Source organism: Dendrobates tinctorius, unplaced genomic scaffold (assembly GCF_039654945.1).
Source record: "Dendrobates tinctorius isolate UK_male_01 unplaced genomic scaffold, ASM3965494v1 ptg000209l, whole genome shotgun sequence".
NCBI lineage: Eukaryota > Metazoa > Chordata > Amphibia > Anura > Dendrobatidae > Dendrobates > Dendrobates tinctorius.
Genome location: NW_027361876.1, coordinates 10,986,320 through 11,130,498, shown reverse-complemented (window position 1 = coordinate 11,130,498; position 144,179 = coordinate 10,986,320).

Sequence of the window (144,179 nt, the reverse complement as noted above, 5' to 3'; positions counted from 1 at the left end):
GAAGTTTATAACTCCCGGGTGTGAAAATAAAAAAAATCATATTTTTTCCACAAACATGATCCTTTAGTCCCCAATTTTTTTATTTTCCCAAGGGTAACAGGAGAAATTGGACCCCAAAAGTTGTTGTCCAATTTGTCCTGAGTACGCTGATAACTCATATGTGGGAGAAAACTACTGTATGGGCACACGTCGAGGCTCGGGAGGGAAGTAGTAACATTTTGGAATGCAGACTTTGATGGAATGGTCTGCGGGTGTCATGTTGCCTTTGGAGAGCCCCTGATGTGCCTAAACTGTGGAAACCCCCCACAAGTGACCCCATTTTGGAAACTAGACCCCCCCAAGGAACTTATCTAGATGTGTGGTGAGCACTTTGAACCTCCAAGTGCTTCACAGAAGTTTATAACGTAGCGCCATAAAAATAAAAAAATCATATTTTTTTTCCACAAAAATTATATTTTTGCCCCTAATTTTTTATTTTCCCAAGGGTAACAGGAGAAATTGGACCTCAAAAGTTATTGTGCAATTTGTCCTGAGAAGGCTGATACCCTATATGTGGGGGTAAACCACTGTTTGTGTGCATGGCAGAGCTTGGAAGGGAAGGAGCAGAGTTTGACTTTTTCAACGCAGAATTGGTTGAATTTAAGATCAGACGCCATTTTGCGTTTGGAGAGCCCCTGATGTGCCTAAACTGTGGAAACCGCCCAACTCCAACCCTAACCCCAACACACCCCTAACCCTAATATCAGGGAAAATGGAAATAAATACATTTTTTTAACTTTATTTTTTTTCCCTAACTTAGGGTGTGATAAAGGGGGGTTTGATTTACTTTTTATGGCGGGTTTTTATGTTTGGCAGCTGTCACATGCTAAAATATGCTTTTTATTGTAAAAATAGTTTTTGCATCACCACATTTTGAGAGCTATAATTTTTCCATATTTTAACCCACAAAGTCATGTGAAGTCTTATTTTTTTCTCGACGAGTTGACGTTTTTATTGGTACCATTTTCGGGCAAAAGACATTTGATCGCTTATTATTCCGATTTTTGGGATGCAGAATGAACAAAAACCAGCATTTCATGAATTTCTTTTGGGGGGTTCTTCCACCATTCTGCATGTGGTAAAATTGATAAAGCGGTTTGATTCTTTGGGTCAGTACGATTACAGCGATACCTCATTTATATAATTTTTTTATGTTTCGGCGTTTTTATATAATAAACAATTTTATATAAAAAATAATTATTTTTGCATCGCTTTATTCTGCAAGCTATAACTTTAATTTTTTCGCTGACGATGCTGTATGGCAGCTCACTTTTTGCAGCACAAGATGACGTTTTCAGCTATACCATGGTTATTTATATCCGTCTTTTTGATTGCGCGTTCTTGCACTTTTTGTTCGGCGGTATGATGACAAAGCATTGTGTTTTGGTTTGTTTTTTATTTTTTTTTTAAGGGGTTCACTAAGGGATTAACTAGTGGGACAATTTTATAGGGTGGGTCATTACGGACGCGGCGATACTAAATGTGTACTTTTACTGTTTGTTTTTTATTTACAAGAAAAGAATGTATTAGGGAATTTTTTTAAATTTATTTAGGGATTTTTTATAAATTATTTTTACACGTGTTTTTTTTTTACTTTATTTTATTGTCTCAGGGGGGACATCACTGTCTAGTGTCAGATCGCTGATCTGACACTGCACAGCACTGTGTCAGATCAGCGCTCTGACAGGTGCTGCAGAGGCTTTCTCAGTGCCTGCTCTCAGCAGGCACTGAGGAAGCCGCCTTCCTGCAGGACCCCGAAGGCCCCCGCGGCCATCTTGGATCTGGGGGCCTGCAGGGAGGAGACCCTTGGAGCAGTGCCAACACATCGAGCTGCTCTGAGGGTCTCAGGGAAGCACGCAGGGAGCCCCCTCCCTGCATGATTCTTTCCTGTGCCCCTGGTACACTGCAATCATGTGTGATCGCAGTGTTCCGGGGGTTAATGTGCCGGGTGTCAGCTGTGGTAATCAGCTGACACCCGGCCGCGATCAGCGCCACCCTCCCGCGAGCACTGCTGATGGCGGTGATGTACTATCCCATCCCCGGTCATACCGGCCCGGGTACCATGGACGAGATAGTAAATTGGATGTCAGAAAAGGGTTAAAAGGACCCCGGGGGGGATCACGGTAGTGCTCAAGGCCCTAATATTTGTCAGGAAGGAGCAGGCCCCAGTACTTCTGGAACTGAAGGTGCCCATATCAAAGAAATATATCCCATGTGGGATCCCTTACATTTCAAAAAAAGGAAGGTAGCAGAAAAAAATGCAGTGTGTTACAGAAGGGACATAAGAAAGGACATCACTTATCAATGCAACACCTGCCCCGACAAACCTGGTCTGTGTACAGAAGAATGTTTAAAGCTGTTCCACTCATCCCTGGATTAGTACATTTATTTCTGACTTACACAACTCACATATGTCAACTTAATGTACTCTACACCAGGGTTCCCCAACTCCAGTCCTCAAGGCCCACCAACAGATCATGTTTTCAGGATTTCCTTTGTATTGCACAGTTGAAGCAAAGAGCAATACTAAGGAAATCCTGAAAACATGATCTGTTGGTGGGCCTTGAGAACTGGAGTTGGGGAACCCTGTTCTACACAACTCATGTATGCCAACCTGATCCAATCTGCACAACTCACATATGTCAGCTTGATGCACTCTCTACAACTTATGTATGTCATTACATTATAGAATTCACATACCAGGAAAACACTAGATCAATTCAAATATAGGGTCACTTATGGGTGGTTTCCACTGTTTAAACACATCAGGGGTTCCCAAATGGGACATGACATTAACAGACTAATCCATCAAAGTCTGTGTTCCAAAACATCACTCCTTCCTTTCCAAGCCCTGCATTATGCCCAAACAATAGTTTTTCCCCACATATGGAGTATCAGCATAATCAGGAGAAACTGCACAACAAATTTTTGAGTCCATTTGCTCCTGTTACCCTAGTGAAAATAAACACTGTTTAGGTACATCTTGGGCTTTCCAAACGCGGCATGCTCTCGATTGCATCCAAATTGTGTTCAAAAAGTCAAACAGTGCTCCTTCCCTTCACAGCCCTGCATACACCCAAACAATAGTTATCGGGGTATCGGCATGCTCAGGAAAAAATCACACAACAAATTTTGGGGGGCTATTTTCTTCCATTACCCTTGTGAAAATAAAAAAATTGTGAGTAAAGTAATATTTTTTTGAAAAAAAAGTAAAATGTTCATTTTTCCTTCCACATTGCTTTAATTCTTGTGAAGCACCAGAAGGGTTAATAAAATTCTTCAAAGTGCTGAAAACCACTTTCAGGGGTGCAGTAATCATAATGGTGTCATTTTGGGGAATTTTGTCACATAAGCCTCTTAAAGTCACTTCTAATACGATGTGTTCCTTTAAATAAATGATTTTGTAAATTTTGTTATAAAAATCAGAAATTGCTGATCAAGTTTTAACCCTTCTAACTTCCTAGCAAAAAAAAAATGCTTAAAAAATTATGCAGATGTAAAATAGACATTTGAGAAGTGTTATTTATTAACTATATTGTGTCACATAACTCTGGTTTAAGGGCATAAAAATTAAAAGTTGAAAAATGTGCAATTTTCAATATTTTCTTTAAATTTCTGATATTTTTACAAAAAAAAATGCAAGTCATATAGAACACATTTTACCATTAACATGAAGTACAATATGTCATGAAAAAACAAAATTCATGAAATCTCAGAATCATTCGGATCTATTTAAGCATTTCAGAGTTATTACCATATAAAGTGACACTGGTCAGAATTATAAAATTTGTCCTGGTCAGGAGGGTGAAAACAGGCTGGGGGTGATATGGTTAAGGCACTGTCTTTGGGACACTTGTGATTATGGTGCTAATGGAATTAACGTTTCTTTTTCTTGACCTTGAAGATACTAAGAATATACATAGAGTACATTTAAACAGCTTTCCAGATCACCTATCTAGTGCTTTGAACTTTTACTTAACCCTTAACGACCAGAGGTATTTTTGGTTTTGCATTTTCAATTTTTGCTCGCCTTCTTCCCAGAGCCATAACTTTTTTATTTTTTGGTCAAAATGGCCATGTGAGGGCTTGTTTTTTTGCGGGATGAGTTGTACTTTTGAACAGCAATATTGGATTTACCATGTCATGTACTTGAAAACAGGAACAAAATAACAATTGTGGTGTAATTGCAAAAAAAAGGGCAATCCTACACTTTTTTTTTTCACGATGTTCACTAAATACTAAAACTGACCTCCCATTATGATTCTCCAGGTCATTATGAGTTCATAGACACTAAACAAGTCTAGGCATTTTTTTTAAGTTGTAAAAAAAAAATTCCAAAGTTTGGTAATAAAAAAAAAAGAAATTGCGCCATTTTCAGATACCCGTAGCGTTTCCATTTTTCATGATCTTGGGTTGGGTGAGAGCTTATTTTTTGCATGTCAAGCTGACATTTTTAATTATACCAATTTGGTGCAGATATGATCTTTTGATCGCCCACTATTACATTGCAATCCAATGTTGCGGCAACCAAAACAAGCAATTCTGGCGTTTTGATTTTTTTCTCCTTATGCCGTTTAGCGATTGGGTAAATTCTTTTTTTATATTGATAGATTGGGTGATTCTGAATGTGGCGATACCATGTATGCATGATTTTTTTTGTTGTTTTATTTTGAATGGGGCGAAAGGGAGATGATTTGAACTTTTTATGTTTTTTAAATATTTTTTAAAACATATTCCTTTTACTTTTTTTGCATGCTTCAATTGTCTCCAAGGGAGACTAGAAACTGCACTTGTCCGATCGGCTCTGCTGCATACAGGCGATGATCAGATCGCCTTTATGTAGCCAAACTGCTGACTTGCTAAGAGCATAAAAGCACCGACCACTGAGCGGAGATCATAGCAATCCAGCAGTGACAACCATAGAGGACTACAGGAGAACTCTGGTTGTCATGCCAACCCATCAGTGACCTGCGATCACATGATGGGGTCATCGATGGGCGGATTTCCGGCGCAATTGCTAGAAGTGCATGTTAAATGCTGCTGTCAGAGTTTGACGGCAGCATTTAATGGGTTAATAGCCGCGGATGATTGGAGATTTCACCTGTGGCTGTTCCAGGCACATGTCAGCTGTTCAAAACAGCTGACATGTGCTGGGAAACATGTGGACTCACTGCCAGAGCCCACATGAAAGGGAGAGAGTTCAACATCAGAGTACATTTACTCCCGATGCCGGAAAGGGGTTAATAAGTAATGACCATTTTAATTTAAATTTCAGAAAGCAATAGTGGGTCACCCTCCCAGGGCTGTGGGGTACTCGGTACCGGGCCCGATGAGCTTCATTGAGAGATGTCATGGCAGCTAGGACCCGGCCCGTGGCCCTGGGCGCCCATTGTAAAAAGGGGAATGTTTATAAGTGATTCGTGACACCACCTGTGGTGTTCGGCAATGTAGATGTAAGCCGACGCTGCAGACAGATCCTCTGGGACAGATGGTGTGGTGCAGCAGTGATGTTATAGCCCTCCACAGGCAGGGCTGTAGTCCCAGGGCAAAGTAGGTGAAGTGACACTTAGATGGTGTAGTGTCGGGCGCAAGGGATGTAGCAGTGCTAAGTGGATTGGCGCAGGAATAAGTGGAGGACACCAGGGCATGTAATTCCAAAGCTTTACTCACAGTCTGCTGTGCACACAGGTGCCCGCCTCGGTGCTGTGTCCTCCAGGTCAGGAGCTCAGCCAACTTCCAGGCAAGATGAAGTACTCCCTTCCAACATTCCGCCAACATATGTGCCTTTTCTGAACGTCTCCTCTTATAGCGCCTTTGAGTGAAGTACTCACAGTACTGAGTTACACTAGAGTTCCTCCTGTTAGATGTTCCTATGAACTCTACTTGTACGGCAGACAGCTGTAGCCTGCTTCGGGGACTCCTTGCTACCTAGTCCCAGCTCACTATCATTGCTGTTGTGCCTCCAAGTCTTGTGTGGGAATAAAGTGGTCACTACTTCTATTCCTCCGGTCTCTGCTGCAGGACCATTAGTATCCATACAACCTCGGGGACCGGACCCCGGCCTTGCGCTTAGAACTTGGGAAGGGTTCTCTCTTCCAACCCTGATCCTTAGTCCTCCTATTCTCCTTACGTTCTGTACTAATCCTTCTTTCCAATGGAGAATCAAGCTTCCTTTCTCTGTCTCTTTCCTGTGCCAGCAGACCCAGATCACTGTGGCCTGCTGCAGCACTTCCTTCTTCCATCCCTCTCCCGGGGATCTTCTCTTTCTCACTCTCTGTCCTTCTACATCCTCACTCACTGACTGAATGAAAGACTGACTGACTGACTCAACTCTTCCCGCTCTTTTATGTGAACTAAACTCCACCCACTTCCCAGCAAGTTTCATGTTCCAAGCAGTGAGCCACCAAGGGGTGCTATGCTACACTTCAAGCAGGGAGCCGCCAAAGGTGCTTTGCTACACTACTTTGTAGTGTGGGGTGCAGGTGTTGGAGTGTGGTCAGGTGTCTCCACCTTACCTGGATAGTGGGGTGCCACACCTCAGGAGGAAGTGCAGTACCTCTGTGGCGACTGAACCCTCAGGGGCACCACAATAGTACATATGAGAATAAGAAACTTTGTAATGTATCTTATGAGAGAAGTCTGCTATTTTCTCCTCTTGGACTGATCAGAATTCTCAATAGCAGCCAAAATCTGTATTCAGTGAAGACAAATTCTCCCATTACTGAGATAGGAAGAGGCAGCTGTTACTGATAAGATTCTATGTAGCTGGGAGAAGGGAGACTATGAGGGAGGAACCCTGTCTCAAGTTCCTTCCTCCTCCCTTCTACATAGAATCTTATCAGTAGGAACTGCCATCTCCTATCTCAGTAATGTAATAATCTGTCTCACTGAATACAGATTTTTCTTCGTAATTGAGAAGTTTTACAATGATCAGTTGAGAAAGAGAAAGAAACAGATTTCTCTGGTACGATATATTGCAAAGTTGATTATTTTTTTATACTATTGATGTATGAAATAGAAATTAAAATGATGGTTACACTTTAATGGAAGTGTGACAACCCTGAGGGTTCAGTCACCACAGAGGTACTGCACCTCACCAAGAGATGTGGTATCCCACTTCCCAGGTAAGGTGGAGACACCCAACCATACTCAGAACACCTGACAGGTACTCTGACACTCACCTCACACCTACACTATAGATAGCAGGGATTGACTCACCCTGTTTGGATAAGAATGGTTGCTGGGAGGTGGGCGGGGCTTGTAGGGAGTATGAGAGCAGAAGAGGAAGTGAATGGACATGTTGTCCAGCAGCTCCTAGGCTGGAGGAGCTGCTGGGGGAGGACGAGGATGGAAGGAAGGTTCCCTGGAAGAGGGAAGGGATCCTAGAGGCACGGGATAGGCAGAGGCCACTCGTGGGGCTTGTTTCTCACTGATAGCCATCAGATGGAGGGATCAGGTTGCAGAAGGGACTCGGCTCTTTAACCTAGAGGAGTAAACTAAGGACTTAACTAGCAAAACCGATAGCTGTGGCAACTTTAGGGGCTACAGCCACTATCTACCATTATCTTCGCTGGAAAGGCAGCAAGGAGTAGGATCAAGGAAGCGAACTGCGCATCTTATCTGACAGGATCCATAGCTGCTGGCCTGGGACACTGACTGAGGTGTTGCACGGGAGAAGGCGGGAAAAGCAACACAGGGAGACGGCCAGGGAAGGTACATATTAAAGGGAGTGCTTGAAAGGTGTACTCTATCTGTCTGGGAAGTTGGCTGGATCCCTGGCCTGAAGGACGCAGCACCAAGTGGGAATCTGCATGCAACGGAACTGTGAGTAAAGCTTTTGGAACATGCAATTGTGTCTTCTGCCTCCTTCGTGTGTCAACATACTCAGCACAGCTACATCCTTTACCTCATACTATATCATCCACTCCTTTAACATGTACTACTACTGCCCTGGGACAACAGCTCTGCCTGTGGAGAGCTATTTCACCACTGCTGCATCATACCATCAGTCCCAGAGGATCTGCACTGCAGCACTGGTCACTATCTGATCAGAAACCACAGGTGGCGTCACAAATTACCTACATATAAACTTTATTCAAGTCCACCTATTTTACATGGACACCCAGGGCCACGGACCGGATCACCGCCACCACGACCTATCCCTTTAAGACACTGGCCCGGTACCGAGTAATCCCACAGCCCTGGGGGTAATCCTGAAGCATCAGAGTGAAAGACACAGGTTGAAACAGAAAATAATTGAAGAGTGGATTATAGGAAAGAATCAAGAATTTTTAGTCACAACAGAATTTTGGCATGTGCATGCAGCATCTACATTGTGTTCATCATGTGAGAATGTGCCTGACTGACGAAAGAAGAAGCACTGTTTTTATGACCCCATGGAAAAAACATATGTCAACACTAAGAAGTCAGGCTCCCCAGGAAGATCACAGAGTTCACATGAGGTTGAGCATATATGAACCTGTGACTGAGCAGCAAGATAATTGCTTGAGCACAGCTACCAGGCGTAGAAATGAAAAATACTAAATTGTGCATAAATAACATGTATCACAGTGAGGAAGGTTGCTGAGGTATGTTACAATATGTTCATGAGCGGTACCATTTTGGGCAATTAAAAGAATACTTATATAAGTAGTCTACCACTTTGAGTATTGTCAGCATGTGAATACCAGTGAAAATGAAAAAAATGTCAATCATATTTGATATTACATTTGTTAATAGAAATTTGAACCTCTATTACAGGTACTTTGATCTAATGTGATCGGTGGTATAAATGTAGGATTAGTACTTGTAAATACAATATTATAATTACATTATAATAATAAAAATATTTAAATGGTTACTTTAAAATATATCTAAACATATTACTTTAAGGACTCCATATAGATTAGACGACACTTGTCCGAATTGACCCGGTTTGGTGGGACCATTTGATATGTATGGGGGAGCCGTCTGACTCCTGACAAAGTTGGAATTTCTACATTGATCCTTTAGTTTAAAGTCAAAATAAGCTGCTTCTCCTCTCCTATTAAAAACACATAGGCCTTGATTTATTTTATAACTGGCATTTTGTACAACTGTCTTGAACAATGCGCTGGTACACCAAACTCATTAGGAAGCATGAGCCTCTTAATGAATTTGACTCATCTTTCAGCTGCAGTGTGTCCATGTGTTGTGGATATTTCTGTCCAAATTTACTGTACTTTTATGTACAGTATCTTATGTATGTGTTTTGTGCATGTTTTATATATGTGTGTGCTTTATATATGAGCACTTTTCATGACATGCTAATCAACTCTGCCTCCTCATGAAGCTTTGCCTGTTTTTAAAAACTGTGGCAAAGCTCACCGTGACTGGAGTAAAACTGGCAAAAGTTGCATACCTACAAGTTGTGCAAAATGTTGCAGCATTTCAAACTGTTTTACACCAGGATTCTGGCAGAAACTGCTTGATGGATTAGGCTCACAAACTTTTGGCCGAGTTAAGCACCAATGCGTATGGGGGGGTGGGATAGATAACTGAACATTGAATGTTGGTCAGAAAGCTATCTCATATGTATGGGCAGCTTTAGTCCAATTGTTAAATAAATAATTAAACAAATATAGTGTTTGATACAAGAGATAACAATACGCAGGAACAGGGACGTACATCCTAGTAGAAGTTCTAATTGCCCCCTAAATTAATATTCATAAAAGATAATAATCAACAACCTGAGGCGCTACGTGGAGGATATTTAAGCAGCAAATATGCGGACAATACCACCCTATTTGTCCAAACAGTAATAAGACTAATAAATATAGATATATATATTTGCGCTAGAAATGATATCCTATGACCCGATGAGTAAAAGAGTGCAGGGGGGAAGATATATGAATATAAAAAAATAAAATTAAAAATGAAGATAAAAAACTGCTGACACATACACAGGGGAGTCTATTGAAGCACACCGTGGCATAAACAGGTGTTTATCTTAATAGGCAAAATCTGAGATTTCTATATGCAGTCAAATCCTTAGTGCATGGGTAGCAATATTATTCCTCCCAAAATACCTTTATGCAGCTGAGTCCTGGTTCAAGCGGTATTGCTGTTCCCGGTCCAAAGTAAGGTAGCGATTTCAAATAGTTGCCAGAGAGAGGAGCGGTTCTCAGTGATTCTCCTACGGTGTGATCACAGGTACCAGACATTGACCTGGCTGGTGACAATAGTCCTGCTAGCCGACGCGCTCACCTCCGATATAGAGCGGCAGAGGCGCCATCTGCTAGCTTAAGCCGGCAAGGTACAGGATCTTGAGTGACGTCACAGTCACGTGGTAAGTCACGTGATCAGCTAAGAAGCGCTTAGAGGACCAAACTTCTTTCCTATGCGCTTCGGAAGGCAACTCAGAGCAAATTACATTATTAGAAATAAACACTCTATAATTAATACAATTAATTCTGCTATAGACACAAATGGTTTAATTTCCCATATATACAGGTGCTTCTCACAAAATTAGAATATCATCAAAAAGTTAATTTCAGTTCTTCAATACAAAAAGTGAAATTCATATATTATATAGAGTCATTACAAAAAGAGTGATTGTCACAATCCAGGTTGGATCTGACAGATTAAATGCACAAAGTAACCTTTTTTTTCCTTTGTGTGCCAAAGGTGGTTTTGCCCCCGGTGGCCATTAGGATCATTGCACTGTGGTGATTTCAGTTGTAGTTTTCCCCTCGGTGGCCATTAGGGTCATTGCACTCTGGTTACCTTAGCTTGTGCATGTAATTGTGTAACAGGTGTGATTTCTCTATAAGAGAGTATCAGGTGTGTTAATCACTGTTGGTGATAGTTCCTCATTTGCAAGCAAGCCTGGGTGAAGAATGGAGCTGAAGGAGAGTCACAGGCGGCTCAGTGAGAGTCCTGGAGTGTCAGCTATGGTGTCTGCAAGGAGGGCTGGCATGGCTTGGTGGAGTCGCAGCTATGGTGTCGGCAAGGAGTTCTTGCATGGCTTGGTGGAGTGGCAGCTATGGTGTAGAGCTGCGCTCAGGATGCTGGATTCGGTTGCTGGAAAGCTGGACTCAAAATGTTGGACTCTTTGGCAGAAAAGCTGGGCTCATTTGCTGGACTCTGTTTCTGGACAGCTGCACACAGGTGGTGGACTCTGTTTGTTCCAAGGCTGCACTATGGTGTTGGATCCGGTCAAAGGAAAAGATGCACGCAGGTGGTGGGCTCTGTTGCTGGGAGCATAAGCAACAGAGCAAAGCTAAGTGGTGTTCCCCTGTTTTGTCATTTTTCCTTATGTGTGTTTAGTGCAGTGGTGGGATTAGTTTCTGCACCGACCATTTCCCTAGCGAGGGTTTAGGTGCAGGGCGAGCTAGGGATATTAGGTATCCTGATTGGCGCCCGGTGTGGAACCGGCCTAGGGAATGTTAGGAGTGTAGAGACACTGACTCAGGGGAGTGCAGAAGGTCTCCACTTCCTCGTTCCCTATCGCAGGGCCACCATTGATATTGTTACCCAGGTTTTCCCTAATCCCTTGTCTTATTGTATTAGTTACCGGCCTGCGGGCCGCGTCACATAGGGCAATTACACGTGCCACGTCATGTTGTATCAGTTGCCGGCCTGCTGGCCGTGTCACTCAGGACGGGGCACGTGACAGTGATCTATTTCAAGTGTTTATTTCTGTTAATGTTGATGATTATAGCTTACAGCCAATGAAATCTCCTTGGTAGCACAGAAAAACAAGTCCTCTCCCTCCTCATCTGTCTCATCACCCAATGTTGCCTCAGAATATTGGCAGGACTGGGTAGTATCACTCATTGTGAAATCTAGCTCCATACCAACATGCTGGGCACTCAAAGCTTCCTCTTTCAGATCATGCAGCGATTGTTTCAAGAGACACAGCAGCGGGATGGTTACGCTGATAATAGCCTTATCACCACTAACCAGGTTGGTAAGGTACTCAAAATTCTCAAGAACCTCACAAAGGTCAGCGATCCACAACCACTCGACAGTTGTTATGTGTGGTGGCTGAGTCTGAGTCTGACGGGTATGTTGAAGCTGGTTTTCAGCTACTGCCCTCTGCTGTTCACTAATCCTCGCCAACATATGATAGGTTGAGTTCCACCTCTAGGCACTGACGCTGTGCTCGCAGCAGCTCATTCACCAGTGGTTCTCAGCCTGGACGGTCACATTTTGTCCAGGTTAAAACTATTAATCCCCCAGACATGGCTTATGATGTGGGACAGAACGACAGAGAGGTGAGGGATATTGTTTTTTATTTAAATTTTATTACAGGAAATCGAGGGCTTCAGTGGAATAGGCATTAGGTAAGTATAACTGTGTTTATGATTTTTAAATAAAATGGAAAACTGAGTTTAGTCTTAAAGCTGATAAGAAAAGAAATACACCGCGCTATACTGGGAACTGAAAAAAATAATATAACTGAGTACTTTTAAACAGGCACCAGCACAGAGCCTGTTATTCACCAGCTGCATCTGGGAATAGTGGACCTTCCTTCTCTGTCCAAGTGGACTGGCGCCAGTGTGTTAATCTTAAACTAATCTATGAGTTTAGTCTTATTTCTAATAAAGGACTTTATTCCGGCTTTGTCTTTATTTACCATGTAACTATAGGATTAGTAATGGATAGGTGTCTTACAGATGCTTCTCCATTAATAACCCATGGGCTTGATATCACCTGAAAAAACAAAGGTGACGTCAACCCCACAAATATGAACCCAACTTGCCACCGCTACAAGGCAAGTGGGAAGAGCTGGGCAAAATGCCAGAATTGGCGCATCTAATAGATGTGACTTTTCTGGGCAGCTGCGGGCTGCTATTTTTAGGCTGGGGCGCCTATATCCATGGCCCCTTACCAGCCTGAGCATACTAGACCCCAGCTGTGAGCTTTAGCAAGGCTGGTTGTCACAAATGGGGGAACCTCATGCCGTTTTTTTTATTTGTTTAAATAATTTAAAAAAACAGCGTGGTGACACCTCTATTATTAATAAACAGCCTTGCTGAAGCTGACAGTTGAGGGTTGCAGCCCCCAGCTGTGAGTTTTGCCTGACTGGTTATCAAAAATATTGGGTAAACCACGCGGTTTTTTAAAATTATTTATTTGCAGCGCAAAAACGGCTGATGAATACCCCCATCCATCGATCCTGTTCTCACTGTTATTAGGGAAAGCATGTGTCAACTGATGGGAGCTGTAGATCCATCAAATGATACCAGTGACTGGAAGTAAACTTTATACCTCTGATCACAGCTGAGCGCTCATGCTGTCTTTTGATAGAGTGGGAACCGCAGCTCTCTGACCAGTGGGGATGATTTCACCGCCAATCAGAAGCGCTGTGCTGGTGTTTCCCATGCTGTTACACAGCATGGGAAACACCAGCTTTTGCGCTGTGTATGTTTGGCGATTAAATCGTCAAATATTGCAAATTCAGCGATCGTGAGTGGAACCGAATATTGAAATTTTCGCTCATTCCCAAGGTGATCTCCAAGGAAGAGAGGAGAATGTTGAGTCTGGGAAACATTGAGGAGTCAAAGAGCGGTTGGTCCAGACCTATTGTCCTTGTGCCGAAGCCAGATGGAGTGGCACTTCCGTAACGACTAAGTAAAGCTAAATGAGGTGTCCAAATTTGATGCGTATTCAATGCCCAGGGTCGAGGAGCTCATTGAGAGACTAGGATCAACCAGATAAATTACCACCCTGGACCTAACGAAAGGGTACTGGCAAAATCTCCCATCACCAAGTGACAAAGATAAGATGGCCTTCTCCACACCTGATGGGTGCTTTCAGTATACCAGAATTTGGACTACAAGGAGCCCCAGCTACCTTCCAGAGGGCCATGGGTCAGATCCTAGCCTCTCACAAAAAGTATGCCGCTTTTTATTTGGACGACATTGTTATCTTCAGTCAGGATTGGGAAAGTTACCTGCAGAAGGTTCAGGTGGTACTGTGGAAGGCAGGGTTTACCATAAACCCAAAGAAGTGTGCTCTTGGCAAAGAAGAGGCAAAACACTTGGGCTAAATAGTCAGAAGAGGCAAAATAAAGCCAGAAATAGAAGAAGCAATCCAAAAGTGGCCACAGCTGGTCCCTAAAAAGTAGGCTGTGAATTGTGGGATACTATTAGCGATATATATCCCAAATGTCGCCATGATAGCCCCCCTGACTGATCTTCTCAAGGGCACAAAGATGTCAATCTTCAAATGGCCCTCAGAAGCTGAGATAGCATTCCAGGAGTTGAAGCTCGCTCTTAGTAAATAGCCGGTCTGGGTTGCACCTGACTTCACCAAGGAGTTCAAGCTCCAGATGGACGCCTCTGAGGTCAATTTGTGAGCTGTGTTCTCCCAGGAAATAGGGATGAACATTCAGTCAGACACCTGACTAGGAAACTCTTCTCCTGAGAAAAGAACTATGCCATTGTAGAGAAAGTGTTAGGCCATCACGTGGGCTATCATCACCCTGGGATACTACCTTTTAGGCAGGAAGTTAAGGCTAGTGTCATATCATACGCCCCCGAGATGGATGAGGGAAAAGAAGGGGAAGAATGCCTGGGTGACTAAGTTGTTTCCAGCACTCCAGGACTTTAGTTTTCATGTGGAGCACAGGCCAGGGAACTTAAATTGTAAAGCAGATGCCCTGTCCAGACTCCCCTGTTTAGCAAATTAAGTTTCCAAAACCACCAGCTTTGGGAAGAGAGGGGAATATATGACAAAGTCACTGGGAAAGTGCTGGAGGAGAGATGTTTCATTGTGTTTCATGGCTTCAGTGATCTAAAAACCCTGTAGTTTTTCCTTTAGCACACTAAGTGTTGCAAGGAGATAACAGTCAATTTAAATAAAGGGCTGTTGTTTTGTTGACGACTTTAGAGTGGGTGGGAGGTTGTCCACCTTATCTACACTCCAGGGTATGGTCTGTGACTTAAATAGCTGTCCTCCAGAGGCCGTAGTTGTTCAGTGTCTGGAGAGGAACACTCCAGAGAAGTGTTTTATGCTAAAACCTGAACCATGGAACTTGCTATCTCAGAGCGGGCTGATCCCTGCAAGCAGAACCACTGTGCTTTGATGTATTTTCTTTTGCTGTTTTTGGCTGTGTTTACTTTTTTAAGATGGGTTTATTGTAAAATCCCTTCTGACATCACTGCATTGCTTCCCATCCCCATTACTCATCAAGCAAGTATACCAACTTACTCACCACTCTGGACCATGCAGTGAGTTCTGTCATCTGCTTGCTGCATGCTGTAAACCACATACTCTCTTCTTGCTATGTGCATACTTCCTGGCTGTATGCTTAGGGTGGTGTCACCTGCTCTTCCTGATTCCTAAAGTGACAGTGTGCGCATTCCTAATGTGTTCCTGGCCTATTGCCGAGAGGCACCTGGTACTTAAGTCACTTCCACAAATGGGAAGATGTCTGAGCAACATTCTCTTTCAGTCTGTGTTCAACTTCTGAGTTGGCAGGTCGTGTTCTTTTATTGCTTTTGTTTCTGTAACCCTAGGGGCTGTACACCCAGGACTGAAACCTGTATCCTGAACTAGTACCTGTGTCTGAACTAAACCCTAGTCCTGATCCAGTTTGTATCTAAAGTCCCCATTATACATAACGATGTCCCAGCGATCCCACCAATGATCCGACATGGATGGGATCGCTGGGACATCGTTAGGCTGATCGCTGGTGAGCTGTCTCATAGACAGCCCCTCCAGCGATCAGGACCAGCGAGCAAGCTGGTTTCCAAGGTAAACATCGGGTATCTAAGAGCCGCACGGCTCCTGGATACCCGATGTTTACATTAGAAACCAGCGTTGCTGATCGCTGGTCTCTCGCTGCCACCCGCAGCGATGCGTGCTGGCCAGCGGGAGACCAGTGATCAAAAAATGGCCCAGGATGATTAAGCACGATCAGCGATACCCGGCAGGGGGACCGGTTGCTGATCCCCGTCACACACAGCGATCTCACTGGTGAGATTGCTGTGGCGTCACAAAATATAAGGGTGTGGCCTCCCTCTTTCTGAGCTGGGAAATCCATCCTGCGGGCCTAAGCTTTACTAGTGGTTCAGCCGCTCGATCCTTGTTCACATTCACGTCACTTGGCAAGTGAAAAGGTTTTAAATACTAGAGTAGGACTGTCCCACAAGGGTTGCCGTGACGTGGCGGGATGGCTTGTACATTATTTTGATCAAAATTATGTTTACTAAATACCCTTATTGTTATTATTTTTATGCATTATTTGCAGTTTATTTATTTATTTTTTACTTTTTATTTCAGGATATTTGTGCTTTGTTTTCTCTGGTTAATGGTCATGTGTTAATATGCACTTACATTGTGCATACACATTAATTTACTTTCTCAGTTCAGACTCCAGTTTTTTATTCATTTCATTGTGCATTCAGTGCATATATGGGTGTGACCGCCCTCTTTCTGAGCTGGGAAATCCATCCTGTCTGGCCTAAGCTTTTACTAGTGGTTCAGTCGCTCGATCCTTGTTCCCATTCACGTCACTTGGCAAGTGAAAAGGTTTTAAATTCTAGAGTAGGACTGTCCCACAAGGGTTGCCGTGACGTGGCGGGATGGCTTGTACATTATTTTGATCAAAATTATGTTTACTAAATACCCTTACTATTATTATTTTTATGCATTATTTGCAGTTTATTTTTTACTTTTTATTTCAGGATATTTGTGCTTTTTGCTTTTTGTTTTCCAATGTCAGAAAGTGTAGCAATAAATTTGAGCAGACATCTGAATGGCGCATGCGCAGAAGCCAAAATTTTGGCACTTATGCAGATGTCTAAACGCTGCCATGCAGCAGTAAACAATAAGCAAATGACACATGCGTCAGATCCAGTATTTTGCCGCCTGCGCAAAGGTGGTACTTGCGGCACTTAAGCAAAAATCAACTGGGTGCAGCATAAAAAATAGTCAATCAACGCAACACATGCGTCGAAATAAGCACTGAATGCTGCACAAGGATAGCATTTCAGCTAAATCACAGAAAACCCAAGCCTGAGCCAAATACATATTAGACCAAGCTGCAGATATATAAAAAAAAAGAGCGTTAAGATAGAATCTAAATGCATAAATCTGAATAAAGCTAAATGTTTAATGCTAGTCTTTACTTTTATTGACAAAATATTTTTTTTTAGCTTTGAGCTAAAATTAGTAGCCTGGGAAGCTCTCTGTGTATTACCCTCTTCCCAGACTATAACCATCAGCCCCCAGCTGTCGGCTTTCCCTCAGCTGGTTAAGAAAACTAAGGGGAACCCCATGACACTTTTTTCTGTAATTTATTGAATTATTAGCCAAATACATGTACAGTAACCTACACACACACTGCACTAATTATGTATCTCACTAATATATCATTCACTGTCTATTTATATCTGTTCATAAGATTGTTTTATTAGCTCAAAAACTAGCTTGAAATGACAGAGAGTATGTAAAATCTGATGATAAAAGCATATTGCATAAGCATTTCATACAGATGCTAGGTGAGAGAAAAAATGCCCTCTCGAATAGCACTTGCATGGCATATGGATACTAGGTGAGAAAAAACGCATGACACTCACCTGACACTCTCCAACTTTTCTGGCTGAGAATCTCAGCTACTTTTTATATGCAGATGTGAGCGTAGCCTTATGCTAGACATAGCAGAGCTGAAGCCCTGGTTTGTATAGCGCAAGCGATTGGAAGATTGCAGCTTCAAGTCTTGTAAGGGAACTATTGAAGCAAGTAAATGGTAGAAAAAAAGTTTAAAAAAATATAAAAGTTTAAATCAGATCTGTATTGTCCCATTCAAAATGAATCAATAAAAAAAAAAAAAAAATACACAGATTAGGTGTCGCTGAGATCAGAAATGTCCGATATATCAACATATAAAAAAAAATACGGTAATCTGATCGGCAACTGCGTAACAAGAAAAAAGTCAAAACATCACAACTACTGTTTTTTGGTGCGGAAATATTGCAATAAAATGTAATAACAGGCGATCTAAAAATGGTATCAATAAAAACGTCAGCTTGGTGCTCAAATAAGCCTTCACCCAGCCTCAGATCCCGAAAAATGGAGACGCTACAGGTCTCGGAAAATGGCAATATTTTCTTTTCTTTCGAACTTTGGATTTTCTTTTTTCACCACTTAAATAAAAAAGAACCTAGACATTTTTGGTATTTGCAAACTCATAATGACCTGGAGAATCATAATCGCAAGTCAGTTTTAGCATTTAGTGAACATGGTAAATAAAAAAAATGCCAAAAATTGTGGAATTGCACTTTTTACGCAATTTCACCATATTTGAAATTGTTTTCTTTTTTCCCAGTAGACTGTATTGTAAAATCAATGGTGTCATGAACAACTTGCCCTGCAAAAAAAAAAAAGACCTCACATGGTCATATTGACGGAAAAATGAAAAAGTTATGGCTCTGTGAAAAAGGGGAGCAAAAAAAACTGAAAATCGCAAGTTTGTGAAGCGGTTAATAAATACTACTATAATATTTCTGGAAAAATTATTACATTAAATAACCAGATTTGATTAGAACTTTTAGATAATAATTAACACAGTATAAATTATCAGATGCAAGCCTGACACTAAATTTAACCTAATATCAGAAAATTGTAAATGTTAAACAAAACTTCATATTTTTAGTGACAACATAAACAAAAATCAAGAAAAGGTGAACTTTTTTCCTTTTTTTTTGCTTACACATTACTAAAAAAAAAATAGAAACAAAAACATTCATTAGGTCATTTTGTGTTCCTAATGGTGGTATATTTTTAAAGTTGGACAAATGTTTGATAACTTTGAATCTATTTGAGAACAGCATAATAGAAACATTTGTTGTTGTTGATGGGCTTCTGACATCAAATTCATGAGAATATTGATCAATATTCCCTCTTCTCCATCATCAGGACTGGCTAAGATGCATGGAAAGTGTGTATGTACATGGCTCGCTCTGTGAACGTATAAGGTACATGGCATGTAGATTACAATGTAGTTGTGGTCGACACTTTTTTCATCTGTTCTTGATCTCGTATCTTAATAGGAGGAGTCCCAGAGCTCACTATATATTACTTATGCGTAGATGGTAATCTAAATCCTCTCACTTTGCAATTTTTGTGCTGGACTTCAGCATTTAAACACCTTTTAAGACCCTGCCTTCATTTGTATATTCCCACAAACACATAACAAAAGCAATCTAGGTTTCCTGTTCTATTATCTTAGTTGCTAAGGTACTGTCAGGTGCATCGACTAAAGTAGTGGAAATTTCTGTTCAACTCATAAAAAATTGAAGAGCTGGACTTGGTGAAATGTAAAACGAGTAAATATTCCATCTTATCCTGGAGGGCAGATCGAGATTCAGTCTATAATGTTGTCATGTCAACAGTGGCACTTCTGCTCTTCATGATGCCATGCTATAAGTTATTCATGTGAACACAGCAAACAAAAGGTCTAGCTTAACCAAATGCTGCATATTTCTCTGAGTGAAGTGTTCAACCTACTTTAAAGAGGAGGACTTAGAGGTCATACTATCCGATTAATATACAGGGCAGCCTCAAGGGTCACTAGTGCTTTTGAAACCAAGTAAATGACTGGGCAAGAAGGTGTAGTGTGGTGCTAGAGAGCCTGAACTGGAAACAGTTTGAAATAGTTTAGTCTGAAATAACTTCAATTTTTCATACTCTGAGACCATGGAAAACATGATCGGGACCGGACTTTCCGATTTCCAATCACATGAACGTCGTTATTCAGTGAATAACGGCGATCACAAAAAAAGTGTGCCTGCTGTTGCAATAATTTCTCTCTCTTCTGAAATGATATACATTTCAGAGGAGAAAGAAATGATAAAAATAATAATAATAATCTTTATTTTTTATATAGCGCTAACATATTCCGCAGCGCTTTACAGTTTGCACACATTATCATCACTGTCCCCGATGGGGCTCACAATCTAAATTCCCTATCAGTATGTCTTTGGAATGTGGGAGGAAACCCACGCAAACACGGGGAGAACATACAAACTCCTTGCAGATGTTGTCCTTGGTGAGATTTGAACCCAGGACTCCAGCGCTGCAATGCTATCCACTGAGCCACCGTGCTGCCCATGAGACCCCCCGGTACCTCCCCCATCCTCGGGCCCTCCTGATCTGTCCCCTGGCTCGGATGAGTCTTCCTGGAAAAAAAAAAGGCTGTGCATGCTCAGTATGCCCGTTGAGATCTGCCAGCCGGTACCTGGCAACAATAGGCAATTTTTCCCATTGGTTACTTTTAATCACTATGGTAAACCCCATAACAGTCATCAATATATAAAAAATAGAAAATCAAATCCCCTTTGTCACGCCCTTAGTTAGACAAAAATTATAATATTTTTTTTTTTCAATTTTTTGCAGTTTGGGTTAGAGCTGTGGTTAGGGATGTGTTAGGGTTAGGGTTGAGGTTAGAGTTAGAAATGGGTTTGCTTTCAAAGGTAAAAAAAAATGATATGACGGCTGAATGCAAGGACTTTCTACTCAAGTTTGCATCGGGTGCTCGGGTATGCACAGAGTATCACGGAGCCTGCATGTTTTTTGGATGCTGCAAAACATGTGGGGTAGGGATTCTAGCATGTCACTCGAGCATCCACGCTATTTTATGCATACCTAAACACCTGATGCAAACTGGAGCAGTGAGCTCTTGCGCTCAACAGTAATGACGACATATTCAAAATGACGACATATTCAATAAGATAACATATTCAATATGACAACCTAATATTATGAAATTCTGTGTCATACCTGTAGGTTCAAAATGTACACTATACCCCTGGATAAAGTCAATGAGGAGTCTGGCTTTCAAAATGGGAAAACAGGTCCCGAACAGAGAACTCACTGCAAAGAGTATTGGTAGTGGGCATAGTGGCTAAACAACATTAAGGCTTCGATAGACATAGTACATGGCAAAAGTAATTGTGAACACATATACACAGATATATTAGGACATAATATTAATAAATGTGGGTCAAGTACTAAGGTAGGCACTAAACATCATAAAATGGGGGGAGTAAAGGAAGTTCCATTACCAGCTTTAAGTACCCAGTGGCTCTAGTGACTCCAATGTATGTTTCACCTGGTGACTTTCTCAAAGAGAAAATCATTAAGGGGTTAAAATCCCAACAGTAGTTCAAATTGTGATGCAGATTTGGTGAAATCTCATTCATGTTAACGCTACTAGAAAATCTGTGAACATAGCATAGTAGATGAAAATGTGGAAATAGACGCAAACCAAAAAAGTACCCTATTAAAAATAATTATTCAAATTAATCCTTTCAACCCCTTAACAACCACTGATGCGTCTTTTAATGGCGGCACATAAGGGTACTTTTACCTCTGCGCCAGGGGTAGCTGAGACCCCAGAGAACATGATTCTGGTCAGTTTTTACCGACTCCAATGTTCTGCTCACGGAATAACGGCAACCGCAAAAAAAGTCCAATTTCCCATTTATTTTCTCTCTCTTCTGATGTGATCGCACATCAGAGGAGAGAGCAATAGGGTCCACTGATTCCCCCGGTACCTTCCGGTATCACTGGAACCTCCTGCATTCTCCCAGCAGCCAACGTCTTCTTCCAGGCAGAAAATGGCGAGTTGCACCCGTCAAGATCTGCCGGCCGCTACCCGGCGAAAATAGGAAATTTTTCCTATTGGTTCATTTTGATCACTGTGATAGACCCTATCACAGTGTTCAAAATAAAAAAATAGTAAATCAAACCCCTCTTTATCACCCCCTTAGATAGGCAAAAATAATAAAATAAAATAAAATAACTTATTTCCATTTTTCCATTAGGGTTAGGGTTATGGATGGGTTTATAGTTGGAGTTAGGCTATAGTTAGGTTTGGGCTAAAGCTAGGGTTAGGGTTGGGCCAGGGTTAGGGTTGTGCTAAAGTTAGGTTTAGGTTAAAGTTAGGTTTCGGCTAAAGTTAGGTTTCGGCTAAAGTTAGGTTTCAGCTAAAGTTATAGTTGGGCTAGGGTCAGGGTTGTGGTTTTGGCTTGGATTACGGTTAGGGTTAGGATTAGGGGTGTGTTAGAGTTAGGCCTCTTTCACACATCAGGTTTTCTGCTTCAGGCGCGATCCGGCGCTTTTGACTAAAACCGGATCCGTCGAAATGCAATGCCGGATCCGGTTTCCCCCCATTGACTTGCATTAGAGCCTGATCGAGCCGGATGGCCATGCGTTTCATCCGATTTTCGCTGGATCCGGCAATGTGACGCGATCCGGCGTCTGGAAAAAACGGTGACTGTAACGTTTTTTGTATCCGTCGAAAAAGGCGGACATGTCGGATCCGGCGTGTCCGGCTTTTTCATACAATGAAAGCCTATGAGCGCCGCAATGCGCCGGATCCGGTTTCTTTGGTCTGAGCATTGTCAGTAGCTCTGCCCACAGGACATATATAAAAGCAAGACAATGGGACCCTCAGCCACACCCAACATGCCACCCAAGCCAAGAACCAGGAGCAGGAGAAGGCAGCAGACATCTGCAGCAGCAGCACCATCAGCACCACCCCAAATGGAGCAGCATGCTGAACAATGGGAGGGGAGTCCAGCAGCAGATGAGAGACGGTAATTATCAAATCCCCCATTCCTCCAAACTAGGGCTATGGAATATCAAGATATTCATTGGCCCTTTGTTTCTCTTTATTCAACAGCCACCCAATAGATGCAGCAGCAGCAGCAGCAGCAGCAATGGCAGCAGCAGAAACACCACCCACAGCCATGGAGTCTGGCCATGAGGAAGACAGCACATCTTCAGGGAGCCCTCCCTCGCATCGTCAGCGTTTGACGGTAAGTTTTTATTTCCAAAATCCATCATCTCTGTAATATATGTGTATTCATTGCCTTTTATTTCAAAACAGGAATCACAAGATGAAGAGGAGCTCCCAGAAGAAGAAGGAAGGGGTGGACAGACACTTGGAGTGGGCTCACAATTGGTAAGTTTTTTGCATCAAACGCAGAAACACAACATCACACTACACACAACACATAGAAAACAATATTCTGCAGACCACACACAGCAAACAAATGCCTACATCCAAAGACATAACATTTTTTGTTTTCTTCTCTAGTCTTCCCAATCTGGTGCTCGGCCAAGAGGTCCTCGCAGTGCCTCCCAGGGTCGTCGGCGACAGCAACGCGGCGGTCACCAGCGTGTAAGTATAAATATTTTTGCTTTGTTTTTTTTGCACTTTTTATTTCATTTCTTTTGTGGAGGCTAATTATGTTATTTTTGTCTTTTTCTTTAACAGCCTTCACAGCGTGCTCCTGACTCTGACGGTGAGGATGGAGGGATTGATGTGGACTGCCTCATCGATCTCGTCAGAGAAAGGGAGCCGCTCTGGAATATGGCTGACCGACGCCACGCTGACCTGATCGTTACCCGACGACTCTGGGAGGAAATCTGTTCGCTCCTTGTGGACCGCTGGGAGGACCTCGAAGCTCGGGCCCAGATTAAAGAGCGTAAGTATATACAGTACCGGTTGCTTGATTTAAACCAGTGTTTCCCGAACTCCAGTCCTCGTGGTCCCCACGGATCATGTGTTCAGGATTTCTATTTACTTTGGAAATCCTGAAAACATGACCCCTGGGGACCATGAGGACTGGAGTTTGGGAAACACTGATGTTGTATACTAACCACTTTGTCCTTTCTCGTTTCAGGGGAGAGAATTGTGAAGCGGTGGCGGTCTGTGAGGGATCGTTTCAAGAAGGAGTTCAATAAAGAGATGCGGGCCCCGAGTGGATCTGGAGGACGCAGGAGCAAGTACAAGTACGCACGAGCCCTGTCGTTCCTCCGGGAGACAATGCTCACCAGAAGGTAAATATTACACACCACATGTGACAAAAAAATGTTTAGATGTAACTTTCTTTTTTTCAGCCAGGGCCATACCATGTCACTATTTTAATTGTTTTTTTTTCTCTTTATTCCACAGCACGGTGAGCAGCACTCGGGAGCCTGCACGATTGGACCCTTCTGAGGCGATCCCTGAGGAGACCGGCACCGAGGGACACTTCGACCACCCCGGTACATCTGCACCTTCCCAGCCTTCCCACACATTCGACCCATCTGTCCCATCCACCAGCACAGGAGCATCGTGGCCGCCTACATTACATGAAGCTGCTGGTGAGGAGATTGCTTTCCCTTTACCCCACCCTTCTGCCCCTGCCACCTCTAGTACACCTGCGGGTACTGGGCGGCAGCGGCAGAGGGGTCAGGAAAAGACTTATGCGCCAGAGTTCTTGCATCTGAATGCATCTTTCCAGAACTGTCTAAAAGTCTTGTCAGAGCAAATCTCCGCAGACTATCAGCAGATCAACTCCAGCATTCTGGAGGTGAAGACACTTCTGCAAACCATGCATTCAGAAGCAAGATCTTCGCCAAACCACACCTTTTTCAGGTCTGTTGTGGAGCGCATGGAAACGCTCTCTCCTGCCCAGCAGATGCATGTAATGCATTCATGCCACGCTGCTCTCCAGCAAGTTACCTCCCAACCTCCTCCTCCCATCACAGTAGTTCCTCCACCTGCACCCCCTCCAGCCACTTTCCATCCTCCCCCTCCTATTACATCTACACCCCCTCCAGCCACTTTCCATCCTCCCCCTCCTATTACATCTACACCCCCTCCAGCCACTTTCCATCCTCCCCCTCCTATTACATACCATCCACCTCCCCAGCACCATCCACCTCCCCAGCACCATCCACCTCCCCAGCACCAGCAACCTCCCCAGCACCAGCAACCTCCCCAGTACCAGCAACCTCCCCAGTACCAGCAACCTCCCCAGTACCAGCAACCTCCCCAGTACCTGCAAACTCCCCAGTACCAGCAACCTCCCCAGTACCAGACATCTCCCCACTTCCAGCAACCTGCCCCGTACCAGACATCTCCCCACTTCCAGCAACCTGCCCCGTACCAGACATCTCCCCACTTCCAGCAACCTGCCCCGTACCAGACATCTCCCCACTTCCAGCAACCTGCCCCGTACCAAACTCCTTCCCCATACAACTTGCCATCAACATCATCTGCTCCTACAGTCCCTGCCCAACCCTCCACTCCACCACCCACCACCTCTTCTGCTTCCCACATGTCCACCCATTCTGTAGTTTTTTCCACACCTTCACCTCTAACTGTTCCTTCCCCACCACGATCCCAGTCCTCTCTCCACACTCCCAGTGTCGAAGTGTCCCGCAGCCCCTACAGCAGTATTTCCACCACACACTACACAGATTTATAATGTGTGTATTTAAATAAAAATGACCAGTTTTATGGTTTCAAAGCTTTATTAAACAAGTTTATTAAAATTTTAAAAAAGTTTACTAAAAAAAACATTTTTCAATAAAAGTTAAATTATTTTACACTGGTTGTCTGTCATTTCTTTCTGCGGTGAAAAAGGTTAAATACAGGGTATTTAAAAGGTGAAATGGTATTCAAAACTAGGTATATAACTGTGGGTAAATTTTAGCTTTTTGCCACAGTTGTGTTCCTGGTTGTGTTTGAAGCAAAGTATTTCACCTAAAAAGTTGTGTTTATTGTTGGTGATTTCATAACAATGTACACAACTTTTGTTAAAAGGTGAAATACTTTGCATAAAACACAACCAGGTACACACCTGTGGCCTAAAGCTAAAAATAGAGACCATGACAAGATAGCCAACTTTGGTTGGCAAAGGTATATACTGTTGGTACAGAAGGTACACAAGTTTGGTTGGGCACAAATCTTTCACACTCTGTCATCCTGCCAGTGTACTCTGCCTTGAGGTGACATAAAGTATAGTGCAAAATTGTCCCTCATTACTGAAACCGTCACAGAACTTCTAGTGGTAATGTCATGGTAATCTTGCAAGGTGGTTTCTTCAGAGGTGTCCTCAATGGAAATGGGTTCCTTGCAGATAACAAAATTGTGGAGTACCACGCACGCTTTGATCACCTCGTCCACAGTTTCTGTCTTGAGGTTGATCGCAGTCAATAGGACCCGCCATTTGGCTGTCAGAATACCAAAGGTACATTCAACCATTCTTCTTGCTCTTGTGAGGCGGTAATTAAAAATGCGTTTTGGTCTTGTCAATCCTCTGCTAGAGTACGGTTTCAAAAGGTGTTCTGACAGCTGGAAGGCTTCATCCCCTACACAGACAAATGGCATAGGTGGACCAGATGTTTGCGGCAGCGGTCTAGGTGGTGGGAACTGGAAGGTGTTTCCATACAGTTTACGCCCCATGGCAGACAGTTTGAAAACTTGAGAGTCATTGGAGCGGCCATAGGCCCCAATATCAACCGCAATAAATTTGTATTCCGCGTCAGCGATGGCCATGAGGACAATTGAAAAATATTTCTTGTAATTGAAATATTCCGATCCCGATCCAGCTGGCTTTACAATGCGGATATGTTTCCCGTCCACAGCGCCCAAGCAGTTGGGAAACTGACATATCTGTTGAAACTTGTCAGCAATTTCAATCCACCTCTCTGTTGTGGGCTCTGGTAAAAACTCTTCAGCTAAGGAGTCCCACAGTCCACGGCATGTGTACTTCACTATTCCAGATATGGTGGAAATCCCGAGTCTGTACTGGAAATGCAGTGACGAAAGGGATTCTCCAGTTGCAAGAAATCTGTGGGGAATTAAAAAACAATAAATTAGTTTTAAATCACAGCATTACATACCAAAACTGAGCTATAACACTTGGAGATACAAACTACCACCAACAAGATTGCAGTGAAAGTGTGCTCTGATGCGATCACATCCAATAAATGTGGCTTACCTTAAAGTCACCATCAGACGCTCTGTGGGTGAAACAGAGAAGCGGCAATAGGTGTCCGCTTTTCTTATGAGGTGTGCAATGCGCTCCACCAAGTAATCAAAATTCTCCATTTTCATCCTAACATATCCAAAAAATGTATCCGGGTTTCGTCGAAGGTCCATGCAGAGTGTAGAATAGACCCCACGCGTCATTCTCTTGGCTGTGATGGGGTGGATCCACAAATGTCGTCTACGATGCCTGATGCGCTGCTGTCTCGCTCTCTCCTTCTCCAGAACAATCACCCTCAAACGATTCGCCTCCGCTATAAAATCCGCCAAATTCTTCAAAATATTTCCAATCACAACATCCATCTTCGCCAGTAACTTGCTCTTCTCTCCAACCTGCACTTTCTCCTCTATAACCTGTCAAAGAAGGGCTGTAGGAACATGCTATATATAGTTTTCCAGTAGCCAATCCCGTTCGGAAGGCCACAAGGGTCAATTTTAAAAACCGGATCCGGCGTAATCCGTCGAAAAACGGATAGAAAAACGGATGAACCGGATGAGACGGATCCGGTTTTGTCTGTCAAGAAAAAGACGGATCCGGCAGAAAACCGGATCCATCACATCCGGTTTTACTAAACATTTGCCGGATCCGGCGTTCCGGCACGACGCCGGATCGCGCCTGACGCCGAAAACCTGAAGTGTGAAAGTAGCCTTAGGTTTGTGGTTAGAGTTATGTTAGGGTTGGGATTAGGGTTAGGGGGGTGTTGGGGTTAGAGCTGTGGTTAGGGTTATGGTTAGGGTTGGGATTAGGGTTAGGGGTGTGTTGGGGTTAAGGTTGGAGTTAGAATTGGGGGTTTCCACTGTTTAGGTACATCAGGGGGTTTCCAAACGCGACATGGCGCCTCCATTGATTCCAGCCAACTTTGTGTTCAAAAAGTCAAACAATGCTCCCTCCCTTCTGAGCCCTGCCATGCGCCCAAACAGTGTCTTTCCCCCACATACAAGGCATTGGCGTACTCAGAAGAAATTGCACAAAAAAGTTTATGGTCCATTTTCTTATGATACCCTTGTGAAAATAAAAAAAGGGTTCAAAGGTAAATTTTTTCTGAAAAAAGTAAAATATTAATTTTTTTCCTTCCACATTGCTTTAGAATCACATTTAGAATCATATTTAGAATCGTAGAGCTGGAAGGGACCTCCTGGGCCATCTGGTCCAACCCCCTGCTCAAAGCAGGATTTGCTAAATCATCCCAGTCAGATGTCTGTCCAGCCTCTGTTTGAAGACTTCTATTGAAGGAGAACTCACCACCTTTCATGGCATCTTGTTCCACTCATTGATTACTCTGTCAAAAAGTTTTTTCTAAGATCTAATCTGTGTCTCCTTTAGTTCTTTTGAAGCACCTGAAGGGTTAATAAACTTCTTGAATGTGGTTTTGTACACCTTGAGGGGTGCAGTTTTTAGAATGGTGTCACTTTTGGATATTTTCTGTTATATTAACCCCCCAAACTCACTCCAAATGTAAGATGGTCCCTAAAAAATGGTTTTGTAAATTTTGTTGGAAAAATGAGGAATCGTTGGTCAACTTTTAACCCTTATAACATCTTAACAAAAAAAAATATGTTTCCAAACTTTCATTACATCCACTCCCTACATCCTCCATGTTATGTTTTCTTTTCAACACTTTATATTTTTCATATGTATGGACCAATTCTGACGGTATGATAATTTAATTACTATTTTTCACACTTTTAAACACTGTAGAATGGGAAAAATGGTTGAATGCCATATTTCAGAATATGTTCTTCAATGCACATTAACATGTTATGCTTTGATCCTTACTAAGCTTAAGTTCAACTGTTTGCCAGGTAATATTCCAAAACTCCTGCAAGCATTAGCTTTACCCAAAACACTCTACCAACATTAAAGAGCCACCTTACCTGTTTCCACAACATCAACTTCATACAACTCCAATTGGGTTGACCATAAGTATCCAATAGGCTTTTCTAATCTTTAGGTTCTACTTTGCATTTAAATCTGTTGACCAGTTTATCTACATAATTATATTATATAATGATATACCTAATTACTCCATAGTTTGCACAAATTTCTATACCATTATCTATATATCATTAAAAAGAAAAATATATCAAATATTGGCATGGCTGTGATTGGCTGGCGCACACTGTGTAAGAAAAAAAAAAGACGTGGGGTCTTGTCTATAATTGATAACCAAATCAGGCAAAAGCGACAGCTGCAGGCCTGAGCTTTATCTTGGCTGGTTATCAAAAATGGAGGGGTCCCTACAACTTTTTTTTAACTATTTAAATAAATAATTGAAAAAAACGCGTGGGGTCACCCTCATTTTTGATAACCAGCCAAGCTACAGCAGACAGATGGGGGCTGGTATTCTTAGACTGGGAAGGGGCCATGGATATTTGCCCTCCCCAGCCTAAAAATAGCAGCCCGCAGTGGCAACAGGGATAATAGTATTAGGGTTGATGTTGGCTTTGTAATATCAGCTGGCATCAAGACCTTTGGTTAGTAATGGAGAAGCGCCTATCAGATGCCCCTATTACTAACCCCGTAGTCATATGTAATAGAGACAGAGACAGAGTAAACTTTAATTGAAGTAAACACACTGACTACTTTATTTAAAAAAAAACCTCCCAAACCCTCTTTAACCTATTTATTCAACGAAGAGGAAAATAAAAAGCAAAGTCACACTCACCTTTCCACTGATAATCCAATATTGGCCATTTCCAATGGCAATCTGGATGGTTTGGAGAGTGGTCATATCAGTGATGCGACCTCTCTCTACACCAGGCAGATCACACTTTGCAGAGTGTGAGAATGCGGCTGCATGCGACAGGTGGTTACATCATTAAGGTTACTGCCGGCCACAGGCAGAGCTTCTCAAGCTCTGCTCAGTGTGTTCTGGCTGGCGTGGAGAGTGATGGTACCACTTTTCACCAGCGATCCATGAACCTGCTGCATACATAATAGGACTTTCCAGTTGTAATTTGACCACCCTGCATAATCAGATGACACTTAATTACAGGTGATTTTATTTCAGATTATTTGTATTACTACATTCAACATTCTTATTTCCATTTTATAGTGAAATATTCACTTTATTAGCAAGCACAGTGGTAAATAAATCAATACATAAATTAGGTTTATAGAAAGTTGGCACTAGTATGTATGTCAGGGTCCTGTCAGCGCCGGGGAACTGCCACTGCTGAACAGGGTGACTCACCCACACTGCGGGAGGGCCTGAGGTCAGATACTGCAGGGAACGCTCAGGCAGACAGGACCTGGGACGCTGAAGGTAGCACGCAGTGAAGGACCTACGATCATGTGACTGTAGGGGGCGGGGCTTAGAGATGAATGCAGGATTCTACTACAGGGATCCTCAGGTCAGACAAACGGGGGTCATACACAGAGAGGGCGGCACAGTACCAGAGGGACAAGCAGAGAGTAGTTAGAACGTAAGCAATAAGTCATACACATAGATAGCAGCACAGTACAAGAGGGGCAATCAGAGAATAGTCAGGACATAGGCAATGAGTAAGAAACCAGAAAAACAGATACATATTACAGAATCAAGAGACAAACTCACAACAGGGGACAGAACCGGGTCAGAACCATATAAGCAAGCTAGAAGACAATCAGAAGGCACAGGCACACAGGGGTCACCACACTCGGCCAAAGGCAAAAGTATAACTGACGGGGATAGGAGTTTCCCAAGGCTATAAGAAGCTCTCCTTGAACCAAAGAGAGGCCACAATAATTAACCCCAGGCATGTAGGCCAAAGCCTGCACTGGGCTCAAGACATTAACCCCTGACGTGCAGGTAAAAACCTGCACTGAGATCATGACAATGTACATATGTGTATGAAGGCACAATCAAATAACAGGATGCATAAATGGATTGGATAAAACAAATGGTTTATGTGTGCCATTCGTTTCTAAAACAAGCAGCACATGGGCGAAAAATAATAATGAGTATTACATAAAGAATATGGAAACATAACATAGCAACATAGAACATACTTCCCCCATCCCCTTTATTAATTTTGCTGCCCTCCTTTGTACTCACTTTAGTTCCATTATATCCTTCCTGAGCACCGGTTCCCAAAACTGTACACAGTACAGCATGTGCAGTCTAACCAGGGATTTGTACAGAGGCAGTATAATACTCTCATCATGTATATCCAGACCTCTTTTAATGCATCCCATGATCCTGTTTGCCTTGGCAGCTGCTGCCTCGCACTGGCTGCTCCAGGTAAGTTTATCATTAACTAGCATCCCCAAGTCCTTCTCCATGTCAGATTTACGCAGTGATTTCCCTTTCAGTGTGTAATGGTGATATTGATAGTCACGAATATAGTCCTAGTAATCTCTACAGTTAATGTTACTTGTGCTTAAACATTTATACAACAGAAATAGATATAATAAATCATTGGAGAAAGACATTTTAATGATTTGCTCATATCTGTCTCGTTTCTGTTACGACATGGGCTTCTTGATGCTTTAAATGCCATTTTCTAACAATATGATTCTCTATTTCTCATTTCAGTTTATTTAAGCAATGGAAAATGTAGTCAGTTGAACCTTCTAACATTAATCTTGTGGCGAGATTGTGACATTTTCCATTTGAATTTTGCTAACTCATGGAAAAAAAAACTTTGACACAGTCACCCTATTGTTGATGGACACAAATAACTTACTGACTATGTAAGAAACCTGCAGGTACTGAGGATGTCGCCCGGATCAGAGACAGACCAAAAGTTAAAGTTTTTATTTACAGGGGATAGACTCTCCACGCAGGGAGAAGCAGTGCGGTTAATAGCAACAGAGTAAATGATAATACGGTAATTAGGATAGAGAAAACAATTAAACTGTAAAGCAGGACTGCAAGGGTTAAACAGGGGATTCTGGTAAATATTAGTCTGGGGAAAATCTTGATTGAAGGATCTCACTATCCCACTTTGGCACGTCAACAGTGGCACTTGCAGCCTCTGTAGTCTGTCTCTCTCTCTCTCTTGGAAGGAAATCAGGACCTCCAGGGTTAAATCTCTGCAGTCTCTCTTCTCAGGGCAAAGCTATAAGCAAGAAGCAGGGAGACAATGCTGCATTGAGTCTCTCCTGCTCTAAGTCTCTGTATCTTAAGCTGACAGTCTCTCTGCAGTAATAATGCTGCGCACGCTAGGCAGTCTACTTGCCACACTCAGGGGTCTCAGCTTGCCACTGCGGTCACCGGGGCTGCGCGCTCGAGTCACTCTCTCTGCACTGTCAGAGGGGAAGTCTCCTCTGGTCATGGAGGCTCCCGAATCCACATACTCTACTACAGCTCTCACTATGGCCTGTATCTCAGTCTCAGTGCTGTCATGGGGAGTCCTCTCTCTGGGAGCGCTGTGCTGCAGCCTGCTTTCTCTCTGTCGTGCTCTTCCCTGTCTCTGGGGCGCTTTGCTTTCATGCCCTCAGCCTGCACACCTCCTGGTCCACCGCCCCTTCCTCTTCGCCTCTTACAGTCAAAGGTCCAGTCTGTTCAGGGCAGAAAGTCTTCCCCTCGGCAACCCTGCTGTCTGGCTAAGTGGTACCGGATCAGGAGCAGGGAAGGTAACATCCTTTGGGCTCTTCTTTCTCTTCACCCCCTTACAACTACTTTCACTTTGCTGTAGTTATTTTGGCTAGGAGTTCCATAGCACAGCATGTTCTATATAGTTGTGTTCAATGCAGAAGTAACTGGTAACAACTAGTGATGGGCGAGCACTAAAATGCTCGGGTGCTCGTTCTTCGGGTCGAGCCAGTTGGAATACTCGGACACTCGGACAGAACAATGAGCCCAATATAAGTCTATGGGAGATTCAAGCATTTTTACCACGATCCTTTTAAGGTCTAAAACGTCTGAAAATGGTGGAAACACTGCTCAAATGACACGGGGACATCCTGGGGATCAACCCTTGAAGCATTCCTGACTCCTAGTTCACAGCTTTAACAAATGTTGTCAGAGTTTCATACTATTTTTACCGGTGCACCAAAAAACATTTCAAAACGGAACCAAAATGGATTTTGCTGGGAAATAAGTTAAGGTACATCCTTTCCAGGTTAATGATTTGTATATAAGGCAAAATAAATAACCCCAGACCAAAATGTTCCTCCACCACTTGGGCTATGTTCAGACGCAGTGTTTTTGAAGCGTTTTTCAACTTTAACATTGCTTTCAACCAAAACAAATGCATTCACTGTGAAATGTCATTGTAACGTTTACCAACACTAGCTGGCCATGTGGTGTGCGACAGATAAGCAGACACATATTGTTTCATTTATGAAGGAAGGACTCTTAAAGTCACAGAGCCTATTTTTACAGGCGCATCAGGCAGCATTAATTTGTTTAAAGGGCCATTATTAAACAGTGGGTCTCCTAAACTGTTATAGCTTATGCAGTCAGTGGATGGGCTGCCAAGAATTATGACACACCCCAAAACCCCTTTCACGAGATGTCCAGGAGGGCTTCCCTAAAAAATGTTGCATTGACTGCAAGGCCTGCCGTGCTACCAAGTCATATGCACCCAATAAGCCTTTGAACCCACATACTGAATGGGCGCAGGAAAATCCACTTCACATTATTCATTTTGTGCTCCCATTCTGTTTTCTTATGGATTGACTGCAAGGCCTGCCCTGCTACCAAGTCATATGCACCCTAATAACCCCAATCCCCCCTTGGAAGAAATTTGTAGGAGGGCCTCTTAACAAAAAATGTCCCATTAAAAAGGAGCGGGTCGCCTAGACTTGTAATGCCAATACACTAAGTGCATGAGCTGACATATATTTCCCCCTGGGGGAGTAAAATTGTTGAAAATATTTTATGGGCATCATAGACACTCTTGCCAAAAATTGGACTGGCTGTAGCAGCACAGAACCCGTTAACCCTGGTGATCTAGTGGAGAAGAATGAGGAGACATAATGATAAATCATACTGAAATCAAACAACTAAATAAAAAATGTGAATCCACCTATGAAAGCAAATTACAAAAGAAAGGGGCGAACACAGGTTCATAGATATGAAGCCAGAATCTGTTCATAAAGATATGTTGTCCCTAGCAACAGCTCAGAGACAGCGATATAAATAAAAATATAATATATTAGTATTTCTCTACTTTTATAGTGGAGAGGTATACACTAGATCATAAGAGGATGTTCCACAGATAGGAAAAATGGAAAATATAAGAATAAATGGGAAGAATATATGTACATCTCATTTTTATGGGCTTTCCCCCTGGGGGAGTAGCATTTGTTTTGGTCTCAAATTAGTAATGGGCATCATAAAAACACCCTTGCCAGTAACTGGACTGGCTGTAGCAGCATAGAACACATTAACCCTGGTGATCTTGTGGCGGAAAATAAGTAGACATTGATGAAGGCCTCATTAAAAACTAGGCCCAATGTTAAGGAGCGGGTCTCCTAGACTTGTAATACCCATAAACGCAGTGCATGGGCTTACAAACATTTCCCCATGCGGGGTAAATTTTGACAAAATATACTATGGGCATCATAGACACCCTTGCCAAAAATTGGACTGCCTGTAGCATCACCAAACACGTTAACCCTGGTCATCTGGTGGTGGCGAATGAGGAGACATAATGATAAATCATACTGAAATCAAACTAAATAAAAAATGTGAATCCACCTATGAAAGAAAATAACAAAAGGGAGGGGCGAACACAGGTTCATAGATATGAAGCCAGATTGTGTTCAGCGAGATATGTTTGTCCCTAGAAACAGCTCAAAGACATGAATATAAATAAAAATATAATATAACAGGATTTCACTATTTTTATAGTGGAGAGGTATACACTAGGTCATAAGAGGATGTTCCACAGATAGGAAAAATGGAAAATATAAGAATAAATGGGAAGAATATACTTACATCTCATTTTTATTAGATTTCCCTCTGGGGAAGTAAAAATTTGTTTTGGTTTCAAGTTAGCAATGGACATCATGAAAACAGCTTTGCAAAAAATTGACCGACTTTTGCAACACGGAATACGTTCACCCTGGTGTTCTACTCGTTATGGATGATGATTATGAGAGTAAGGAGTAGGATAACACCAGACCAAATCAGCAAGCGGATACCAATGTGTGATTGTGAAGAGGTGCATGAGAATATACCTCCCCACACACACAAAAAAAAAAATATTTGAGGTTATGTTTCGATGTTCTCATTCAGTGGTGTACATAGTCAGCCTGTCAGCATTGTCAGTTGACAGGCAGAAGCGCTTATCTGTTGTAATTCTACCAGCGGCACTAAAAACCCGTTCTGATAGAACTCTACCAGTAGGGCAGGCATGGACCTCCAAGGCATAGAGAGCCAGTTCATGCCACATGTCCACTTGGATACCCAATAATTAAAGGCCCAGAGTAATCCCAGATGAAGCTGGTACGATCTGCAAGGTACTCCCTCACTATCTTCCCAAACATTGCACTTCTTGTGACACCACCCTTTGACTCTGTGGCGGCACAATGGGAGGGTGTCATGATCCAGGTCGGATCTGACAGATTAAATGCACAAAGTAACATTTTTTTTCCCTTGGCTGTGTGCCAAAGGTGATTTTGCCCACGGTGGCCATTGGGGTCATTGCACTGTGGTGATTTCAGTTGTAGCTTTCCCCCCGGTGGCCATTAGAGTCACTGCAATTTGGATACCATAGTTTGTGCACATGATTATGTAACAGGTGTGATTGCTCTATAAGAGAGTATCAGGTGTTAATCACTGTTAGTGATAGTTCCTCATTTGCAAGCAAGCCTGGGTAAAGAATGGATCTGAAGGAGAGTCAAGGGCAGCCCAGTCAGAGTGCTGGAGTAGCAGCTATGGTGTCTGCAAGGAGGGCTGGCATGGATTGGTAGAGTGTCAGCAATGGTGTCCGCAACGAGGGCTGGCATTGCTTGGTGGAGTGGCAGCTATGGTGTGGAGCTGCACTCAGGATGCTGGACTCGGTTGTGGAAAGCTGGACTCAAAATGTTGGACTCTTTGGCAGAAAAGCTGGACTCATTTGCTGGACTCTGTTTCTGGACAGCTGCACGCAGGTGTGGACTCTGTTTGCTCCAAGGCTGCACTATTGTGCTGAGAAGAGTCCAGGACAACTCAGTCAGAGTCCTGTAGTGGCAGCTATGGTGTCAGCGAGGAGTTCGTGGAAAGCATGGTGGAGCGGCAGCTATGGTGTCAGTGAAGAATTCTTGCAAAGCTTGGTGGAGTGGCAGCTATGGTGTAGAGCTGAACTCAGTTGCTGGACTCTTTTGCTGAAGCTGCACAAAAAAGTTTGTGGTCGATTTTCTCATGATACCCCCCGTGAAAATAAAAAAAATTGGTTCCAAAGTAAATTTTTTGTGAAAAAAAGTAAAATATTAATTTATATTTTCTGTTATATTAACCCCCCAAACTCACTCCAAATGTGAGATGGTCACTAAAAAATGGTTTTGTAAATTTTGTTTATTGGAAAAATGAGGAATCGTTGGTCAACTTTTAACCCTTATAACGTCTTAACAAAAAAAAGTCTTAACAAAAAAAATGCTTCCAAACTTTCATTACATCCACTCCCTACATCCTCCATTTTATGTTTTCTTTTCAACACTTTATATTTTTCATATGTATGGACCAATTGTGACGGTATGATTATTTAATTACTATTTTTCACACTTTTATATACTGTAGAATGGGAAAAATGGTTGAATGCCACATTTCAGAATATGTCTTCAATGCACATTAACATGTTATGCTTTGATCCTTACTAAGCTTAAGTTCAACTGTTTGCCAGGTAATATTCCAAAACTCCTGCAAGCATTAGCTTTACCCAAAACACTCTACCAACATTAAAGAGCCACCTTACCTGTTTCCACAACATCAACTTCATACAACTCCAATTGGGTTGACCATAAGTATCCAATAGGCTTTTCTAATCTTTAGGTTCTACTTTGCATTTAAATCTGTTGACCAGTTTATCTACATAATTATATTATATAATGATATACCTAATTACTCCATAGTTTACACAAATTTCTATACCATTATCTATAGATCATTAAAAAGAAAAATATATCAAATATTGGCTGGCGCACACTGTGTAAGAAAAAAAAAGACGTGGGGCTTGTCTATTATTGATAACCAAAACAGGCAAAACCGACAGCTGTAGACCTGAGCTATGAACTTTATCTTGGCTGGTTATCAAAAATGGAGGGGTCCCTACAACTTTTTTTTAACTATTTAAATAAATAATTGAAAAAACCGCATGGGGTCACCCTCATTTTTGATAACCAGCCAAGCTAAAGCAGATAGATGGGGGCTGGTATTCTCAGACTGGGAAGGGGCCATGGATATTGGCCCTCCCCCGCCTAAAAACAGCAGCCCGGAGTGACAACAGGGATAATAGTATTAGGCTAGATGTTGGCTTTGTAATATCAGCTGGCATCAAGACCTTTGGTTAGTAATGGAGAATCAGATGCCCCTATTACTAACCCTGTAGTCATATGTAATAGAGACAGAGTAAACTTTAATTGAAGTAAACACAGACTACTTTATTTAAAAAACCTCCCAAACCCTCTTTAACCCATTTATTCACCAATGAGGAAAATAAAAAGCAAAGTCACACTCACCTTTCCACTGATAATCCAATAATGGCCATTTCCAATGGCAATCCGGATGGTTTGGAGAGTGGTCATATCAGTGATGTGACCTCTCTCTACACCAGGCAGCTCACACTTTGCAGAGTGTGAGAATGCGGCTGCATGTGACAGGTGGTTACATCATTAAGGTTACTGCCGGCCACAGGCAGAGCTTCTCAAGCTCTGCTCAGTGTGTTCTTTCTGGCGTGGAGAGTGATGGTACCACTTTTCACCAGCGATCCATGAACCTGCTGCATATATAATAGGACTTTCCAGTTGTAATTTGACCGCCCTGCATAATCAGAGGATACTTAATTACAGGTGAATTTATTTCAGATTCTTTGTATTACTACATTCAACATTCTTATTTCCATTTTATAGTGAAATAGTCACTTTATTAGCAAGCACAGTGGTAAATAAATCAATACATAAATTAGGTTTATAGAAAGTTGGCACTAGTATGTATGTCAGGGTCCTGTCAGCGCCGGGGAACTGCCACTGCTGAACAGGGTGACTCACCCACACTGCGGGAGGGCCTGAGGTCAGATACTGCAGGGAACGCTCAGGCAGACAGGACCTGGGACGCTGAAGGTAGCACGCAGTGAAGGACCTACGATCATGTGATCGTAGGGGGCGGGGCTTAGAGATGAATGCAGGATTCTACTAAAGGGATCCTCAGGTCAGACAAACGGGGTGTCATACACAGAGAGGGCGGCACAGTACCAGAGCGACAAGCAGAGAGTAGTCAGAAACGTAAGCAATAAGTCATACACATAGATAGCAGCACAGTACAAGAGGGGCAATCAGAGAATAGTCAGGACATAGGCAATGAGTCAAAAACCAGAGAAGCAGATACACAGTACAGAATCAAGAGACAAACTCACAACAGGGGACAGAACCGGGTCAGAACCATATAAGCAAGCTGGAAGACAATCAGAAGGCACAGACACACAGGGGTCACCACACTCGGCCAAAGGAAAAAGTATAACTGACGGGGATAGGAGTTTCCCAAGGCTATAAGAAGCTCTCCTTGAACCAAAGAGAGGTCACAATAATTAACCCCAGGCGTGTAGGTCAAAGCCTGCACTGGGCTCAAGACATTAACGCCTGACGTGCAGGTAAAAACCTGCACTGAGATCATGACAAAGTACATATGTGTATGAAGGCACAATCAAACAGCAGGATGCATAAATGGATTGGATAAAAACAAATGGTTTATGTGTGCCATTCGTTTCTAAAACAAGCAGCACATGGGCAAAAAATAATAATGAGTATTACATAAAGAATATAGCAACATGATATAGTAACATAGTTCCCCCATCCCCTTTATTAATTTTGTTGCCCTCCTTTGTACTCACTCTAGTTCCATTATATCCTTCCTGAGCACCGGTTCCCAAAACTGTACACTGTGCCCCATGTGCAGTCTAACCAGGGATTTGTACAGAGGCAGTATAATGCTCTCATCATGTATATCCAGACCTCTTTTAATGCATCCCATGATCCTGTTTGCCTTGGCAGCTGCTGCCTTGCACTGGCTGCTCCAGGTAAGTTTATCATTAACTAGTATCCCCAAGTACTTCTCCATGTCAGATTTACGCAGTGATTTCCCATTCAGTGTGTAATGGTGATATTGATAGTCACGAATAGAGTTGAGCGAAACGGGTCGAAAAAATTCAAAAGTCGCCGACTTTTGGCAAAGTCGGGTTTCATGAAACGAAACCCGACCCTAGGATGAGGTCGGCCACGAGGTCGGCGACTTACGCGCCAAAGTCGCGTTTCAAAAGTTTGTTTTGCGCTCTTTTTCAGCCAATCAGGATCCTCTGACACTGTGGGCAACGTGATGACATAGGCACGGGTCACCACTAGTGTTGAGCATTCCGATACCGCAAGTATCGGGTATCGGCCGATATTAGCGGTATCGGAATTCCGATACGGACTTCCGATACTTTTGTCATATCGGATTCCGGAATCGGAATCGGAAGTTCCCATCATGCTATGAGCCTGCTTGCTTTGATTAAGCCAATGGGAATCCTCCGAAGTGTGGGCACATCCTGTTAGGCATGTAGTTATGTTAACTATTGGCATGGCTGTGATTGGCTGCCGAAATTATGTCATGATGCACTATAAAAGCCACCGCAGCCGCCATTTCTGGTCACTCTGCTGTGAATTCAGTTAGGGACAGGCTGCTGTAGAAGACTGTGAGGGACAGTTAGAAATAGCGATTCCACCAAACATCTAGTGCTTTACCCAGGCTACATAAACCACCACTGTAGCCTTCTTTGCCCTAGCAGCAGTGTTCACAGCTGTCTGCAAGGGCTGTGTGAGTGCAGCTCACGCTGTGGAGTGGGTCCTGCAGCCATGTCAGGCTGTAGGCCACCCAGTGTGATCACTGCTGCCTCATACATCTTTTATTTTTTGAGCTGCATTTTTTACATAATTTCAATCTAGTGTGCTTCCATCCGTATCCATATACGTTGGTTGCAAACACTAGTAGTAGACAGCGGAGCCTTTCTGCAGCCTTTCAGTGCTAGTGTCCACTTTGCTGCACTGTTCACGGCTGTCTGAGAGGTCTCTGACTGTGTGTGAGTGCAGCTCACGCTGAGTAGTGTGTCCTGCAGCTACGTCTGGCTGTAGGACGCTCAGCGTGCGTCAGTGCCTCACACATATTTTTATTTGAGTGCAGCTCATTTTTTCTTCTATTAGTGTGCATCCATCCGTCTCCATCTACGGTGGTTGCAAACACTATATAGGAGTACACAGCGGAGCCTTTCTGCAGCCTGTCAGTGCCAGTGCCCACTTAGCTGCACTGTTGACGGCTGTCTGAGAGGTCTCTGACTGTGTGTGAGTGCAGCTCACGCTGAGTAGAGTGTCCTGCAGCTACGTCTGGTTGTAGGACGCTCAACGTGCGTCACTGCCTCACACATATTTGTCTTTGAGTGCAGCTCATTTTTTCTTCTCCTATTAGTGTGCATCCATCCGTATCCATCAACATTGGTTGGTTGCAAACACTATATAGGAGTAGATAGAGGAGCCTTTTTTTCTGGCTTGTGCCCTGCCGGCGCAGCCAGATTAGTATTACCCAATTTTTTTGGAGCCTCATCTTTTGCATTGTAGGTTACCTGCCTGCATTGTAATAGCTCCAAAAAGTTGGTGATACTATCAGTTTCAATTCTTTGTTCACATACTTTGAGTTTGTTTCCAACAAAGAAACCACAAAAAAAGTTCACCAAACACTACATTTGTAACTTGTGTAGGCCACATCAGCTCCTATTAAAGTGTAGTCCACACACACACACTTCATAAAATTAGTGTTTCTTGTACCTGTAACCAGCTGTTCAGGAATAAGCACACTAAGGCCCCCCTTTGTACTTTTCTGCCTATCTTAAGCAGTCTTGCAAGATGAAGAAGGCAGGGAGTAAGGCGTGTGGGCGTGGGCGTGGGCGTGGAGTTTCAGCAGGGAGAGGACGTGGGGATTCTGCAGGGAGAGGACGTGGGGATTCTACAGGTAGAGGACGTGGGGATTCTGGGCCTGCTGTGGGCACCAGTGGATCAGCATCCCCCAGTTTTAGCAGGCAACAGTCCTTTATGCGCAGCTTTGTAGGACCTCAACGTACCCCACTGCTGCGGGAGGAACAAATTGAAGCCGTTGTCGGATGGATGGCAGCTAACGCATCGACTTCAATTACTTCCGCATCCTCTCAGGGTCAGAGCACCGAAGAGCAACCATCTGTCTCTTCACCACCTGCCAAAGTGCCCAGGCAGTCAGAGAGACATGGACAGGAGCCATCACAGTCTCTACTTCTGTTCTCCGAATCTGTTGGCTTGGAAAGAGGGGGCCAGCCAAGCAGCATTCCTGAATGTGAAGAAGAGGGAGTATGCAGTGATGCGCAACTTCTTTGTCCCTCTGAATCTGAAGAGGCGAGTGGGCCAGTGCCTATGGTCAGCACACCTCAGTACGCATCAGATGATGACGAGACTCAGTTGCCACTTTCTGGTGCGTACGGTGCTGGCGAGACAACCCCGGAGAAGCAGCTGTTTGAAGAGGGGAGGGAAGATGATGAGGTCCTTGACCCATCATGGCGTGAGGAACAGGAAGGTGGTGGGAGCAGCTCGGAGGAAGAGATTCCCCTACCGGCCAAAACAGGAGGCAGAGGGAGGGGGAAGACTTGGTTGCCTGTACCCTCCACTTCGGCACCCGTTAGGAGCATTCCTCATTCCAAATTCAAACCGGGCGCTCCCAAGAGTTGCAGTGCGTGGTCCTTTTTTGACACAGTTGCAGATGACATTTGCTTTGTCAAATGCAAGCTGTGTCATCAGAGAGTCAAAAGAGGGAGAAGTGTCAGCAACCTCAATACCACAAATATGTGGAAACATGTGCGCACCAAGCACGAGTTGGAGTTGCAGAGACACCCTGAAGACGTAGGCCAACGTACAGCACCACCTACCACCTCTTCAGTTCGTGTTGGGGCCTCTTCCTCCAGCTCACACACTGTTGGTTCGGCTTCCTCACAGGATCGCCAAGGAAGAACCTCTGCCACTGTTGTCCGGAGACCCTGTCAGATTACACCCATAGCAGCACGTTCCCATCCATCACAGCCATCGGTAGCACAGGCATGGGATAAAAGGCACCCTTACTCGGCAAACCATCCCCGAGCACAGTCTCTGAATGCTGGCATTGCCAAACTTCTGGCAGTTGAAATGCTGTCATTCAGGCTGGTGGACACTGACACCTTCCGGGACTTAATGGCATTGGCAGTCCCCCAATACAACGTGCCCAGCCGCTTTTATTTCAGCAGGCGAGCCGTCCCTGCCCTGCAGAAACATGTTGAGGGCAAAATAAAACATGCGCTACTAAACGCCGTTAGTAGCAAGGTCCACCTGACCACCGATGCGTGGACCAGTAACCATGGACAGGGACGATACCTTTCCCTCACTGCCCACTGGGTCAATGTTGTGTAGCCGGGTACGGATCTGGAGAGTGGCGCTGTACGTGTTCTTCCAACGCCACGGATTGCAGGACTCCAGTCTGTACACATAGACTCCTCCTCCTACTCAAGTTCCTCAGAAACAGCAGAGCAGGGGCCTGTTACGACCGATATGAGCACAGCCGTGGCCAAACGTCAACAGGCTGTACTCAAATTAATTTCTTTGGGGAATCGAAGCCACACAGCGCAGGAGCTCTGGAATGCTATCAAGCTGGAGAGCGATGTGTGGTTTGGGCCAGCGAATCTCCAGCCGGGCTTGGTAGTGTGTGACAATGGCCGAAATCTGGTGGCAGCTCTTGGCCTAGGCAACCTCACACACATCCCATGTCTGGCACATGTTCTTAACTTGGTCGTGCAGAGCTTTCTGAGGGACTATCCGGATCTTGATGCACTGTTGCACAAGGTCCGCATAGAATGCGCTCACTTGCGACGTTCCAGCACGGCAAGATCGCTCCTCGCTGCTCTGCAGCGACGATTTGGCCTTCCGGAACATCGCATCATATGTGACCTACCCACCCGGTGGAATTCAACGTTACATATGTTGGAGCGGTTGTGTGAGCAGCAGGCAGCAGTCATGGAGTACCAGCTGCATCAGGCGCAAACAAGTCGCACTGTGCGCCGTTCACACTTCAGCACCATTGAGTGGGCCTCTATGAAGGACATCTGCCTCGTTTTGCGTGCCTTCGATGAATCCACGCGGATGGCGAGTGCAGATGATGCACTAGTCAGCATGACTGTCCCCCTTATCTGCCTGCTTCAACAAACACTGCAAGCACTAAGGGATGAGGTTTCGGAAGAGGTGGAGGATGAGGAGTCCCAAATGCCATCTGCTTCTGGACAGTCTGCGCTACGTGTTTCCTCACAAAGGCCTAGGCAGGGGACACTTTGTGAGGAGGATGAGGAGGAGTCGATGGAGGAGGAAGACATCTCTCCAGAGGAGGGAGGTACATAAACCTCTACTCAGTATGTACAGCGAGGGTGGGGTGATGCAGAGCAGGCCGAGGTCACGCCTCAAACAGGGGACAGTGGTTCTTTGGCAGTTGGGAGTCTGCAGCACATGGTTGATTTCATGCTGCAGTGCCTGAGAAACGACCGCCGCATCGCCCACATTCTCGTCTCGGCTGATTATTGGGTGTACACCCTCCTAGATCCTCGCTACCGGGACAGCGTACAAAGGCTCATACCAACGTTGAACCGGGAGCGTAAAATGCGGGAGTACGAAGAGTCACTGGTGCAGTCCATAATGTTTTCCATTCCACCCGACAGCATTGTTGCTAGTGCTTTAAAAAGCAGCTCTGTGCGTCGAGGCAGTGGAGGAAACTCTGCACAAAGAGGGAGCAGAGGCAGTGCCGCAGCACAAGGCAAGACCACTATGGCCCAAATGTGGCAAAGTTTTGTGTGTCCACCACAATTGTCTACACCATCAGCGACGCCTCGAGTCAGCAGGAGGCAACGCTTCCGTCAGATGGTGTCAGACTACATGTCTTGCCCTGTCGCTGTACTCCCAGATGGCTCTTCCCCCTTCAAGTTTTGGGTCTCTAAGCTGGATACATGGCCAGAGCTTAGCCAGTATGCATTGGAGGTGCTGGCTTGCCCTGCTGCCAGTGTATTATCGGAACGTGTCTTTAGTGCCGCAGGTGGTGTACTAACAGACCGTCGCACGCGACTATCTTCCGATAATGTTGACCGGCTGACTTTTCTGAAAATGAACAAGGCCTGGATCTCCAAAGACTTTGCCATTCCTCTTACAGACTAAATTAGTGGTTGGCAACTGTATCCAGGTCTGCTGGTGTGTTCATTTTTCTACCACCTGAACTATAATCCCTGTGCTTCAACACAGCCAGTTGTCGCTCAGATGTGTCATCTGCACAGAGAAACACACTAGCTCCTGTGTTAGTGGGGTTCAGTAATGCCAGCTGATCCCCTGCTGTGTGGACGGCAAAGTCACCAGCTCCATCAACATTCAAACCACTACTGATTTTTAACCGTGCCAAACTTAGGTCTCTGGCTCCAATGTCTCTACTATTTCCCCTGACCTCCAACCCCGCCATCTACATCTCTGAACTGGCGTCAGCACAATCTACACTTGTTCCTGTGTTCCTGTGGCTCAGTCCCATCAGTTTATCCCCTGATGTGTGTCCGGCAAGGTCTCCTGCTCTGTCCACATTCCCATAACCAGTAGTGGGAATGAGGACAGAGCTGGCGAACTTGCCGGACAAACATCAGGGGATCAACTGACGGGACTGAGCACCAGTAACACAGGAACAAGTGTAGATTGTGCTGACGCCACTTCAGAGATGTAGCTGGCGGGGTTGGAGGCCAGGGTAAATAGTAGAGACAGTGGAGCCAGAGGCCTAAGTGGAGCATGGTTAGAATCAGTAGTAGTCCACAACCTCCATAAAAACCGCTGCCCATTGGCCTCTGCATGCGGCATGCGTAATCCTGGGCTCCAACAGTGTCAGTTGGTGTTCAGAAGTGTCGTCTCCACAGAGCCAAACACATTCGTTAGAGTGTTAGTGGGTTTCAGCACTGCCAGCTGTTCCCCTGCTGTGGAGATGGCAAGTCTCCTGCTGCCTTCACCTGCCAAAATCCAGTAGGCCCCAGCCTGCTCCACGCCTAATCCTGGGCTCCAACAGCGTCAGTTGGTGTTCAGAAGTGTCGTCTCCACAGAGCCAAACACATTCGTTAGAGTGTTAGTGGGTTTCAGCACTGCCAGCTGTTCCCCTGCTGTGGAGATGGCAAGTCTCCTGCTGCCTTCACCTGCCAAAAACAACAGGCCCCAGCCTGCTCCTCGCCTAATCCTGGGCTCCAACAGCGTCAGTTGGTGTTCAGAAGTGTCGTCTCCACAGAGCCAAACACATTCGTTCAAGTGTTAGTGGGGTTCAGCAATGCCAGCTGTTCCCCTGCTGTGGAGATGGCAAGTCTCCTGCTGCCTTCACCTGCCAAAATCCAGTAGGCCCCAGCCTGCTCCTCGCCTAATCCTGGGCTCCAACAGCGTCAGTTGGTGTTCAGAAGTGTCGTCTCCACAGAGCCAAACACATTCGTTCAAGTGTTAGTGGGGTTCAGCAATGCCAGCTGTTCCCCTGCTGTGGAGATGGCAAGTCTCCTGCTGCCTTCACCTGCCAAAAACAACAGGCCCCAGCCTGCTCCTCGCCTAATCCTGGGCTCCAACAGCATCAGTTGGTGTTCAGAAGTGTCGTCTCCACAGAGCCAAACACATTCGTTCAAGTGTTAGTGGGGTTCAGCACTGCCAGCTGTTCCCCTGCTGTGGAGATGGCAAGTCTCCTGCTGCCTTCACCTGCCAAAATCCAGTAGGCCCCAGCCTGCTCCTCGCCTAATCCTGGGCTCCAACAGCGTCAGTTGGTGTTCAGAAGTGTCGTCTCCACAGAGCCAAACACATTCGTTCAAGTGTTAGTGGGGTTCAGCAATGCCAGCTGTTCCCCTGCTGTGGAGATGGCAAGTCTCCTGCTGCCTTCACCTGCCAAAAACAACAGGCCCCAGCCTGCTCCTCGCCTAATCCTGGGCTCCAACAGCGTCAGTTGGTGTTCAGAAGTGTCGTCTCCACAGAGCCAAACACATTCGTTCAAGTGTTAGTGGGGTTCAGCACTGCCAGCTGTTCCCCTGCTGTGGAGATGGCAAGTCTCCTGCTGCCTTCACCTGCCAAAATCCAGTAGGCCCCAGCCTGCTCCTCGCCTAATCCTGGGCTCCAACAGCGTCAGTTGGTGTTCAGAAGTGTCGTCTCCACAGAGCCAAACACATTCGTTAGAGTGTTAGTGGGTTTCAGCACTGCCAGCTGTTCCCCTGCTGTGGAGATGGCAAGTCTCCTGCTGCCTTCACCTGCCAAAATCCAGTAGGCCCCAGCCTGCTCCACGCCTAATCCTGGGCTCCAACAGCGTCAGTTGGTGTTCAGAAGTGTCGTCTCCACAGAGCCAAACACATTCGTTCGAGTGTTAGTGGGTTTCAGCACTGCCAGCTGTTCCCCTGCTGTGGAGATGGCAAGTCTCCTGCTGCCTTCATCTGCCAAAAACAACAGGCCCCAGCCTGCTCCTCGCCTAATCCTGGGCTCCAACAGCGTCAGTTGGTGTTCAGAAGTGTCGTCTCCACAGAGCCAAACACATTCGTTCAAGTGTTAGTGGGGTTCAGCACTGCCAGCTGTTCCCCTGCTGTGGAGATGGCAAGTCTCCTGCTGCCTTCACTTGCCAAAATCCAGTAGGCCCCAGCCTGCTCCTCGCCTAATCCTGGGCTCCAACAGCGTCAGTTGGTGTTCAGAAGTGTCGTCTCCACAGAGCCAAACACATTCGTTAGAGTGTTAGTGGGTTTCAGCACTGCCAGCTGTTCCCCTGCTGTGGAGATGGCAAGTCTCCTGCTGCCTTCACCTGCCAAAATCCAGTAGGCCCCAGCCTGCTCCACGCCTAATCCTGGGCTCCAACAGCGTCAGTTGGTGTTCAGAAGTGTCGTCTCCACAGAGCCAAACACATTCGTTAGAGTGTTAGTGGGTTTCAGCACTGCCAGCTGTTCCCCTGCTGTGGAGATGGCAAGTCTCCTGCTGCCTTCACCTGCCAAAATCCAGTAGGCCCCAGCCTGCTCCTCGCCTAGTCCTGGGCTCCAACAGCATCAGTTGGTGTTCAGAAGTGTCATCTCCACAGAGCCAAACACATTCGTTCAAGTGTTAGTGGGGTTCAGCACTGCCAGCTGTTCCCCTGCTGTGGAGATGGCAAGTCTCCTGCTGCCTTCACCTGCCAAAATCCAGTAGGCCCCAGCCTGCTCCTCGCCTAATCCTGGGCTCCAACAGCGTCAGTTGGTGTTCAGAAGTGTCGTCTCCACAGAGCCAAACACATTCGTTCAAGTGTTAGTGGGGTTCAGCAATGCCAGCTGATCCCCTGCTGTGTGGATGGCAGTCTCTCCTGCTGTCACCTCATTCAAAATACAGTAGGCCTCTGCCTACACCCTCCTATTTCCTGGGCTTCAACACAGCCAGTTGTAGTTTGGAAGTGCCGTCCACACGGAAAGAGATACTTGCTCCCGTGTCTCAGTGGGGTTCAGTAACGTCAGCTGATCCCCTGCTGTGTGGATGGCAGTCTCTCCTGCTGTCACCTCATTCAAAATACAGTAGGCCTCTGCCTACACCCTCCAATTTCCTGGGCTTCAACACAGCCAGTTGTAGTTCGGAAGTGCCGTCCACACGGAAAGAGATACTTGCTCCCGTGTCTCAGTGGGGTTCAGTAACGTCAGCTGATCCCCTGCTGTGTGGATGGCAGTCTCTCCTGCTGTCACCTCATTCAAAATACAGTAGGCCTCTGCCTACACCCTCCTATTTCCTGGGCTTCAACACAGCCAGTTGTAGTTTGGAAGTGCCGTCCACACGGAAAGAGATACTTGCTCCCGTGTCTCAGTGGGGTTCAGTAACGTCAGCTGATCCCCTGCTGTGTGGATGGCAGTCTCTCCTGCTGTCACCTCATTCAAAATACAGTAGGCCTCTGCCTACACGCTCCTATTTCCTGGGCTTCAACACAGCCAGTTGTAGTTCGGAAGTGCCGTCCACACGGAAAGAGATACTTGCTCCCGTGTCTCAGTGGGGTTCAGTAACGTCAGCTGATCCCCTGCTGTGTGGATGGCAGTCTCTCCTGCTGTCACCTCATTCATAATACAGTAGGCCTCTGCCTACACCCTCCTATTTCCTGGGCTTCAACACAGCCAGTTGTAGTTCGGAAGTGCCGTCCACACGGAAAGAGATACTTGCTCCCGTGTCTCAGTGGGGTTCAGTAACGTCAGCTGATCCCCTGCTGTGTGGATGGCAATCTCTCCTGCTGTCACCTCATTCAAAATACAGTAGGCCTCTGCCTACACCCTCCAATTTCCTGGGCTTCAACACAGCCAGTTGTAGTTCGGAAGTGCCGTCCACACGGAAAGAGATACTTGCTCCCGTGTCTCAGTGGGGTTCAGTAACGTCAGCTGATCCCCTGCTGTGTAGATGGCAAAGTCTCCTGCTGCCTACACAGTCGTACCACTACTGATTTTTAACCGTGCTCCAATTAGGCCTGTGGCTACACTGTCTCTCGTATTTCCCCTGTCCTCCAACCCTGCCAGTTACAGCTCCGAAGTGGCGTCTGCACAATCCACACTTGTTCCTGTGTTACAGGTGTTCAGTCCGGTCAGTTAATCCCCTGATGTGTGTCCGGCAATGTCGCCTGCTCTGTCCACATTCGGGAATGTGGACAGAGCAGGCGACATTGCCGGACACACATCAGGGGATTAACTGACCGGACTGAACACCTGTAACACAGGAACAAGTGTGGATTGTGCAGACGCCACTTCGGAGCTGTAACTGGCGGGGTTGGAGGACAGGGGAAATACGAAAATCAGTGAAGCCACAGGCCTAATTGGAGCTTGGTTAAAATTAGTAGTCTACAACCGATCTTAAAATTTCTTCAATGCAGCCTCAGCCTGCTCCGTGCTTGTCCCTGGGCTTCAACACAGCCAGTTGTTGCTCGGAAGTGCCGTCTTCACAGAGTAAAACACTAGCTCCTGTGTTTGTGGGGTTCAGTAACGTCAGCTGTTCCCCTGCTGTTTTGATGGCAATCTGTCCTGCTGCCTCCCAATTGACAGCACATCAGGCCTCAGCCTGCTAAGTGCTTGTTCCTGGGCTCCAACATCGCCAGTTGCTGCTCATAACTGACTTTGGCACGGGTACTCCCTCCTGCCCAGCTTGGTTCCAGCCCTGCCTGCTGTTTCCGGGAAGTGTCAATGTCAGTTTGCCACCCCAAGTTGCCATGTCGTGTTGCGGTTGGGTTAGCCGAGGCTAGGGTGCCAGCAGTTTAGGTGCTTCCTATGTGGACTGCGGGTTCTGGTAAGAAAGGCTTGTTCCATAGTGCCAGTAGGACAAGCACCCCCTGTAGGACTGTGTGATTCGGTAACTGCGGCCAGCTTGCGGCATGCCAGCTTTGCTTTTCAGGGGTAACTTCTGATACCCCTCCGGGTTCCAGCACCGTCAGCTGGTTCTCGTCAGAGCCTTTGGCCTAGGTGCCTCCATCTCAGTATCCGAGTTCCGGCAACGTCTGCTGGTCCTTAGTAGTGCTTTGTAGCACAGGTACCTCCTGCTTAGTAACCGGGTTCCAGCACCGTCAGCTGGTCCTCGGTTGTGCCATTGGCTCTTATTCCTTCTGCTGCCCCTCCGGGTGCCAGCACTGTCAGCTGGTCCTCGCTATTTCCATTTGCTCTTGCAGCTTATGCTACCCCTCCGGGTTCCAGCACCGTCAGCTGGTTCTCGTCAGAGCCTTTGGCCTAGGTGCCTCCATCTCGGTATCCGAGTTCCGGCAACGTCTGCTGGTCCTTGGTAGTGCTTTGTAGCACAGGTACCTCCTGCTTAGTAACCGGGTTCCAGCACCGTCAGCTGGTCCTCGGTTGTGCCATTGGCTCTTATTCCTTCTGCTGCCCCTCCGGGTGCCAGCACTGTCAGCTGGTCCTCGCTATTTCCATTTGCTCTTGCAGCTTATGCTACCCCTCCGGGTTCCAGCACCGTCAGCTGGTTCTCGTCAGAGCCTTTGGCCTAGGTGCCTCCATCTCGGTATCCGAGTTCCGGCAACGTCTGCTGGTCCTTGGTAGTGCTTTGTAGCACAGGTACCTCCTGCTTAGTAACCGGGTTCCAGCACCGTCAGCTGGTCCTCGGTTGTGCCATTGGCTTTTATTCCTTCTGCTGCCCCTCCGGGTGCCAGCACTGTCAGCTGTCCTCGCTATTTCCATTTGCTCTTGCAGCTTATGCTACCCCTCCGGGTTCCAGCACCGTCAGCTGGTTCTCGTCAGAGCATTTGGCCTAGGTGCCTCCATCTCGGTATCCGAGTTCCGGCAATGTCTGCTGGTCCTTGGTAGTGCTTTGTAGCACAGGTACCTCCTGCTTAGTAACCGGGTTCCAGCACCGTCAGCTGGTCCTCGGTTGTGCCATTGGCTCTTATTCCTTCTGCTGCCCCTCCGGGTGCCAGCACTGTCAGCTGGTCCTCGCTATTTCCATTTGCTCTTGCAGCTTATGCTACCCCTCCGGGTTCCAGCACCGTCAGCTGGTTCTCGTCAGAGCCTTTGGCCTAGGTGCCTCCATCTCGGTATCCGAGTTCCGGCAACGTCTGCTGGTCCATGGTAGTGCTTTGTAGCACAGGTACCTCCTGCTTAGTAACCGGGTTCCAGCACCGTCAGCTGGTCCTCGGTAGTGCCATTGGCTCTTGTTCCTTCTGCTGCCCCTCCGGGTGCCAGTACCGTCAGCTGGTTCAAGAGGACAAAGAACAGGAAGACAACCACCAAGATGCAGAACAACAAGAGAGAGAAGACAAAGAAGCATAAAAAAAACAAAGCAGAAGAACATTAAGCATAAGACTAATACTCTGAGCAAATGATATTATCTTATTTATAAGCAGAAGAAGACTAAGCAGTGTATTGGGGTGAGTCCGTTCCTCCTCGTGGTGCCCCTGGAAAAGGCCTGCTGCTGCAGGCCAAACTGAACGCGGACAAATCCTGTTGTAAATCTTTTGTGACAGGCAGAACGGAAGGTGTAAACTTCTAACTTTTCTAGATAACAACTACAGGAATGCCTGACACAAACAAGAATATGATGAAGAAGAATAGGAAGAAGATGAAGAAGTTGAATATGTAGCATAATAATTGTTGAATAAGAAGAATATGAAGAATTTAAGAAAAGGAAGAAGAAGAAGAAGAATGTAAAAAAAGGAAGTAGAAGAATTTAAAAAAGGAAGAAGAAGAAGAATGTAAAAAAAGGAATAAGAAGAAGAATGTAAAAAAAGGAAGAAGAAGAAGAATGTAAAAAAAGGAAGTAGAAGAATGTAAAAAAAGGAAGAAGAAGAAGAAGAAGAATGTAAAAAAAGGAATAAGAAGAAGAAGAAGAAGAAGGTAAAAAAGGGAAGAAGAATAAGAAAGAAGAAGAAAGAAGAAGAAGACATACATGTCTGGCAAAATATAAATGAGGCTAACATAGTCAATATCTTTGTAACTCCTAACGTCTTTAAAAAAAAAGTTTAATTCCTGCTATTCCTTTTGATTGGGCTAAAACTCTATGGCTTTAATGTCTCCTCCACCTCCCACAATACATTCTACATTATTCTTAGTTGTTTTTCTTCATGTAGAATTAACCTACAAGGAAAGAAAGGGTTTTTTTAAATTCCGATATTTTGGCCCCATTGACTTGCATTGGTTCCCGGTATCGGAATCTGCGATACCGATATTTTTTTTTAAGATCGGCCGATCCATTCCGATCCGATATTTTCAAGTATCGGCTGGTATCGCTCAACTCTAGTCACCGCCATCTTTCAGAAGGGCATGCAAGTGATTGGCTTGCTTTGGTGGTCGTCACAGGGGGTATAAAAGGGCGTGCACGCCGACCGCCATCTTACTTCTGCCGATCTTAGTATAGGGAGAGGTTGCTGCTGATTCTGTAGGGAGAGCGTTAGGCAGGGAAGAAGACAAAAAAACTGCTTCTGCTGCTAGCGATTTGGCCTGCACAACACACAAGTCACTGTGTGTGCAGTGCAAGGGGAGGCTATATTGTGGTTTATCAGTGGTGTTGGTTGTTGGGCTGCCTTCTAAGGCTTCCTGACACGCTGGTATTGCTGTTTACCCACTGCTCCGCAAACTGCTTTTTTAAAAGCAATCCAATCTCCCTTATCCTCTCGTCACTTTGGTCACAGGCAGCTGTGCCATCGAGCGTGTCACATAGCGCTCAGATATCAGTGGGCCGCACACAATCCACAAGTGTCCAGTGTCCAAAAGTGTACGCAGAGATTCAAAATCTCCATTATCCTCTAGTCACTTTGGTCACAGGCAGCTGTGCCATCGAGCGTGTCACATAGCGCTCAGATATCAGTGGGCCGCACACAATCCACAAGTGTCCAGTGTCCAAAAGTGTACGCAGAGATTCAAAATCTCCATTATCCTCTCGTCACTTTGGTCACAGGCAGCTGTGCCATCGAGCGTGTCACATAGCGCTCAGATATCAGTGGGCCGCACACAATCCACAAGTGTCCACTGTCCACAAGTGTACGCAGAGATTCAAAATCTCCATTATCCTCTCGTCACTTTGGTCACAGGCAGCTGTGCCATCGAGCGTGTCACATAGCGCTCAGATATCAGTGGGCCGCACACAATCCACAAGTGTCCACTGTCCACAAGTGTACGCAGAGATTCAAAATCTCCATTATCCTCTCGTCACTTTGGTCACAGGCAGCTGTGCCATCGAGCGTGTCACATAGCGCTCAGATATCAGTGGGCCGCACACAATCCACAAATGTCCACTGTCCACAAGTGTACGCAGAGATTCAAAATCTCCATTATCCTCTCGTCACTTTGGTCACAGGCAGCTGTGCCATCGAGCGTGTCACATAGCGCTCAGATATCAGTGGGCCGCACACAATCCACAAGTGTGCACTGTCCACAAGTGTACGCAGAGATTCAAAATCTCCATTATCCTCTCGTCACTTTGGTCACAGGCAGCTGTGCCATCGAGTGTGTCACATAGCGCTCAGATATCAGTGGGCCGCACACAATCCACAAGTGTCCAGTGTCCAAAAGTGTACGCAGAGATTCAAAATCTCCATTATCCTCTCGTCACTTTGGTCACAGGCAGCTGTGCCATCGAGCGTGTCACATAGCGCTCAGATATCAGTGGGCCGCACACAGTCCACAAGTGTCCACTGTCCACAAGTGTACGCAGAGATTCAAAATCTCCATTATCCTCTCGTCACTTTGGTCACAAGCAGCTGTGCCATCGAGCGTGTCACATAGCGCTCAGATATCAGTGGGCCGCACACAATCCACAAGTGTCCACTGTCCACAAGTGTACGCAGAGATTCAAAATCTCCATTATCCTCTCGTCACTTTGGTCACAGGCAGCTGTGCCATCGAGCGTGTCACATAGCGCTCAGATATCAGTGGGCCGCACACAATCCACAAGTGTCCACTGTCCACAAGTGTACGCAGAGATTCAAAATCTCCATTATCCTCTCATCACTTTGGTCACAGGCAGCTGTGCCATCGAGCGTGTCACATAGCGCTCAGATATCAGTGGGCCGCACACAATCCACAAGTGTCCACTGTCCACAAGTGTACGCAGAGATTCAAAATCTCCATTATCCTCTCGTCACTTTGGTCACAGGCAGCTGTGCCATCGAGCGTGTCACATAGCGCTCAGATATCAGTGGGCCGCACACAAACCACAAGTGTCCACTGTCCACAAGTGTGTGCAGAAATTCTAAAACTCCCCTGTCCTATAGACACCTTGTACCTTGTTTTACATTACTATATAGTTTGTTGGATTTTGTCTACATTTCTACCAAAAATGAGGAAGGCTGGTGGAAGAGGCCGTGGAATTGGGCGGGGGTTGGCAGCTGGTAATGATGGTGTTGGTGGTGGATCTGATGGTAGTAGCAAGAGCAAAATAGGACCAAATGCAGGAGGTGCTGACCCTGCGTCATCGTCTGTCTACATAAGGCCTCGAACGCTTAGTTTTCTAGGAGTTGGCAAACCGCTTTTAAAGGCAGAGCATCAGGAAAAAGTTTTGTCTTACATTGCTGACTCAGCCTCCAGCTCTATCGCCTCCTCTTCTTCAGTTGTAAAAAGTAAAAGCACTGAGTCGTCATTGGAGGCTCATGTTCATGAACCACACCTTTCCTTGTGTCCTTCACCCCAACCAAGATTGAAGGATGACGCAGGCCATACTACTGATTACTCCATGGAGCTGTTTTCACATACCATGCCTGGATTATCAAGTCAAATGGTGAATTACCCAGGCCAAGATGAATCTGACATGGAGTGCACTGATGCACAGCCGCTGATGGATGATTCTGCTGGTACATTCACTCAGAGCACTACATTGTCCTCGCAGTGTACAGAGCCAGATTTTGACCCTGATGAGACTCAGGTGCCCCTTCCCGCACACTATACCACCATACACGGTGACACAGAGAAAGGTGCACATGACATAGAAGAGGAGGTGATGGATGACCCAGTTGTTGACCCAGATTGGCATCCATTGGGGGAAGAGGGTGCTGCTTCCAATAGCTCAGATGAGGAGCATCCACAGCAGACATCGACATCGCAACAGCTGTTATCTGGCAGGCCCGGAGCACTCCAAAGACAGGTTCCAAACATCAAAAGAGTTGCTGGACAGCTTGTCCAGAGGGTCAAAAGATCACAGCGTGCTAGGCCGCAAAATGTCTGCCAAAGTAGGAAGAGTGCAGTGTGGCAGTTTTTTGAACAAAATCCTCATGATCAGGCCAAGGTTATCTGTAAGAAGTGCGCAAAGACCTTTAGCCGAGGGAAAAATCTGAAAAATTTGAATACCAGTTGCATGCTTAGACATTTAACCAGCATGCACTTGCAAGCGTGGACACAACACCAAACCTCAAGTGCCACATGTGCAACTGATCACAACGAAGGTAGTCAGCAACGCTACATTGTTTCCCCCACTGTAAGCACACCGGTTGGCACAGCAGCAAATGTTGAGGTGTCGTTGCAAGGCCACAGCAGTCAGGGAATCCCACTGTTATATCAACGAAAGACTGATTCTAGGCCATCAGAAAGAACACCAACTCCATCACCATCATCAACCCTCTCTCAGTCCGCCCTGTCCACCGCTACTTCCACCATATGCAGCTCTCAAGTCCAGCTCACCCTCCCAGACACTATGAGTAGGTCAAGAAAGTACTCAGTCTCTCATCCGCTTACACTGGGTTTGAACGCCCACATTGCCAAACTAATCTCGTTTGAGATGATGCCCTTTCGGTTGGTGGAAAGCACAGCTTTCCGCGAACTCATGGCCTATGCAGTACCACGCTATGACCTACCCAATCGCCACTTCTTCTCTCGCAAAGCCATCCCAGCCCTCCACCATCATGTGAAAGACCGCATTGTCCATGCACTCAAGCAGTCAGTGAGTGGAAAGGTGCACCTTACAACTGATGCATGGTCCAGTCGGCATGGCCAGGGCCGTTACATGTCCATCACTGCGCACTGGGTTAATGTGGTGGATGCAGGGTCCACAGGGGACAGCGGTGGTGGGACAGTGCTGCCTAGCCCACGGTCTAGGAAACAGTTGGCTGTAGGCGTTCGACCCTCCTCCTCCTCCTCCTCCAGAAGCGACAGCTCGTCCAGAGCGCAGTCGTACGAGCACTCCATCTGCAGCTGCCACTGTTGCACACGATGTGTCCCCCTATCGAGCAGCTAGTGGAAAGCGTCAGCAGGCTGTGTTGCAGATGATGTGTTTGGGCGACAGACACACCGCCGAGGTGCTGGCCGAGTACTTGAAGCGACAAACTGAGTCATGGCTGGGCAGTGTACATCTTGAGGCAGGCAAGGTAGTTAGTGATAACGGCCGTAATTTTGTGGCAGCCATAGCCCTTTCAAAACTCAGCCACATACCTTGCTTGGCTCACACCTTGAACCTGGTGGTGCAGTGCTTCCTCAAAAATTATCCGGAGTTAACAGCCCTGCTCCAGAAGGTGCGAAGACTGTGCGCGCACATCCGCCGGTCGCCTGTACACTCCGTTCGTATGCAGAAGCTGCAGCGATTGCTCCACCTTCCCAACCACCGCCTCATTATCGACATTGCAACAAGGTGGAACTCCACCCTGCATATGGTGGAGCGGCTGTGCGAGCAGAGGCAGGCCATAATGCATTTGTGGGAGGATACACGGCCAGGCACTTTGAGAGCAGACATGGAGTTGACAGGCGTGCAGTGGTCGAAGCTGAAAGACCTTTGTAAAGTCCTTCAGTGTTTTGAGGAATGCACACGGCTGGTAAGCGCAGACGACGCCATCCTAAGCATGAGCATCCCACTTATGCGTCTGCTCATGCAAACTTTGACGCACCTTAAGGAGCAGGCGTCTGCAGCCAATGTTGATGAGGAGGAAGAGGAGGAGGGAATCCTTGATGACATTCAGCCATTGTCTGCTCAGGGACCTCTCCTGGACGAGGTGGAAGAAGAAGAGGAGGAGGAGGAGGATGATGGGGATGATTACTTAGGGGAGGAGGATGCATCTCGTGGGGCAAGTGAAAATGTTGGCGTGGCAAGGTCTGGTACAGGGTTTGTGCGTGACTGGAGGGATGTGGATTTGCCAGAAAGTGCTCCTCCACCCAGCACTCGCAGTGCATCATTGACACCGGGAACATTGGCCCACATGTCAGATTATGCCTTGCGGATCCTAAAAAGGGACCCCCGCATTGCCAAAATGATGAACGATGACGACTACTGGTTGGCCAGCATCCTGGATCCACGCTATAAAGGCAAATTACAAAACATCATGCCACAGGAGAACCTTGACCTAATATTGGCTAATAAACAAGCAACTCTGGTAAATCGGTTGCTTGAGGCATTCCCAGCACACAGCAGCGGTGATGGTTCTCACACGAGCCGTACGGGCCGGGGGCAGCTTGGCAGAGGTGTTCGTGGTGCACACAGCAGAAGTGGCGTTGGAGACAGGGGTTTCATGACAATGTTGTGGACTGATTTTTCAAATACCGCTCACACAACTGGTAATACTGCATCGATGGAAAGTGACAGGAGACAGCAGTTGTCAACTATGGTTACAAACTACTTTTCCTCCCATATCGATGTTCTCCCACACAGGTCATTCCCCTTTGACTATTGGGCCGCTAAACTGGACACCTGGCCTGAATTGGCCCAATATGCCTTACAGGAGCTCGCTTGCCCAGCTGCAAGTGTGCTATCGGAAAGAGTCTTCAGTGCAGCTGGATCAATCCTGACAGAAAAAAGGACCCGTCTGTCAACCCAAAATGTGGATGATCTAACCTTCATTAAAATGAACCACGCATGGGTTTCCAAGGATTTTGTCCCACCTTCCCCTGATGACACATAGGGTGACAGAAAAATGGCTTGCTTTGGTCCACCTCTTCCTGGTACTTCACCTATTTCGCCTTTTGCATCAGTTGAATGTCCAACATCAACATATGCCACTTTCTAAAACTCCCTAACTGTGCTGCCTCCCCCCCCATGGCCGGGGTCACCACCTAGCGCACGACACCGTGCGAGTGCCGTTGCCCTGGACAGGTGGGTAGGCCGACTCTTGGGCGCGGGCACTGGCACAGGGTCCCTCATAGTGCAATCAAGTGTCTCTGACGGTGGTGGTGCACACCCGCCGTCAGACACACCGCTGTACTATGAGGGGCCCAGTGCCAGTACCGACGCCCACGAGTGGGCCCCCCTTGCTTGGCCAGGGTCCCAGCATTTGCAATCTTTACCTCTCCCTGCTCCTCCGCTGTGTAATCTGGGCCGTCAAATCCATACTGTGCCTGACACCGTCTGAGCCTGCCTCCTGATGTATAGACATATATTTTGAATGTGTACGCTATCCATACATGTTATCCGGGGATACGTTACCCCTTCTAAACTTTGTGCAATGACGTGCAATCCATACTGGGCCTAACACCGTCTGAGCCTGCCTCATGCTGTATAGACATATATTTTGAATGTGTACGTTATCCATACATGTTATCCGGGGATACGGTACCCCTTCTAACCTTTGTGCAATGACGTGCAATCCATACTGGGCCTAACACCGTCTGAGCCTGCCTCATGCTGTATAGACATATATTTTGAATGTGTACGCTATCCATACATGTTATCCGGGGATACGGTACCCCTTCTAACCTTTGTGCAATGACGTGCAATCCATACTGGGCCTAACACCGTCTGAGCCTGCCTCATGCTGTATAGACATATATTTTGAATGTGTACACTATCCATACATGTTATCCAGGGATACGGTACCCTTTCTAACCTTTGTGCAATGACGTGCAATCCATACTGGGCCTAACACCGTCTGAGCCTGCCTCATGCTGTATAGACATATATTTTGAATGTGTACGCTATCCATACATGTTATCCAGGGATACGGTACCCTTTCTAACCTTTGTGCAATCACGTGCAATCCATACTGGGCGTGAGAACGGCTGGCGAGCTGTTAAGCAAGCTACAGCACCTGTCCAGACAAGTACAGGGATTCCCTAGCGAGGAGACTTATTTGATTGTTTTCTATGTTGGGACAGCAATTTTTGGGGAGCACTATACTCTGGAGAATGATAGATGGGGCCCACCATACACTGGAACATTCCAAAGGTGGACATCAGACACTGGAGCAGCATTTACAGGGCCCATTATACACTAGAGCATTAGAAATGGGGCCCATTATGTTTGGAGCATTATTTGGGCCCATAAGACAGTGGAGCTTCATCCATGGGGACCAACATATACTGTAGCATTATGTGGAGCTCATCATATACTGTTTCAAACATTATATGGGACCAATGATTTTGTATGGAGAAATAGATGGGCCTCGTCATGAGATGTTAAAATTGAGGTATTTTTCATTGTACTATACCGCTATTTCTCTGCCGTATCGGAGCATGATGAGTTGTGGTATGTGTTAAAGGGGCGCTCTTTCGCCCAGGGCACATGAAAACCTGCAGCCAGCCCTCCCCCCCACAAATTTAGCCAAATAACCCCCATTTTTCAGTGCGTAACTTGTATTATGAAGTTAATTAAGGTTGACAAGCTTAAGTAAGAAGAATTGATGCTTTTGGCATTCAAATGGGCACTGTAGGTGTGTTTCCTGTCCTCCTCTCTCTGCCGACTTTTATTCCCCATTGACTTACATTGGGTTTCGTGTTTCGGGACGACCCCGACTTTTCCCTATAATCGGACGATCTTGCTCGACCCGACTTTTGGAAAAGTCAGGTTTCACGAAACGAAACGCGACCCTAAAAAAGCAAAAGTTGCTCAACTCTAGTCACGAATATTGTCCGAGTAATCTCTACAGTTAATGTTAGTTGTGCTTAAACATTTTTACAACAGAAATAAATATAATAAATCATTGGAGAAAGACATTTTAATGATTTGCTCATATCTGTCTCGTTTCTGTTACGACATATGTTTCTTGATGCTTTAAATGCCATTTTCTAACAATATGATTCTCTATTTCTCATTTCAGTTTATTTAAGCAATGGAAAATGTAGTCAATTGAACCTTCTAACATTAATCTTGTGGCGAGATTGTGACATTTTCCATTTGAATTTTGCTAACTCATGGAAAAAAAGCTTTGACACAGTCACCCTATTGTTGATGGACACAAATAACTTACTGACTATGTAAGAAACCTGCAGGTACTGAGGATGTCGCCCGTATCAGAGACAGACCAAGAGTTAACCCCTTCATGTCCCAGCCTATTTTGACCATTTTTTGCAATTCTGACCAATGTCCCTTTATGAGGTAATAACTCAGGAACGCTTCAACGCATCCTAGCGATTCCGAGATTGTTTTTTCGAGACATATTGGGCTTCATGTTAGTGGTAAATTTAGGTCGATAATTTTTGCGTTTATTTGTGAAAAAAATGGAAATTTGGTGAAAATGTTGATAATTTTGCAATTTTCAAATTTTGAATTTTCATTCTGTTAAACCAGAGAGTTATGTGACACAAAATAGTTAATAAATAACATTTCCCACATGTTTACTTTACATGAGCACAATTTTGGAAACATTTTTTTAGTTTGGAAGTTATAAGGGTTAAAAGTTGACCAGCGATTACTCATTTTTACAACAAAATTTACAAAACCGTTTTTTTTAGGGACCATCTCACATTTGAAGTCATTTTGAGGGGTCTATATGGCAGAAAATACTCAAAAGTGACACCATTCTAAAAACTGCACCCCTCAAGCTAGTCAAAACTACATTCAAGAAGATTATTAAGCCTTCAGGTGCTTCACAGGAACTAAAGCAACATGGAATGAAAAAATGGACATTTTAATTTTTCCAACCAAAATTTTCTTTTAGCAAAAGTTGTTGTGCAATTTGTCCTGAGTACATCGATACCCCATTTGTGGGGGGAGCCACTGTTTGGGAGCACGGGAGAGCTCAGAAGGGAAGGAGCGCCATTTTGGAATGCAGACTTTGATGGAATGTTCTGCGGGCGTCATGTTGCGTTTGCAGAGCCCCTGTGTGCCTAAACAGTAGAAACCCCCACAAGTGACCCCATTTTGAAAACTAGAACCCCCAAGGAGCTTATCTAGATGTGTAGTGAGCACTCTGAACCCCCAAGTGCTTCACAGATGTTTATAAACGCAGAGCCATGAAAATAAAAAAATATTTTTTCTTCCTCAAAAATGATTTTTTAGCCCGCTATTTTTTATTTTCCCAAGGGTAACAGGATAAATTGGACCCCAAAAGTTGTTGTCCAGTTTGTCCTGAGTACGCTGGTACCCCATATGTGGGGGGAACCACTGTTTGAGTGCACGGCATGGCTCAGAAGGGAAGGAGCGTCATTTGACTTTTTGAATGGAAAATTAGCTCCAATCGTTAGCGGACACCATGTCGTGTTTGCAGAGGCCCTGTGTGTGTAAGCTTTGGAGCTCCCCCACAAATGACCCCATTTTGGAAACTAGACCCCCTAAGGAACTTATCTAGATGCATAGTGAGCACTTTGAACCCCCAGGTGCTTCACAGAAGTTTATAACGCAGAGCCGTTAAAATAAAAATATTTTTTTTCCTCAAAAAATAATTTTTTAGCCTGCTATTTTTTATTTTCACAAGGGTAACAGGATAAATTGGACCCCAAAAGTTGTTGTCCAGCTTGTCCTGAGTACGCTGGTACCCCATATGTGGGGGTGACCACTGTTTGGGCACACGTTGGGGTTCGGAATGGAAGTAGTGACGTTTTGAAATGCTGACTTGATGGAATGGTCTGTAGGCATCATGTTAAGTTTGCAGAGCCCCTGATGTACCTAAACAGTGCAAACCCCCCACAAATGACCCATTTTGGAAACTAGATCACCCAAGGAAGTAATCTAGATGTGAGGTGAGCACTTTGAACCCCCGAGTGCTTCACAGAAGTTTATAACGCAGAGCTGTGAAAATAAAAAAATATTTTTTTTCCTCAAAAAATTATTTTTAGCCCACTATTTTTTATTTTCACAAGGGTAACAGGATAAATTGGACCCCAAGAGTTGTTGTCCAGTTCGTCCTGAGTACACTGGTACCCCATATGTGGGGAGGGGACCACTGTTCGGGGATCGTTGGGGCTCGGAATGGAAGTAGTGACGTTTTGAAATGCCGACTTGATGGAATGGTCTGTGGGCGTCATGTTACGTTTGCAGAGCCCCTGATGTACCTAAGCAGTGGAAACCCCCCACAAGTGACCCCATTTTGCAAACTAGACCCCCCAAGGAACTTATCTAGATGTGTGGTGAGCACGTTGAATCCCCAAGTGCTTCACAGAAGTTTATAACGCAGAACCGTGAAAATAAAAAATCATTTTTTTCCCACAAAAATAATTATTTTAGCCCCCTTTTTTTATTTTCCCAAGGGTAACAGGAGAAATTAGACCCCAAAGTTGTTGTGCAATTTTTCCTGAGTATGCTTATACCCCATAATTGGGGGTACACCACTGTTTGGGCACATGTCGGGGCTCGAAATGGAGGGAGCACCGTTTGACTTTTTGAACTCAAAATTGGCTGGAATAAATGGTGGCTCCATGTCGCGTTTGGAGACCCTGTGATGTGCCTAAACAGTGGAAACCCCTCAATTCTATCTCCAACCCTAACCCCAACACACCCCTAACCCTAATCCCAATCCTAATCTTAACCTTAACCACAACTCTAATCCCAACACACCCCTAACGAAATCCCAACTCTAACCCTAACCACAAGCCTAATCGTAATCCCAACCCCAACCCAACCCTGACCCTAATCCCAATTACAACCCTAACCCTAATCCCATCCCTAATTTCAACCCTAACCCTAATTCCAACCCTAACCCTAATTCCAACCCTAACCCTAAGTTCAACCCTAACCCTATTTCTAACCCTAATTCCAACCCTAGCCCTAATGGAAAAATAAAAAATATATATATTTTTTTATTTTATTATTTGTCCCTACCTATGGGGGTGATAAGGGGGGCGGCGATTTACTTTTTTTTATTTTGATTACTATGAAAGTTTATCATAGTGATCAAAATAAATGAATGAATCTGCAGTGTTGCAGATTCAATTCGGCGCACTGCGTATGCGCCCACCATCTTCCAAGATGGCGGCACCCATGACGCTGGACGGTGGGACACCGGGACGGATAGCGGGAGGTCGGAGGCACAAAGGAGGGTGAGAGCGGGTGATCGGAGGGCAGGCGGAGGGAAGGCGGGGGGCAGATTATGACGGCGGCTGCCATCAAACGGTGGCGGCAGTTGATCGGTGCCGTCAGTCGGTGTGGGGGGGTTGGATCTTGGTCTCCAGCCACGTCCGATGCTATTTCAGCATCGGCCATGGCTGGATTGTAATATTTCACCAATTTTCAATGGTGAAATATTACAATCGCTCTGATTGGCAGTTTCCCTTTTAACAGCCAATCAGAGCGATCGTAGGCACGTGGGGGCTAAGCCACGCCCCCAGGTGTTAACTCTGAAGGGTCCTTTGTGTGCGGGTCGGGTGACCTTTCAGTGACCCCGGTCACCCGACCGGCAGGGGGGCAATCAATTCATGACGCCACATAGGCGTCATGGGTCGTATTGTCACGACTTTTCATGACGCCTACGTGGCGTCAAAGGTCATGAAGGGGTTAAAGGATTTATTTACAGGGAATAGACTCTCCATGCAGGGAGAAGCAGTGGGGTTAAAAGCAACAGAGTAAATGATAATACGGTAATTAGGATAGAGAAAACAATTAAACTGTAAAGCAGGACTGTAAGGGTTAAACAGGGGATTCTGGTAAATATTAGTCTGGGGAAAATCTTGATTGAAGGATCTCACTATCCCACTTTGGCAGGTCAACAGCGGCACTTGCAGTCTCTGTAGTCTGTCTCTCTCTCTCTTGGAAGGAAATCAGGACCTCTGCAGTCTCTTCTCAGGGCAAAGCTATAAGCAGGAAGCAGGGAGACAATGCTGCATTGAGTCTCTCCTGCTCTAAGTCTCTGTATCTTAAGGTGACAGTCTCTCTGCAGTAATAATGCTGCGCATGCTAGGCAGTCTACTTGCCACACTCAGGGGTCTCGGCTTGCCACTGCGGTCACCGGGGCTGCGCGCTCGGGTCACTCTCTCTGCACTGTCAGAAGGGAAGTCTCCTCTGGTCATGGAGGCTCCCGAATCCACATACTCTACTACAGCTCTCACTATGGCCTGTATCTCAGTCTCAGTGCTCTCATGGGGAGTCCTCTCTCTGGAAGCGCTGTGCTGCAGCCTGCTTTCTCTCTGGCGTGCTCTCACCTGTCTCTGGTGCGCTTTGCTTTCATGCCCTCAGCCTGCACACCTCCTGGTCCACCGCCCCTTCCTCTTTGTCTCTTACAGTCACAAGGTCCAGTCTGTTCAGGACAGAAAGTCTTCCCCTCGGCAACCCTGCTGTCTGGCTAAGTGGTACCGGATCAGTAGCAGGGAAGGTAACATCCTTTGGGCTCTTCTTTCTCTTCACCCCCTTACAACTACTTTCACTTTGCTGTAGTTATTTTGGCTAGGAGTTCCATAGCACAGCATGTTCTATATAGTTGTGTTCAATGCAGATGTAACTGGTAACAACTAGTGATGGGCGAGCACTAAAATGCTCGGGTGCTCGTTCTTCGGGTCGAGCCAATTGGAATACTCGGACAGAACAATGAGCCCAATGTAAGTATATGGGAGATTCAAGCATTTTTACCACGATCCTTTTAAGGTTTAAAACGTCTGAAAATGGTGAAAACACTGCTCAAATGATACGGGGACATCCTGGGGATCAACCCTGGAACCATTCCTGACCCCTAGTTCACAGCTTTAAACAATGTTGTCAGAGTTTCATGCTATTTTTACCGGTGCACCAAAAAACATACCAAAACGAAACCAAAATGGATTTTGCTGGGAAATAAGTTAAGGTACACCTTTCCTGGTTAATGATTTGTATATAAGGCAAAATAAATAACCCCAGACCAAAATATTCCTCCCCCACTTGGGCTATGTTCAGACGTAGGATTTTTGAAGCGTTTTTCAACTTTAACATTGCTTTCAACCAAAACAAATGCATTCACTGTGAAATGTCATTGTAACATTTACCAACACTAGCTGGCCATGTGGTGTGTGACAGATAAGCAGACATATCTTGTTTCATTTATGAAGGATGGACTCTTAAAGTCACAGAACCTATTTTTACAGGGGCATCAGGCAGCATTAATTTATTTAAAGGGACATTGTTAAACAGTGGGTCTCCTAAACTGTTATAGTCTATGCAGTGAGTGTATGGGCTGCCAAGAATTATGACGCAACCCAAAACCCCTTTCACTAGATGTCCAGGAGGGCTTCCCTAAAAAATGTTGCATTGACTGCAAGGCCTGCCGTGCTACCAAGTCATATGCACCCAATAAGCCTTTGAACCCACATACTGAATGGGCACAGGAAAATCCACTTCACATTATTCATTTTGTACTCCCATTCTGTTTTCTTATGGATTGACTGCAAGGCCTGCCCTGCTACCAAGTCATATGCACCCCAATAACCCCAATCCCCCTTGGAAGAAATTTATAGGAAGGCCTCTTAACAAAAAATGTCCCATTAAAAAGGAGCGGGTCTCCTAGACTTGTAATGCCCATACACTAAGTGCATGAGCTGACAAACATTTCCCCCTGGGGGAGTAAAATTGCTAAAAATATTTTATGGGCATCATAGACACTTAGAGTTGAGCGAAACGGGTCGAAAAAATTCAATAGTCGCCGACTTTAGCCAAAGTCGTGTTTCATGAAACGAAAACCCGACCTTAGTGTGAGGTCTGCCACGAGGTCGGCGACTTTAGCGCCAAAGTCGCGTTTCAAAAGATGCTTTAGCACCCTTTTTCAGTCAATCAGGAAGATCGGACACTGTATGCAACGTGATGACATAGGCAGCGGTCACCACCATCTTGGAGAAGGGCATGCAAGTGATTGGCTTGCTTTGTGGGGCGTCACAGGGGGTATAAAAGGGCGTGCACGCCGACTGCCATGTTACTCATGCTGATAGAATAGGGAGAGCTGCTGCTGCTGATGATTCTGTAGGGAGAGCGTTAGGAAGGCAAAAAGAAAAAAAAACTGCTTCTGCTGATAGCACTTTTCACTGTAGTTACTGTGCAGTGAAAGGTGAAGATTTTTGCTTATGTGCAGCAGCGCTGGTGGTGATTAGCCTGCCTTTTAAGGCTAGCTGCATTGCTGTGTGCACACTGGTGTTCAAACTGCTTTTTTAAAAGCAATCCAAATTTTATTGTTTTGTCGTGGTGAGGTACTGAGCGTTCATTTTTTCACACACCGCATAGCGGTGTACGCTCCTCTCAGTACCGTGTAACGGCTGTTATCATGGCCAAACTGAAGCTATCTAAGTGTGTGACTCTGTAAGGAAAAGCCTAGGAGTTTGTCCATTCTTACAGACCTACACCTTATAGTTTTGTCCGTTTTTCAAACAGTTTAGTATATCTGCTGTTTGATTACATTCAAAACTAGAGAGAGACAGCGTGTGTCAGTCTGTATACAAAAACACGGAGCTTGACAATTTTACATACACCGTACAGCGGTGTACGTGTACGCTCCTCTCACAGTACCGTGTAACGGTTGTTATCACAGCCAAATTGAAGCTAAGTGTGTCACGCTGTAAGGAAAAGCCGAGGAGTTTGTCCGTTCTTACAGACCTACACCTTATAGTTTTGTCCGTTTTTTAAACAGTTTAGTATATTTGCTGTTTGATTACATTCAAAACTAGAGAGAGACAGCGTGTGTCAGTCCGTATACAAAAACACGGAGCTTGACAATTTTACATACACCGTACAGCGGTGTACGTGTACGCTACTCTCACAGTACTGTGTAACGGCTGTTATCACGGCAAAATTGAAGCCATCTAAGTGTGTGACTCTGTAAGGAAAAGCCGAGGAGTTTGTCCGTTCTTACAGACCTACACTCTAGGGAGATTCCAATTCTGCCCAATTCTATATACACCTTGTAGTTTGTCATGCACTAGGCAATTTCTGCTTGTCACATTGCGGTGTAATATACACAGGGCCTGACAGAATCCAACTGTGTCCTGAAGTCTAGAGAGATTCCAATTCTCCTCAGTCCGCTATACACCTTTCTTACACCATCCAGAATCTGCCTGTCAAATTGCGGTGTAATATAAACAGGGCCTGACAGAATCCAACTGTGTCCTGAAGTCTAGAGAGATTCAAATTCTCCCCACTACTATATATACCTTGGACCTTGTTTTACAGTACCATATAGTGGTGATTTTCCCCAAAAATGAGGAAGTGTGGTGGAAGAGTCCATGGAAGTGGGCGGGGGTTGGCAGCTGGTAATGATGGTGTTAGTGTTGGATCTGCTGGTAGTGGAAAAAGCAAAATAGCACCTAATGCAGGAGGTGTTGAGCCTGTGTCATCATCTGGCTCCACAAGGCCTCGAAGGCTCCCTTTTCTGGGAGTAGGTAAACCGCTTTTAAAGCCGGAGCTTCAAGAACAAGTTTTGGCATACATTGCTGACTCAGCCTCCAGCTCTATCGCCTCCTCTTCGGAAGTTTTAAAAAATAAAAGCACTGAGTCGTCATTGGAGGCTCATGGTCATGAACCACACCTTTCCTTGTGTCCATCACCCCAACCAAAATTGAAGGATGCGGCAGGCCACACAACAGATTACTCCATGGAGCTGTTTTCACATACCATGCCTGGGTTATCAAGTCAAATCGTGAATTACCCAGGCCAAGATGAATTTGACATGGAGTGCACTGATGCACAGCCACTGATAGATGATTCTGCTGGTACATTCACTCAGAGCACTACATTGTCCTCGCAGTGTACTGAGGCAGAATCTGACCCTGATGAAACTCAGGTGCCTCTTCCCGCATACTATACCACCATACACGATGACACAGAGGAAGGTGCACATGACATTGAAGAGGAGGTGTTGGATGACCCAGTTGTTGACCCAGATTGGCATCCATTGGAGGAAGAGGGTGCCACTGCCAATAGCTCAGAAGAGGAGGAGGAGCTTCCGCAGCCGGCATCGACATCACAACAGCTGTTATCTGGCAGGCCCGGAGTAGTCCAAAAACAGGTTACAAAAACCAAAAGAGTTGCAGGACAGCTAGGCCAGACGGTCAAAATAGCACAGTGTGCAAGGCCTCAAAATGTCCTCCATAGTAGGAAGAGTGCAGTGTGGTACTTTTTTGAACAAAATCCTAATGATCAGGCAAAGGTTATCTGTAAGAAGTGCGCAAAGACCTTTAGCAGAGGGAAAAATCTGAGAAATTTGAATACCAGTTGCATGCTAAGACATTTAACCGCCATGCACTTGCAAGCGTGGACGGACTACCAAACCTCACGTACCACATGTGCAACTGCTCCCAAAGAAGGTAGTCAGCAACACTACATTGTTTCCCCCACTGTAAGCCCACCGGTTAGCACACCACCAGCAGCAAATGTAGAGTTGTCGTCGCAAGGGCAAATCAGTCAGGGAATCACAGTTATTGCAACGAAAGACTGAATCTCGGCCATCAGAAAGAAAACTAACTCCATCACCATCATCAACCCTCTCAGTCCGCCATGTCCACTGCTAGTTCGACCACATGCAGCTCTCAAGTCCAGCTCACCCTACCAGAGAGGGCAAGAAAGTACTCATCCTTTCATCCGCGTACACTGGGCTTGAACGCCCACATTGCCAAAATAATCTCGTTAGAGATTATGCCCTATCGGTTGGTTGAAAGCGCAACTTTCCGCGAACTCATGCCCTACGCAGTACCACGCTATGACGTGCCAAGTCGCCACTTCTTTTCTCGCAAAGCCATCCCAGCCCTCCACCTTCATGTGAAAGACTGCATTGTACATGCACTCAAGCAATCAGTGAGTGGAAAGGTGCACCTCACAACAGATGCATGATCCAGTAGGCATGGCCAGGGCCGTTACGTGTCCATCACTGCGCACTGGGTTAATGTGGTGGATGCAGGATCCACAGGGGACAGCGGTGGTGGGACAGTGCTGCCTAGCCCACGGTATAGGAAACAGTTGGCTGTAGGCATTCGACCCTCCTCCTCCTCCAGAAGCGAAAGCTCATCCACAGAACGTAGTCGTACGAGCACTCCATCCACAGCTGCCACTGTTGCACACGAGGTGTCCCCCTATCGATCAGCTAGTGGAAAGCGTCAGCAGGCTGTGTTGAAGATGATGTGTTTGGGCGACAGACACACCGCGGAGGTACTGGCCGACTACTTTCAGCGACAAACTGAGTCATGGCTGGGCAATCTACATCTTGAGGCAGGCAAGGTAGTTAGTGATAACGGCCAGAATTTTGTGGCAGCCATAGCCCTTTCAAAACTCAGACACATAACTTGCTTGGCTCACACCTTGAACCTGGTGGTGCAGTGCTTCCTCAATAATTATCCGAAGTTAACAGGCCTGCTCCAGAAGGTCCGAAGACTGTGCTCGCACATCCGCCGGTCACCGGTACACTCCAGTCGTATGCAGAAGCTGCAGTGATTGCTCCACCTTCCCAAGCACCGCCTAATTATCGACATTGCAACAAGGTGGAACTCCACCCTGCACATGGTTGAGCGGCTGTGCGAACAGAGGCAGGCCGTAATGCATTTGTGGGAGGATACACGGGCAGGCACTTTGAGGGCAGACATGGAGTTGACAGGTGTGCAGTGGTCGAAGCTGAAAGACCTCTGTAAAGTCCTTCAGTGTTTTGAGGAATGCACACGGCTGGTAAGCGCAGGCAACACAATCATAAGCATGAGCATCCAACTTATGCGTCTGCTCATGCAAACTTTGACGCATATTAAGGAGCAGGCGTCTGCAGCCGAGGATGATGAGGAAGAGGAGGAGGGTATCCTTGATGACAGTCAGCCATTGTCTGCTCCGGGAACTCTCCTGGACGAGGTGGAGGAAGAAGAGGAAGAGGAGGAGGATGATGATGGGGATGATTATTTAGGGGAGGAGGATGCTTCTCGTGGGGCAAGAGAAAATGTTGGCGTAGCAAGGTCTGGTAAAGGGTTTGTGTGTGACTGGAGAGATGTTGATTTGCCAGAAAGTGCTCCTCCACCCAGCACTCGTAGTGCATCATTGACACTGGGAACATTGGCCCACATGTCAGATTATGCCTTGCAGATCCTAAAAAGGGACCCCCGCATTGCCAAAATGATGAACAATGACGACTACTGGTTGGCCAGCATCCTGGATCCACGCTATAAAGGCAAATTCCAAAACATCATGCCACAGGAGAACCTTGACCTAATATTGGCTAACAAACAAGCTAATATGGTAAACCGGTTGGTTGAGGCATTCCCAGCACACAGCAGCGGTGATGGTTCTCACACGAGCTGTAGGGGCCGGGGGCAAATTGGAAGAGGTGTTGGTGCACACATCAGAAGTGGCATTGGAGACAGGGGTTTCATGACCATGTTGTCGAGTGATTTTTCAAGTCCCGCTCACACGACTGGTAATACTGCATCGATTGAAAGTGACAGGAGACAGCACTTGTCAACTATGGTTACAAACTACTTCTCGTCCCATATCGATGTTCTCCCTCACAGGTCATTCCCATTTGACTATTGGTCCGCTAAACTGGACACCTGGCCTGAATTGGCACAATATGCCTTACAGGAGCTGGCTTGCCCAGCTGCAAGTGTGCCATCTGAAAGAGTCTTCAGTGCTGCTGGATCAATCCTGACAGAAAAAGGACCCGTCTGTCAACCCAAAATGTGGATGATCTAACCTTCATTAAAATGAACCATGCATGGGTTTCAAAGGATTTTGTCACACCTTACCCTGATGACCCATAGGTTGCCAGAAAAATGGCTTTCTTTGGTCCTCCTCTTCCTGGGACTTGACCAATTTCGCCTTTAGCAGCAGGTGAATGTCCCACATCAACATATGCCATTTTGTAAACCTCCATAACTGGGTTGCCTCCTCCCCCCATGGCCGGGGTCATCACCTAGCGCACGTAACCGTGCGAGTGCCTTTGCCCTGGACAGGTGGGTGGGCCGACTCTTGGGCGCGGGCACTGGCACAGGGTCCCTCATAGTGCAATCAAGTGTCTCTGACTGTGGGGGTGCACACCCGCCGTCAGACACACCGCCGTACTATAAGGGGCCCAGTGCCAGTACCGACGCCCACGAGTGGGCCCCCCTTGCTTGGGCAGGGCCCCAGCATTTGCAATGTTTACCTCTCCCTGCTCCTCCGCTGTGTAGTCTGGGCTGTCAAATCCTTCACTGGGACTGCCACTACAAATTTGGTGAACTGATAGAAGATGATGGTTAAGACATAGCTATGCCCTGTCCCGCTGGCCGGGCTCTAGCTTCAAATGATCAATGGCTTCCATTTCTTATGGATGTCGACTCACAATGAGATGCAGTGGTCGTTTCTCATCAGCTTTCACAGTTTTTCTACCCACAGACGTGTGACATTCCAGCGCACATTTTTAAATGTGCCCTCTCATGCCAATCCAATTGAATCGCCTACGGCCTGTGGCTTCTGTATATTGCACTCCAAAGTTACGTGACAGATCATGATAGGCAGTGAGCACCATGTTTACATCTCTCCCTGTGATCAGAATTGGATAGATATGAGTAACGGCGATGGGATCAACGGTACTGCGATACAGCAAAACTTTCTTCACAAACAAAGGTTTTTGCTGTCTCCACACACTAGTTAATTGAGGGCCAGCATCACCACTGAGAATTGTGACGGAAGTTTTCCCCGTGAATAGTAATTCCTAGATTTCTGCAATCACTAGACTTTATGTCAGTAATTGTATGCATCTCATTTCCTATTGCGGAGAGTCTGGACTGTCTTACTGAGACAGAAATATATATGAAGATTAAAAAATACCACCAAAAGTGTATACTGGTGTATGCTTCAAATACATTTTCTTTTTTTGACTTTTTAGATTGTTGTCTTATCCATACTGAGAACACGGAGATTTAAATGTTTAAACTATGCTATATATAGCTGCTATCCAGTGATAATGTACCCTTTCTCAACTTTGTACAATCTAGTCAAATCCATACTGGACCTGAGAACGTCTGAGTCTGCCTCCTCATCTAAAGACATATATTTTTAATGTGTAAACTATGCTATACATACCTGTTATCCAGTGATATGGTAACCTTTGTCACCTTTGTCCAATAACGTCTAATCCATACTGGGCCTGAGACTGCTTGAGCCTGCCTCCTGATCTATAGACATAGGTTTTAATGTGCAAACTATGCTACATATATACATGTTATCCGGTGAAACTGTACCCTTTATCAACTTTCTAGAATCTTGTCGAATCCATACTGGGCCTGAGAACGGCTGCCGAGCTGTTAAGCAGGCTACAGCACCTGTGGTTTGGACACGTAATTTTTTGTATTTTTTCAGGAATGCCGGTTAGGCCTAATTCAGGAATTGCAGTTGACCTGCGCTTACTGGGAAATCATCGTTCGCGGGGAATAATTGGAATCACAGATCCCCATCACTAACGGTGTTCAGCGGGTTATCTGCACCTGTAAGCGACAAAAGCAGGTCCTTTCAGTGTAGCACTCATGCAGCCCCGGACATGTAAGGCCATGATAGACCTGTTATTGCTCGATCTCGCGTGCCAGAGCCTCGCGTATCCCTCTAGTAAGCTTGACGCGTACCGCGGGGGCATGCCGGAGTCTCGTTCGTTAACGGAATGAAGCTGACAAATCGCTAGCACAACTACAAACGGACATGCCACACCACACACAGAATCGACAAAACTTTCAATGTGTGCATCTTTCCTTGAGGTGGCATGGTTGTGGTTTCCCGGGTGGAGTCCAATTAAGCCGCAGGCTCCACTCCTGGTGGTGCCCTTTTGGACATTCCTTTAAGGTTCAGCTTTGCAATCATACTGCCCCCGGAAAGCAAACACTTTGCCTTCATGGACGCTGTTTGGAGGTTCGTGGGAATAACGCCGCCCGATCGCCAGTTGGCATAATTTATTGGTGGGAAGTCCGACGGTATATGATCGTGTTCAATTTCAGAATTTTTTTTTTTTGGTTTGTATTTTACATTTTTATTCCAGCCTTTCTTGACTTCATAAGGGCATGACAAGCCTATATCTGTGTCTCCTCCACCTCCTCCTTTTACTCCTCCACCTCTTTTCTAAATGTAGTTGCCCTTTTCCATATATTAATTTTTCTCTTCTGAGCTTTTTTTCGGCTTTGGGACACATTTTAAGGTGTTTTGTAATTGTTTTCTGTGTGTTTGTATGTGTTTGCCTGCCATTGTTTTCAATGTGGTTCGACGAACATTCGACGAACTTGCCTCCTGTGCGACGAACAAAAACACTAGCGGGGTGGCTCAACACTACTCTTGATATATAGACGTACATTGTTAATGTTTAAACTATGCTATATATACCTGCTATCTGATGATACTGTACACTTTGTCTACTTTTTATATTCTTGTCTAATCCATACTGAGCCTGTGAGCGTCTCTGTGTGACAGATGGAATATATATGGAGATTGACAATTATCCTTTGACTGAATAGAGCTGTACGCTTCTGATACAGTGCCATATATATGATGTTATTTTGTGTCTATTTTGAGCTAAATTTTGAAGTTTGGTGGAAGAGGCCGCGGACGTGGGTGTGGGGGGGCCAGCTGGTGCTGATGGTGGTGGTGCATCTTCTGGTAGTGGCAAAAGCACAATAGCAGCTAAGGCAGGAGGTGTTGAGCCTGCGTCATGGTCTGGCTCTGGAACGCCTGGAAGGCTACCTTTTCTGGGAGTAGGATAACCGCTTTTAAAGCCGGATCATGAGGAACTGGTTTTGGCTTACATTGCCGAAACAGACTCCAGCAAATATGCCCTCCTCTTCTGAAGTTTCAAAAAATGCAAGCACTGAGTCATCAAGTGCTGGCTCCTGGTCAGGAAGAACCCCTTTCCTTGTGTCCTGCACCCCCACCCAAAGTGAATGATGCAGCAGGCCACACTTCACATTAGTCCATGTAGCTCTTTCAATCATACCATGCCTGGGTTATCAAGTCAAATCGAGAATTTCCCAGTCCAAGATGAATCTGACATGGAGTGTGGGTGGCCAGCCAGGGCAGTGGGGTTAATCGGTACCGGGCCTGTGTCTCACAGGGATGTGTCACGGTGGTGGTGACTAGAGTTGAGCGACTTTTGTTTTTTTAGGGTCGAGTTTCGTTTCGTGAAACCCGACTTTTCCAAAAGTCGGGTCGAGCAAGATCGTCCGATTATAGGTAAAAGTCGGGGTCGTCCCGAAACACGAAACCCAATGTAAGTCAATGGGGAATAAAAGTCGGCAGTGAGAGGAGGACAGGAAACACTTCTACAGTGCCCATTTGAATGCCAAAAGCATCAATTCTTCTTACTTAAGCTTGTCAACCTTAATTAACTTCATAATACAAGTTACGCACTGAAAAATGGGGGTTATTTGGCTAAAGTTGTGGGGGGGAGGGCTGGCTGCAGGTTTTCATGTGCCCTGGGCGAAAGAGCGCCCCTTTAACACATACCACAACTCATCATGCTCCGATACGGCAGAGAAATAGCGGTAGAGTACAATGAAAAATACTTCACTTTTTACATCTCATGATGAGGCCCATCTATTTCTCCATACAGAATCATTGGTCCCATATAATGTTTGAAACAGTATATGATGAGCTCCACATAATGCTACAGTATATGTTGGTCCCCATGGATGAAGCTCCACTGTCTTATGGGCCCAAATAATGCTCCAAACATAATGGGCCCCATTTCTAATGCTCTAGTGTATAATGGGCCCTGTAAATGCTGCTCCAGTGTCTGATGTCCACCTTTGGAATGTTCCAGTGTATGGTGGGCCCCATCTATCATTCTCCAGAGTATAGTGCTCCCCAAAAATTGCTGTCCCAACATTGAAAACAATCAAATAAGTCTCCTCGCTAGGGAATCCCTGTACTTGTCTGGACTCCTCGTTGTCCCCATTTTCCATCTCACTGCACAGTATTTCAACTTTGCAAGTGCTGTGATCCTGAGGAAGCAGGGGGGGCCCACTCGTTGGCGACGGCACGGGCACAGGGCCCCTGATAGTATGGTGGTGTGTCTGATGGCGGGTGGGCAGAACCTGCACTTTCATCTGCAGCTTCCTCTTTGTCACCGTGTAAGATGGAACTGTATATGGGAAGGGTAACCTGAGTTTCATCAGGGTCAGATTCAGGTCGAGTAGCGTGCGAGGGGAATGTAGTGGTCTTGGTCAATGTACCAGCAGATTCATCGAGCAGTGGCTGGGCATCAGTGCACTTGTGTCGCCCCCAGGAGTACGGTCGCCACAGAGGCATTACCTTCTTCCTAGGGAGTGTGATGTCATGCTTGGGAGCAACGAACGATCTCTCTAGCAGGTTAACTGATTGGGCGGCGTTATTCCCACGAGTCATGACCCTCCAAACAGCGTTCATGAAGGCAAAGTGTTTGTTTTACGTGGGCAGTATGGTTGCAAAGCTGAACCTTAAAGGAATGTCCAGAAGGGCACCACCAGGAGTGGAGCCTACGGTTAAATTCGACTCCACCTGGGAAACCTCAACCATGCCAGCTACAGAACAGATGCACACATTGCAAGCTTAATTCCGTTAACTAACGAGACTCCGTCATGCCCCGCGGTCCGAGTCCGGCTTACTAGAGGGACACGTGAGGCTCTGGCACATGAGATTGGCCAATAACTGGTGTGTCATGCCCTTACATGTCCGTGGCTGCATGTGCGCTACACTGAAAAGGCCAGCGTTTGTCGCTTACAGGTGCAGATAACCCGCTGAACAACGTTAGTGATGGGGATCACTGATTACAATTATTACCAGCGAAAAATGTTTTCCCAGTAAGTGCAGGTCAACCGCAGTTCCGGAATTAGGCCTAACCGTCATTCCTGAAAAAATGAAAAACTTACGTGTGCAAACCACAGGTGCTGTAGCTTGCTTAACATCTCGCCAGCCGTTCTCACGCCCAGTATGGATTACACGTGATTGCACAAAGGTGAGAAAGGGTACCGTATCCCCAGATAACATGTATGGATAGCGTACACATTCAAAATATATGTCTATACATCAGGAGGCAGACTCAGATGGTGTTAGGCCCAGTATGGATTGCATGTGATTGCACAAAGGTTAGAAAGGGTACCGTATCCCCGGATAACATGTATGGATAGCGTACACATTCAAAATATATGTCTATACATCAGGAGGCAGGCTCAGACGGTGTTAGGCCCAGTATGGATTGCACGTGATTGCACAAAGGTTAGAAAGGGTACCGTATCCCCGGATAACATGTATGGATAGCGTACACATTCAAAATATATGTCTATACATCAGGAGGCAGGCTCAGACGGTGTTAGGCCCAGTATGGATTGCACGTGATTGCACAAAGGTTAGAAAGGGTACCGTATCCCCAGATAACATGTATATATAGCGTACACATTCAAAATATATGTCTATACATCAGGAGGCAGGCTCAGACGGTGTTAGGCCCAGTATGGATTGCACGTGATTGCACAAAGGTTAGAAAGGGTACCGTATCCCCGGATAACATGTATGGATAGCGTACACATTCAAAATATATGTCTATACATCAGGAGGCAGGCTCAGACCGTGTTAGGCCCAGTATGGATTGCACGTGATTGCACAAAGGTTAGAAAGGGTACCGCATCCCCAGATAACATGTATGGATAGCGTACACATTCAAAATATATGTCTATACATCAGGAGGCAGGCTCAGACGGTGTTAGGCCCAGTATGGATTGCACGTGATTGCACAAAGGTTAGAAAGGGTACCGTATCCCCAGATAACATGTATGGATAGCGTACACATTCAAAATATATGTCTATACATCAGGAGGCAGGCTCAGACGGTGTTAGGCCCAGTATGGATTGCACGTGATTGCACAAAGGTTAGAAAGGGTACCGTATCCCCGGATAACATGTATGGATAGCGTACACATTCAAAATATATGTCTATACATCAGGAGGCAGGCTCAGACGGTGTTAGGCTCAGTATGGATTGCACGTGATTGCACAAAGGTTAGAAAGGGTATCGTATCCCCAGATAACATGTATGGATAGTGTACACATTCAAAATATATGTCTATACATCAGGAGGCAGGCTCAGACGGTGTCAGGCACAGTATGGATTTGACGGCCCAGACTACACAGCGGAGGAGCAGGGAGAGGTAAAGATTGCAAATGCTGGGGCCCTGCCCAAGCAAGGGGGGCCCACTCGTGGGTGTTGGTACTGGCACTGGGCCCCTCATAGTACGGCGGTGTGTCTGACGGCGGGTGTGCACCACCACCGTCAGAGACACTTGATTGCACTATGAAGGACCCTGTGCCAGTGCCCGCGCCCAAGAGTCGGCCTACCCACCTGTCCAGGGCAACGGCACTTGCACGGTGTCGTGCGCTAGGTGGTGACCCCGGCCATAGGGGGTGGAGGCAGCACAGTTAGGGAGTTTTAGAAAGTGGCATATGTTGATGTTGGACATTCAGCTGATGCAAAAGGTGAAATAGGTCAAGTCCCAGGAAGAGGTGGACCAAAGCAAGCCATTTTTCTGTCACCCTATGTGTCATCAGGGGAAGGTGGGACAAAATCCTTGGAAACCCATGCGTGGTTCATTTTAATGAAGGTTAGATCATCCACATTTTGGGTTGACAGACGGGTCCTTTTTTCTGTCAGGATTGATCCAGCTGCACTGAAGACTCTTTCCGATAGCACACTTGCAGCTGGGCAAGCGAGCTCCTGTAAGGCATATTGGGCCAATTCAGGCCAGGTGTCCAGTTTAGCGGCCCAATAGTCAAAGGGGAATGACCTGTGTGGGAGAACATCGATATGGGAGGAAAAGTAGTTTGTAACCATAGTTGACAACTGCTGTCTCCTGTCACTTTCCATCGATGCAGTATTACCAGTTGTGTGAGCGGTACTTGAAAAATCAGTCCACAACATTGTCATGAAACCCCTGTCTCCAACGCCACTTCTGCTGTGTGCACCACGAACACCTCTGCCAAGCTGCCCCCGGCCCGTACGGCTCGTGTGAGAACCATCACCGCTGCTGTGTGCTGGGAATGCCTCAAGCAACCGATTTACCAGAGTTGCTTGTTTATTAGCCAATATTAGCTCAAGGTTCTCCTGTGGCATGATGTTTTGTAATTTGCCTTTATAGCGTGGATCCAGGATGCTGGCCAACCAGTAGTCGTCATCGTTCATCATTTTGGCAATGCGGGGGTCCCTTTTTAGGATCTGCAAGGCATAATCTGACATGTGGGCCAATGTTCCTGGTGTCAATGATGCACTGCGAGTGCTGGTTGGAGGAGCACTTTCTGGCAAATCCACATCCCTCCAGTCACGCACAAACCCTGTACCAGACCTTGCCACGCCAACATTTTCACTTGCCCCACGAGATGCATCCTCCTCCCCTAAGTAATCATCCCCATCATCCTCCTCCTCTTCTTCCTCCACCTCGTTCAGGAGAGGTCCCTGAGCAGACAATGGCTGAATGTCATCAAGGATTCCCTCCTCCTCTTCCTCCTCATCAACATTGGCTGCAGACGCCTGCTCCTTAAGGTGCGTCAAAGTTTGCATGAGCAGACGCATAAGTGGGATGCTCATGCTTAGGATGGATTCGTCTGCACTTACCAGCCGTGTGCATTCCTCAAAACACTGAAGGACTTTACAGAGGTCTTTCAGCTTCAACCACTGCACACCGGTCAACTCCATGTCTGCTCTCAAAGTGCCTGGCCGTGTATCCTCCACAAATGCATTATGGCCTGCCTCTGCTCGCACAGCCACTCCACCATGTGCAGGGTGGAGTTCCACCTTGTTGCAATGTCGATAATGAGGCGGTGGTTGGGAAGGTGGAGCAATCGCTGCAGCTTCTGCATACGAACGGAGTGTACAGGCGACCGGCGGATGTGCGCGCACAGTCTTCGCACCTTCTGGAGCAGGGCTGTTAACTCCGGATAATTTTTGAGGAAGCACTGCACCACCAGGTTCAAGGTGTGAGCCAAGCAAGGTATGTGGCTGAGTTTTGAAAGGGCTATGGCTGCCACAAAATTACGCCCGTTATCACTAACTACCTTGCCTGCCTCAAGATGTATACTGCCCAGCCATGACTCAGTTTGTCGCTGAAAGTACTCGGCCAGCACCTCGGCGGTGTGTCTGTCGCCCAAACACATCATCTGCAACACTGCCTGCTGACGCTTTCCACTAGCTGCTCGATAGGGGGATACCTCGTGTGCAACAGTGGCAGCTGCAGATGGAGTGCTCGTATGACTGCGCTCTGTGGACGAGCTTTCGCTTCTGGAGGAGGAGGAGGAGGAGGGTGGAACGCCTACAGCCAACTGTTTCCTATACCGTGGGCTAGGCAGCACTGTCCCACCACCGCTGTCCCCTGTGGACCCTGCATCCACCACATTAACCCAGTGCGCAGTGATGGACACGTAACGGCCCTGGCCATGCCGACTGGACCATGCATCAGTTGTGAGGTGCACCTTTCCGCTCACTGACTGCTTGAGTGCATGGACAATGCGGTCTTTCACATGATGGTGGAGGGCTGGGATGGCTTTTCGAGAGAAGAAGTGGCGACTGGGTAGGTCATAGCGTGGTACTGCATAGGCCATGAGTTCGCGGAAAGCTGCGCTTTCCCCCAACCGAAAGGGCATCATCTCAAACGAGATTAGTTTGGCAATGTGGGCGTTCAAACCCAGTGTACGCGGATGAGAGACTGAGTACTTTCTTGACCTACTCATAGTGTCTGGGAGGGTGAGCTGGACTTGAGAGCTGCATATGGTGGAAGTAGCGGTGGACAGGGCGGACTGAGAGAGGGTTGATGATGGTGATGGAGTTGGTGTTCTTTCTGATGGCCTAGAATCAGTCTTTCTTTGATATAACAGTGGGATTCCCTGACTGCTGTGGCCTTGCAACGACACCTCAACATTTGCTGCTGTGCTAACTGGTGGGCTTACAGTGGGGGAAACAATGTAGCGTTGCTGACTACCTTCGTTGTGATCAGTTGCACATGAGGTTTGGTGTTGTGTCCACGCTTGCAAGTGCATGGTGGGTAAATGTCTAAGCATGCAACTGGTATTCAAATTTTTCAGATTTTTCCCTCGGCTAAAGGTCTTTGCGCACTTCTTACAGATAACCTTGGCCTGATCATTAGGATTTTGTTAAAAAAAGTGCCACACTGCACTCTTTCTACTATGGAAGACATTTTGCGTCCTTGCACGCTGTACTATTTTGACCATCTGGCCAAGCAGTCCAGCAACTTTTCGGCTTTTTGTAACCCGTTTTTGGACTGCTCCGTGCCTGCCAGATAACAGCTGTTGCGATGTCGATGCCTGCGGCGGATGCTCCTCCTCCTCTTCTGAGCTATTGGCAGCGGCACCCTCTTCCCCCAATGGATGCCAATCTGGGTCAACACCTGGGTCATCCATCACCTCCTCTTCAATGTCATGTGCACCTTCCTCTGTGTCACCGTGTATGGTGGTATAGTGTGCGGGAAGGGGCACCTGAGTCTCATCAGGGTCAGAATCTGGCTCTGTACACTGCGAGGACAATGTAGTGCTCTGAGCGAATGTACCAGCAGAATCATCCATCAGCGGCTGTGCATCAGTGCACTCCATGTCAGATTCATCTTGGCCTGGGTAATTCACCATTTGACTTGATAATCCAGGCATGGTATGTGAAAACAGCTCCATGGAGTAATCAGTAGTATGGCCTGCGTCATCCTTCAATCTTGGTTGGGGTGAAGGACACAAGGAAAGGTGTGGTTCATGAACATGAGCCTCCAATGATGACTCAGTGCTTTTACTTTTTACAACTGAAGAAGAGGAGGCGATAGAGCTGGAGGCTGAGTCAGCAATGTAAGACAAAACTTTTTCCTGATGCTCTGGCTTTAAAAGCGGTTTGCCAACTCCTAGAAAACTAAGCCTTCGAAGCCTTATGGAGCAGGACGATGACGCAGGCTCAACACCTCCTGCATTCGGTCCTATTTTGCTCTTGCCACTACCATCAGATCCACCACCAACACCATCATTACCAGCTGCCAACCCCCGCCCAATTCCACGGCCTCTTCCACCAGCCTTCCTCATTTTTGGTAAAAATGTAGACAAAATCCAACAAACTATATAGTAATGTAAAACAAGGTACAAGGTGTCTATAGGACAGGGGAGATTTTGAATTTCTGCTCGCACTAGTGGACACTGGACACTTTTGGATTTTGTGAGGCCCAATGAATATCTGAGCGCTATGTGACAGGCTCGATGGCACAGCTGTGACCAAAGTGACTAGAGGATAAGTGAGATTTTGAATTTCAGCAGACACTTGTGGACACTGGACACTTTTGGATTGTGTGAGGCCCAATGAATATCTGAGCGCTATGTGACAGGCTCGATGGCACAGCTGTGACCAAAGTGACTAGAGGATAAGGGAGATTTTGAATTTCAGCAGACACTTGTGGACACTGGACACTTTTGGATTGTGTGAGGCCCAATGAATATCTGAGCGCTATGTGACAGGCTCGATGGCACAGCTGTGACAAAAGTGACGAGAGGATAAGGGAGATTTTGAATTTCTGCAGACACTTGTGGACTCTGGACACTTTTGGATTGTGTGAGGCCCACTGATATCTGAGCGCTATGTCAACGGCTCGATGGCACAGCTGTGACAAAAGTGACTAGAGGATAAGGGAGATTTTGAATTTCAGCAGACACTTGTGGACACTGGACACTTTTGGATTGTGTGAGGCCCACTGATATCTGAGCGCTATGTCACAGGCTCGATGGCACAGCTGTGACAAAAGTGACTAGAGGATAAGGGAGATTTTGAATTTCTGCAGACACTTGTGGACACTGGACACTTTTGGATTGTGTGAGGCCCACTGATATCTGAGCGCTATGTCAGAGGCTCGATGGCACAGCTGTGACAAAAGTGACTAGAGGATAAGGGAGATCTTGAATTTCAGCAGACACTTGTGGACACTGGACACTTTTGGATTGTGTGAGGCTCACTGATATCTGAGCGCTATGTCACAGGCTCGATGGCACAGCTGTGACAAAAGTGACTAGAGGATAAGGGAGATTTTGAATTTCAGCAGACACTTGTGGACACTGGACACTTTTGGATTGTGTGAGGCCCAATGAATATCTGAGCGCTATGTGACAGGCTCGATGGCACAGCTGTGACAAAAGTGACTAGAGGATAAGGGAGATTTTAAATTTCTGCACACACTTGTTGACACTGGACACTTTTGGATTGTGTGAGGCCCACTGAATATCTGAGCGCTCTATCACAGGCTCGATGGCACAGCTGTGACCAAAGTGACTAGAGGATAAGGGAGATTTTGAATTTCTGCACACACTTGTGGACACTGGACACTTTTGGATTGTGTGAGGCCCACTGAATATCTGAGCGCTCTGTCACAGGCTCGATGGCACAGCTGTGACCAAAGTGACTAGAGGATAAGGGAGATTTTGAATTTCTGCACACACTTGTGGACACTGGACACTTTTGGATTGTTTGAGGCCCAATGAATATCTGAGCGCTATGTGACAGGCTCGATGGCACAGCTGTGACAAAAGTGACTAGAGGATAAGGGAGATTTTGAATTTCAGCAGACACTTGTGGACACTGGACACTTTTGGATTGTGTGAGGCCCACTGATATCTGAGCGCTATGTCACAGGCTCGATGGCACAGCTGTGACAAAAGTGACGAGAGGATAAGGTAGATTTTGAATTTCTGCAGACACTTGTGGACACTGCACACTTTTGGATTGTGTGAGGCCCACTGATATCTGAGCGCTATGTCACAGGCTCGATGGCACAGCTGTGACAAAAGTGTCTAGAGGATAAGGGAGATTTTGAATTTCAGCAGACACTTGTGGACACTGGACACTTTTGGATTGTGTGAGGCCCACTGATATCTGAGCGCTATGTCACAGGCTCGATGGCACAGCTGTGACAAAAGTGACTAGAGGATAAGGGAGATTTTGAATTTCTGCAGACACTTGTGGACACTGGACACTTTTGGATTGTGTGAGGCCCACTGATATCTGAGCGCTATGTCAGAGGCTCGATGGCACAGCTGTGACAAAAGTGACTAGAGGATAAGGGAGATCTTGAATTTCAGCAGACACTTGTGGACACTGGACACTTTTGGATTGTGTGAGGCTCACTGATATCTGAGCGCTATGTCACAGGCTCGATGGCACAGCTGTGACAAAAGTGACTAGAGGATAAGGGAGATTTTGAATTTCAGCAGACACTTGTGGACACTGGACACTTTTGGATTGTGTGAGGCCCAATGAATATCTGAGCGCTATGTGACAGGCTCGATGGCACAGCTGTGACAAAAGTGACTAGAGGATAAGGGAGATTTTAAATTTCTGCACACACTTGTTGACACTGGACACTTTTGGATTGTGTGAGGCCCACTGAATATCTGAGCGCTCTATCACAGGCTCGATGGCACAGCTGTGACCAAAGTGACTAGAGGATAAGGGAGATTTTGAATTTCTGCACACACTTGTGGACACTGGACACTTTTGGATTGTGTGAGGCCCACTGAATATCTGAGCGCTCTGTCACAGGCTCGATGGCACAGCTGTGACCAAAGTGACTAGAGGATAAGGGAGATTTTGAATTTCTGCACACACTTGTGGACACTGGACACTTTTGGATTGTGTGAGGCCCAATGAATATCTGAGCGCTATGTGACAGGCTCGATGGCACAGCTGTGACAAAAGTGACGAGAGGATAAGGTAGATTTTGAATTTCTGCAGACACTTGTGGACACTGCACACTTTTGGATTGTGTGAGGCCCACTGATATCTGAGCGCTATGTCACAGGCTCGATGGCACAGCTGTGACAAAAGTGACTAGAGGATAAGGGAGATTTTGAATTTCAGCAGACACTTGTGGACACTGGACACTTTTGGATTGTGTGAGGCCCAATGAATATCTGAGCGCTATGTGACAGGCTCGATGGCACAGCTGTGACAAAAGTGACTAGAGGATAAGGGAGATTTTAAATTTCTGCACACACTTGTTGACACTGGACACTTTTGGATTGTGTGAGGCCCACTGAATATCTGAGCGCTCTATCACAGGCTCGATGGCACAGCTGTGACCAAAGTGACTAGAGGATAAGGGAGATTTTGAATTTCTGCACACACTTGTGGACACTGGACACTTTTGGATTGTGTGAGGCCCACTGAATATCTGAGCGCTCTGTCACAGGCTCGATGGCACAGCTGTGACCAAAGTGACTAGAGGATAAGGGAGATTTTGAATTTCTGCACACACTTGTGGACACTGGACACTTTTGGATTGTTTGAGGCCCAATGAATATCTGAGCGCTATGTGACAGGCTCGATGGCACAGCTGTGACAAAAGTGACTAGAGGATAAGGGAGATTTTGAATTTCAGCAGACACTTGTGGACACTGGACACTTTTGGATTGTGTGAGGCCCACTGATATCTGAGCGCTATGTCACAGGCTCGATGGCACAGCTGTGACAAAAGTGACGAGAGGATAAGGTAGATTTTGAATTTCTGCAGACACTTGTGGACACTGCACACTTTTGGATTGTGTGAGGCCCACTGATATCTGAGCGCTATGTCACAGGCTCGATGGCACAGCTGTGACAAAAGTGTCTAGAGGATAAGGGAGAATTTGAATTTCAGCAGACACTTGTGGACACTGGACACTTTTGGATTGTGTGAGGCCCACTGATATCTGAGCGCTATGTCACAGGCTCGATGGCACAGCTGTGACAAAAGTGACTAGAGGATAAGGGAGATTTTGAATTTCTGCAGACACTTGTGGACACTGGACACTTTTGGATTGTGTGAGGCCCACTGATATCTGAGCGCTATGTCAGAGGCTCGATGGCACAGCTGTGACAAAAGTGACTAGAGGATAAGGGAGATCTTGAATTTCAGCAGACACTTGTGGACACTGGACACTTTTGGATTGTGTGAGGCTCACTGATATCTGAGCGCTATGTCACAGGCTCGATGGCACAGCTGTGACAAAAGTGACTAGAGGATAAGGGAGATTTTGAATTTCAGCAGACACTTGTGGACACTGGACACTTTTGGATTGTGTGAGGCCCAATGAATATCTGAGCGCTATGTGACAGGCTCGATGGCACAGCTGTGACAAAAGTGACTAGAGGATAAGGGAGATTTTAAATTTCTGCACACACTTGTTGACACTGGACACTTTTGGATTGTGTGAGGCCCACTGAATATCTGAGCGCTCTATCACAGGCTCGATGGCACAGCTGTGACCAAAGTGACTAGAGGATAAGGGAGATTTTGAATTTCTGCACACACTTGTGGACACTGGACACTTTTGGATTGTGTGAGGCCCACTGAATATCTGAGCGCTCTGTCACAGGCTCGATGGCACAGCTGTGACCAAAGTGACTAGAGGATAAGGGAGATTTTGAATTTCTGCACACACTTGTGGACACTGGACACTTTTGGATTGTGTGAGGCCCAATGAATATCTGAGCGCTATGTGACAGGCTCGATGGCACAGCTGTGACAAAAGTGACGAGAGGATAAGGTAGATTTTGAATTTCTGCAGACACTTGTGGACACTGCACACTTTTGGATTGTGTGAGGCCCACTGATATCTGAGCGCTATGTCACAGGCTCGATGGCACAGCTGTGACAAAAGTGACTAGAGGATAAGGGAGATTTTGAATTTCAGCAGACACTTGTGGACACTGGACACTTTTGGATTGTGTGAGGCCCACTGATATCTGAGCGCTATGTCACAGGCTCGATGGCACAGCTGTGACAAAAGTGACGAGAGGATAAGGTAGATTTTGAATTTCTGCAGACACTTGTGGACACTGCACACTTTTGGATTGTGTGAGGCCCACTGATATCTGAGCGCTATGTCACAGGCTCGATGGCACAGCTGTGACAAAAGTGACTAGAGGATAAGGGAGATTTTGAATTTCAGCAGACACTTGTGGACACTGGACACTTTTGGATTGTGTGAGGCCCACTGATATCTGAGCGCTATGTCACAGGCTCGATGGCACAGCTGTGACAAAAGTGACTAGAGGATAAGCGAGATTTTGAATTTCAGCAGACACTTGTGGACACTGGACACTTTTGGATTGTGTGAGGCCCACTGATATCTGAGCGCTATGTCACAGGCTCAATGGCACAGCTGTGACAAAAGTGACTAGAGGATAAGGGAGATTTTGAATTTCAGCAGACACTTGTGGACACTGGACACTTTTGGATTGTGTGAGGCACAATGAATATCTGAGCGCTATGTGACAGGCTCGATGGCACAGCTGTGACCAAAGTGACTAGAGGATAAATGAGATTTTGAATTTCAGCAGACACTTGTGGACACTGGACACTTTTGGATTGTGTGAGGCCCAATGAATATCTGAGCGCTATGTGACAGGCTCGATGGCACAGCTGTGACAAAAGTGACGAGAGGATAAGGGAGATTTTGAATTTCTGCAGACACTTGTGGACACTGCACACTTTTGGATTGTGTGAGGCCCACTGATATCTGAGCGCTATGTCACAGGCTCGATGGCACAGCTGTGACAAAAGTAACTAGAGGATAAGGGAGATTTTGAATTTCAGCAGACACTCTTGGACACTGGACACTTTTGGATTGTGTGAGGCCCACTGATATCTGAGCGCTATGTCACAGGCTCGATGGCACAGCTGTGACAAAAGTAACTAGAGGATAAGGGAGATTTTGAATTTCAGCAGACACTTGTGGACACTGGACACTTTTGGATTGTGTGAGGCCCACTGATATCTGAGCGCTATGTCACAGGCTCAATGGCACAGCTGTGACAAAAGTGACTAGAGGATAAGGGAGATTTTGAATTTCTGCAGACACTTGTGGACACTGGACACTTCTGGATTGTGTGAGGCCCAATGAATATCTGAGCGCTATGTGACAGGCTCGATGGCACAGCTGTGACAAAAGTGACGAGAGGATAAGGGAGATTTTGAATTTCTGCAGACACTTGTGGACTCTGGACACTTTTGGATTGTGTGAGGCCCACTGATATCTGAGCGCTATGTCACAGGCTCGATGGCACAGCTGTGACAAAAGTGACTAGAGGATAAGGGAGATTTTGAATTTCAGCAGACACTTGTGGACACTGGACACTTTTGGATTGTGTGAGGCCCACTGATATCTGAGCGCTATGTCAGAGGCTCGATGGCACAGCTGTGACAAAAGTGACTAGAGGATAAGGGAGATCTTGAATTTCAGCAGACACTTGTGGACACTGGACACTTTTGGATTGTGTGAGGCTCACTGATATCTGAGCGCTATGTCACAGGCTCGATGGCACAGCTGTGACAAAAGTGACTAGAGGATAAGGGAGATTTTGAATTTCAGCAGACACTTGTGGACACTGGACACTTTTGGATTGTGTGAGGCCCAATGAATATCTGAGCGCTATGTGACAGGCTCGATGGCACAGCTGTGACCAAAGTGACTAGAGGATAAGGGAGATTTTAAATTTCTGCACACACTTGTTGACACCGGACACTTTTGGATTGTGTGAGGCCCACTGATATCTGAGCGCTCTATCACAGGCTCGATGGCACAGCTGTGACCAAAGTGACTAGAGGATAAGGGAGATTTTGAATTTCTGCACACACTTGTGGACACTGGACACTTTTGGATTGTGTGAGGCCCACTGAATATCTGAGCGCTCTGTCACAGGCTCGATGGCACAGCTGTGACCAAAGTGACTAGAGGATAAGGGAGATTTTGAATTTCTGCACACACTTGTGGACACTGGACACTTTTGGATTGTTTGAGGCCCAATGAATATCTGAGCGCTATGTGACAGGCTCGATGGCACAGCTGTGACAAAAGTGACGAGAGGATAAGGTAGATTTTGAATTTCTGCAGACACTTGTGGACACTGCACACTTTTGGATTGTGTGAGGCCCACTGATATCTGAGCGCTATGTCACAGGCTCGATGGCACAGCTGTGACAAAAGTGACTAGAGGATAAGGGAGATTTTGAATTTCAGCAGACACTTGTGGACACTGGACACTTTTGGATTGTGTGAGGCCCACTGATATCTGAGCGCTATGTCACAGGCTCGATGGCACAGCTGTGACAAAAGTGACTAGAGGATAAGGGAGATTTTGAATTTCAGCAGACACTTGTGGACACTGGACACTTTTGGATTGTGTGAGGCCCACTGATATCTGAGCGCTATGTCACAGGCTCGATGGCACAGCTGTGACAAAAGTGACTAGAGGATAAGCGAGATTTTGAATTTCAGCAGACACTTGTGGACACTGGACACTTTTGGATTGTGTGAGGCCCACTGATATCTGAGCGCTATGTCACAGGCTCAATGGCACAGCTGTGACAAAAGTGACTAGAGGATAAGGGAGATTTTGAATTTCAGCAGACACTTGTGGACACTGGACACTTTTGGATTGTGTGAGGCACAATGAATATCTGAGCGCTATGTGACAGGCTCGATGGCACAGCTGTGACCAAAGTGACTAGAGGATAAATGAGATTTTGAATTTCAGCAGACACTTGTGGACACTGGACACTTTTGGATTGTGTGAGGCCCAATGAATATCTGAGCGCTATGTGACAGGCTCGATGGCACAGCTGTGACAAAAGTGACGAGAGGATAAGGGAGATTTTGAATTTCTGCAGACACTTGTGGACACTGCACACTTTTGGATTGTGTGAGGCCCACTGATATCTGAGCGCTATGTCACAGGCTCGATGGCACAGCTGTGACAAAAGTAACTAGAGGATAAGGGAGATTTTGAATTTCAGCAGACACTCTTGGACACTGGACACTTTTGGATTGTGTGAGGCCCACTGATATCTGAGCGCTATGTCACAGGCTCGATGGCACAGCTGTGACAAAAGTAACTAGAGGATAAGGGAGATTTTGAATTTCAGCAGACACTTGTGGACACTGGACACTTTTGGATTGTGTGAGGCCCACTGATATCTGAGCGCTATGTCACAGGCTCAATGGCACAGCTGTGACAAAAGTGACTAGAGGATAAGGGAGATTTTGAATTTCTGCAGACACTTGTGGACACTGGACACTTTTGGATTGTGTGAGGCCCAATTAATATCTGAGCGCTATGTGACAGGCTCGATGGCACAGCTGTGACAAAAGTGACGAGAGGATAAGGGAGATTTTGAATTTCTGCAGACACTTGTGGACTCTGGACACTTTTGGATTGTGTGAGGCCCACTGATATCTGAGCGCTATGTCACAGGCTCGATGGCACAGCTGTGACAAAAGTGACTAGAGGATAAGGGAGATTTTGAATTTCAGCAGACACTTGTGGACACTGGACACTTTTGGATTGTGTGAGGCCCACTGATATCTGAGCGCTATGTCAGAGGCTCGATGGCACAGCTGTGACAAAAGTGACTAGAGGATAAGGGAGATCTTGAATTTCAGCAGACACTTGTGGACACTGGACACTTTTGGATTGTGTGAGGCTCACTGATATCTGAGCGCTATGTCACAGGCTCGATGGCACAGCTGTGACAAAAGTGACTAGAGGATAAGGGAGATTTTGAATTTCAGCAGACACTTGTGGACACTGGACACTTTTGGATTGTGTGAGGCCCAATGAATATCTGAGCGCTATGTGACAGGCTCGATGGCACAGCTGTGACCAAAGTGACTAGAGGATAAGGGAGATTTTAAATTTCTGCACACACTTGTTGACACCGGACACTTTTGGATTGTGTGAGGCCCACTGATATCTGAGCGCTCTATCACAGGCTCGATGGCACAGCTGTGACCAAAGTGACTAGAGGATAAGGGAGATTTTGAATTTCTGCACACACTTGTGGACACTGGACACTTTTGGATTGTGTGAGGCCCACTGAATATCTGAGCGCTCTGTCACAGGCTCGATGGCACAGCTGTGACCAAAGTGACTAGAGGATAAGGGAGATTTTGAATTTCTGCACACACTTGTGGACACTGGACACTTTTGGATTGTTTGAGGCCCAATGAATATCTGAGCGCTATGTGACAGGCTCGATGGCACAGCTGTGACAAAAGTGACGAGAGGATAAGGTAGATTTTGAATTTCTGCAGACACTTGTGGACACTGCACACTTTTGGATTGTGTGAGGCCCACTGATATCTGAGCGCTATGTCACAGGCTCGATGGCACAGCTGTGACAAAAGTGACTAGAGGATAAGGGAGATTTTGAATTTCAGCAGACACTTGTGGACACTGGACACTTTTGGATTGTGTGAGGCCCACTGATATCTGAGCGCTATGTCACAGGCTCGATGGCACAGCTGTGACAAAAGTGACTAGAGGATAAGGGAGATTTTGAATTTCAGCAGACACTTGTGGACACTGGACACTTTTGGATTGTGTGAGGCCCACTGATATCTGAGCGCTATGTCACAGGCTCAATGGCACAGCTGTGACAAAAGTGACTAGAGGATAAGGGAGATTTTGAATTTCAGCAGACACTTGTGGACACTGGACACTTTTGGATTGTGTGAGGCCCAATGAATATCTGAGCGCTATGTGACAGGCTCGATGGCACAGCTGTGACCAAAGTGACTAGAGGATAAGTGAGATTTTGAATTTCAGCAGACACTTGTGGACACTGGACACTTTTGGATTGTGTGAGGCCCAATGAATATCTGAGCCCTATGTGACAGGCTCGATGGCACAGCTGTGACCAAAGTGACTAGAGGATAAATGAGATTTTGAATTTCAGCAGACACTTGTGGACACTGGACACTTTTGGATTGTGTGAGGCCCAATGAATATCTGAGCGCTATTTGACAGGCTCGATGGCACAGCTGTGACAAAAGTGACGAGAGGATAAGGGAGATTTTGAATTTCTGCAGACACTTGTGGACACTGGACACTTTTGGATTGTGTGAGGCCCACTGATATCTGAGCGCTATGTCACAGGCTCGATGGCACAGCTGTGACAAAAGTGACTAGAGGATAAGGGAGATTTTGAATTTCAGCAGACACTTGTGGACACTGGACACTTTTGGATTGTGTGAGGCCCAATGATTATCTGAGCGCTATGTGACAGGCTCGATGGCACAGCTGTGACAAAAGTGACGAGAGGATAAGGGAGATTTTGAATTTCTGCAGACACTTGTGAACACTGGACACTTTTGGATTGTGTGAGGCCCACTGATATCTGAGCGCTATGTCACAGGCTCGATGGCACAGCTGTGACAAAAGTGACTAGAGGATAAGGGAGATTTTGAATTTCAGCAGACACTTGTGGACACTGGACACTTTTGGATTGTGTGAGGCCCACTGATATCTGAGCGCTATGTCACAGGCTCAATGGCACAGCTGTGACAAAAGTGACTAGAGGATAAGGGAGATTTTGAATTTCATCAGACACTTGTGGACACTGGACACTTTTGGATTGTGTGAGGCCCAATGAATATCTGAGCGCTATGTGACAGGCTCGATGGCACAGCTGTGACCAAAGTGACTAGAGGATAAGTGAGATTTTGAATTTCAGCAGACACTTGTGGACACTGGACACTTTTGGATTGTGTGAGGCCCAATGAATATCTGAGCCCTATGTGACAGGCTCGATGGCACAGCTGTGACCAAAGTGACTAGAGGATAAATGAGATTTTGAATTTCAGCAGACACTTGTGGACACTGGACACTTTTGGATTGTGTGAGGCCCAATGAATATCTGAGCGCTATGTAACAGGCTCGATGGCACAGCTGTGACAAAAGTGACGAGAGGATAAGGGAGATTTTGAATTTCTGCAGACACTTGTGGACACTGGACACTTTTGGATTGTGTGAGGCCCACTGATATCTGAGTGCTATGTCACAGGCTTGATGGCACAGCTGTGACAAAAGTGACTAGAGGATAAGGGAGATTTTGAATTTCTGCACACACTTGTGGACACTGGACATTTATGGATTGTGTGAGGCCCACTGAATATCACAGCGCTATGTCACAGGCAGAAATTGGCTAGTGTATCACAAACTACAAGGTGCATGTAGAATTGGGCAGAATAGGAATCTCCCTAGAGTGCAGGTCTGTAAGAACGGAACATGTCCTCGTTTTATTCTCACAGAGTGACACACTGATAGCTTCACTGTGACTGTGATAACAGCCGTTACACGGTACTGTGTGAGGAGCGTACACCGCTGTATGGTGTGAAAAAATGCACGCTCAGTACCTCAGCAGGACAAAAAAAAAAAATTGGGATTGCTTTTAAAAAAGCAGTTTGCGGAGCAGTGGGTAAACAGCAATGCAGGAATGTCAGGAAGCCTTAGAAGGCAGCCCAACAACCAACACCACTGATACACCACTATATAGCCTCCCCTTGCACTGCACACACAGTGACTGGTGTGTTGTACAGGCAAAATCGCTAGCAGCAGAAGCAGTTTTTTTTTCTTCTCAGCAGGACAAAAAAAAAAATTGGGATTGCTTTTAAAAAAGCAGTTTGCGGAGCAGTGGGTAAACAGCAATGCAGGAATGTCAGGAAGCCTTAGAAGGCAGCCCAACAACCAACACAACTGATACACCACTATATAGCCTCCCCTTGTACTGCACACACAGTGACTGATGTGTTGTACAGGCAAAATCGCTAGCAGCAGAAGCAGTTTTTTTTTCTTCTCAGCAGGACAAAAAAAAAAATTGGGATTGCTTTTAAAAAAGCAGTTTGCGGAGCAGTGGGTAAACAGCAATGCAGGAATGTCAGGAAGCCTTAGAAGGCAGCCCAACAACCAACACCACTGATACACCACTATATAGCCTCCCCTTGCACTGCACACACAGTGACTGATGTGTTGTATAGGCAAAATCGCTAGCAGCAGAAGCAGTTTTTGGTGTCTTCTTCCCTGCCTAACGCTCTCCCTACAAAATCAGCAGCAGCAGCAGCTCTCTCTATTCTGAGATCAGCATGAGTAACATGGCGGTCGGCGTGCACGCCCTTTTATACCTCCTGTGACGCCCCCCAAAGCAAGCCAATCACTTGCATGCCCTTCTGAAAGATGGTGGTGACCCGTGCCTATGTCATCACGTTGCCCACAGTGTCCGTGGATCCTGATTGGCTGAAAAAGAGCGCAAAACAAACTTTTGAAACGCGACTTTGGCGCGTAAGTCGCCGACCTCGTGGCCGACCTCATCCTGGGGTCGGGTTTCGTTTCATGAAACCCGACTTTGCCAAAAGTCGGCGACTTTTGAAATTTTTCGACCCGTTTCACTCAACTCTAGTGGTGACCCATTCCGTGGCCCTGGGTGTCCATGCAAAGGGGTGAATTACGTTTATAGGTGAATGATACGTGACGCCACCTGTGGTTTGATTAGATTGACCAGCGCTGCAGTGTCTCTTCTCTGGGACAGATGTTGTGGTGCAGCTAAGATGTAGAAGCCCTGCACAGGTAGGGCCGTAGTCGCAGGGCAGATGAAAGAGTTGGCAGATAGTATGCAGTGCAGGATGTAGCAGAGCCGTGTGCCAGGCGCAGGAGAAGGATGACAGACACAGTCATGCAGTTCCTTTACCTGTACTTGGTAAGTGCCATCCAGGACCCAGATTACAGATGAAGGAGGAGTTGGTCAGCCTGGAAGTCAATTTGTAATTCTCTCTCTGCAGATAGGTAGTGTGGCTTCCGTTCTAGCGCTTATCTGAGGTACTCGCAGTGCTGAGTTCAATGAAGTTCCCCCTGTTGACTCTCTTTTGGAACTTTCTCGTATGGCAGGCAGCCGTAATCTTTTCCTTCTGGCTCCCACACGTCGCTGCTGGGGCCTCCGAGCCTTAGTTGGGTACAGAGTATTTATAACTGCTACTTCCTCCGGTTTCGTCTGCAGGAACGTCAGTGTCCCAACAAACTCGGAGACCGGAATCCGGACCATGTGCTCCAGCTAGGAGTGAGCCTTAACTCTGCTCATCCTTCAGCTCCCCTTCTCACGTCCACATACTTCCCCTTCCCTTCACAGACTGCCCTAACTTACCTCCTCCTGACCACAGAGAGCAGCTCCTCAGCAGTCAGGTTCAGAGGTCTCCCTGCTGGCCTGGAGTGGGAAATGTGTTGTGTGTTGGTTTAACTGCTAGAGAGATCCTTCATTGCTCCCAAGCATGACATCACACTCCCTAGGAGGAAGGTAATGCCACTGTGGCGACTGTACTCCTGGGGGCGCCACAAGCGCACTGATGCCCAGCCACTGCTAGATGATTCTGCTGGTACATTGACCCAGACCACAACATTCCCCTCGCACTCAACACAGCCAGAATCTGACCCTGATGAAACACAGGTTACCCTTCCCATATACTGTACCACCTTACACAGTGACAAAGAAGAAGGTGCAGATGAAAGTGCAGGTTCGGCCCACCCGCCGTCAGACACACCGCCGTACTATGAGGGGCCCTGTGCCAGTGCCTTCGCCACCGAGTGGGCCCGCCCTGCTTGCTCAGGATCACAGCAATGCAAAGTTGAAATACTTACCTCTCCATGCTCCACCGCCATGACGTCTTCCGCGTTTCCTGACAGTGATATTCTGATCAGAGAGCGCAATGACATCACGTCTGTACGCCCAGACTAGTACAGGGATTCCCTAGCGAGGAGACTTATTTGAGGAGACTTATTTAATTGTTTTCAATGTTGGGACAGCAATTTTTGGGGAGCACTATACTCTGGAGAATGATATATGGGGCCCACCATACACTGGAGCATTCCAAAGGTGGACATCAGACACTGGAGCAGCATTTACAGGGCCCATTATACACTAGAGCATTAGAAATGGGGCCCGTTATATAGGCAGCATTATTTGGGCCCATAAGACAGTGCAGCTTCATCCATGGGGACCAACATATACTGTAGTATTATGTGGAGCTCATCATATACTGTTTCAAACATTATATGGGACCAATGATTCTGTATGGAGAAATATATGAGCCTCATTACTCTGTATAGCGCACTATGCGGTGGCCATAATACTGTATGGAGTAATATACTGTCCGTTTCTGGAGCTATTGGAGAATTTAAAATGGATATCAGTCATGAGATGTAAAAAGTGAAGTATTTTTCATTGTACTATACCGCTATTTCTCTGCCGTATCGGAGCATCATGAGTTGCGCTATGTGTTAAAGGGGCGCTCTTTGGCCCAGGGCACATGAAAACCTGGAGCCAACCCTACCCCCCACAAATTTAGCAAATAACCCCCATTTTTCAGTGCGTAACTAGTATTATGAAGTAAATTAAGGTTGAAATGCTTCAGTAATAAGAACTGATGTTTTGGCATTCAAAAGGGCACTGTAGGTGTGTTTCCTGTCCTCCACTCCCCGCCGACTTTGCTTCCCCATTGACGTGCATTGGGTTTTGTGTTTCAGTCGGCCTTCGACTTTTCACAAAAATCGGCCGATTTCGTTCGACTCGACTTTTGCGAAAGTCGGGTTTTATGAAACCCGACTCGACCCGAAAAAAGGCAAAGTCGCTCATCTCTATAGACACTCTTGCCAAAAATTGGACTTGCTGTAGCAGCACAGAACCCGTTAACCCTGGTGATCTAGCGGAGGAGAATGAGGAGACATAATGATAAATCATTCTGAAATCAAACAACTAAATAAAAAATGTGAATCCACCTATGAAAGCAAATTACAAAAGAAAGGGGCGAACACAGGTTCATAGATATGAAGCCAGAATCTGTTCATAAAGATATGTTGTCCCTAGCAACAGCTCAGAGACAGCGATATAAATAAAAATATAATATATTAGTATTTCTCTACTTTTATAGTGGAGAGGTATACACTAGATCATAAGAGGATGTTCCACAGATAGGGAAAATGGAAAATATAAGAATAAATGGGAAGAATATATGTACATCTCATTTTTATGGGCTTTCCCCCTGGGGGAGTAGCATTTGTTTTGGTCTCAAATTAGTAACGGGCATCATAAAAACACCCTTGCCAGTAATTGGACTGGCTGTAGCAGCATAGAACACGTTAACCCTGGTGATCTTGTGGCGGAAAATAAGTAGACATTGATGAAGGCCTCATTAAAAACTAGGCCCAATGTTAAGGAGCGGGTCTCCTAGACTTGTAATACCCATAAACGCAGTGCATGGGCTTACAAACATTTCCCCATGTGGGGTAAATTTTGACAAAATATACTATGGGCATCATAGACACCCTTGCCAAAAATTGGACTGCCTGTAGCATCACCAAACACGTTAGCCCTGGTCATCTGGTGGTGGCGAATGAGGAGACATAATGATAAATCATACTGAAATCAAACAACTAAATAAAAAATGTGAATCCACCTATGAAAGCAAATTACAAAAGAAAGGGGCGAACACAGGTTCATAGATATGAAGCCAGAATCTGTTCATAAAGATATGTTGTCCCTAGCAACAGCTCAGAGACAGCGATATAAATAAAAATATAATATATTAGTATTTCTCTACTTTTATAGTGGAGAGGTATACACTAGATCATAAGAGGATGTTCCACAGATAGGAAAAATGGAAAATATAAGAATAAATGGGAAGAATACATTTATACGTACATCTCATTTTTATGAGCTTTCCCCTTGGGGGAGTAACATTTGTTTTGGCTTCAAATTCGTAACGGGCATCATAAAAACACCCTTGCCAATAATTGGACTGGCTGTAGCAGCATAGAACACGTTAACCCTGGTGATCTTGTGGCGGAAAATGAGGAGACATTGATGAAGGCCTCATTAAAAATTACGCCCAATGTTAAGGAGCGGGTCTCCTAGACTTGTAATCCCCATACACGCAGTGCATGGGCTGACAAACATTTCCCCAAGGGGGTAAATTTTGACAAAATATACTATGAGCATCATAGACTCCCTTGCCAAAAATTGGACTGCCTGTAGCAGCACAGAACACATTAACCCTGGTGATCTTGTGGCAGAAAATGAGGAGACATTGATGAAGGCCTCATTAAAAACTAGGCCCAATGATAAGGAGTGGGTCTCCTAGACTTGTAATACCCATAAACGCAGTGCATGGGTTTACAAACATTTCCCCATGGGGGGTAAATTTTGACAAAATATACAATGGGCATCATAGACACCCTTGCCAAAAACTGGACTGCCTGTAGCATCACCGAACACGTTAGCCCTGGTCATCTAGTGGTGGAGAATGAGGAGACATAATGATAAATCATACTGAAATCAAACAACTAAATAAAAAATGTGAATCCACCTATGAAAGAAAATAACAAAAGGGAGTGGCAAACACAGGTTCATAGATATGATGCCAGATTGTGTTCAACGAGATATGTTTGCCCCTAGAAACAGCTCAAAGACATGGATATAAATAAAAATATAATATAATAGGATTTCACTATTTTTATAGTGGAGAGATATACACTAGGTCATAGGAGGATGTTCCACAGATAGGAAAAATTGAAAATATAAGAATAAATGGGAAGAATATACGTACATCTCATTTTTATTAGATTTCCCTCTGGGGGAGTAAAATTTGTTTTGGTTTCAAGTTAGCAACGGACATCATAAAAACAGCCTTGCAAAAAATTGAGCGACTTTTGCAACACGGAATACGTTCACCATGGTGTTCTACTGGTTATGGATGATGAGGATGAGAATAAGGAGGAGGATAACACCAGACCAAATCAGCAAGCGGATACCAATGTGTGATTGTGAAGAGGTGCATGAGAATACACCTCCCCACACAAAAAAAAAATATTTGAGGTTATGTTTCACTGTTCTCATTCACTGGTGTACATAGTCAGCCTGTCAGCATTGTCATTTGACAGGCAGAAGCACCTTTCTGTTGTAATTCCACCAGCGGCAATAAAAACCCGTTCTGATAGAACTCTACCAGCAGGGCAGGCCTGGACCTCCAAGGCATAGAGAGCCAGTTCATGCCACGTGTCCAGCTTGGACACCCAATAATTAAAGGGCCCAGAGGAATCCCAGATGAAGCTGGTACGATCTGCAAGTTACTCCCTCACTTTCTTCCCAAACATTGCTCTTCTTGTGACACCACCCCTTGACTCTGTGGCGGCACAACGGGAGGTTGTCATGATCCAGGTCAGATCTGACAGATTAAATGCACAAAGTAACCTTTTTTTTCCCTTGGCTGTGTGCCAAAGGTGGTTTTGCCCCCAGTGGCCATTGGGGTCATTGCATTGTGGTGATTTCAGTTGTACTTTTCCTCCCGGTGGCCATTAGGGTCACTGCACTTTGGTTACCTTAGTTTGTGCACGTGATTATGTAACAGGTGTGATTGCTCTATAAGAGCGTATCAGGTGTGTTAATCACTGTTGGTGATAGTTCCTCATTTGCCAGCAAGCCTGGGTAAAGAATGGAGCTGAAGGAGAGTCAAGGGCAGCCCAGTCAGAGTGCTGGAGTAGCAGCTATGGTGTCTGCAAGGAGGGCTGGCATGGATTGGTGGAGTGTCAGCTATGGAGTCTGCAAGGAGGGCTGGCATTGCTTGGTGGAGTGGCAGCTATGGTGTGGAGCTGCACTCAGGATGCTGGACTCGGTTGTGGAAAGCTGGACTCAAAATGTTGGACTCTTTGGCAGAAAAGCTGGACTCATTTGCTGGACAGCTGCACGCAGGTATGGACTCTGTTTGCTCCAAGGCTTCACTATTGTGCTGAGAAGAGTCCAGGACAACTCAGTCAGAGTCCTGTAGTGGCAGCTATGGTGTCAGAGAGGAGTTCGTGGAAAGCATGGTGGAGTGGCAGCTATGGTGTCAGTGAAGAATTCTTGCAAAGCTTGGTGGAGTGGCAGCTATGGTGTAGAGCTGCACTCAGTTGCTGGACTCCTTTGCTGAAGCTGCACTCAGGTGCTGAACCCCGTTGATGGAGAGCTGCACTCAGGTGCTGGACTCCGTTGCTGGACAGGGCACCCAGATATTGGACTCAGTGGAGGAAAAGATGCACGCAGGTGGTGGGCTCTGTTGCTAGGAGCATAAGCAACAGAGCAAAGCTAAGTGGTGTTCCCCTGTTTTGTCACTTTTACTTATGTGTGTTTAGTGCTTTGGTGGGATTAGTTTCCCACCGACCAATTCCCTAGTGAGGGTTTAGGTGCAGGGCGAGTCGGGGTTTTTTAGGTTCCTGATCGGCGCCCGGTGCGGAACCGGCCTAGGGAACGTTAGGAGTGTAGAGACACTGACTCAGGGGAGTGCAGGAGGTCTCCACTTCCCCGTTCCCTATCGCAGGGCCACCATTGTTATTGTTACCCAGGTTTTCCCTATTCCCTTGTCTTATTGTATTAGTTACCAGCCTGCGGGCCACGTCAAATAGGGCAATTACACGTGCCGCGTCCTGTTGCATCAGTTACCGGCCTGCTGGCCGTGTCACACAGGACAGTCTGAGAAAACTGTCCAAGAACTTTGCCATTGTTTCCCTGCCTGAGCTGGATTGTACTTCTGTCCACTGTTTAGGTACATCCGGGGTCTCCAAGCACGACATGGCGCCTCCATTCATTCCAGCCAATTCTGCATTCAAAAAGTCAAACAGTACGCTCTTCCTTCTAAGCCCTGCCATGCACACAAACAGTGTCTTTCCCCCACATACAGGGTATTGGCGTACTCAGAATAAATTGCACAAAAAAGATTGTGGTCCATTTTCTCATGATACCCCCGTGAAAATAAAAAAAAATTGGTTCCAAAGTAAATTTTTTGTGAAAAAAAGTAAAATATTAATTTTTTTCCTTCCACATAGAATCATAGAATCATAGAATGGTAGAGTTGGAAGGGACCTCCTGGGCCATCTGGTCCAACCCCCTGCTCAAAGCAGGATTCGCTAAATCATCCCAGTTAGATGTCTGTCCAGCCTCTGTTTGAAGACTTCCATTGAAGGAGAACTCACCACTTCTCGTGGCAGCCTGTTCCACTCATTGATCACTCTAACTGTCAAAAAGTTTTTTCTAATATCTAATCTGTGTCTCCTCCCATTTAGCTTCATCCCATTGCTTCTAGTCTTTCCTTGTGCAAATGAGAATAAAGTTGATCCTTCTACAATGTGACAGCCCTTTAGATATTTGTAGACAGCTATTAAGTCTCCTCTCAGTCTTCTCTTTTGCAAACTAAACATTCCCAAATCCTGCAACCTTTCCTCATAAGACAGGGTTTGCAGACCGGTCACCATTCTGGTCGCTCTTTTCTGAACTTGCTCCAGTTTGTTGATGTCTTTTTTAAAATGTGGTGCCCATAATTGGACACAATATTCCAGATGAGGTTTGACCAAAGAGGAGTAGAGGGAAATAATTACTTCACGTGATCTAGACTGTATGCTTCTGTTAATACATCCTAGAATTGCATTTGCCTTTTTTGCTGCTGCATCACACTGTTGACTCATATTCAGTCTGTGATCTATTAGTATACCCAAGTCTTTTTCACATGTGCTGTCACTTAGCCCTATTCCTCCCATTCTATATATGCTTTTTTCATTTTTATTGCCCAGATGTAGTACTTTGCATTTCTCCCTGTTAAAAACCATTCTGTTAGTTGCTGCCCACTTCTCCAGTTTATCCATTGCTATAGTTCTTGTGAATGGACCATCTCACTTTACATTTTTCATATGAATGGACCAATTGTGACGGTATGATAATTTAATTATTATTTTTACACTCTTTTAATATAGAATGGGAAAAATGGTTGAATGCCATATTTCAGAATATGTCTTCAATGCACATTAACATTTTATGCTTTGATCCTTACTAAACTTAAGTTCAACTGTTTGTCAGGTAATATTCCAAAACTCCTGCAATTGTTAGCTTTACTCAAAACACTCCACCAACATTAAAGAGCCACCTTACCTGTTTCCACAACATCAAGTTCATACAACTACAACTGGGTTGACCATAAATTTCCAGCAGGCTTTTCTAATCTTTAGGTTCTACTTTGCATTTAAATCTGTTGACCAGTTTACCTACATATTTATATTATATAATGATATACTCGATTATGCCATAGTTTACCCAAATTTCTCAATACAAATATCATTAAAAAGAAAAATATATCAAATATTGGCATGGCTGTGATTGGCTGGCGCACACTGTGTAAGAAAAAAAAAGACGTGGGGTCGCGTCTATTTTTGATAACCAAAACAGGCAAAACCAACAGCTGCAGACCTCAGCTATGAACTTTATCTTGGCTGGTTATCAAAAATGGAGGGGTACCTACAACTTTTTTTTAACTATTTAAATAAATAATTGAAAAAAACCGCGTGGGGTCACCCTCATTTTTGATAACCAGCCAAGCTAAAGCAGACAGATGGGGGCTGGTATTCTCAGACTGGGAAGGGGCCATGGATATTGGCCCTCCCCAGCCTAAAAATAGCAGCCCGCAGAGGCAACAGGGATAATAGTATTAGGGTTGATGTCGGCTTTGTAATATCAGCTGGCATCAAGACCTTCGGTTAGTAATGGAGAAGCGTCTATCAGACGCCCTTATTACAAGTACTATTAGTCATATGTAATAGAGACAGAGCAAACTCCTTTAATTGAAGTAAACACACAGACTACTTTATTTTAAAAAACCTCCCCAACCCTCTTTAACCCATTTATTCACCAAAAATGAAAATAAAAAGCAAAGTCATTCTAACCTTTCCACTGATAATCCATTAATGGCCATTTCCAACGATAATCTGGATGGTTTGGAGAGTGGTCACATTAGCGATGCGGCCTCTCTCTACAACAGGCAGCTCACACTGAGCAGAGTGTGAGAATGTGGCTGTATGCGACAGGTTACATCATTAAGGTTACCGCCAGTCACAGGCAGAGCTTCTCAAGCTCTGCTCAGTGTGTTCTGGCTGGCATGGAGAGTGATGCTACCACTTTTCACCAGCGATCCATGGACCTGCTGCATACATAATAGGACTTTCCAGCTGTAATTTGACCACCCTGCATGATCAGATGACACTTAATTACAGGTGAATTTATTTCAGATTCTTTGTATTACTATATTCAACATTCTTATTTCCACTTTATAGTGAAATATTCATTTTATTAGCAAGCACAGCAGTAAATTAATCAATACATAAATTTGGTTTACAGAAAGTTGGCACTAGTATGTACATATGTGTATGAAGGCACAATCAAACAACAGGATGCATAAATGGATCGGATAAAAACAAATGGCTTACATGTGCCATTCATTTCTAAAACAAGCAGCTCATGGGCAAAAAATAATAATGAGTATTACATAAAGAATATAGTAACAAAACATAGTAACATAGAACATAGTTACCCCATCCCCTTTATTAATTTTGTTGCCCTCCTTTGTACTCGCTCTAGTACTATTATATCCTTCTTGAGCACCGGTGCCCAAAACTGTATACAGTACTCCATGTGCAGTCTAACCAGGGATTTGTACAGAGGCAGTATAATTCTCTCATCATGTATATCCAGAACTCTTTTAACCCCTTTACTCCCAAAGGTGGTCTGCACGTTCATGACCGGGCCAATTTTTACAATTCTGACCACTGTCCCTTTAGGAGGTAATAACTCTGGAAGACTTTCATGGATCCTGGTGATTCTGACAATATTTTCTTGTGACGTATTGTACTTCATGTTAGTGGTAAAATTTCATTCAAATAACTTGCGTTTATTTGTGAAAAACACAAAAATTTGGAGAAAATTTTTAAAATGTTGCAATTTTCCAAATTTGAATTTCTATTCCCTTAAATCACAAAGATATGGCACACAAAAAACTTAATAAATAACATTTTCCACATGTTTACTTTACATCAGCACAATTTGGGAACCAACATTTTTTTTTGTTAGGAAGTTATAAGGGTTAAAATTTGACCAGCGATTTCTCATTTTTAAAACACCATTTTATTTTTAGGGACCACATCACATTTGAAGTCACTTTGAGGGGTCTATATGAGAGAAAATACCTAAACGTGACACCATTCTAAAAACTTCTCTCCTCAAGGTGCTTAAAACCACATTTAAGAAGTTTAATAGCCCTTCAGGTGCTTCACAGGAATTTTTTGAATGTTTAAAAAAATGAACATTTAACTTTTTTTTCACAAAAAAATTACTTCAGGTCCAATTTTTTTTATTTTACAAAGGGTAACAGGAGAAATTGGACTGCAAAAGTTATTGTTCAATTTGTCCTGAGTACGCTGATACCTGATATGTGGAGGGGAACCACTTTTTCAGCTCATGGCAGAGCTCAGAAGGGAAGGAGCACCATTTGACTTTTTCAACGCAAAATTGGCTGGAATTCAGATCGGACGCCATGTCACATTTCGAGAGCCTCTGATGTGCCTAAACAGTGGAAACCCCCCACAAGTGACCCCATTTTGGAAGCTAGACCCCCCAAGGAACTTATCTAGTTATGTGGTGAGAACTTTGAAACCCCCAAGGGCTTCACAGAAGTTTATAATGTACAGCCGTACAATTAAAAAAATCATATTTTTTTCCACAAAAATCATCTTTTCACCCTCAATTTTTATTTTCCCAAGGGTAACAGGACTGCAAAGGTTATTGTGCAATTTGTCCTGAGTAGGCTGATACCTCATATATGGGGGTAAACCACTGTTTGGGCGCATGGCAGAGTTTGGAAGGGAAGAAGCACCATTTGACTTTTTCAACGCAGAATTGGCTGGAATTCAGATCAGACGCCATGTTGCATTTGGAGAGCACATGATGGGCCTAAACAGTGGAATCCCCCAATTCTAACTCCAACCCTAACCCTTGCACACCCCTAACCTTAATCTCAGCCCAAACCCTAGCCCTAACCCTAGACCTAACCCTAGCCCTAACTGTAGCCCTAACTGTAACCCTAGCCCTAGCCCTAACCCTAATGGGGAAATGGAAATAAATACATTTTTTTCCCTAACTAAGAGTGTGATAAAGGGTGGTTTGATTTAGTATTTTTAGGGGGTTTTTATGTTTGGCAGCTGTCATACGCTTAAAATGCGTTTTATTGTAAAAATAGTTTTTGCATCACCACATTTTGAGAGCTATAATTTTTGCATATTTTGCCTGAGTCATGTGAGGTCTTATTTTTTGCGAGCCGAGCTGACATTTTTATTTGTACCATTTTCGGGCAGGTGACATTTTTTGATCGGTTTTTATTCCAATTTTTGAGTTGCAGAATTAACTAAAACCAGCATTTCATGAATTTCTTTTGGGGGGTGCGTTTACACCATTCCGTATGTGGTAAAATTGATAAAGCGGTGTTATTCTTTGGGTCAGTCATATTAAAGCGATGCCTCATTTATGTCTTTTTTTATGCTTTGGTGCTTTTATGCAATGAAAACAATTTTATATTAAAATAATGATTTTTGTATCGCTTTATTCTGCGAGCTATAACTTTTTTAATTTTTCGCTGATGACGCTGTGTGGTGGCTTGATTTTTGCGGGACAAGATGATGTTTTCAGTTGTACCATGGTAATTTACATCCGTTTTTTTGATCGCTCATTATTGCACTTTTTGTTCGGCAGTATGATGGTAAAGCATTGTTTTTTGCTTTGTTTTTTATTTTTATTTTTATTTTTTAATGGGTTCACTAAAGGGGTTAACTAGTGGGACAGTTTTATAGGGCAAGTCATTACAGATGCGGTGATACTAAATATGTGTACTTTGTTTTTTTATTATTTCCAAAAAATAAAATATTTGGGAATATTTTTTTTTTTTAATTTATTTATGGATTTTTTTTATAAATTATTTTTACACTTTTTTTTTTTTACTTTATTTTATTGTCACAGGGGGGACATCACCTTCTAGTGCCAGATCACTGATCTGACACTTAGAACAGCACTGTATCAGATCAGCGATCTGCCAGGCGCTGCCAAGCTTCCTCCGTGCCTGCTCTCTGCAAGCACTGAGGAAGCCGCCTCCCTGCAGGCCCCCGAAGGCCCCTGCGGCCATCTTGGATCCGGAGGCTTGCAGGAAGGAGACCCTCAGACAGTGCAGCACATCACGCTGCGCCGGGGGTCTCAGGGAAGCACAGAGGGAGCCCCCTCCCTGCCAATTCTTCCCTAATCTCTTGATACACTGTGATCATGTTTGATCGCAGTGTGCCAGGGGTTAACATGCCGGGGCGGTCCGCCCCTTACACATAGTGCCGGGTGTCAGCTGTGATAATCAGCTGACACCCAGCCACGATCAGCAACGCTCCCCCCTCGGGAGCACCGCTGATCGCTTAGACGTACTATCCCGTCCACTGTCATACGCGCCTGGGTACCATGGTCGGAATTGTACATCTGATGTCAGAAAGGGGTTAATGCATCCCATGATCCTGTTTGCCTTGGCAGCCGATGCCTGGCACTGGCTGGTCCAGGTAAGTTTATCATTTACTAGGATCCCCAAGTCCTTCTCCAAGTCAGGTTTACACAGTGGTTTCCCGTTCAGTGTGTAATGGTGATATTGATAGTCAGGAATATAGTCCGAGTAATCTGTACAATTAATGTTAGTTGCATTTAGACATTTATACAACAGAATAAATATAATAAATCATTGGAGAAAGACATTTTAATGATTTGCTCATATCTGTCTCGTTTCTGTTACGACATAGGCTTCTTGATGCTTTAAATGCCATTTTCTAACAATATGATTCTCTATTTCTCATTTCAGTTTATTTAGGCAATGGAAAATGTAGTCAGTTGAACCTTCTAACATTAATCTTGTGGCGAGATTGTGACATTTTCCATTTGAATTTTGCTAACTCATGGAAAAAAGCTTTGACACAGTCACCCTGTTGTTGATGGACACAAATAACTTACTGACTAGTTTCACTTTGCTGTAGTTATTTTGGCTAGGAATTCCATAGCTCAGCATGTTCTATATAGTTGTGTTCAATGCAGATGTAACTGGTAACAACTTTCTTCTGCTAAACTTTTTTTAAAGTTGTAAATTAGACTTGATCACATAACAGAATCTGTCTTTTCTAAGACATCTCATTCTGTAATATCATAACATTCACATTTTTTGTGTGTTGTTAATGATTAGAGCTGAAAATATCTATACTAATATTTTTACTAGTGATTTCTCTGACAAAACTAAATGAAGTATTATGTTTTACTGTGAAACAATTTTTACAAAGTGAACGTGAACGCTTGTTGATTAACCCCTTCTCTCTTGTTATGTGAATGTTAGGTTAAGTAAGAAGATGTCAAGTAATTTCATGATTCAGTGGAAAGCTGCTTTTGCACTAACATTGACTATAATAGCCTCAACTAATAATATGACCAATAATATTCACTTATGTGACAGAACTGAAATTATTGGCTTAACATCACATATTGAGTAAAACAGTGGTTGATCCGTTATAAGGGTATGATCACATGGGACAGGAATGCTGCAGATTTTTATTACGGTATGTATTTTCCATGACTGTGGTATTATAGAGGCTCCTCCTGAACTAGCCATTTTTCATTCCTACCTTCCCCCTCCCTAAACCCATATCTCAGAATTTTCACGAATGAACAAACAGAGCCATCATTTGGATTCAATTGGCCTAATCAGTCTTTGGCCAAACATGATAAATAATAAAGAACTTGAGGAAAGAATATTCTTGGAGCGCCAAAATCTGGCGAAAGTAAATACACTAAAACATCCAGCATTAACCCCGGCCTCTACCATAAGCTTGGGGCACCGCTATTGCCAGAAAACCATTTCCATACCAGAAACTCAGAAGGACCCCATGCTGAAGAGTCTCAATCTCTGTCAGTCAATTACCAAAATTCCAACCATAATAAGAGGGTATGATATGCTCAAAGTACAACTCCCACCACAATTCATCGCTATCCTGGTGCTTCATTTTTCCTGTAGGAAAAGCTGCAGTGTATAACATATTTTACCAAATCTCATCTAAGGCTGAAGAAAAAAACAAAAAAAATCCCCATAAAATGCACATCTCACCTGCAATGCAGATTTCAAATACACTGCATGTCAATTTATGCTGTGGATTTCCAATGTAGATTTCATCATCTGCAATGCAACAATTTCATTGCAAAATCCATAACAAGTCGGTATGTAATTGTTGAAAACTTTGTGGATATACCCTAAGGGTACCATAACACTATATAGGGGGCTATGAGGTGAAACATCATAATATATGGAGGGGAAACCAGGGGAAGAGTCCTGAGGAGATCATTTGCATATTCCCAGTGCCTTCTGGGATAAGTGAAGAGTCTCTGAGAGCTTAACGATCACTGGATTTTGGCTGTTGCAGCTGAAAAGAGGAAATCGATAAACCAATTTTGGCTCATTTTTCATCGTTTTGAAATCTCAATATGGAAGAGGCCAGGAGCCATTTGGTGAGCTGCCTTTCTTGCTACATGTTCACAGACTTACCAGTGGAAAAGCCAAACTTCACATGCCACAAATGCAAGGTTGTGTCCCTGTTGGAGGAAAAGTTGCAAAATCTCGAAGAGAGGTTAGCTACGTTGAAGATCATTAAGGAAGGTGAAGAGTTCTTAGACAGAGCAGAATTATCTCTTCATGTTACAGAAAGAGAAGAAATTCGAAGTGCACCTGAAGAAACAGAGGAATGGAAGCATGTGACCAAGAGAAGCAGGAGGATCGGGAGGCAGTCAGCACCCATACTGCTCAGGAACCAGTACCAGGCTCTCACGCAGGAGAACGATGAAGAAATACATCAGGATAAGGCTGAGTTCACACGTGGCTTTTTTCGCGTTTCCGCGGCGGTTTTAACCGCGCGATTTTGCCACGAAAATGCGAAAAATAAGCATCCCATGCATTCCTATGGGATTCCACAATGCTGTACTAATGCTGCGGTTTTTACCGCGGCGGAATCGCTTTGCGGTAAAAACCGCAGCATGCTCATTAATTTGCGGAATCGCGGCGATCCCGCACCCATAGGAATGCATTGTTCCGCTTACCTCCCGCATGTGGCTGTGCCCACCATGCGGAAAGTAAGCAGAACAATTGCGGATGGTACCCACGGTCCGGAGGAGAGGAGACTGTCCTCCGGGCTTTGGGTACCATATCCCTGTAAAAAATAGAATTTAAAAATAAAAAATATTGTTATTCTCACCCTCCGACGTCCCACGCAGTCTTCCTGCTTCTCTTCACGCTCTCGTTCCCAGTAATCCTTTGCGAAAATGCCCGCGATGGCGTCCGTTCTCGCGGGATCGCGAAGTCTCGCGGTCATTCGCGCGACGTCATCGCGAATTACCGCGAGACGTCGTGATCCCGCGAGAACTGACATCATCGCGGGCATTTTCGCAAAGGATTACTGGGAACGGATGCGCGGGACATCGGAGGGTGAGAATAAAACCATTTTTTATTTTTTTTTTTACATTCTATCTTTTACTATTGATGCCGCATATGCGGCCTCAGTAGTAAAAAGTTGGTCACACTTGTCAAACACTGTGTTTGACGAGTGTGACCAACCTGTCAATCAGTTCTCCAAGCGATGCTACAGATCGCTTGGAGAACGCTAGCATTTTGCAGGCTAAATACGCTTGCAAAATGCTAGTTTTTCCGCGGGAAAATCGCGGGAATTTAAAATGCGATTTTCCCGCGGACTGGAATTCCAGAATTCTCGTGGTAATTTCCGCGAGAGTTCCGGTACGTGTACACTTAGCCTAAGACTTTGCCCACAAACAGCAACCTTGTACGCCTTCAGAATCCTCCTGGATGGAGAAAGAAAAATGTTGTGAAGAAGAAACGGAGAGTGGTAGTCATGGGGGATTCCCTGTTGAGAGGAACAGAGGCCGCTATCTGCAGACCGGATATAACTTCAAGAGAAATGTGCTGTCTTCCAGGTGCAAAAATTAAAGATGTGTTTGACAGGATATCAGGACTCTTCAGACCAACAGATGACTATCCATTCTTGCTAATACATGTGGGGACACATGACACAGCAAGAAACGACATGGAAACCATCTGCAGTGACTTTGAAAACTTAAGCAAGAAAGTGAAAGAACTGGGAGCGCAGGTGGTCTTCTCTTCCATCCTCCCAGTGGATGGCCAAGGAACAAGGAGGTGGAATAAGATTCTGCAGGTGAACAACTGGCTACGTCGATGGTGCCGTCAGCAAGGATTTGGATTTCTGGATCACGGAGTGAATTACCTATACGATGGACTACTTGCTAGAGATGGGGTGCACCTTACGAAGACTGGAAAACATGTATTTGGAAGTCGCCTTGCTACACTCATCAGGAGAGCTTTAAACTAGAACAATGTAGGAAGGGAAGCAAAAGGACAGAAAAAGCCATACACCTGGCAAATGCTATTGAGAACTCTGGTATTAGAAGTGGGAGGAAAGAACAAAGACAAAAAATCTAAATAATAAAAATATTGGAGAAAGAGAAACCAATCACAAACTAAAATGTTTCAATACTAATGCACAAAGCATGGGCAACAAACAAGGAGAACTGGAACTACTAACACAGGAAAAGAAATATGATGTCATTGGAATCACTGAAACTTGGTGGGACGATACACATGATTGGAATACAAGGCTAGAAGGATACAACTTATTTGCAAGAAACAGACTTGATAAACGAGGAGGAGGTGTCGCATTGTATGTTAGAAACTCATATATCTGTACAGAGATTGAAGCTTCAGAGACTGGGAGTTCTGTGGAAACTGTTTGGGTAAGAATACAATGACAGAACAATGGAAAGGACACCATTGTAGGCATTTACTATAGGCCGCCTGCGCAAGCTGAAGATATGGATGAACTCTTTATGCATCAAATGGCCAATTTCTCCAAAAAATATGACATAGTTGTCATGGGAGATTTCAACAGTCCTGACATTTGTTGGGAATCTCTCTCAGGCAAAACTAACCGGTCAAGGAAATTCTTATCCTCTCTTGCTGACAACTTTATCTTCCAAAAGGTAGGGGAGAAAACAAGGGGATCTGCAACCTTAGATCTAATCCTTATAAACAGGGAGGAAATGGTTGAGGAGGTAAAAGTGGCTGGGACCCTAGGAGGTAGCGACAATGCTATTTTAGAATTTTGGATAACTAGAGGAGGAAGACCTGTGAAGACTCAGATGTCAAGGTTAGATTTCAGAAAGGCAGATTTTAAGGGATTCAGAAAGAGAATTGGAGGGATCCAATGGCTGCATATCCTTAAAGACAAAAATGTCCAGGAAGGATGGGAAATCTTGAAAAATGAAATTCTCAAAGCACAATTATTAACAATTCCGAAAAGAGGGAAGAATAGGAAGCATTTAAGGAAACCAGGATGGATGAACACAGAACTTAAGCACATACTAAAAAGGAAGAAATAAATTTTTATAAAATGGAAAGAGGGAGGCATATCTAAAGAAGAATATAATGCTGTCTGCAGAACCTGCAGGGCACAAATCAGATTAACTAAAGTTGACAATGAATTGAGGCTTGCAAGAGATGTCAAAAGCAATAATAAAGGATTTTGGGGATATGTCAAAAGTAAAAGAAAAGTCAAAGATGCTATAGGATTTTTACAGGATGAAAATGATGAAATGGTAAGACAAGATGTTGAGAAGGCCGAACTTTTAAATTCCTATTTTGCATCTGTTTTCTCTCAGAAAGGAAATGTAACATCAACTGTTCTTCACTGTCCTATTAAGGGAATAAAAGAATCCAGGATATCTATAAACAGAAAGATAGTGAAGAAACACTTAGCTAACCTAAATGAATTCAAGTCTCCAGGTCCAGATGAATTACACCCCAGAGTACTGAAGGAGATAGCAGAAGAAATTTTTGAACCCCTCTCCATAATATTTGAAAATTCTTGGAGAACAGGAGAAGTCCCAGAAGACTGGAGAAGAGCAAATGTTGTTCCTATCTTCAAAAAGGGGAAGAAGGGTGGCGTGGCTATGGAGGCGACAGAGTGAGGACGTGCTCTGTGGAAGCTCCTGTCATCCTGATAGCATCCGGCCAGCGGACCCGTGCTTTGGAGGCACACTTGCCGATTTTTTGACCCCTCTGGACCCAGGGTCGCTCCTGGACCCCTGCTGGAGAACGCGGCTGGATTCTGCGGTGCCTGCGTCTCTGAGGACTTGGGCGGCTGGCGGGGCCTGCACGGGGCGGCAGCCATCTTGGAGGCGCGTGCTCTATCTGTGAGAGATGCGGCACCAGGCTCCATCCGGCAGCGCTGAGGAAGCAAGGGACGGTGAGCGGATAACCTGACCATTTGTGAGGGACGAGCGGTGTGTGCCCTGAAAAATTGGGCCCTGCGTCCCCCTATTCACCATATCGCCTGCCCTGCCAGCGCCATACCTAGTGGGACCTGGATCCCTCCCTGGCTGTGATCCCTGTGGGGCCCTGAGGGTTACTTCCTGGGCTGTGGGGGCCCTTGCCTGCCGCTTGGGGCTGGATATTGCCTCCTTGTGAGACGCTGCGGGTCTGTGTTGTACCTGGGACCCTGCAGTCACCATTTGTTTGTCATACCCTGTCTGTCATTCTGATTCAGAGACCCCAAAGTGCACGGTTCCTGCTCCCCAGCTTTGCCCTATTGCTTCTAAATGAGTCGTTCCAAGGGGTCTGGAACAGCGGCTGAAAAGCTAAAAGAATATGCCAGAATAGACCATGCTGAGGGCTGAAGATCTACTAAAAATAAACCCACACAAGCTCAGCGTAAGAGCCGCCCCTCTGAATGTGGGGAAGAGTGTGAGAAGGGGGAATTAACCCTTAAACAGGCATCCGGGAAACTCATGCAGGCCATCTCCTTGACCAGGACGTCTCTGTCTGGGAAGATAGAGGACGTATACACCGAGGTGGGATGCCTCCGACAAGATATGCAAGCCATGAAGGGCCGCATTACGGAGGTGGAGACGCGGGTATCCCAGGTGGAGGACACCATTACGCCCATGGAAGCTAAACAGACAAAAGTGGCAGGCTCCATGAATGCGTGGAGGCAAAAGGCGGATGACCTGGAAAACAGGATACGTCGGAACATCTGAATTATTGGCCTGCCGGAATGATCTGAGGGACAATATCCGGAGCAATTCCTAGACGATTGGCTAAAAACCACTTTGGACGATGAATTCTCCTCAATCTTTGTGGTGGAAAGGGCTCACAGAGTCCCTACTAAGCCTCTTCCTCCAGGAGCCCCGCCTAGACCCTTTCTGGCGCGCATTCTCAACTGCAGGGATAGAGACGTGGCTCTTTGACTGGCATGGCAAAAGAGTCCGATTAAGTTCAACAATGCCACAATCTCGATTTTTCCGGATTTCTCTGCGGAACTCCAGAAGCAACGGGCGCAGTTTATGGAAGTCAAAAGACATCTACGGGAGAGGAATGTTGTGTACTCAATGATGTACCCGGCCCGGCTCCGGGTGGTCCACGGGGGTTCTACTTCGTTTTTTACAGATCCGGCGGAGGCGGCTGAGTGGCTGCGATCCCATGGAGGGTCTGCTGAAAAAGAATCCTAATGCATAGATTGCTAGCTGGAACTTTTCTATTAATCGGCTGATTGGAGCTTTACTTGACGGCATTCAGGTTTCCAACAATACCGGACACTGGGCTCAGTGATGGTATCCTCCTGTTTGTTTTGTGATGGAGGTACAGGACTCTGCTCCTACAGGACTCTGCTCCTGCGTTGTTTGTTGTTCTTCCACTTTGTTTTGGGTTTTTTTCCATAGTGGTTTTTGTTTTTTTTTAGGTTATAATCGCAGTCAACAACAATTTCAGTCTCAAGGTGATGTTTCTAAACTTTTCCCGGGTAATACTATGCACCATGTTCAGAGGAGTAAAATATGGGGTCGGAGTTAATATGTATGATATGGAATGTGAGGGGAATAAAAACTCCTCGGAAATAGATCAAGGTCTTCTCACAGGTCAGACATTTCCGCCCTCATATTGTGGCCTTGGTGGAGACACACTTGACTAGGGATACAGCACAGTGTGTGCAGAAGCCCTGGGTACAATGGTCTACCCATACATTTCATACCAGCTACTCGAGAGGGGTCTCGCTGTTGGTACATAAAGACGTCAGATGGGAAGCGAGGGAAACTCGAAGGGATCCTGAGGGTCGTTTTATTTTTGTCCACGCATTGATAAACACCAGGAAATATGTGGTCTTATGTATTTATAACCCCCCTCCGGCTCGTATATCCATCCTGCAGAAGGCAATGAGTTTTGCCCTTAACTACCCGGACACAGATGTTATTTGTATGGGCGACTTTAATATGGTCGTGAACAACTGCCTTGATAAATTGAGGCTGGATGATGAAGCGACCAGGGGGTCCACCCCAACGACTATAACCCCGTTGTCATCATTTATGGGGGGTGGCGGGTGGCTGGATTTGTGGAGGATGGGTCATCCTGAGTTAAGGGAATGCACTTGTCACTCATCCACTAAACGCTCTCTATCACGCATAGACTATATATTCAGTTCTGGTGGTCTGGCAATGTGGGTGGCTGATATAGAGCATGGAAGTAGGGGGATCTCAAACCATAGTCCGGTCATCCTTAAACTTAAGTATGGACAAGTAAACAGTGGGATAGCTTGGAAGTTAAGTCTTTTCTGGTTAAAATTGATGGGGTCTCCCGACAGAACGATTGATCAGTTGAATTGCTTCATTGCGTCCCACCCGGAACCTCGTGATATTAATTTATTCTGGGATGCCCTTAAGGCATATCTGAGGGGCTGCTTGGCCTCCACTATTTCTTATATTAAGCGGGTAACCGCAGGGAGGGATGACGAGGTGGAGCAACAACTGAGAGACGCAGAGGCAACATATATATCTAACCAAACCAGCGGGAACAGGAATGAGTGGCTGGCTGCCCAGAGGTTAAATACTCAGCACGTGGACACTAAATCTAAGCGTAAATTATTCTTTACTCGTCAATCCTTTTTCGAATTGGGGAACCAGACGGGCAAATTTTTGGCCTATCTGGTGCACCAACATAACACCTCTAATATGATATTGCAGATTCGCAGGGTGGACGGTACACTGGTGTCTTCGACCGAGGATATTCTTGGCTGCTTTCAGGATTACTACAGGTCATTATATGAATCTGAAAGTGACTTTGACACATTGGGGTGTTTAGACTGTCTGTCAAATATATCATTCCCCACATTAGATTCGGAACAGCGGGCCCTTATGGACGCTGAGTTCACCGCAGAAGAGATAGATAAGGCTATGACAGATATGGCTTCTGGGAAGGCCCCTGGACCTGATGGGTTACCTATTGAACTATATAGGAAGTATCGGGACATATTGACGCCACTTTTGGTAAATGTATTTCAGGCAATATGGGAAAGGAAGACTATGCCTGAGTCCTTTTACAGGGCTAATATCATAGTGCTTCGAAAGGAGGGGAAGGACCCTTTGGAATGTGGATCCTATCATCCCATTTCATTAGTGAATGTTGACTATAAAATTTTCACCAAGATTCTAGCTATCAGATTGAACGCCATTATATTGAATCTCATACATCCAGATCAAACGGGCTTTATGCCTGGCAAAAGTACTTCTATTGACATCAGAAGAGTCCAGTCAATAGTCCAATATAGTTCCCTGGTGCCAGACAATAGATGGGCATTGGCGTCGTTAGATGCTGCCAAGGCTTTTAACTCTCTTGAATGGCCTTTCCTCTCTGCATGTTTGCAAAGGTATGGCTTTGGCAATCAATTTATAACATGGATCAAAATATTATACATGAAACCCAAGGCCCGCATTATAATAAATAATTCTACTGAATATATGAGTCTTTCGCGATGCAAAGGGGAACCCGTCAGGGTTGCCCTCTTTCCCCGGCTCTCTTCGCCCTCGCGATTGAGGCACTAGCAATACGTATAAGGTCCTTCCCTAATATCCGAGGTATAGATATAGCAGGTCAGGTAGATACCATAGGCCTATATGCCAATGACATGGTGATATTCTTGAATGATGTGGAAGAAACTTTGCCACAGGTGATATCCCTTATAGATAGATTCAGTAAATATTCAGGTTTACATATAAATTGGGAGAAGTCTGCCCTGTTACCCCTTTCCCATGCCCCGGTTAGAGATTCTCTCCTCGCTGTCTATTGTATCTAGTTTTAAATATTTGGGCATCCACATCTCTAATAATAGTATGCTTGATCCACAACTTAATGTCCACCCGTTGCTAGACCTGGTTAAGGCTAAATTTGCATCTTGGAGTAGGCTCCCACTATCTGTGGCAGGACGCATTAACCTGATTAAAATGATATTACTCCCTAAATTTGGCTACTCGCTCCAGCACAGTGCGGTAGCGGTGCCCAAGTCCTTTTTTGTTAATCTTAATTCTTTGGTCACGTCCTTTATTTGGGGGGAAACTAGGCCCAAATGTAAATTGTCCACTTTACAAAGACCAAAGAAGGGAGGTGGGGCGGCGTTGCCAGATTATTTCCTATACTACTTAGCTGGGCAGGCTAAAGCTTTAAATAAATGTATGCCGGGTAATTGCCTCCCTAATTCTGAAAGCCACCTACTTCATGCTGCACATGCAGATTGCCCATTAGGTTTCCTTGAGTTGGAAAAAACTAGTGCTCCATGTCTATTACCCCTGCTCCGGCTGGCTCGATTAATATGGAGACAAATTAAGAACATAATAGGGTTTAAAGATGTTATAGCTGAAATGCCCCTGTGGAGTAATAACTATTTTCCGGAGTTGCTGAATCACCCGTCCGCTGTTTTTTGGACCCAGTGTGGCGTTTTTTCAGTGGGAGACTTGTATGACCAGGGGACCTTAAAGTCTTTTGAACAATTGCAGGCCACACATGATAATCCAAGATCTCAATTTTTTCGCTATCTGCAGCTGAGATCGGCTCTTCAGTCGCATATGAGGGAGGGGGGTGTGGACTGTACTATTTCATCTTTACCTCTGATAGGAATTCTTAACTCGCAGGGTCCCCAGGGTCTCATATCCTCTTTGTACACATATATGCTGTCAGTAGGGGCAGAATCGGCCATAAGCTCTATTAAGATGAAGTGGGAACGACTCAAGCCTGATATGCAAGGAGAGGAGTGGGAGGAGATTCTGGAGTCTCCGATTGGAGTATCACCATCTATTAATAACAGAATAATACAATTATATATAATAAATCAATCATATTTGACTCCGTTGAGACTTTTTAGGATGGGGTCGGCTTCAATCGTCAGAATGTATGCGATGTCACTTGCCAGATGCTGATTTTATCCATATGGTGTGGCAATGTCCCATTATCCTACACTACTGGAAAGAGGTGACTACACTACTGACGTCCCTGGTGCAGGCCCCTGTCCCTCTAGAACCATTGATCTGCTTGTTTGAGGTATGGGAGGAGATTTGGGATCGTTATACTGGGGTCTTCTTGCGCGAGACGCTGTTTATGGCACGGAAGGTGCTGGCACTGAGGTGGATGGGAGGTTCGGATCCTTCCCTTAGATTTTGGATTAAATTGGTGAATTCAATTATTCCATAAGAGCGCACGCTATACCAAAATAGGGGATGCCCTGGTAAATTTGAAAATATCTGGGAGAGGTGGAATTCCTCTCACCTCACATTGCAAGACTGAACATCATATGCGACATAATATGGTATAGGAAACTAGGCTGCGGAAATAGTGGGTATTAGTTGATGTAGTGGAAGTTGTAGTTTAGGAGTTTTAGTTAGTTTTTACTGTTGCATGACATGACAAGGTTTGTGAAATTAGAGTGATATACATATGGGGAAATATATAAACAGTCATTTTTTGCATATGCTTGGAAGGAAATGTACACATTACCTTGTTTATCTATAAGAGTGTGCAATCTCTTTGTATTATATTTTCTTATGGACGGAGGCATGCATGCTTTGCAAAGTGCCTGCTATCATAAGTCATTGTGTATGTTGTGCATTCTTTGTACCCTGATGTTTAATAAACGAATTAAAAAAAAAAAAAAAAAGGGGAAGAAGGTGGACCCAGGCAACTATAGGCCGGTGAGTCTGACTTCTATACCAGGAAAGATCTTTGAACAAATTATTAAACAACATGTATGTCAGTACCTGGATAAGAATGAAGTGGTTAAACAGAGTCAGCATGGGTTTGTACCTAATAAGTCATGTCAGACTAACTTAATTTCCTTCTATGATGGAATCACTGATTGGGTGGATCAGGGAAATGCTGTAGATATAGTATATCTTGACTTCAGAAAAGCATTTGACAAAGTCTCTCATACAATCCTTATTGAAAAAATGACTAGGTATGGAATGGACAAGGCAACTGTTAGGTGGATTCATAACTGGCTTAGTGATCGGACCCAAAGAGTGATCGTAAATGGCTGCACATCCAGTTGGAAGAATGTCTCAAGTGGGGTACCACAGTGCTCTGTCCTGGGCCCTGTATTGTTCAACATCTTTATCAACGATTTAGATGAAGGAATTGAGGGTAAACTGATTAAATTTGCTAATGACACAAAACTAGAAGGGATAGCTAACACTAGAGAAGAGAGAGAGAGAGGATTCAAAAAGATATAGATAAACTGGAGCAGTGGGCAGCAACTAACAGAATGGTTTTTAACAGGGGAAAATGCAAAGTACTACATCTGGGCAATAAAAATGGAAAAAGCGTATACAGACAGGGAGGAATAGGGCTAAGCAACAACACATGTGAAAAAGACCTGGGTATACTAATAGATCACAGACTGAATATGAGTCACAAGTGTGATGCAGCAGCAAAAAAGGCAAATGCAATTCTAGGATGTATTAGCAGAAGCATACAGTCTAGATCACGTGAAGTCATTATTTCCCTCTACTCCTCTTTGGTCAGACCTCATCTGGAATACTGTGTCCAGTTTTGGGCACCACATTTTAAAAAAGACATCAACAAACTGGAGCAAGTTCAGAAAAGAGCGACCAGAATGGTGACGGTCTGCAAACCCTGTCTTATGAGGAAAGGTTGCATGATTTGGGAATGTTTAGTTTGCAAAAGAGAAGACTGAGAGGAGACTTAATAGCTGTCTACAAATATCTCAAGGGCTGTCACATTGTAGAAGGATCATCTTTATTCTCATTTGCACAAGGAAAGACTAGAAGCAATGGGATGAAATTGAATGGGAGGAGACACAGATTAGATATTAGAAAAAACTTTTTGACAGAGTGATCAATGAGTGGAACAGGCTGCCACGAGAAGTGGTGAGTTCTCCTTCAATGGAAGTCTTCAAACAGAGGCTGGACAGACATCTGTCTGGGATCATTTAGTGAATCCTGCTTTGAGCAGGGGGATGGACCAGATGGTCCAGGAGGACCCTTCCAACTCTATGATTCTATGATTGTTGGGGGTAGCATCATACTATAAAGGGGCTGTGAAATGTACCATCATAATATATAATGAGCTGTGAGGTGTGCCATCATACTATATGGGGGTGTTGGGGGACAATCATACTATATGGGGGGCTATGAGATGGAAAATCATACTATACAAGGGGTGGTGGGAGAACCGTCATACAGTATTGGTGTTATGGGGGATCTTCATAGTGTATGGGGGATGTGGGATCCTCACACTGCATGGGGGGGCTTTGGTGGACACCATACTGTGTGAGAGGCTGTGGTGACAATCTTACTGTGTGGGGTGCTGTGGGGCATCACACTCTATGTAAGGTTTGTGGGGCAATCAAACTGTGTGGGGTCATCCCACTTTGTAGGAGCATAATACTCTACGGGGGTCATGAAAGGGGTGTCATAGAGAGTGAGACCACTTAAGGGCTTCAGTGGGAGGAATATAACTGTCTAACTGCTGCAATACATTTCCTTCTTCGTTTCTTAAAATCTTAGGAGATAATGCTCTTTGACTGTGACATGATAGAAATAACTGGCGCCCCATAGAAAAAGTCCTATGTACGCCCCTGCTCAGGAGCATTATTACAATAAAGAGGCACTGATGGTCATTATTATGATGAGGCACAATAGATGGCTTGCTATCATTATGGGGAAGCAAGGAGTCATTATTATTAATATAAGGAAGCACATGGGATATTTTTATTACTATAAGGCAGTACAGGGTCATTATTATAAGAGGTCAAGGCGGAGCATTATTAAAGGAGGCCCAGGGGAATTATTATAAGGTATGACAAGTTGTGGTTTGTCCTGGAAAATCAGAAAAGTGAAGATGTCTGTGTATTACATTTTTCAGGGACGAGTTATGGATGGAATAAGAGGTCATGGTTTTCTGGGACAAATGCAAAGGAAATGAGAAAATGAATGACAACCTACACAATATACACATATTTGGTCTGAAGAGCAGTGGTGTAGACTTATTACCATTATATGATAACTTTATAGTGGTAATATCAGTCTTAGTACAGTGTTTTTGGTTAAAATAGTTGTCAAATCTTGGAGATAAAGTCTGCAGTCTACATTACTGACTTTTGGGTCCCTCTAGGATTCGGAGCCCGTGTACGATTGCAACCCTCGCACTTACTGTAGTTACGCCCCTGATCATGTTGCTGTAAGTATGCGATTTGCATACATGCGGTCACGTGCTAACTATATGTGCATGGCCTCGCTCAATACAAGGGAAATGAACAAACCCGAGTACAATCAGTCGGAATGTGGCCGGAGGTGTGAAAATCGCATATTTACGGTCACATAAAAGCATCACAGTGTGCGCTATGAGGATTCAGAAGTCTGAAGTTACATAGACTTTAACCTCAACCCCTTTAATGATCAGTATGGTGCTATCATCTATACTGCATATGCTGGTAATATTTGTTATGGTTTGTTAGTACTTGCCTATAATATTGCAATATTATTATTTTGATATTCTAATTATGTAATCTTGTATAGCAATATTAATGGTATCATTATAAATATTGGTCTTGTAGTAAATTTTGGCAGGGTAATATAAGTAACATATCCCCATCTGATGCTGGTGGGGACACCATGGACCTGTGAAATTTCAAATGCCAGGGCTGAATTTCAGTCTCAGTCTGTCCCTGGTCTATAGTGCTTTTTTGTGGATCGGTATCCAGAAAAAAATAAGCTCAAATATACCTATTTAAGTCAATTAAACTGTGAAAATATTGACATGCCATCCATGTATCATGTGAGTGAAGTCCGTTTTTTATAGGTTATTGGATAGGAAAATGGTGAATTTTCTTTTTTTTTTGCATATGGGAAAAATAGATGCCAAATTGATGGTAAGGCCGGGGTGAAATTAGAGTATAGCATCCTATGCGAGAGCATCGGAGGAAAAATACTAATGACACTTGGCTCAAACTCTGATTCAAGTGTTAGCCGAATGTCATTTTACTGTGATCCGATTCTCTCGCATGTGATAATCGGATCACAGGTAAGAAGGAAGAGATATTAATCTCCCCATCGCCTCCACTTCATGTCTCGATGTATATCGGAATGTTTTGCATGCACACATTAGCTTGAATGGGTGCACGCCGCCGTGAGAGTTAGGCTACGGCCACACTATCAGTATTTAGTCAGTATTTCACATCAGTATTTGTAAGCTAAAACCCGGAGTGGGTCAAACACGCAGAATTGGTGCACTTGTTTCTATTATACCTTGTCCTCTGATTGTTCCTCACCTTGTTTTGGCTTACAAATGCTGAGCAAAAATACTAAACAAATACTGATAGTGTGGCCTTAAGCCCCCGTCTCACATAGCGAGATCGCTAGCAAGATCGCTGAAGTGTCACCAATTTTGTGACGCAACAGCGACCTCGCCAGCGATCTCGCTACATGTGACATGCAGTGGCGACTGGCCCCCCCGCTGGATATCGCTGATCGTGCTCGAATGTCCAGGGCCATTTTTTCATCGCTGGTGTCCCGCTGGCAAGCATGCATCGTTGCATGCAACGAAGTCGACCTGACGAGCGAGTTCGTTGGCGACGCAGGCTGGAATCGTTCAGAAAAGCTGCTGTGTGAAAAGGTACCAACGACCGCCGCTGAAGACATCTGCCTGTTTGGCAGCTTACTAGCGACCATTTAGCGACACACCAGCGATCCTTACCAGGTTGTATTGTTGTCGGGATCGCTGGTGCGTCGCTAAGTGAAACGTGCCTCTTAGATTGCCTATCGCAGCAGGCGATCATGCCAGATCTACTCTGCCTCATTGAATAACACTGGTCAGAGTGCAATGTGAGATTTTGTCACATTGCACTTCTTCGTAGTATACATCAGTGTGAGCGACCCCATAAACAAATACACAGACCAAATACGATCAAACTTATCAAAAAGTTCTAGGTAAAGTCGTGCCCTTTAGGGTAGCATTAGGGGCACTTCTGGGCATTTTTCTGATTAATGTTAGTAAAATAACTGCCCACTGTTGTCTTAAATAAAAAGGCAGCAACAGACAGGTAATACTGTAGGTATTCTGTTTTCTCAACAGCACAATCACATGTGAAAAAAAGCATTATACAGTTGTGGCCAAAAGTATTGACACCCCTGCAATTCTGTCAGATAATAGTCAGTTTCTTCCTGAAAATGATTGCAAACACAAATTCTTTGGTATTATTATCTTCATTTAATTTGTCTTAAATGAAATAACACAAAAGAGAATGAAGCAAAAAGCAAAACATTGATCATTTCACACAAAACTCCAAAAATGGCCCAGACAAAAGTATTGGCACCCTCAGCCTAATACTGGCACCCTCAGCCTAATACTTGGTTGCACAACCTTTAGCCAAAATAACTGCAACCAACCGCTTCCGGTAACCATCAATGAGTTTCTTACAATGCTCTGCTGGACTTTTAGACCATTATTATTTGGCAAACTGCTCCAGGTCCCTGATATTTGAAGGGTGCCTTCTCCAAATTGTCATTTTTAGATCTCTCCACAGGTATTGTATGGGATTCAGGTCTGGACTCATTGCTGGCCACCTTAGAAGTCTCCAGTGCTTTCTCTCAAACCATTTGCTAGTGCTTTTTGAAGTGTGTTTTGGGTCATTGTCCTGATGGAAGACCCATGACCTCTGAGGGAGACCCAGCTTTCTCACACTGGGCCCTACATTATGCTGCAAAATTTGTTGGTAGTCTTCTGACTTCATAATGCCATGCACATGGTCAAGCAGTCCAGTGCCAGAGGCAGCAAAGCAACCCCAAAACATCAGGGAACCTACGCCATGTTTGACTGTAGGGACCGTGTTCTTTTCTTTGAATGCCTCTTTTTTTCTCCTGTAAACTCTATGTTGATGCCTTTGCCCAAAAAGCTCTACTTTTGTCTCATCTGACCAGAGAACATTCTTCCAAAACGTTTTAGGCTTTTTCAGGTAAGTTTTGGCAAACTCCAGCCTGGCTTTTTTATGTCTCGGGGTAAGAAGTGGGGTCATCCTGGGTCTCCTACCATACAGTCACTTTTTATTCAGACGCCGACGGATAGTGCGAGTTGACACTGTTGTACCCTCGGACTGCAGGGCAGCTTGAACTTGTTTGGATGTTAGTCGAGGTTTTTTATCCAACATCCGCACAATCTTGCATTGAAATCTCTTGTCAATTTTTCTTTTCCATCCATATCTAGGGAGGTTAGCCACAGTGCCATGGGCTTTAAACTTCTTGATGACACTGCGCACGGTAGACACAGGAACATTCAGGTCTTTGGAGATGGACTTGTAGCCTTGAGATTGCTCATGCTTCCTCACAATTTGGTTCCCCAAGTCCTCAGACAGTTCTTTGGTCTTCTTTCTTTTCTCCATGCTCAATGTGGTACACACAAGGACACAGGACAGAGGTTGACTCAACTTTAATCCATGTCAACTGGCTGCAAGTGTGATTTAGTTATTGCCAACACCTGTTAGGTGCCACAGATAAGTTACAGGGGCTGTTAATTACACAAATTAGAGAAGCATCACTTGATTTTTCGAATAGTGCCAAAACTTTTGTCCACCCTCTTTTTTATGTTTGGTGTGGAATTATATCCAATTTGGCTTTAGGACAGTTCTTTTTGTGTTTTTTCATTTAAGACAAATTAAATGAAGATAATAATACCAAAGAATTTGTGTTTGCAATCATTTTCAGGAAGAAACTGAGTATTATCTGACAGAATTGCAGGGGTGTCAATACTTTTGGCCACAACTGTACTTAATTAATACATATTAGTAGGTTGCTTTGTGTAATGTAGGGCTGGAAAGGTCTTTAAGAGTGGGAGATCTTATTTAATGGCTCTCCACTTAGGACAATAGATGAACAGGATCATTCTCTGTATTTTATAACAAGGTTTAGGAAAATGGAATTATAGTCTAGCCAACATATTTAAAGGGAAGATGTTAGTAAGATAGCCACATATATGGACATGCAAGTCTTTACATCATACAGCCATATTACTTCCATTACACCTTTTATCTGTTGCTGCATCATGAGTGATTAGTATTTTAACAGATATGCAAATGAGGCATTAAGTGCAAGAGAGCACTTCAGGAGCCACTGTTCTCTGATGTTTCCCAGGCCAGCACCAACCTCTTTAGCTTGATTGATATCTCTTTGTTTGAATTTCTTGCTTCACATCTAGAGTAATGTCAATGAGCTTTCAAAGCTAAAGGTACTGTCACACTTAGCGATGCAGCAGCGATCCCGACCAGCGATATGACGCGGTCAGGATCACTGGTACATCGCTAAGTGGTCGCTAGTGAGTTGCCACACAGGCAGATCTCACCAGCGACATCGCAGGGGTCGGGGGTCACTACTTACCTGTCAGATGAGGCGATCCTGATGTCCTCCCGCCCGCGTTCACGCGTCGCTCGCCGTCACAGCAGGAAGCCCAGCAGGAAGCTGATGACGAGAAACGGTCCAGGACGTTCTCGCGCGATCAGCGATAACCAGCGGGGGAGCGGTCGGGGGTAAGTATCAGACATAGCGATATTGCTAGCAATATCGCTATAACGTCACAAAAACCAGTGACGTTATAGCGATATCGCTTAGTGTGACAGGCCCTTTAAGAGGCTACTGCTTGCTGGCTGAGGAAACCTGGAGCGGCAGGAGCTTGTTAAATGCTCTCTGGAGTGCAGAGCACTTTATGCCTCTTTAGCATTTGAATTAAAACATTAGTTGCTAACGAGCATGGCAATAGGCATACAATATAAAGGTGTCAATATATTTACATTTCACAGACCTACATGCTCATGTATTCTGTTGGTCTCACTAACAGAATCTCTTTTAAACGATCCTGGAGAATTATGAAAAAAGTTAAAGAGACAAAATCCATTCCATTGGAAGATATTTGTGCGTATTTTTAGTCTGCTTTTGTGTGTGCTGGATGTCATGGTTTAGCCAGTAAGATTGCTGTCTGTTGTGCAAGAAACAAATATTTACTCATGATGACAGAAACTTAGGCTAGGTTCACATTAGCGTTTGAGTCCACAGCGTGGTGCTGCGGACTTCTTTCTGTAAGCTCCGCCTACTTCCGCATGCGTCCTGCATACCTATCTATAACATTGTGTACGTTGTGCACGTGTGTCATTTTGAAGTGCCCTCCGAACGCAACACGTTGCATTTTCTTGCGTTCGGCGGGCATGTCAAAACGATGCACTCGGACGTATCCGAATACAAAGCATGTTCCTGCGTACACAATGTTAAAGATAGGTATGCAGGACTCCTGCGGAAATAGGCGGAGCTTAAGGAAAGAAGTCCGCAGCACCACGCTGCGGACTCAAACGCTAATGTGTACCCGACCTTAGAGATCTTTGTGTGTTTAATTATATAGTATGGAGGAATTTAAAAAAAATAGTGGACAAAGCATATGAGCAAACATATGCAACATCAGCCAGAACAATAAAACTACTTAAAATAATCAATGTCACTTATTTGTTCATTTATTACAGTGGTAAATGTTAAAGGGGTTGTCCGGGCTTTTCACATAATCTCAGTACATATTTGGGCTGCAGAATTATGACAATAAGTAATTTACTTTCTGTCACTAGTTTGCACGTTTTTCTAGATATTCTGAACAGAACGTCCAAGGGGGGGGGGGGGGTGTTATGGCATTGAAATGAGAACTAGTCGTAACCTCCTACTCTACTCCAAACATGCCCTCTATAGCAACAACCCCACCCTCCATAGCTACAGGCCCTCCCCATCCACATGAAGAAGCCCTCATCACACAGTAACAAATCCTCCCCCTCTAGCAGCCTCAGTGCAGAGAGCTGCTCCTCCCCCAGACACACACAGTTATCTATATCTATGGAAAGTGAAACCAGTGAGGAGGAGGGAAAATCGTCCTATATTCTAATCTGCACAGGGGATGGCAGTCACTGATGTAATCTGTTGTGCCATTTGTTTATTCCTTCTAGTGGCATTTAGTGTTCATTTATCCTTGCGGAATGTACCCATAGTTGGTGTTGCGTTTTAAGGACTAATATGTATATGCTTGTATTTTCTGTTTTGAAACAGAGAGTCCGTGCTTTAAATATGGATTATAAGGCCAGGGAAACTGCCTGTTGGCAAAAAGCAAGTATTATGTTTAATGGTGCCTCTAAGTTATCTAGTGATTTCTCTCTATCGGACAAAGAGATTTTTAAACAATACAGAAATGCCATGTTTAAAAAGACAAGGATATGGTGGACCAGAACATCCTTGGAAAATTATCTTAGCCATCAAATTTTACCTAGGGGTCTGAGGGTGCAATTATTCCCTACTTTTGAATTAACTGATGAAAAATTGATTAAGAGATGGTCAGTGGCTGCTTCCTCATGTTCAATTGAATTTTTGAAAAATATAATTGAAAATAACACTCAGTCACTATCAACCATTGAGAATGATTTGGAGAAACTGGAACAGTTAATGAAGAAGGATATTAAGAAAGACCTTCTCGATTCCTGGTCCAAAGATCTCAATAATGATATGGAAAAATGGGAGAAAGAAATCTGTGATAGAAAAATTAAGAAGTATCAGAGGGATGTGACTGATTATGAAGAAAATCGAATTTTCAAATGGCAGTTTAAGAAAGATGTGCCCAAAGTATCTCGCCAACGAGAATCATCTTTCAGTTCTACATCATCAATGTCTGAATGTAATGCTTCTAATAGTGAACGGGATTCTAATTATTTTACCGGACACAGGACACGTAACGGTGGATTTAAAAGACAAGCAGATTTTTTTACTAAACATTCGAAAAAAGGCAGAAATGATAAGTTCAAGGTAATTAATTTATCTAAATATGATCTGTCTGGCATTCAAATATCAGTTTTGGAGAAGGGCTTAACATATTCTCCCTCTACAGGCTTAGATCCTTTTGTGGCCATTAAGGATTTGCACCTTTTTTCAAGAAAAATGATACTTCAGAAAATGCATGCCAAGACTGATGATTTGTCTCTATCTGATACGGAAAAGGAGGCTTTGGAAAATCTTGAAATGCTTGCGGAGGAAAGTGAACCTATGCCGGTGAGCCAGAGTTTCCCCCCTTTCTCTTTTTAATAAATCAAAAAAATTTCCATTATTAAGTATCTGCCCTGCTGTTGATGTGTTCACCAGACTGGTAACTGAGGAAATTGAACAACTTTGCCATAGTGGGTATGGTGTTACTAACTGCAGCAGGTTAGAACGTGAGGCTATTACCAGTTTACAAAAACTTACTGAGGTTGTTTTTAAACCAGCAGATAAAGGGGGGAACCTGGTAATTTGGCCTACTGAAATGTATGAAAAGCAGGCATTCAAATTATTGAACGATAGAGATTGCTATGATAGACCATCAATGAATCCATTGCAATTGTTTCATAAGGAATTAATTGGAATATTGGAGGAGGCCTTCACTAGGGGTACGGTTCCGAAAAAAAGTTGGATTATGTTAAGGAGTTGCATCCTTGGCTTCCAGCCTTATACTTGATCCCAAAAATACATAAAAACGCGTTGGACCCACCTGGTAGGCCCATAGTGTCGGGCAATGGGGGCCTGTGTGAGGTGGTTACCATGGTGGTTGATTATTACCTTAAACCCCTGGTGAGGGACTTACCGTCTTATATTATGGATACAAATTTTGCGTTGCGTAGACTTGATGGTATTTCATTGAATGATGGTGCCACCATGGTGACGGCTGATGTGGAGGCCCTAAGTAACTTAGCCCCCTGCCAGCCTAAATGTAAGTGTAAATGGGGGGCCTTTAGTCTGGGGGGAGAGAGGGGGAGGGGCTAAGTTACTTAGGGATAAATCAGGGCCCCATTACCTCATCTCTCCTTTCACTCCTGACTGACTGCACCCCTCACTCTATATCACCCCTGACTGCACTCCCTCGCCCCGGAATCACCCCTGACTGCACCCCCTCGCCCCGGAATTACCCCTGACTGCACCCCCTCACCCGGAATCACCCCTGAATTACCCTAACTGTACCCTCGCCCCGGAATCACCCGACTGCACCCCCTCGCCCCGGAATCACCCTGCCCTGACTGCACCCCCTCGCCCCTGTATCACCCTGACTGTGCCACCCTCCTCTGTATCACCCTGACTGTGCCACCTCCCCCTGTATCACCCTGACTGTGCCACCTCCCCCTGTATCACCCTGACTGCGCCACCTCCCCCTGTATCACACTGACTGCACCACCTCCCCCTGTATCACCCTGACTGCGCCACCTCCTCCTGCATCACCCTGACTGTGCCACATCCCCCTGTATCACCCTGACTGCGCCACCTTACCCTGTATCACCCTGACTGCGCCACCTCCCCCTGTATCACCCTGACTGCGCCACCTCCCCCTGTATCACCCTGACTGCGCCACCTCCCCCTGTATCACCGTACCTGCGCCACCTCCCCCTGTATCACCCTGACTGCCACCTCCCCCTGTATCACCCTGACTGCGTCACCTCCCCCTGTATCACCCTGACTGCGCCACCTCCCTCTGTATCACCCTGACTGCACCACCTCCCCCTGTATCACCCTGACTGCGCCACCTCCCCCAGTATCACACTGATGCGCCACCTCCCCCTGTATCACCCTGATTGAGCCCCTCTCCCCTTTATCACCCTGACTGCACCACCTCCCTCTGTATCACCCTGATTGAGCCCCTCTCCCCCTGTATCACCCTGACTGCACCACCTCCCCCTGTATCACACTGACTACGCCACCTCCCCCAGTATCACACTAACTGCGCCACCTCCCCCTGTATCACCCTGATTGAGCTCCTCTCCCCCTTTATCACCCTGACTGCATCACCTCCCTCTGTATCACCCTGATTGAGCCCCTCTCCCCCTGTATCACCCTGACTGCACCACCTCACTCTGTATCACAAAGACTGAGCCCCTCTCTCACTGCATTACCCCTGACTGACTGCACCACCTCCCACTGTATCACGCTGATTGAGCCCCTCTGCCCCTTTATCACCCCTGACTAAAACTTTTCTTTCCCTACTACTAACAAAATGAGGCTCTTCATAAAACATTATGGTCTTATAGGTGGCAGAGAGATTTCTGTAAAAAGTGCATGTGAGGGAAAACTCTTGATATTACTCCAATGTCAGATTTAAGTGATTTAGGACCCCCCACCACTAGAAGAGGGGGCATTCACATAATGTATTTGCTGCAGAAATCAAACAGCAAATTAACAGCAAAAACATCCACACAGACATTGTGCAGATATTGCTGCATTTACTACTATGTAATGTCACACCTTTACCACTGACATGATTCTTTGTCTTGCAAAGGATGAAATTGGTGGTGAATTTGTTAAAGGGAATCTGTCACCCAATTTTAGCACTATAAGCTGTGGCCACCACCATCAGGGGCTTACCTACCGCATTCTGTAATGTACTCTGTAATGCTGTAGATAAGCCCCCGATGTAACCTGAAAGATAAGAATAACACGTTAGATTATACTCACCGGGGGGCGGGGGCGGTGGGTGTCGCGGTCCGGCGCCTCACATCTTCATACGATGATGTCCTCCTTCTTGCTTCTCCCTTGGCTCCTGTGCAGGTGTACTATATCTGCCCTGATGAGGGCAGAGTAAAGTACTGCAGTGCGCAGGCGCCGGGAAAGGTCAGAGAGGTCCGGCGCCTGCGCACTGCAGTACTTTACTCTGCCCTCAATAGGGCAGATAAAGTATGCGTGCGCAGAAACCGAGGGAGAAGCAAGGAGGAGGACATCATCGTATGAAGAAGGGAGGCGCCGGACCGCGACACCCATCGGACCGGACCGAACGCCGGGGTGAGTATAATCTAACTCTTTTTTCTTATCTTTCATGTTACATCGGGGGCTTATCAACAGCATTACAGAATTCATTACAGAATGCTGTAGATAAGGCCCTGATGGTGGTGCCGGCAGCTGATAGGGCTAAAATAGGGTGACAGATCCCCTTTAAAACTGCATCGGTCAATTCCAACCGAGGATTTTCTCAGCGTATAGATGAGATGTCATTAAATCCCCTCCACTACACTGGTGCTATAACACATTGGCCTAGTGGTTAATAAACACCAGGGAACATTTATTATTGAGTTTGAACCAAAATGTGGGCGTCAACCCCTGATATATCATTAAGACGTGTACTACCTTATGTTATACCCTGATATTAGTGTGTTATATTGCACAGTTGGTGGCCTTGTATTTATTTCTATGTAGCTACATAGTGGGCCCCAAGAATTATTTTCTCTGGTGGGCCCAAGGTGCTCCAGTCCGACACTGGCCAGGTTAAATCTCTGCAGGATCTGGCCATGCCTCCCTATAGCTAGGTGGAGACTCTCTGAGTAGAGCTGAGTGAGCACAAGGCAATTCAGAGAGATGGTCTGCCACTGGTGAAGCAGAATGGTAAACAAAATGAGTAGGGTACCGCTGAGAAGGGGTGAGAAACACCAGTGTAATACTGTATGAGGGAGTTAGGAGAAATAACCATTAGTGACGAGCGAGCGTGCTCGGATAAAGTGTTAGGCTGAGTTCACACGTTGCATTTTTTTCGCGTTTCCGCGGCGGTTTTAACTGCGCGATTTTGCCGCGAAAAATAAGCATTCCATGCATTCCTATGGGATTCCGCAATGCTGTGCTAATGCAGCGGTTTTTACAGCGGCAGAATCGCTTTGCAGTAAAAACCGCAGCATGCTCATTAATTTTGCGGAATCGCAGCGATCCCGCACCCATAGGAATGCATTGTTCCGCTTACTTCCCGCATGTGGCTGTGTACACCATGCGGAAAGTAAGCAGAATATTTGTGGATGGTACCCACGGTCCGGAGGAGAGGAGACTGTCCTCCGGGCTTTGGGTACCATACCCCTGTAAAAAATAGAATTGAAAATAAAAAATATTGTTATTCTTACCTTCCGACGTCCCGCGCAGCCTTCCCGCCTCTCTCCTCACTCCCGTTCCCAGTAATCCTTTGCGAAAATGCCTAACAATCAGGCGGCAATCCATGCATGTCTTGCAGTTGTCGAACAGCTGCAAGACATGTAGCCACGACAACTCAAACACAGTATTAGAGCACGCTCGTCTAACATTTTATCCGAGCACACTCGCTCATCACGAATAGCTATCTACTGTGTATGGGACAGGGGAAGCTTTAATGTCACATGACTCAACAATTAAAGTATGAAAAATAGACTGGAGAAATTACTTGCAACCACAAGATACAGGACAAGTGAGACGCAATGGTAAAAAAAAAAAAAAAGAATGCTTTTCTTTCACTCTTTATCCAGTTCATTAACACATTTATTGTTTTCCTTGATGGAAATAAATCTATTCACAAAGTCAGGGTTAATAAGCATCCATGCAATGTGATACCTTCCCAGTTAATAACATTAAGTCTGCCCCTTCAGCACCATCATAAGGGCACATTACTATGAACAACCCTTGTACTAAGACAGAGTTTATCTACATAAAAATATATATTTTTTAAATAATTATATCCAGCACAGAAAGTTAAAAAGAGCTGTCCACTATCTGACAACCCCACCTTAAAAAGAGCTGAGCAAAAAGAGTCCCAGGACCCTGAGCCAGCTGATACATGGGGAGTGCCTAGAAGCTGGACCAGAGCTCTGTTTTCATAGGCAGTTTGTTCAAAAACATTGCAATTATACTAGAATATTAGATGACTGGAAAATAACAATGACTGCAATTCATATAGGTAATTTAGAGAAAATATTTTTTGCATAATAATTTGGAACACAGTGTATGTATATAGTATGTGGCGTGTGTGTTAGGCGTCGGGTTCCTGTCACTGCACAGCGGGAATCCCGAGCCTTGCTTCCGGCGGTCTCCCATTCCTCTCCAGTCGCAGAGGAGGTTGCTCAGCAGACTCGTCGGTCCCAGTGCTCTGCCCAGACTAGCTCCGTGGGTTTGGTTGCTGCTGTCACCTCTGGGCCACCTATAGCAATGCATGCTGGTCAGCAGCGAGTCTCTCCAGGGACTAAGTCCTCCTGTTGGTCCACTGAGCATGCCCGTGGAGTGATCTCCCATTGGAGATCGAAGGTCACGTGCTCAGGTCCTGCTCCTGCTCGGATTGGCCCATCCGAGAAGCCAGGAAGTTCCCGAACGCTCGCGGCTATAAAAGGTTTGCATGGCCGCTCGGCCATGCGCTAGGATAGACTGTATTTTAAGACTATAAGGAGTGAGTGATGAATGCACGTATGAATGTCTCTGGTGACTGACTCATTATGAAACCCCTACCCTTGGTACGCATGTGTTGTGCAGCCTAGCCTGCTAGCGCCCAGGCTTAGGCGTAGGTAGGTCAGAGTCTGAGTCAGGCATTAGGCATCATCAGTGACTCGGCACGCCTCAGTGCAAGTGCTCCACACTCCATAGCCAGCGTCTTAAGTGGCGTTCATGGCAGCGACGCCGCGCGCTCAGTGGGCCTAGAGGGACTCTAACCCCGTGTCCTTTGGGGTAGAGTCCTGTGGCCGCTTTCTGTGTGCTCATTGGCCGGGCTCTGTGAGCTAAACAGGCCCCGGCATTTATGTTCAGCGGTAGTGCGGCTCTGTGAGTTAACAGAGTTTGCTCCTGTTCACACTGGGTGACATAACCCACGTGTGACCTTTCCACACAGCTTTATACTTCCGCCATTACCTAGCAGCAGTGTACCACCTCTGCACGGTGGACCCCGGGCTGCGAACGCACCTACTATTATTTTATAATTTGGTGCGTTCCGCCAGCCCTAACATTATTCTAGCGCCAGGGTCTGGCTAGTAATGGCGGACGAACAGCGACTGCTGCAGTACATCCGGCAGCTGCAGGGCAGGTTGGCGGCTCTCGAGCGTCCAGCCTCAGCTGCGGATGTTACTGCGCTCGCTGTTCAGGCAGCCACAGAGGCTGTCTCCCGTGTGACCACTGACATCCCTGCCCTGACTTTTTCCCGCCTCCCGCTGCCCGAGAAGTTCTCTGGTGATAGTGCCTCTTGTAAAGGTTTCGTGAGCCCGTGCTCGATACAGCAGGAGCTGCTGGCAGCATGATTCCCCTCTGAGCGGGCCAAAGTGGGATTTATTATTTCCCTCTTGTCGGGCAGGGATTTGGAGTGGGCCACACCGCTGTGGGAGCGTGGTGATCATGTGGTGCAGAGCGCCTCACGGTTCTTGGACACTCTGAAGCATGCCATCCAGTTCCGGACGCTGGCCTCGGAGTTAGATTGGCCAGATAAGGTCCTCATTCCGGCATTCTGGAGAGGTTTGGCTGGCCATGTGAAGGATGTTCTGGCCACCAGGGAGATTCCTGCTACACTGGAGGAGCTTATCACCGTCTCCACCTGTATAGACCTTCGCTTTGCCGAGCGAGGGTTGGAGCGGTCCCAGTGAAGGCAGAGGTTTAGGTTGGCACCCAGTTTTGCTAAACCTCTGGAATCTCCCGATCGGGCATCCGAGCGTCAGGGGGCTTCCCGTGAGGGATCCAGGCCCCAGCCCGCTCGAGCCCCTGTGATCTGTCATGGTTGCCGGCAATCCGGTCACTTTGCCAACCAGTGCCCACAGCAGCTGGGAAGACGCTAGCACCTAGTGGCCGTAGGAGGCGGCTCACTAGAATCTGCGGCGTTTTCCTCCAAGTTGACTTTTAAGGGGACACTTGGCTTTGGTTCCTCCACTCTGGCGGTGGAGGTTTGCGTGGATTCCAGAGCGGAGGGCAATTTTATGTCATCTGCCTTCGCTCAACGGCACGCGATACCACTGCTTATGATGTCCAAGCCAGTCACTGTCAGAGTAGTGAATGGCGCGACTCTACCTTCACAGATTACCCACCAAATCATTCCACTGTTACTCTCGGTGTCTCCATCTCATCAGGAGACTATATCCCTCCTCATCATGCACGAGGGTATCAACCAGGTCCTTCTAGGGGTCCCCTGGTTGCGGTATCACTCTCCCCTTATAGAGTGGTTCTTAGGGAGAATTCTTGGTTGGAGTAAGTCATGTGAGGGTAGATGTCTGAGGGAATGCGTCCAGTTTGCCTCCACCGAGGTCCCTGCAGATCTTTCCTCACTTCCCAAACACTATCGACAGTATGCGGACGTGTTCTCCAAAAAGGCATCGGAGACACTTCCACCGCATCGCCCCTATGACTGTCCTATTGACCTCTTGCCTGGTGCTGAGCCTCCCCGGTGTCAAGTCTATCCCCTATCTCTCTTCCAGAGACAGAGGCCATGTCTCAATACATCAGGGAGATTCTGACAAGAGGATTCATTAGGAAGTCAGTGTCACCAGCGGGGGCTGGATTCTTCTTCGTCCAGAAGAGTGGGGAACTACATCCTTGCATCGATAACATTGATGGCGTTAAGACCCCTGTAAAGAATAAGTATCCTCTACCCCTGATATCGGAGCTGTTTGATAGGCTACGGGGAGCGAGAGTGTTTAGCAAACTTGATCTGCGGGGGGCTTACAACCTGATTCGCTTACGTGATGGGAACGAATGGAGGACGGCATTTAACACCAGAGACGGGCACTATGAATATCTGGTGATGCCCTTCGGGCTCTGCAATGACCCAGCTGTCTTCCAAGACTTCGTGAACGTTATCTTCCGGGATATGCTTACCACCTCGGTAGTAGTTTATCTGGATGATATTCTCATCTACTCTCCAGATATTGACTCCCACCGGAGAGATGTTTGCAAAGATTTTGACCTCCTGCAGGCAAACTCCCTCTATGCCAAGTTGGAGAAGTGTGTGTTTGAGCAGGAGTCCTTGCCTTTCTTGGGCTATATCATCTCTGCCCAGGGTTTGGCCATGGATCCTGCCAAGCTACAGGCGGTGATGGATTGTCAGGAACCTCATTCTCTCAAAGCGGTGCAGCGCTTTATGGGGTTCATAAATTACTATCGCCAATTCATTCCCCACTTCTCAACTTTGGTAGCGCCCTTGGTAGCCCTCACCAAGAAGGGTGCGAACCCCAAGTTGTGGTCAGAACCTGCCTCCAAGGCCTTCTCCTCTATTAAATCCCATTTCGCTAGCGCTTCCATTCTACATTGCCTCGATGTGGATAAACCCTTCATTCTGGAGGTGGATGCCTCTTCCGTCGGTGCTGGAGCGGTCCTGTTCCAGAAGGACTCGCAAGGTCGGAAGCACCCATGCTTCTTCTTCTCCAAGACCTTCACACTGGCAGAGAGGAATTATTCCATCGGGGACAGGGAGTTGCTAGCAATGAAGTTGGCCTTTTCAGAGTAGAGACACCTCCTGGAGGGGGCTCGCCACCCTTTCCAGGTGTTCACCGACCACAAGAATTTGATCTACTTACAAAAAGCCCAGCGGCTGAATTCTCACCAGGCCAGAGGGTCCTTGTTCGTCTCCCGATTCCACTTCACCCTGCATTTTCTCTCCGGGGAGAAGAACGTCCGGGCCGATGCTCTCTCCCGCTCCATGGTGTCATCGGAGGAGGAGGAGTCTCGGCTGATAGTCCCATCTGAGAGCATGAGGACCGTGGCTCCGGTCGCCCTCGAGTCTGAACCTCCGGGCAAGACTTTTGTCCCTGCCCATCTGCGACCGGAGGTCCTTTCTTGGGCTCATTTGTCCAGAGTGGGTGGACATTTTGGGACCAAACAGACCTCTGATCTTCTGGCGAGGATGTACTGGTGGCCGCATATGGCCCGTGACGTAAGGGACTATATTCAGGCATGTGTCTCTTGCGCCCAGAATCAGTCCTCTCGGCAGCGACCCGCTGGGCTACTCTATCCCCTGCCGGTAGTGGACAGGCCCTGGGAGATGGTCGGTATGGACTTTGTGGTGGGACTGCCCATGTCCTGTGGCAGCACTGTCATTTGGGTTGTCACCGACCATTTCTCCAAGATGGTGCATCTGGTACCACTCTCTCGGCTACCTTCTGCACGGGCCCTGGCAGCGTTGTTTATTAAGCATGTTTTCCGCCTGCACGGCATGCCGGATAAGATTGTCAGCGACCGGGGTCCTCAGTTTGCGGTTCTGGAGAGAGCTCTGATCCCTGCTCAGCTAAATCTCTCCTCGGCCTATCATCCCGAGACGAACGGGTTAGTAGAGAGAGCCAACCAGACCCTGGTCACATATCTACAACATTTTGTCTCGGCAAGGCAGGATGACTGGGCATCCTTGCTGCCGTGGGCCGAGTTTGCTTTGAACAATGCTGTGGCCGACTCCACCGGTCAGACCCCATTCCTCCTAAATTACGGCCAGCAGCTGCGCGTTCCTGTGCCCATGCCCGTGTCATCCATCGAATCTAGGGTGGCAGACTGGGCGGTGGAGGCACGTGACATTTGGGATCGCACTCAGGATGCTATCCGGGCCTCCAAGGAGAGAATGAGGATCTCCGCTGACGCACACCGGCACCCTGCTCTGACCTTCACCCCTTTTGACTTAGTGTGGCTCTCCGCCCGAAACATCAGGCTGTGGGTCGAGTCCGCTAAGTTCGCACCACGCTACATTGGCCCCTTCAAGGTCCTCGAGCAGATCAACCCTGTGGTCTACCGTCTGGCCCGTCCACCACACTTGGCTATCTCTGACACGTTCTATGTGTCCCTCCTTAAGCCTGTTCACGGGTCCCGGTTCTCCGAGCCATCTGCCGAGACATCAGACCGGTCTTTGGACGAGTTTGAGGTCAATGCCATAGTGGGATGCAAGGTGATGCGGGGCAAAAAGTTTTATTTGGTGGATTGGAAGGGTCATGGTCCAGAGTCTCAGACCTGGGAGCCAGTGGAGGACATCCACGCTCCACTTCTCATTGCAGAATTTGAGCGGAGCGAGGCTCAGAGAGGAGGGGGCCCTAGTAGGGGGGGTAATGTTAGGCGTCGGGTTCCTGTCGCTGCACAGCGGGAGTCCCAAGCCTTGCTTCCGGCAGTCTCCCATTCCTCTCCAGCCGCAGAGGAGGTTGCTCAGCAGACTCGTCGGTCCCGGCGCTCTGCCAAGACTAGCTCCGTGGGTTTGGTTGCTGCTGCCACCTCTGGGCCAACTATAGCAATGCATGCTGGTCAGCAGCGAGTCTCTCCAGGGACTAAGTCCTCCTGTCGGTCCACTGAGCATGCCCGTGGAGTGATCTCCCATTGGAGATCGAAGGTCACGTGCTCAGGTTCTGCTCCTGTTTGGATTGGCTCATCCGAGAAGCCATGAAGGTCCCGAACGCTCGCGGCTATAAAAGGTTGGCATGGCTGCTTGGCCATGCGCTAGGATAGACTGTATTTTCAGACTATAAGGAGTGAGTGCTGAATGCACGTATGACTGTCTCTGGTGACTGACTCATTATGAAACCCCTACCCTTGGTACGCATGTGTTGTGCAGCCTAGCCTGCTAGCGCCCAGGCTTAGGCATAGGTAGGTCAGAGTCTGAGTTAGGCATTAGGCATCATCAGTGACTCGGCACGCCTCAGTGCAAGTGCTCCACACTCCATAGCCAGCGTCTTTAGCGGCGTTCGTGGCAGCGACGCCGCACGCTCAATGGGCCTAGAGGGACTCTAACCCCATGTCCTTTGGGGTAGAGTCCTGTGGCCGCTTTCTGTGCGCTCATTGGCCGGGCTCTGTGAGCTAAACAGGCCCCGGCATTAATGTTCAGCGTTAGTGCGGCTGTGAGTTAACAGAGTTCGCTCCTGTTCACACTGGGTGACATAACCCACGTGTGACCTTTCCACACCGCTTTATACTGCCGCCATTACCTAGCAGCAGTGTACCACCTCTGCACGGTGGACCCCGGGCTGTGAACGCACCTACTATTATTTTATAATTTGGTGCGTTCCGCCAGCTCTAACAGTGTGTGTGTATATTGTGTGTGGCTTGTGCGTATGTATACAGTATGTGGCTTGTATATATAGTATGTGGCTTGTGTGTGTATATAGTATGTCGTGTGTGTATATAGTATGTGGTTTGTGTATATAGTATGTGGTGTGTGTATATAGTATGTGGCGTGTGTATATAGTACGTGGTGTGTGTATATAGTATGTGGCTTGTGTATATAGTATGTGGGGTGTGTATATAGTATGTGGTGTGTGTATATAGTATGTGGATTGTGTATATAGTATGTGGTGTGTGTATATAGTATGTGGTGTGTGTATATAGTATGTGATGTGTGTATACAGTATGTGGCTTGTGTGTGTATATAGTATGTGGCTTGTGTATATAGTATGTGGTGTGTGTATATAGTATGTGGTGTGTGTATACAGTATGTGGCTTGTGTGTGTATATAGTATGTGGTGTGTGTATATAGTATGTGGCTTGTGTATATAGTATGTGGTGTGTGTATATAGTATGTGGTGTGTGTATACAGTATGTGGCTTGTGTATATGGTATGTGGTGTGTGTATATAGTATGTGGTGTGTGTATATAGTATGTGGATTGTGTATATAGTATGTGGTGTGTGCATATAGTATGTGGTGTGTGTATATATTATGTGGTGTGTGTATATATTATGTGGCTTGAGTATATAGTATGTGGTGTGTATATATTATGTGGTGTGTGTATATATTATGTGGTGTGTGTATATATTATGTGGCTTGATATATAGTATGTGGTGTGTGTATATAGTATGTGGTGTGTATATAGTATGTGGTGTGTGTATACAGTATGTGGCTTGTGTGTGTATATAGTATGTGGTGTGTGTATATAGTATGTGGTGTGTATATAGTGTGGCTTGTATGTGTGTATATAGTATGTGGGTTGTGGATATAGTATGTGGTGTGTGTATATATTATCTGGCTTGAGTATATAGTATGTGGTGTGTGTATATAGTATGTGGTGTGTGTATAATATGTGGCTTGTGTATATAGGATGTGGTGTGTGTATACAGTATGTGGCTTGTGTGTATATAGTATGTGGTGTGTGTATATAGTATGTGGTGTGTGCATATAGTATGTGGATTGTGTATATAGTATGTGGTGTGTGTATATAGTATGTGGTGTGTGTATATAGTATGTGGTGTGTGTATATAGTATGTGGTGTGTGCATATAGTATGTGGATTGTGTATATAGTATGTGGTGTGTGTATATAGTATGTTGTGTGTGTATATAGTATGTGGATTGTGTATATAGTATGTGGTGTGTGTATATAGTATGTGGTGTGTGTATATAGTATGTGGCTTGTGTATATAGTATGTGGCTTGTGTATATAGTATGTGGTGTGTGCATATAGTATGTGGATTGTGTATATAGTATGTGGATTGTGTATATAGTATGTGGTGTGTGTATATAGTATGTGGCTTGTGTATATAGTATGTGGCTTGTGTATATAGTATGTGGCTTGTGTGTGTATATAGTATGTCGTGTGTATATAGTATGTGGATTGTGTATATAGTATGTGGTGTGTGTATATAGTATGTGGTGTGTGTATAGTATATGGTGTGTGTATATAGTATGTGGCTTGTGTATATAGTATGTGGTGTGTGTATATAGTATGTCGTGTGTGTATATAGTATGTGGATTGTGTATATAGTATGTGGTGTGTGTATATAGTATGTGGCTTGTGTATATAGTATGTGGCTTGTGTATATAGTATGTGGCTTGTGTGTGTATATAGTATGTCGTGTGTGTATATAGTATGTGGATTGTGTATATAGTATGTGGTGTGTGTATATAGTATGTGGTGTGTGTATAGCATGTGGCTTGTGTGTGTATATAGTATGTGGCTTGTGTATGTAGTATGACATAACATATGACGCTGCATAGTGTCCTTACAGGACCACCTATATAACCGTGGCTCTGGAATACCCTGTGACATATTTGAGAAAGATTAATTGAAATAAAACATGAAGAAATTGCTTCTTAACTGAGACAAGGGATTCCTTTTGAATCCATTCCCTGTACCTATGGAAATAAATACAAATCATCACTTTTGCTTGAACCAAATTGAGTGTGCAGTGAATATTTCCAGGACAGAGGAGCAGCACCATGCAAAGGAGCACTGAGGGACCTGCAGCCGCTAAGGCCGACCAGAGCCCTGACTTCAACCCCATCCAACACATTTGGGATGAACAAGAATGAAGATTGCTAGCCAGGACCACCCATCCAGCATCAGTGTCTACTGTCCCAAACGCTATCCTGATTGAAGGGGCAAAAATCCCCACAGACACCTCCAAAATTTGTAGAAAAAAAACAAACTCCACATTAATGCCTATGGGTTTAGAATGAGATGTTATAAAATTTTGTATCCCTACACTTATGTCCATATGTATAATAACAATATAAGAACAAAATTGGATTATACTCTTCTTTGTACATGTGTTAATGTGTGTGGAGTGGGGGGGGGGGCGGGGGTGTTTTCTATAATTTGCTGTATCACGTTATTTACATATATTTATAAATCCGCCAATACTTTATTATACAGGATTATACTGGATCTGATTGGCTGCAGGAGACATTCTAGAATACTGTGACATCACAAGATCGGAGCTATTGTCAACCGCTCTACCGGAACTCCTTTGATGGTTACAGTAGGCGATGAGAGTGAGTATGCGCATCTGATGCTCCCTGTCCTGCCCTTATGATTCCCCATTTCCTAGCTAAACAAGTTTCTGATTTCTTGTGATAAGCTTCCCCTATTTCCCAATTCTCATGTCCCATATTTTTTTAAAAAAGAAAACCTTATATTTGTTAATTAGTTACAGCAATATTCCCTATTGATAAAGTTGGCATTTGAGATTAGGCTGTTTATGTGGAAACTTCTCTATTTGTGCTATTCAGGATTGTGCAATTATTTGTACGAGGAAAATGTCGAGCACAAATAAGAGACCGGTCTCTGTAAGTTCCAAATAAGAAAAGCCGTGTAATTCAGAATAATGATAGTAATGCTGTCTCTATACGTGTAAATAATGACTTTCTGTTGTCTGATATCCGTTCTTTATGCACTTTCTTGTTTTGCATGGTATCTTGATGTATTAATAATATTTTGAGGTAGTTACGATGCTTTGATTGCTGTTATGTATTTTTTGTGGAGTTGTAGCAGCCAAAAACCTGCAATTTTGCTTCTTTAATTTTGTTTTGTGCTTTACAATTTCTACAGATTAGGGCAATTAATTCTATATTTTCATAGATCAGACTTTTCTTTACAGGTTGATATCAAATACCGTATGTGTTTTTTATTTTTCCCTTTCTTTAATATTAACTGGAGGAAAGGGGGTTGATTTGAATTTTTAACTTTTTACATTTTGAATAACTTTTTTCTTTACTTTTCACATTATTTGTTAGTCTTCTTAGGGGACTTGAACCTGCTATTGTCTGATCGCTTGTGCTGTATAAAGCAATACAGCAGCAGTGAGGTATAGAGTAAAAATCACTGTGCTATATGACGCCCAACCACAGGCTGGACTTTACAGGGGGACAGTTAGCCAGTGCCCAGCTGTCATAGCAGCCAATCGGCTCCCTGTGATTACATCATGCTTAACTGCCGCAGTTAGCAACTGACAACAGCATTAAGCAGATTAACAGCAGCAATCTGTGGGCACTCCAATCACTGCTGATAAACGCAGATGCCATCTATATAATATATCTGAGATCAGGGAGGAGTTGGCGCTGCTTCTGTTTTTCCTTTTTTGTTTAAAAATAACAAAACACAATTATACTTACTTAACACCCGTTCCATTGAATCCCTAGTCTCCTGTAATTAAACAAAATAAAAAAACAACAATATCCCTCACCTGTCCGTTGTTCTGCTCCACGCTGTAATCCATGTCTGGGGATAAACAGTTTTCAACCTGAATGGTGCCAGTTATTTAAATAATTTAAAAAAAACAGCCTGGGAACAACTTAATTTTTGATAACCTACCTTGCTAACGCTAATAGTCAAGGGTTGCAGCCCTCAGCTGTGAGTTTTGCCTGGCTGGTTTTCCAAAATACAGGGCAACCCACCCCATTTTATTTTTATTATTCATTTAGAGCTCAGGCGCCAGTTGATTAATACTCCCATCAGCCGCACCTGCTCTCATTGTTATGAGTGGCAGCAGGTGGGAGGAGTAATGATTTTACCACTGATCAGAAGCAGTGTCATGTGCATGACAGCGCGATAAACAGCTGGTGTTTTGGGTGGCTGCACCCAAACAGTAACACAGACTTCCTGGTGTCGATGCCCGAACAGTAGTAGGTGTTCGGTAAGGATGCCTAACTTTACTGTTTGGGTTCGCCCATCTCTAGTCTTGGGGCTTTAAAGGCAATCTGTCACCCTTTTCTTTGGCTTGCAGCTGCAGGCATAGACATCGGGGGGCTTATCTACAGCATTCTGTAATGCTGTAGATAAGCCTCTGAAGTAACCTGAAAGATAAGAAAAACGAGTTAGATTATACTCACCGGGGTGGGCGGTCCGGTCCGGTGGGCGTTGCGGTCCCGTCCGACGCCTCCCTTCTTCATGCGATGACGTTCTCTTCTCCCATCCTGTAATGGCTCTCAACACCTGCATACTGCATGACTCCGCTCTGCCCTCAATAGGGCAGAGCAGTGCGCCTGTGCCGGAGCCATTACAGGACGGGAGAAGAGGACGTCATCGCATGAAGAAAGGAGGCGTCGGACCGGACGGCAACGCCCACCGGACCGCCCACCCCGGTGAGTATAATCTAACTCGTTTTACTTATCTTTCAGGTTACTTCGGAGGCTTATCTGCAGCATTACAGAATGCTGTAGATAAGCCCCCGATGTCTATGCCGGCAGCTGCAAACCAAAAAAAGGGTGACAGATTCCCTTTAAAGGGGTTGTCCACTACTAGGAAAACCCCTTCTTTAACTAAATGTTTGCCCCCAATAAAATAAAAAAGCCTGTACTCACCTCCCGTGCTGGTGCTGTTGCAGCAGTGTCAGCACTTGCGGTCCCAGAGCTCTGGTGCAGTGGAAAGACACATGGCACCCGCTGCCCAATCAGTCACTGTCCTCGCCTTTGTACAGATTGAGCATAGAAAGGAAGTCTGAGATCAGCTGCAGCCTGGACTTCTTCATGTTCAATCTGTACAAAGGCGGGGACAGTGATGCCAGTGTTGATTGGGCGCCAAGCACCACGTGTCACAACACCGCACCAGAGCTCCGGGGACCACAAGTGCTGACACTGCTGGAACAGCACCAGCATGGGAGGTGAGTATAAACTTTAATATTTAATCGGGACCAAACTTTTAGTTCAAGAAGGGATTGTCCTAGTAGTGGACAACTGTTTTAAAGAGATAAATCTATGTAGCATAATAATAACCTTTACTTTTATATAGCGCTAACATATTCAACAGCGCTTTACAGTTTGCACACATCATCATCACTGTCCCCGATGGGGCTCACAATCTAGATTCCCTATCAGTATATCTTTTGAATGTGGGAGGAAACCAGAGAACCTGGAGGAAACCCACGCAGACACGGGGTGAACATACAAACTCCTTGCAGATGTTGTCCTTGGTGGCATTTGAACCTAGGACTCCAGTACTGCAAGGCTGCAGTGCTAACCACTGAGCCACCATGCTGCACATAGTACCATGAAATACACACATCTCTTTGTTACAGTAAAGCAGATGTAGTGATGCAGTGATGACAGTTTACCCCCATTTTTAAACCCAAATAAATATGCACATAATGGACGCAGCCCATAATACACAACTAATGTATAAATATATTCCACATATCTTATAGTTGTCAGCCGATGCCGTCCTGAGTTGTCACAGATGCCGGGTCACATAGCAGGCGTGCTGTTTATGGACTCTACGAATGCTGCATGGGGCACGGACTGGCGCTCTGCTCATAGATTTATTAATACTAGCGCAGTCTATCTTGTGTGATAATGTAACAGCCCATTCATTATCTAGTGTAATGGGTGTAATGGAAGCCTATGAGTATGTGATGTACAGGACAATGTAAGAAGCTGAAATATTTCATAGACTTTTTACACTTCTCTGTTTTACTTTCACAGCCTGCAGTGATTAACATCACATGTAAGTATTCACATTCTCACATGCATTTATAGCATTTATGCCTGGCCGTGTCCCCCAGCGCCCTGCTCCGGTCTGTGCAGTGTGGGGACTGAGGCTTTCTACAGCTGGCACGATCTATTGCTGCCTGCCTACCGCGCCTGCTGAGCTCAGACGCACAGGGACAGGCTGAATGATGGAACAAGAAGCCGATGGTAAAATTATGATGATGGTTGGGTTGATGGAGAAACAGAGCAACCACTCCCCAGGACTCATGGGTCGTGTGGCCCCCTGCTATTGATGTAACACCCCTGCACTCCAGTAGTGAAGGTGCAGCCGAAACCTGGATGCCAGATCAGATCCGATATGGTGTAAGGAAGGGTCTGTACAATCACGTTGTAAAGGAAGGGCTCAGTCACATGTGTGTCTATGTACCAGGGGTGCTGCCAGCTTTATCACTGGCCCTTATATTCTATGGAGCTAGTAACATGTCAGCTGTGGGGCGAACTGTGGCTCACACTCACCCACTGACTGACTACTAGAAGAAACTTGGGAAACTTCCATCAGCTTTTGTTTGTTTTTTTTGCATACAATAGAAATGGATGACATACTGATGGTAAAAAAAATGGACACATGGACAAAATCGGAAGCACTGATGAAAATTAGTTTGGTTTTGTAATGTCAATTACAGGCCTCTCTCATCTTTTTAGTGGGAGAACTTGCACAATTCGTGGCCGACTAAATACCTTTTTTCCCCCACTGTATTATGATTTTGGGAGTGCCCTTTTAAGTGAATGGTTATTAAAACATATAAATATTTTTACAGTGAATGCAGATACCAATGATCACATAATTTTAAACGCATTTCCTTAATTTTTTCTGCGTAATCATGCAGCACTAAGGCTGGTTTCACATTAGCGCTTTTTAAGCGCACGCACGGCCGGGGGTAGCTCCGCCCCCGAGCCGGCTCTCTGCCCGGCGTGCCCGCCCCTTGCTTGTAGCGCCGCCTCCTAGCGCACAGCGGCGCCTGCGATCAGCGCACCCTATCTTTAGCATAGGGTGCGCAGATCGTGCGCAGGCCGTGCGCTAGTTGCGCTTTGACCTGCGCTGCGCACTTTTGACGGTGCGCCAAGCACGCCGAAATCCGAAAAGTTTGATTTTGGCGCGCACGGCGCACCGTCAAAAGTGCGCAGCGCAGGTCAAAGCGCAACTAGCGCACGGCCTGCGCACGATCTGCGCACCCTATGCTAAAGATAGGGTGCGCCGATCGCAGGCGCCGCTGTGCGCTACGAGGCGGCGCTACAAGCAAGGGGCGGGCACGCCGGGCAGAGAGCCGGCTCGGGGGCGGAGCTACCCCCGGCCGTGCGTGCGCTTAAAAAGCGCTAATGTGAAACCAGCCTTAGCCATCACATGCAGGAATGGTTTCAGCATTAAATGACATCCTTGTAGTTCTAATAAATTATGTAGTAAATAATTTATTCATTCTTAACCAGGATGGTTAAATGTTAAAAAACATAAAAATTTAGCTTGTCTGTTGTAGGGGTCGTCCTGTCATGTCACAAAATATTGATATTAAGCATAGGCAATCAATATCAGATTAGTGTGGGGGGCCAACACCCAGCACCACCGCTGATCAGCTATTATAAGCTCCGGCTTAATATAAACCGAGTTCCAATACGTCATGCCAGTCACTGAATAGCGGTCATCACCAGACAA